Source organism: Nuphar pumila, chromosome 11, assembly GCF_984573655.1.
Source record: "Nuphar pumila chromosome 11, dmNupPumi1.hap1.1, whole genome shotgun sequence".
Classification (NCBI taxonomy): domain Eukaryota; kingdom Viridiplantae; phylum Streptophyta; class Magnoliopsida; order Nymphaeales; family Nymphaeaceae; genus Nuphar; species Nuphar pumila.
The window spans coordinates 57,388,191-57,532,369 of NC_143259.1; positions in this window are offsets into that span (position 1 = coordinate 57,388,191).

Genomic DNA, 144,179 nt, shown 5'->3' on the forward strand with positions numbered 1-144,179 from the left:
AATCAATATATCGAGACATTGCTGTCAAGGCCAATCGTCTATCATTTATGGAATCATTTGGCAGAAAACGATCTGCTATTACATTTGCAATTACTGTCAATACTCACATTAATACCTATACCTGCAGTGGTATTTTATTTTTAGCAGCACATGACACACCTATCACTCCCCCACAACCTACCCGCTGTGCGTTACATATTGTCATCACTCCCCTCTTTTTATAGCACAACATGCTATACTTGTTACACAACATGCATCATAGCTATCACATGTTGAATCTTCACTTATGACATTATGTGCACACCTTCATTTCCATTGATGCACCAGTGTCTTCCTGATAACACTTCAGCCACTTGTGAACACCCCAAATTTTTCAAAATCTTTTAAATATTCCCTTATTGCCCCTAAATTCAGTTTTTTAGTAAATGGGTCATTTCAAATCTAAATTTCAGTTCATTTCTCAAGTATTATTGAAATTAAATTCATTTCATATGTTTAAATTGATTTTGGATCTGGATCCATTGTCCAGATCCAAATCTGAATCTCCTTGTTCAAATTTTAAATTAAAAATTATAAGAAAATACCAAAAATAGCCTTTAAATAGCTCGGACAGCCCATCCGACATCCGTTTGGGTCCATCACATTGTATTTCTCGATTCGAGTGTCAAAATTGAACATTTTCTCAGTACTTGGGTCCAAACCCATTCTTTTGAAGAATTTTTCCCCAAAATAACCCTGATCGTTCAGAAAAACCTTTCTCTTATGAATATTTTGAAATTTTGTAAAATTAGTATTAATTTTCTTAGTTTTAGAGTTTTTTTTTTACAAATATATGTTTTAAAAGAAAAGAACAAAAAAAAATGAAAATATAAAAAAGAAACAAAATCGGGATTTTGATAAAAAAAAAAAACTCTTTTTGAAAACGGTCTTTTAACTAAAACCATTCTGTTGCAAAAACTTTTGAAAAGACCATCATTTTGAAAACTTTTTCGCAGGGAACCGTCTTTTTGCAAAAGCCCCTTTTTACAATTTTTTTTTTTTTTTTAGGGTTCGAAAAAAAAAGTCTCTCTCGAGCATCCTCCTTCTCAGCCGCAAGCAGCTACCCCCGAACCCTCCAGAACCTTCCTCCAAACTGCCATCTCCATCTCCTCCTCCCTAAACCCTTCATCGCCAATGGAACCCCAGCCCCCATCTGTGACCATTGATCCATGGCAACCATCTTCACCTGCCCTTCATCTCTAACGGAAGAGGCTTCTGGAGCTTCTCCTCTTGCTTTAAAAAGAGAACCATCCCTTACACTTGGGGGGGGGGGGAAAGAAAAAAAAAGGAAGCATCAATCGACGCCATCTGCCTTCAGCCTCTCCGCTTTCCTTCTCTCTTCGTTGGAAAAGAGTTGTAGAAGGAAGCAAAGAAGAAGCTCCCTTCATCTCCGAATTCCCCCAAAATCAAAGGCTCGAATCTATCCAGCATTCAAGGGTTTCTTCCTTCCAAGGATCCATTTCGACTGTTCCCCTTCCTTCAAGAGCTCCAGCTTCGATCAATAAATCCGGTAAGCACTCTTTACCTGCATTTTTTTTTTCTTTCTCCATCTATGCATCATTGATGGTGTTAGATTGCTTGTGCAATCTCGACCCATCGTCGTGCAAACAACAATGGGATCTCTAATCCCAACAATTTTTCCTATATATATGTCTTTGATCTAATTCGATGTTAGCTTTTTTTTTCCCTTTATTTTGATTCTGTTTCGATCGTTTCCCGTCCTTACTTTTATTAGCTTGATACCTGTTTTTCTCGTGCTTAATCTGTTCATTTTTTTCTCTCGCTGGCTTCTGTTTTATTTGCTGACCATAATTATCTGCTATACTTCCAATCTCCTGTTCACGATACTCACCACTCATATCATGTTATTAGAATCACTCACTTGATATTCTCATTTAACATCATTGATCATCTGTTTTGTTATCTCATTTCCCTTTATTAATCGATTGATTATATTTAGTGATTTCTTTGATTCAGTATCATTATGTCCATTTACAGCATTTTGTTTCTTCTGTTAATTCATTTGTTCACCCTTATATTATCATATATCCCCACGTATATCGCTAACATTGATCCAGTGTCATCTGTTTATCAATTGCATTCATGTTTGGAATATGTCAGCATTTTGTTTACATCCATATGTTCAATCGTTTCAGTATTAGATAACATATACGATTGATTTACTTATGAATTTTTTTTTTTTTATCTCATCGTGAACCAACCCTGATTCACGGTGAGATCTACTGTAAACCCCCTAATCTGCCAAACCCCACTGGGTTATTGAGTGAATTAGAGTCATTGTTGATACAAAATCGTGGAGATATAAAAGATTCATGTACTTCTACAGAACAGCTGAAGGATACAGTAAAATTAAACCTGTCATTAACTGATTTTTGGGCAGCTTTATAGTGTCGAAATCCCTATCTGCAATTTCTCTTTAGTGGTTGTTTCATCATTACAGCTGAAAATTTGAATGTCACTTTTTTTAGAGTTTCACATTCATATGTCTGTTGTCTTACAAAATTACAGATGGTTTTGAAGTGTTTTATCACCATTTTGTTGAGGATCCTGTCTGATTCGTTAGCGGGGAATGCACATTAGCACCAAGAACTGCTTACTGGTGTTAAAATCGATGTTACTGTTACAGGAATAAAATCTTCTCCAGAATGTACCTTTGAGACAACCATGGATTTTTGCTGTTGTTTTGACATTTTTGGCTGGGATCTTTGCCAAATTCAATGCAGGCCATCATTGAAAATACGATAAATTCCGAGGTTGATTATGAGGGTGATATTGGCATAGATGAGGAACCAAAAGGGATCTTTTTGGGAAGAGATTTGGAACAGCAGATTTCCAATGCCATAGATTCCTCCTTCCTAAAGCAGTTGGTAAATAATGTATTGAAGGGAATGAAACATGATTATTCGCACGAAAGTGCACTAAGTGACTCTGAGATAGCAGTTGTTGGTGTAGTCTGTGCATTACTACTTGTTACTTTTTCATTATTACCATTGGAACATATTATGGCTGGACTTACATACAATTCTGAGCTTGTTCCTACCCTTTGGAACCTTATGAAAAGGTGCCACGAGAATCAGAGGTGGCCACCCTTGAATGAGTTAACAACATGATCATCTGTAGATGCTCCTGGATGGTTGTTACCTCTGTTTGTTTTCAGTCCAGTATATAGGTATATGTTGATGATAATAACGAAGAGTTTGCTGAATAGCAAACACTCCAAACCCTCAGCAATCCATCTTGTTTGCTGTAAATTCCTAACACCTGCACACCACCAGCATTTACTAGAAACCTCTTTCACAGCATCCTTTTCATTATGCACAGCACCCACATATCTCAAACCTTACTTACAGTATCGCATTGCTATACTTCTTGTACCCTGCAGATATCTTCACATATAGCAGTAACCTTTCATAAAGATTTACAGCAGTGTCAATACACTGCTGTCAAAGTCATATATCCATAGCCGTGCCCGACACTGTTATGCAACAGCGCCAAGGCATTGCTGTGGTTGGTCTTTCAAAAACCCCAACACTTAACACAGGCACAGGGGCAATCCCCTGCTGTGTTTACATGCTCATTTGCCATCTCCATATACTTTTGCATTTTCACCATCATCCATATCCACATGTGTATACATATATATGTATATACGTATATGCAATATATATATATATATATATATATATATATATATATATATATATATATATATATATATATATATATATATATATATATATATATATATGCCCAGATGTTTTCCCAAGTTATTGACATATATGCCCATATACACACATGTATATAGATGTACATATACATCTATATGATATATACAATTTCCTTCTATTTTCTTCTACTAATCAAGTCTTTTGCAGGAAACTTGTGGAAAAGGCCATTATTTGAAGTTATAAATTTGACTTTATGAATTGTAATAGTTAGATCTTAAATGAAAATTTACACTTCCTGTTTTTGGTAGAATGGATGAGCATTGTAAATATCATTAATTACTTGTTTTTCATGCATTTTTCCTTTATTTCTCAAATTCTCACATTGGTGAAACATGAATGGCACGTGCACCATTTTTGTAAGAGGTAATTGATTCTAAGTTGATGATCCATATCAATGGCCATAGTCAGGGTATATGACAAACTTAGGATTTTTAACTTTTACGAAATAACACTGGATCCACACTGGATCCATTTTCAAAATTCATCATATTTCCTTAAAATATTTTTTTTCCTTTTATCAGAATTTAACTTAAAATTAATTCAAAATATATACCAATGGCCATAGTCAGGGTATATAGAGAGTTAATTTCATTTTAAATTCTATAAAAGCACCAAACGTGTTTCATTCTTCACTTGAATTTAAATATAGATTATTATATAATACATTCAATGACCATAGTCAAGAATGTATTATATCTTCAATCTTATTTTAATTCATTTAAAGAATGTAATAGCTTTTCAAAAATTAAAAATCAAAAATTTAAATTCATTCATCATTTAGATAGATTTGCATCATATTTCTAAATTCTTTTTCATAAAATCCAAGTAATTCTTTCCTTTCTCAGATCAAATCCTATTTATAAATTCAAATTCAATTCTATTTTCAAGAATTCAATTTCAAAGTCCCATTTGACTTTGAAACTTCAGAATCATCTTGTATTTCAAATTCCTAAAAATCTAATTCAACTTTGAAATGCATCTGTATTCAATTTCTAAAAATTCATTTTCCAAGTTCAAATTAAACTTGGAAGTTCTTGATTCATCTCCTGAATTTAACTCCAAATCCATTTTAGGATCCAGGATTCAACACTCATATTGGATCTCAGACTTCAGATCCAATTCCTCTTTAGGATCCAGGATTCAACACTCATATTGGATCTTAGACTTTGGATCCAATTCCTCTTTAGGATCCAGAGTCCAATTTCACTTTTGGATCTCAGACTTCAGATCCAATTCCCCTTTAGGATTCAGACTCCAATTTCACCTTGGATCTTAGACTTCAAATCCAATTTCCTTTAGGATCCAAACTCCAATTTCACCTTGGATCTTAGACTTCAAATCCAATTTCCTTATAGGATCCAGAATCCAACCTCACTTTGGATCTTAGACTTCAGATCCAAATCCATTCTAGGATCCAGAACCTAACTCTACATTTGGATCTCAGACTTCAGATCCACTCCATTTTTAGGACCCAGAACCCAAGTCCATCTTGGATTCCAAATCTCGGATCCCATTCTGTTTAGGATCCGGAATCCAATTCCAATTCTAGATTTTAATTCCATTTTCGGATCTAAGAATCTCTTAAATCCATTTCTATTCTTAAATACCATCTGGATTTCTCAGATCATTCCAAATTTCCAACTTCAGAAATCTAAATTCAATTCCATCTCAAGTATTCATTTCTTTTCCTAAATTCAGGTTCAAATTCAAAGTTTCATTTTTGACTTTGAGACTTCACTTTCCTTCATTTCAAAAAGCTCCAAATCGTTCTTTCTCATTTATGCTTCCAATTCTGATTCATTTCAAAGACTTAGAACTACTCTGATCCATCTCAAAAGTTCTAAGTTAGATTTAAATCATTTCTTCACTCCCTTATCAAGTCCATCTCAGAACACTTGGAAATTTTCAAAACATCTTTCAAAAGGAGCATACCTTTTTGCATTGCACAAGCATGATTCTCTGTGCATTTAGAGTTAGAATAAATTCTTAGATTATATTTAGGCAAAGCAAAAGGCATAGATTCGATCCTTGGTTCGATTACCCCTGGTAAAGGCGCCAGGAACGGTCGAACCTCATACCAACGAGCGAATCCCGTCTCTCCATTTTTTCCCGCAATATTTTCAAAACGGAGGCGAGTAATTTTCTAAATACTTTTCAAATCAAGGTCAAGTGAGACCGCGCAAAATAGTTCATCTTCTCTCTTTCTTTCTTTCTTTCTTTTCTCTTCTCTTTCTCTTTTCTTTCTTTTATTCTTCTCCCTTCAAAAAGGAGGAGAATAGAGGTTAGAAAAGGAAAAGAGAAGAAAGAGAGAGAAACCACAAGAGAATAGGAAAAATTTTGCGATGATCACAGGTTTGGCGACCGTGATGGGACACGTCTTCGTCCGGTTGGATCTATGCCTTTGCTTTGCTTTTATATAATTTAAGTCTTTATTCTAACATATGTCAGCTACATTTTCATGCAAACCTTAGGAAGCCTAGATTTTGTCCTAAGCTGACATCATTACATATAGGATCTAAGTATGGTTTGGTAGGACCATATTGAGGAGATTATCCATGTTCACATTAGACTTAGGTCTTAAATACAACTCTCCTCAATTTTAGGGATTGAATGCAAACAATGTATGCAAGTGTATGCTTCTCTTTTTAAATCTATCTCTTTAGGACTTGCATTAGAGCCTTCTGATTTTATTGCATGTTGATCATATTTTGAAAACATCCCTACCTATATTGTCCCGGTCTTCACGTTGCTGGGCTGTCTCACTGAACCGTAGTTCGGGAGAGAGCCTCACAACTGGACCACTTATTTGGGTTCGCGCCCCCCTACCACGTACCTAAGGGCCATAGTCCGAGGTATATCGGTAGGTGCTCAAGGATGTTGGGAAGCCTTTACCTTAGAACCGGAGTAAATACTTTATATGCCACGTACTTCGAGCTTCGGCTTGAGTATATCGGCGTACCTTGATTGGAATCAGATGATATAAATCTTAGAGTTAGGATTAAGGTCCTATCAGCCATTTCAAATATTGCATATAGAGTCAGCTTTAGGGAGTGTTGTTGGTATATCCTTGCTTGTATATCTGTGATTGTGTGATATTTTATATCTTCCTTATATTTTCCAAAACCCTGGGTATATGTTTCAAAATGTCCTCTTTATTTTTAAAACCCAGGTGTATTTTTCTTTATCCTTTTCTTCTTCTTCTTCTAAAAATTCTTCCAAAATCTTCTGATCCTGCCTGCAAGTTCTTCAAAAGTTTAAATCCTTACCATTTATTCTCAAAATTCCATTTTTCCTTTTATTTTTCTTCTGTTTTTATATTCTTATAAAAATCTCTTTCCATCAAGAGATATCCTTTTCAAAAATAATATTTTCTTTTCATATTTTCAGTTGGTTACTCTCCCTCGTAGAGTAAACAACGCAATTGTCACAAATTTGGTGGCGACTCAATCCCTAGTAATGGGATACAATTAAATTTTTAACCTAAATCCTTCGTCTTTGTCAAAATATCTCCAAAAAGTTTCTTTGGTCTAAAAACCTCCATTTTTCCTCCACAGAGAGTTCTGATATTTCAAAAATGGTCACTACAAGAGGGGGAAAAGAAACAGTTCCTCAACTCAGCGACAGTGAGGCGGAAGAGATAAGCTCTCCTAAATCAGTCAGGGGACAGAGTCAGAGCAAGAAGGATGACATCGACCCCGCTATGTATGACATGTTCCAAAGGATGATGGCAAGGATGATGTCAGAGCAAGCCGAGGCTAAGCTGAAAGAGGCAGTTCCTAAAAGCAAGCTGAGGAAGAAGCCTGTAAAGAAGCAAGTCAGAATCATTAGAAAGAAGTTACAGCCAGACACTACTTCTGAGGAATCAGAGTCAATCGAGGAAGAGTCAGAAGAGGAAGAGCAGATTGTCTACAAGCAGAATCCTCCGAGACAGTCTGTAAAGATAGTTGCGGAAGAGCCTGAATCTGTCAACAAGCCCAAATCTGGGGCTCCAGCAGAGGACCTGATGAGCAAGCAGATGAAGGAAATGAATCGAGCTATTAAGGATATTCAAGCCAAGGGTAAGGGCAAGCAGACCTACACCGGCGAAGATTTCTATGATGGTCTAGATGGGGACGATAACTTGGAGAATCTTCCCCGTAAGTTTCTCAAATTTGACGGGACTGGCAACCCTAAAGCCCACCTGGCCACATTTTATGCAGAGTGCAGCTGTTTCAGGAAAGATAACAGGGCTTTATTCATCTGTTTTCCCCGCAGTCTGGAGGGTGTAGCAGCCAGATGGTATGCTGATCATGTGAATCCTATCGAACTACGAGAGTTCGATAAGGTAGTAAATTTGTTCATCGAGCGCTTCTTATTCAACACTGAAGCCTCACCTACATTAAATCATCTTTACAACCTGAAGCAAGGAGAGAATGAAAGAGCAGGTGATTTTATTCACAGGTGGAGAAGCACTTGTAATAAGATGAAGGTACCCATTCCTGAGGAGCACGCATTGCAGGTGATCCTCAACAATTTCTCTCAGCCCATAAGGAGCCTCATCGCCACTTCCCCGGCGAAATCCTTCATCAAGTTAATTGAGCGAGCTGAATGGCTCGAGACAGGAATAGAAAGCGGACTGTACGAGGGCACGCCTCTGGTCAAGAATGTCCAAGACCAAAAGAAGAAGGCGCAGTTTGCTCATTCAGTTGATGCCTCCTGCAATAATCTTGGTAGTAGCAGCAAAGGAAACAAGAACAACAGTGGCAGCGGTCCGAGAGTAGATCAAGGCAAGGGGCAGAAGGAGAGAGCGTATAAGAACAATGACAAGCCACTTCCAATTGGCATACAACAGAAAGGGGATCTTCAAGAGAAGCCCAAATAGATCAAGTGGGAGAAAGATCGAGTCTTCACTCCTTTAGATCAAACTATGGAAGTAATTCTGGATTACCTGTTAAAGCACGGGATGATCAAACTCCCTAAAATAGCGGATCCTCCCGTAATCTTGGGAAAGTTCAAGGACCAATTTTGCAAATATCATCGGGCAACGGGGCATGACACAGAACATTGCTTCGTCCTCAAGCATATGATACAAGACTGCATTGACAGAAGTGAGCTGATAGAGGACGAGGAAGAAAAGCAGCCAGCAGTCCTGACAGAACCATTGCCGGACCACTCGAAGAATTAATGAAGCCAAAGTTTTTTGTTTGCTTTCGTTTCTTTTTGTCGGTTGTCTTGTAGGGGCTAGTCAACTCAGTCTTTTATGAATCTTTTCCTTTTAAAAGTTCTTGTAAATATTCAGTTGTTATCAAACCTTTGCTTATCAAATGAAATGTCAATTTCCTTTATATCTTTTATATCCAATGCTTCTTTTCTCTTTGCCATACTGGGGCATTTTAATTCCCGTTCTTTTTCAGAATGCGGGGCAATCCTGAAATCATTCATGAGAGAAATGATATTACCTATGAGGACTTTTTCAAAAATCATGAAATTTTAAAAATCTTTATTATGACCAAGGAGTTCAAATATTCTTTGGTCTAACCTTTGACAAAAAATCAACCCTCGTGTTGATCATGTCTTCAAAAATAAGTTTTTCAAACCATTATATTGAAAGATCAACCCTGGTGTTGGTCTTAACTTCCAAAATGAATTTTAAACTTTTATATTCAAGAAACAATCCTTGTGTTGATCTTATCTTTCAAAATGGATTCTAAATCTTTATATTCAAAGATCAACCTTTGTGTTGGTCTTATCTTTCAAAACGGATTTCAAATCTTTATAGATCAACCCCTATCTTTCAAAGTGGATTTCAAAAACCTTTATATTCAAAGATCAATCCTTGTATTGATCTTATCTCATGGATTTCAAATCTTTTTATTCAAAAGATCAACCCTTGCGTTGGTCTTATCCTCCAAAAATGATCTCAAAGCTTTTCAAAGATCAACCCTGGCGTTGTTCTTATCTTTTAAAATGGATTATAAATCATCATATTCAAAGATCAATCATTGCATTGATCTTATCTTCCAAAAATGGGTTTTAAATCATTATATTCAAAGATCGACCCTGTGTTGGTTTTATCTTCCAAGATTGGTTTTTAAGCATTACCTTCAACGATCAACCCTTGTGTTGATCTTATTATCAATTTTGAGCTGTCATTTTTAGAAATCGGATTTGTTGTTGATCTTCTTTTTCAAAAATTAGATTTCAAAATCATTGCCTTCAAAAATTGACCCTCATGATGATCTCTCATGTTTGATTTAAAGGATCAAATCTCGCGCTGATCATTCTTCTTGTGGTGGATTTTTCTTTCCTCAAAATGATTTCTCACTTCTCTTTTAAATAAACGTTTTCAAGATCCCATGTGCAGGCAGGATCAGAAAAACTCCTTTTTCTCAAATCTTATAAGCTCTTCAGTTAATCTTTGGTATCTTTATCTGTTTCATTCATTTTTATTTTATCAAGTTTACATCAATTTTATCAAGTTTTATCAAGTTTATCAATATTTCCTTAAATGCCATTAAATTTTATCAATTCTTTTTCTTCACCCTTTCAGGTTAAGGGATAAACCTGATGCCTCTTTCCCATGAGGTATTTTCTAAATATTCTTTACTCCCTTTCAGGTTAAGGGATAAACCTGACCCTCGTTGTCCAAGGTGCTCCCATTCAGGATAAGGGAAAATCCTGAGACCCCTTGTAGGAGCAATAACGCTACCTATGAGGATTCTTTTGTAAATACAAGTTTTATCAATCTGTATTGAGTTTCTAGATTTATATCAATTTCCCTTCAATAAATTTTCTTAAATTCTATTCTTTCTCCCATTCAGGATAAGGGAAAATCCTGAGACCCCTCGTAGGAGCAATAATGCTACTTATGAGGATTCTTTTTGTAAATACAAGTCTTGTCAATCTTTGTTAAATTTTCTAGATTTATATCAATTTTCCTTTATTCAATTTTTCTTAAATCCTATTCTTTTTCCCATCCAGGATAAGGGAAAATCCTGAGACCCCTCGTAGGAGTCACAACGCTACCTATGAGGATTCTTTTGTAAATACATGTTTTGTCAATTTTTGTTAATTTTTCTAGATTTATATCAATTTCCTTCAATAAATCTCTCTCAATTCTATTATTTTTCCCATTCAGGATAAGGGATAATCCTGAAGATAACTCATAGGGGCAACCATGCTGCCTGTGAGAATTCTTTTTCACAAAAATAAAAATCAAATTTTCCTCAAGTGTTCTATATTTTTTTTTAAAGTTCTATATCCTTTTGTCTGCTCAAAGTTTATTCTTTGTTCCCCGTCACATACCTGGTCCATCCAAATCATAAATTCTAAATCTTGCCATATCCTTTCTAAATTCAAGTTATTTCTTCACAAAATCTTCTATTTTCCCCTTCAGGTTAAGGGATAAACCTGAATCATTCTTTTTCTAAAATTCTCGTAAAAAATGTCTATCTATTTTCCTTCAGGATATGGGATAATCCTGAAACCCCGGCCATTCTTCTTGCTTCAATCTCTAAATATCTTAAATAGGCCGATCTCTTTCCCGACTCTCAGTTGGAAAACCTAGTGCTCGCACGGGTTATTTTGCTAAATTTTCAAATCTAAAGATCAAGTTCAGTCCTCGTGCTGTTTGTTCCTCAGAAAGTCTCAATCTTAGATCAAATCATTAAATCAAAGGTCGTTAAATGATTAAATGAAATGTCCCAGCTACTTCGCTGGTCGTTAAATGATTAAATGAAATGTCTCAGCTACTTCGTTGGTCATTAAATGATTAAATGAAATGTCCCAGCTACTTCGCTGGTCGCTAAATGAAATGTCCCAGCTACTTCGCTGGTCGCTAAATGAAATGTTCCAGCTACTTCGCTGGTCGCTAAATGAAATGTTCCAACTCCTTCGTTGGTCGTTAAATGAAAGGTCCCAGATTTTTCTGGTCATTAAATGAAATGTCCCAGCTACTTCGTTGGTCGTTAAATGAAATGTCCCAGCTACTTCGCTGGTCGTTAAATGAAATGTCCCAGCTACTTCGTTGGTCGTTAAATGATTAAATGAAATGTCCCAGCTACTTCGCTGGTCGTTAAATGATTAAATGAAATGTCCCAGCTACTTCGCTGGTCGCTAAATGAAATGTCCCAACTACTTCGCCGGTCGCTAAATGAAATGTCCCAGCTACTTCGTTGGTCGCTAAATGAAATGTTCCAGCTACTTCGCTGGTCGCTAAATGAAATGTTCCAGCTCCTTCGTTGGTCGTTAAATGAAAGGTCCCAGATTTTTCTGGTCATTAAATGAAATGTCCCAACTACTTCGCTGGTCGTTAAATGAAATGTCCCAGCTACTTCGCTGGTCGTTAAATGAAAGGTTCCAGCTCCTTCTCTGGTCGTTAAATGAAAGGTTCCAATTTTACTAATCAGAATGTCCAAAATCGTAAATTGCAACTAAAGGTCGCATCAAAATCTATATTGAGTAAATATTTCACATAGAAGTCATGAAAACTTTGCCAATCTGCTAAAAATATTTGTTGATACCAAATAAATCTTACTGCACAAAAGAATTACCTCGGATTACCTCTAGTATTTTCTTCATAAAAGGTGAAACTCTCTGAAAAAGAGGTAAAATTCAAATCTTTTTCCTGTTGATCAACCAAAAGGATGAAAGAAATATCCTCGGTATGATTAGTGAAATAAATATTCGATGACATTGAAACGCCGGAAGCGAATTGATATTGATCATAGTTATGACGCATGTTTTAAAATGACTTTCTGGCAATCAGACAGTGGAAATATCCTGAGCCATAAAAGAATCCACTTAATCCATATCACCTTATCCAGTTTAAAGTTGCAATCAAATATCTGCAAAAGGGATCTCTCAATTGTCGTCAAGATGAAGGCGAATTAAGCGAGTAGACCCCCGGGGCCAAAGAAGATTTGGATCATCTACCAAGATGAAGGAGTTTGTGAAGGATCCTTCCAGGGAAAGTTCAGATCACCGTTGAGATGAAGGCGAGTGTGACGAACCTACCGACAAACCCTAAATGATATTTGATTTCAGCTATCATCTAAAAGACCTTTGAGCCAATGTCATATATAATCCCTGAGAAAAAGAAGGATCGAAGCATCTCCGAGATGAAGGAGTTTGTGACGTACCCTTCCCTGAAAAAGAGAGAAAAGTCAGGTACATCCAAAATGAAGGATGATGTAAAAGCCCAAAAAAGCCCAATGACTCAAAAAGAGTACAAGAATATCATCATAAGAAAACACTCAGATATCAAGCTGCCTAAATTGCCAGAAGTCATCTTTCCTCATGCAAAATTCTTTTATCAATGTCTTTTCATTACTTGCTTTTATGAAATTGAGAATATTTCTTCTCTTCTCATATCAAGGAAATGGACAGCTTCCTTGAAGAAAATCATCAGCGCTAAAATTTTGAATTTGACTCTTAAGACCGAGGAGTTAACCTCGTTGGAAGAAATACTCTAGTTAAAAGAGGGAATACCTTTGCACACATGCGCACATTTTCAAGCGTTGAAGTCAACTATAAATTTATCTTATTGGCAAAATTTTCTAGATATTCTAAGATTGAAATAAATATTCAATATCCATTTTGATGCAACCTAGCGTTGTTTATATATTCCAGAAGAGTTACCCCATTCAATTGAAGTATCTCTCCTGTCCCATCACGGTTTCGAGAAATCCGTGTGGTCGTTCTCACTCAGGTTAAGGGTCAAAACCTGTACTTCCTGCGAGAGGTCATTAAATTCAAAAACTGATTTAGTCTCAGCAATGAGACGTCCAAGTTCACCCCTTTTTCAAAACTTTAGGGAACCCCATTTCCTTCCTCCTTTCGCAAACCCCTTTTCGGATTTGTTCGTCCGAACTCCGAAGGCCCCATCATGGTCTCTTCACTCGAGGATTCCATATGGTCGTCCCCTTCAGGTTAAGGGTTAAGCCTGAACCTCGTGCATCGAGGTATCTTCCTTTTTCAGGTTTGGGTTAAACCTGAGTCTCGTTCTAACGAGGTTTCTCGTTTTGACGAGGTGTTTCCTTCCAAGTCCCATCATGGTTCTTCCCATCGAGGAATCCATGCTTTGTATATCCATCCGGAATAAAATCCTACTTGAGCTTCATCTCACAAGGCCTTCTCTCATAAATGTCCCATCAAAGTCCTCATATATTCCTTTCCCCATTCAGGTTATTTTTTTATATATCTTCGCCCCATCCAGGTTAAGGGCCAAACCTGAGTCATTTCAAAAGATTGATCTTGTCTCGCCCATGAGACTTGATTTAAATTCTTACCTTTTGTCTTTTCGGGATCTTCACCCAAAGTCCCATCACGATTTCCTCCTCTCTATTATTCAGTCATATCATTTTCGAGGATTTCGTCTTCCAAAAGCCATTCAAGGATAAAGATTTAAATCTGAAAAACCATGTCTTTTAAATCAAATTCTTCCACACCCAGTTCAGATCTGCTGACGGGGGCATTTTTCAAAATTTGGAGTGTTTTCTTTGCCACTAAGCTCGCCTTTCAACCGGCTTAGTAGCAAAGAGGGGCATCTGTGAACACCCCAAATTTTTCAAAATCTTTTAAATATTCCCTTATTGCCCCTAAATTCAGTTTTTTAGTAAATGGGTCATTTCAAATCTAAATTTCAGTTCATTTCTCAAGTATTATTGAAATTAAATTCATTTCATATGTTTAAATTGATTTTGGATCTGGATCCATTATCCAGATCCAAATCTGAATCTCCTTGTTCAAATTTTAAATTAAAAATTATAAGAAAATACCAAAAATAGCCTTTAAATAGCTCGGACAGCCCATCCGACATCCGTTTGGGTCCATCACATTGTATTTCTCGATTCGAGTGTCAAAATTGAACATTTTCTCAGTACTTGGGTCCAAACCCATTCTTTTGAAGAATTTTTCCCCAAAATAACCCTGATCTTTTAGAAAAACCTTTCTCTTATGAATATTTTGAAATTTCGTAAAATTAGTATTAATTTTCTTAGTTTTAGAGTTTTGTTTTTACAAATATATGTTTTAAAAGAAAAGAACAAAAAAAAATGAAAATATAAAAAAGAAACAAAATCGGGATTTTGATAAAAAAAAAAAACTCTTTTTGAAAACGGTCTTTTAACTAAAACCATTCTGTTGCAAAAACTTTTGAAAAGACCATCATTTTGAAAACTTTTTCGCAGGGAACCGTCTTTTTGCAAAAGCCCCTTTTTACAATTTTTTTTTTTTTTTTTTAGGGTTCGAAAAAAAAAGTCTCTCTCGAGCATCCTCCTTCTCAGCCGCAAGCAGCTACCCCCGAACCCTCCAGAACCTTCCTCCAAACCGCCATCTCCATCTCCTCCTCCCTAAACCCTTCATCGCCAACGAAACCCCAGCCCCCATCTGTGACCATTGATCCATGGCAACCATCTTCACCTGCCCTTCATCTCTAACGGAAGAGGCTTCTGGAGCTTCTCCTCTTGCTTTAAAAAGAGAACCATCCCTTACACTTGGGGGGGGGGGGAAAAGAAAAAAAAAGGAAGCATCAATCAACGCCATCTGCCTTCAGCCTCTCCGCTTTCCTTCTCTCTTCGTTGGAAAAGAGTTGTAGAAGGAAGCAAAGAAGAAGCTCCCTTCATCTCCGGAATTCCCCCAAAATCAAAGGCTCGAATCTATCCAGCATTCAAGGGTTTCTTCCTTCCAAGGCTCCATTTCGACTGTTCCCCTTCCTTCAAGAGCTCCAGCTTCGATCAATAAATCCGGTAAGCACTCTTTACCTGTATTTTTTTTTTCTTTCTCCATCTATGCATCATTGATGGTGTTAGATTGCTTGTGCAATCTCGACCCATCGTCGTGCAAACAGCAATGGGATCTCTGATCCCAACAATTTTTCCTATATATATGTCTTTGATCTAATTCGATGTTAGCTTTTTTTTTTTTTCCCTTTATTTTGATTCTGTTTCGATCGTTTCCCGTCCTTACTTTTATTAGCTTGATACCTGTTTTTCTCGTGCTTAATCTGTTCATTTTTTTCTCTCGCTGGCTTCTGTTTTATCTGCTGACCATAATTATCTACTATACTTCCAATCTCCTGTTCACGATACTCACCACTCATATCATGTTATTAGAATCACTCACTTGATATTCTCATTTAACATCATTGATCATCTGTTTTGTTATCTCATTTCCCTTGATTAATCGATTGATTATATTTAGTGATTTCTTTGATTCAGTATCATTATGTCCATTTACAGCATTTTGTTTCTTCTGTTAATTCATTTGTTCACCCTTACATTATCATATATCCCCACGTATATCGCTAACATTGATCCAGTGTCATCTGTTTATCAATTGCATTCATGTTTGGAATATGTCAGCATTTTGTTTACATCCATATGTTCAATCGTTTCAGTATTAGATAACATATACGATTGATTTACTTATGATTTTTTTTTTTTATCTCATCGTGAACCAACCCTGATTCACGGTGAGATCTACTGTAAACCCCCTAATCTGCCAAACCCCACTGGGTTATTGAGTGAATTAGAGTCATTGTTGATACAAAATCGTGGAGATATAAAAGATTCATGTACTTCTACAGAACAGCTGAAGGATACAGTAAAATTAAACCTGTCATGAACTGATTTTTGGGCAGCTTTATAGTGTCGAAATCCCTATCTGCAATTTCTCTTTAGTGGTTGTTTCATCATTACAGCTGAAAATTTGAATGTCACTTTTTTTAGAGTTTCACGTTCATATGTCAGTTGTCTTACAAAATTACAGACCGGCTGATGGTTTTGAAGTGTTTTATCACCATTTTGTTGAGGATCCTGTCTGATTCGTTAGCGGGGAATGCACATTAGCACCAAGAACTGCTTACTGGTGTTAAAATCGATGTTACTGTTACAGGAATAAAATCTTCTCCAGAATGTACCTTTGAGACAGCCATGGATTTTTGCTGTTGTTTTAACATTTTTGGCTGGGATCTTTGCCAAATTCAATGCAGGCCATCTTTGAAAATACGATAAATTCCGAGGTTGATTATGAGGGTGATATTGGCATAGATGAGGAACCAAAAGGGATCTTTTTGGGAAGAGATTTGGAACAGCAGATTTCCAATGCCATAGATTCCTCCTTCCTAAAGCAGTTGGTAAATAATGTATTGAAGGGAATGAAACATGATTATTCACACGAAAGTGCACTAAGTGACTCTGAGATAGCAGTTGTTGGTGTAGTCTGTGCATTACTGCATGTTACTTTTTCAGTATTACCATTGGAACATATTATGGCTGGACTTACATACAATTCTGAGCTTGTTCCTACCCTTTGGAACCATATGAAAAGGTGCCACGAGAATCAGAGGTGGCCACCCTTGTCTGAGTTAACAGCATGCTCATCTGTAGATGCTCTTGGATGGTTGTTACCTCTGTTTGTTTTCAGTCCAGTATATAGGTATATGTTGATGATAATAACGAAGAGTTTGCTGAATAGCAAACACTCCAAACCCTCAGCAATCCATCTTGTTTGCTGTAAATTCCTAACACCTGCACACCACCAGCATTTACTAGAAACCTCTTTCACAGCATCCTTTTCATTATGCACAGCACCCACATATCTCAAACCTTACTTACAGTATCGCATTGCTATACTTCTTGTACCCTGCAGATATCTTCACATATAGCAGTAACCTTTCATAAAGATTTACAGCAGTGTCAATACACTGCTGTCAAAGTCATATATCCATAGCCGTGCCCGGCACTGTTATGCAACAGCGCCAAGGCATTGCTGTGGTTGGCCTTTCAAAAACCCCAACACTTAACACAGGCACAGGGGCAATCCCCTGCTGTGTTTACATGCTCATTTGCCATCTCCATATACTTTTGCATTTTCACCATCATCCATATCCACATGTGTATACATATATATGTATATACGTATATGCAATATATATATATATATATATATATATATATATATATATATATATATATATATATATATATATATATATATATGCCGAGATGTTTTCCCAAGTTATTGACATATATGCCCATATACACACATGTATATAGATGTACATATACATCATCTTTTCATCATGTATGAACCCTTTCAACATCTATATGATATATACAATTTCCTTCTATTTTCTTCTACTAATCAAGTCTTTTGCAGGAAACTTGTGGAAAAGGCCATTATTTGAAGTTATAAATTTGACTTTATGAATTGTAATAGTTAGATCTTAAATGAAAATTTACACTTCCTGTTTTAGGTAGAATGGGTGAGCATTGTAAATATCATTAATTACTTGTTTTTCATGCATTTTTCCTTTATTTCTCAAATTCTCACATTGGTGAAACACGAATGGCACGTGCACCATTTTTGTAAGAGGTAATTGATTCTAAGTTGATGATCCATATCAATGGCCATAGTCAGGGTATAGACAAAACTTAGGATTTTTAATTTTTACGAAATAACACTGGATCCATTTTCAAAATTCATCATATTTCCTTAAAATATTTTTTTTCCTTTTATCAGAATTTAACTTAAAATTAATTCAAAATATATACCAATGGCCATAGTCAGGGTATATAGAGAGTTAATTTCATTTTAAATTCTATAAAAGCACCAAACGTGCTTCATTCTTCACCTGAATTTAAATATAGATTATTATATAATACATTCAATGACCATAGTCAAGAATGTATTATATCTTCAATCTTATTTTAATTCATTTAAAGAATGGAATAGCTTTTCAAAAATTAAAAATCAAAAATTTAAATTCATTCATCATTTAGATAGATTTGCATCATATTTCTAAATTCTTTTTCATAAAATCCAAGTAATTCTTTCCTTTCTCAGATCAAATCCTATTTATAAATTCAAATTCAATTCTATTTTCAAGAATTCAATTTCAAAGTCCCATTTGACTTTGAAACTTCAGAATCATCTTGTATTTCAAATTCCTAAAAATCTAATTCAACTTTGAAATGCATCTGTATTCAATTTCTAAAAATTCATTTTCCAAGTTCAAATTAAACTTGGAAGTTCTTGATTCATCTCCTGAATTTAACTCCAAATCCATTTTAGGATCCAGGATTCAACACTCATATTGGATCTCAGACTTCAGATCCAATTCCTCTTTAGGATCCAGGATTCAACACTCATATTGGATCTTAGACTTTGGATCCAATTCCTCTTTAGGATCCAGAGTCCAATTTCACTTTTGGATCTCAGACTTCAGATCCAATTCCACTTTAGGATCCAGACTCCAATTTCACCTTGGATCTTAGACTTCAAATCCAATTTCCTTTAGGATCCAGACTCCAATTTCACCTTGGATCTTAGACTTCAAATCCAATTTCCTTATAGGATCCAGAATCCAACTTCACTTTGGATCTTAGACTTCAGATCCAAATCCATTCTGGGATCCAGAACCTAACTCTACATTTGGATCTCAGACTTCAGATCCACTCTATTTTTAGGACCCAGAACCCAAGTCCATCTTGGATTCCAAATCTCGGATCCCATTCTGTTTAGGATCCGGAATTCAATTCCAATTCTAGATTTCAATTCCATTTTCGGATCTAATCTGAATCTCTTAAATCCATTTCTATTCTTAAATACCATCCGGATTTCTCAGATCCATTCCAAATTTCCAACTTCAGAAATCTAAATTCAATTCCATCTCAAGTATTCATTTCTTTTCCTAAATTCAGGTTCAAATTCAAAGTTTCATTTTTGACTTTGAGACTTCACTTTCCTTCATTTCAAAAAGCTCCAAATCGTTCTTTCTCATTTATGCTTCCAATTCTGATTCATTTCAAAGACTTAGAACTACTTTGATCCATCTCAAAAGTTCTAAGTTAGATTCAAATCATTTCTTCACTCCCTTATCAAGTCCATCTCAGAACACTTGGAAATTTTCAAAACATCTTTCAAAAGGAGCATACATTTTTGCATTGCACAAGCATGATTCTCTGTGCATTTAGAGTTAGAATAAATTCTTAGATTATATTTAGGCAAAGCAAAAGGCATAGATTCGATCCTTGGTTCGATTACCCCTGGTAAAGGCGCCAGGAACGGTCGAACCTCGTACCGACGAGCAAATCCCGTCTCTCCATTTTTTTCCGCAATATTTTCAAAACGGAGGTGAGTAATTTTCTAAATACTTTTCAAATCAAGGTCAAGTGAGACCGCGCAAAATAGTTCATCTTCTCTCTTTCTTTCTTTCTTTCTTTTCTCTTCTATTTCTCTTTTCTTTCTTTTATTCTTCTCCCTTAAAAAAGGAGGAGAATAGAGGTTAGAAAAGGAAAAGAGAAGGAAGAGAGAGAAACCACAAGAGAATAGGAAAAATTTTGCGATGATCACACCACTTCCAGTTTTTTTTTACTGAAAATTATAGCCTAACTTTGGTCTGCAAGATCTGTAATTCCCCTGTCCCAAAGTGATGTCTTCATCAGTATAGATTGGGAAATAGCTTTTAGGAATTATCAGTCGATGCTCTGTAGCTGTGAGTGGTGTTTAGCAGTAGTCTCAGCATTTGCATGTAGAATTAAGATCAACAGAAATAGTGGTTGTTTACATCAAATTTTCCTTTCTGTCACTCTCCATTCACTACAGCATATTCAGTGTAAATTTCTTTTTAGCATCTAAACTCACTAGGATTTGCCATTAGGCCCTACATAGTGTGAACATTGCTAACATATTAGATATATACCTTTGCATGGGATGGATATCTACATGACACGGTTAATTAGGTTGGTCACTTGCTTATGCCTTGACACCTCATGAATACCCTGTTTAGCCTAGTATTAGCCCATTATCTTGTATAAAAATTCATTCCAATAGGTTCTTTCATATATATCCTCCAATGCTTTCCCATATGCATTTCTCATGTAAAATGAGAATAGCATTTTGTTTATGCATTCTCAGTTAGAATTGGCATAACCATTTGCATTTTCAACCTAATTTCTTCCCTTTTCTTTTATCTTTGCATTGTGATAACTTTGTTTTGCAGGAATATGTAAAACGCTTGAATTTCTTTCTTAGATTAGGATTTTTTTTTATATAAATCCAATTCAACTTGTAATAGTTAGATGTTAATGAGAAATTTTCCTGCATTAGATTAGAATGAATGAGCATGTAAATATCATGAATTATCCATTGTTATATCATTCTTCTCTTTTATTTCAAATTCTCACGAATGGGAACACGAATGGCACGTGCACCATTCTAATAAGAGGTGATTAAGTCCTAAGTTGATGATTCACATCAATGGCCATAGTCAAGGTGTGAACAAAACTTAAGATTTTCATCTTTTATGGAATAACACTGGATCCACACTGGATCCTTTTCAAAATTCATCATATTTTCTTTAAATATTTTCCTCTTTTATCAGAGTTTAGTTTAAAATTAACTCAATACATATATCAATGGCCATAGTCAGGATATATTGAGAGTTAAATTCATTTTAAACTCTATAAAAGCACCAAAAATGTATTTTATTCTTCACTTGAATTTAAATATGATTATTATATAATACATTCAATGACCATAGTCAGGGATGTATTATATCTTCAATCTTATTTTAATTCACTTGAAGAATAAAATATGACTTTCCAATCCAATTTCAAAAACTTTAAATTCATTCATCATTTAGGATAGAATTGCATCATATTTTTAAAATTTCCTTTCAAAAACTCCAAGTGATTTTTGAGTATTTTCTTCATTTTCTCAGATTAATTCTTATTCAAATTCAAGATTCAAAATTCAATTTCAAAGTCCAATTTGACTTTGAAATTTCAAAATCATCTTATATTCAAAATTTCAATTTCCTAATCAAAATTCAAACTTTGAAGTTCAATTTAACTTTGAAGTTTTTTTATTCATCTTCTGATTCAAAATCAAAGTTTATTTTCTTATCTTCAAAATCAAAGTTTGAGATCGATTCTGAATCTCAAAATTTGACTCTTTCTGAATTTTAAATTCAATCTGGGTTTTCAAAACCCAGACCCATTTTCAAAAGTCCCATTTGGAGTTTCAAAAACCAAATCCAAAGTTAGAACCCAATCTCAACTTGGATTCAGATTTCCAAAGGCAATCTCCACTTATGGATCTCAGATTTCAGATCCAATTCCCATTTAAGGTTCTAGATCCAGAATCTAAATTCCATCTTGGATCTCAGACTTCAGATCCAAAATTCATTTTAGGATCCAGAACCCAACTCCATCTTGGATCTCAGACTTCAGATCCAAATTCCATTTAGGATCCAGAATCCAACTCCATCTTGGATCTCAGACTTCAGATCCAAATTCCATTTAGGATCCAGAATCCAATTCCATCTTGGATCTCAGACTTCAAATCCAAATTCCATTTAGGATCCAGAACCCAGCTCCATCTTGAATCTCAGACTTCAGATCCAAATTCCATTTAGGATCCATAATTCAATTCCATCTTAGATCTTAGACTTCAGATCCAAATTTCATTCCAAAATTTTGGATCCAATTCCAACTTGGATCTCAGATTTCAGATTCAAATTTCATTTTAGGATTCAGACTGTGGATTCAAATTCCATCTTGATTTTCGGATTTCAAATCCGATTCCATTTTTTCCATCTAGATCCAATTCTATTTTTCAAACTCAATTTGGATTTATCAAGTCCCATCCTGATTTCAAATTTTGAAATTGGAATTCAATTCCATTTCAAACATTCATCCGGGTTCAAAATTCTAATTCAAAGTCTATTTTTGACTTCGAAACTTCCTTCTTTTCCTTTTTATCTCAGCTTCAAATCATTCTTTTCAAAATTAAAGATTTATTTTCTCAAAACTCTGATTATTTCAAAGACTTAGAACTTCAAAATATCTTTCCTGATCTATCTCAAGTTCTAAGTTAGATCCAATCATTCAAAAACCATTTCTTCACTCTATTATCAAATTCAGAAACACTTGGAGATTTCCAAAATCATTTTTCAAAAAGAGCATACATCCTTGCATTGCACAAGCATGATTCTTTGTGCATCTAGATTTAGGATAAATTCGTAGATGATATTTTAGCAAAGCAAAGAGGCATAAATTCGATCCTTGGTTCGATTACCTTTGGTAAAGGCGCCAGGAACGGTCGAACCTCGTACTGACGAGCGAATCCAGTCTCCCCATTTTCCCGCAAATATTTTCAAAATGGAGGCGAGTAATTTTCTAAATATTTTCAAATCAAGGTCAAGTGAGACCCCGCAAAAGAGTTTCTCTCTCTTTTTTTCCTCTTCTCTCTTCTTTTTCTTTCTTTTTATTTTCTCCCTTCAAAAATGAGAAAATAGAGATTGGAAAAGAAAAGAGAAAGGAAGAGAGAGAATACCAAGAGAAAAAAAAAATTGCGATGATCACAGGTTTGGCAACCGTGATGGGACTCATCTTCGTCCGATCAAATTTAATGCCTTTTTTCTTTTGCTTTAATATTATCTAAGTCTTTATTCTACAAATGTCACCTTCATTTCAATGCAAACCTTAGGAGCCTAGATTCTGTCTTAAGCTGACATAATGCATATAGGATTTAAGTATGGTTTGGTAGGATCATATTGAGGAGATCATTCCATGCTCACATTAGACTTAGGTCTGAAATACAACTCTCCTCAATTTTAGGGATTGAATGCAAACAATGTATGCAAGTGTATGCTTCTCTTCATTTTAATCTATCTCTTTAGGACTTGCATTAGAGCCATCTGATTTCTTGCATGTTGAGCATATTTTTGAAAACATCCCTACCTATATTGTCCTGGTCTTCACATTGCTGGGTTGTCTCACTAAACCATAGTTCGGGAGAGAGCCTCACAACTGGGCCACTTATTTGGGTTCGCGCCCCCTACCACGTACCTAAGGGCCATAGTCCGAGGTATATCGGTAGGTGCTCAAGGATGTTGGGAAGCCATTACCTTAGAACCAGAGAAATATTTCTATGCCACGTACTTCGATTTTCGGCTTGGGTATATCAGCATATCTTGATTGGAATAAGATGATCTAAAAACCTTAGAGTTAGAATTAAGGTCCTACAAGCTATTTCAAAATATTGCATTTAAAGTCAGCCTTTAGGGAGTGTTATGTGCGCATCCTTGGTTGTGCAGCTTTGGTGATGTGATGTTTCTCTTATTTTCTTATATATATATATATATCAAACCTTTTAAAAAACCCTGGGTGTATTATTCAAAATTTCCATCTTACTTTCAAAAAACCCAGGTGTATATTTTCCTCTACCTACATTTTTTTCTCTTTTAGATCAAATTTTCCTTCAAAACCTTGGAAAATTATGATAATCGCAAAAATATTCCTCTTGTACCTTTCTCTCTCTTCCTTCTCTTTTCCTTTCCAATCTCTATTTCCTCCCTTTTGAAGGGAGAAAATAAAAGACAGAAAAGAAGAGAGAAGAGAAAAGAAAAAGAAGAGAAAAGAGGAACCCTTTTGCGAAGGTCTCACTTGACCTTGATTTGAAAATACTTAGAAAAATTACTCGCCTCCGTTTTGAAATATTTATAGGAAAATCGGGAAACAGGATTCGCTCGTCGGTACGAGGTTCGACCATTCCTGGCGCCTTTACCTGGGGTAATCGAACCAAGGATTGAATTTATGCCTCTTTGCTTTGCTAAAATATTATCTAAAAATTTATTCTAAGTCTAAATGCACAAAGAATCATGCTTGTGCAATGCAAGGATGTATGCTCTTTTTGAAAAATGATTTTGAAATCTCCAAGTGTTTCTGAGACGAATTTGATAATAGAGTGAAGAAAATGATTTCTAACTTTAGAACTTGAGATAGATCTTGGATAGATATTTGAAGTTCTAAGTCTTTGAAATAATCAGAGTTTTGGAAAATAAATCTAGACTTTGAAAAGAATGATTTGAGGTTTTGAGATAAAAGGAAAAGAAAGGAAGTTTCAAAGTCAGAAATGGACTTTGAATTAGTATTTTGAATCCGGATGAATGTTTGAAATGGAATTGAATTCCAGATTTGAAATCAGAATGAGATTTAAGAAATCCAAATAGAATTGGATTTAAGAGAAATGGAATTGGTTTTTGGAATTTGGATAGACTTGGATTCGAAATCAGGAATGAAATCTGGATCTGAGGTATGAGATTCAAGGTGAAGTTGAATTCTAGGATCCTAAATGAGATTTTGGATCTGAAGTCTGAGATTCAAAAGTGGAGATTGCATTTGGAAATCTGGATCCAAGTTGGGATTTCTAACTTTTGATTTCGGATTTTGAAAGTCCAAATGGGACTTTTGAAGATGGGTCTGGGTTTTGAAAACCCAGATTGAATTTAAAACTTTAGGAAAGAATCGAATTTTGAGATTCAGAGTCAATCTCTGACTTTGATTTTTGAGAATCAAGACTCAATCTTTAGATAGATCTTTTGAAGATAAAGACTAATTCTGATTTTGAAATCAGAAGATGAATCAGAGATTTTAAATTGAATTTGAATTTTGAAATTGAATTTTGAGATATTGAATTAGATTTGAATTTGATCTTGAATCTTGGAAATGAATTTAAAATTCCAAAGTTGAATTTGAATTTTTTTTGAAATTTGATTTAAAGGTAAAGTGGAACTTTGAATATAGAATGAATCTTGAATTTTCAAAATCAAATTGGACTTTGAAATTGAATTTTGAATCTAAGATGAAATTTTGAATATGAAAAATGAATTTGAAGTTTCAAAGTCAAATTGGACTTTGAAATTGAATTTTTGAAATGAGATAGAATTGAATTTGAATCTATAAATAAGAATTGATTTGAGAAATGAAAAAGGTATTTGAAGAATTATTCCAAAATTACTTGGATTTTGAAATATGAAAAGAATATGATGTAATTCTATCCTAAATGATAAAATGAGTTGAAGGATTTAGAAATTGAATTTGAAAAACATATTTCATTCTTTAAATGAATTGAAATAAGATTGAAGACATAATACATCCCTGACTATGGTCATTGAATGTATTATATAATAATCATATTTGAATTCAGGTGAAGAATAAAACATATTTTGGTGCTTTTATAGAGTTTAAAATGAAATTAACTCTCAATATATCCTGACTATGGACATTGATATATGTTTTGAGTTAATTTTAATTTAAACCCTAATAAAAGAAGAAAATATTTAAAAATATGATGATTTTTGAAGAGGGTCCGGTGTGGATCCAGTGTTATTCTATAAAAGACGGAAATCCTAAGTTTTGTTTACATCCTGACTATAGCCATTGATGTAAATCATCAACTTAGGATTAATCTCCACTGATAAAATGGTGCTCGTGCCATTCGTGTTCTTCTTTATGAGTTTTTGAAAATAAAAGAAAAAATGAGATGAAACAAGTGATTTCTAGGATATATACATGCTCATACATTCTAATCTAATGCTTGAAATTAAAATTCTCATTAATGTCTAAGTTGTTACAGTCTTTGAAATTAAAATTTGAAGTAATAACATCTGTAATCTAAGAAAGCAATATAAGTTTTCCATAACTTCCCTGCAGAGAGATGAGTTGGCACAATATAGAAGAAGATACTTTATTGAAAGAAAAATTACACACGATTGTACTGATTCTAATGCAAGATGCTATACTCATGCTGAATGAGAAAGGTATATATATGGGTTTAGTTCTTTAAACTAATGATGAAATGAAGGCATTGTTTAAAACATGATACCATATAGATACAATCGAGTCAAATTATCATCTAATTAGATACCGACTAATCAAAAGCAAATATATAGAAAATGAGATTTAACATGACCATGAAATATAGACATGGAGACTCAAATAAAGAGAAAGTGTGATATACAGGAAATGCTTGAATGCGCAAGTGAAGAAAACAAAAGATGTACTGGAGATGTATGTAGGAAGATGCAAGCAAAAACAGATATTGCAGCTGGGATGCAATGAAATGACTATAGCAGGTGCACCTATGTTGTGTTGATAGGCAGTGAAGTGCCTAGATGTAATGAAGTGGTAAGTATAATGGTGAATGAAGATAATGAAGGTGGAACATGTGCAGGATGTTGATGTGATGTTGCCATAGCTAATGATAACAGGGTATTTGTTGTAGGAGGCAGTAGGCATCACGGTAAATTGCAAGGTGAGTGTGGGATGTTAGGAATTTCAGGTATGATGACTGGTGCTGGGATGATTTGAGGGGAGGGTGACAGTAGTACAATATAGGGGCTTATAACAGGGTATTGCGGTGGCAGTGATGGTGTAACAGGGCTGTGTATGGAGTCACAGCAGGTTGGCAGCTGAAGGTTATATGGTGACAGTATGGCTAGGGTGATATGTACAGTGGATATAAAGTTTTGCAGAAAAACGAACATGTTGCATCGGCTGCTCTTGACTCTTCTATTCTTGGACGATCTATCAGTTCCACGTGTAGGTGTATATGTGCATGGTGGTTCCACTACACCATATCTCTCATATTTTGAACTAGAAGAACCACTGCTGAATACAAATGGATAAGAAAGGATACCTGTTCCTGACCTAGAAATTCAGCAATTTACAGGATTCTGGTCCTGAATCTCCTGTTGACGGACATGTCGTTGATAAACAAAAAGAACAAGGGTTTCCATTGAAAAAAAAAGCTTCAAGATTCTCAAAATCTCCACAAAGTGCACACGGTTGGTGCAAGTGAATACACAAACAACACCTGCGGAATTATATATCCGGATGTTCTGGAAGCAAAGCTATCTTACACCAGATATCTGAGTCCAGGCATTCCCGTATTGTAGTCAAAGACAAAATAGAAATGGACCATTCAAGCAACCAGAACGAAAATATAGATCAGAAACAAATTCACCTTTCCTCATAAATCAAAACCAATTCCACCAAACCTTTACCATCAAACTGTACTATATTTCTGAATATCCTGAACCCAACTGATTCCTTCGACTTTTTAATTTGTGCCTACTGAACCAGAAGTAAAATTTTATCAACCAAAACCGCTTTTCCACTTTAAAGAAGCTCCTCTAAATGAGTCCCGTAATCTTTAAGAAAGAAGCTTGTTCAACTCGATATGTTTTCTTCGGCAATATGCAAGATCAAACCAGAGTCACTTCCCTCTTTGTGACTTCAGCGCGAAGACTTCTAGATCCGCTCTAAGAGAAATATTCCAATTTTCTGAGTCTCTCTTCTTCTAGATCTTCACAATCAAACCCTTGTGCCGCTTTTGCTAGGCGTTGGAGATCCTCTGATCCACCAAAAGAGGGGTTGCAAGGGGAAGGCAATGGGAAAGGATGGGAGCTCGATATGAAGTGGTGATGCAAGAGACCCAGAATGGATGCGATAGGAGTGGATACAGTGGACTGAGGTGAACTGTTGACAACAGTGGGATGGTGGAAATAGAGTAATAAATCAATAGGTGCAGAAATGATAGTGATGCAGGTGCTATAAGTATGGGCAATGGAGAAGAAAGATGCGGCAATGCAAAAGATGGAAGTGCACATGCTGTGAAAGTGAGGATAAGTGGGTATTTGATACTGGGCAGTAAAGGGAAAAGGCAATGAAAATGCACAGGGTAATGGGCAGAGGTGGAGATGGGCACCCCAATGAAATTACACAGAGACTGTGATATTTGCATATGTAAAACTGGGTTGTTGGCACAATGGAGATGATTGGTGAATTGAGAAGGATGACAGCAGTAATGTGGAGATGTGTTGGATAATGTAGTGAAAGAGGTCATACATAACCCCTATGCTGTGGAGAGGTCAGAATAGTGGTATTTATAGGGTGTATGATGATCTGAATTGGGGCAATGATCTGAGGTTAAAAATGGAGATGAAAGTTTGGATTTTAGACAGAGGAAAGGGTTGTACCAAGAGAGAGATTGGATAAGCACTGAATGATAATAGATCGCTATCTACTATTTAACACAGACTATAGGAGAGGAAAAACAAAAATTCAATTCTTCTGAAGTCAAGGCATGAGTTTGATATGAACAAAACCACAAAACCCAAAAGAGAAAAAGAAAACATACAAAATATATTGATAAGCACAAAATGCTTTTATCACTATAGGGAAAGACTAGACCACATACCAAATTTTGCTGGGGAAGACCCTTCAATTTTTACAGACGTGCTCCAGTGAAAAAGAATGACAAAGACCTAATAAAAATGGGTTCAAGTAAATGGAATTTAGATGACAGAAAATACAGATACTGTTTTAAAAAATCTAAGAGCAAATCTTGGCAAAAAACTATTCTAATAAACTCAAATTTTAAGAAGATGGGGATTGTCAACCTCCAAAGAAGAAGAAAAAGAGAAGTGACAGAAGGCTCTACAGATTTAAGGCTTAAAACAGGTTGATAGAGGGTTGTGGAGGGATGTAATGTGCCTCGGTGCTGTAGTGTCATATGTGGAATAAATACCAAGAGGTAGTTACAGCAGGGTGCACAGGGTATGCAGTAGTGTTATTCATATACTGTATAACAAATAGATGAGTGTGCAACAAAGGTGCAATGTACCTAAGTGAATATATACCAAATGACATATATACTAGGTGAAGTGTTGAGCATGTGTTTGCTGTAAGCAAAGGGGAGATGGGGGGGTTACATATGCAAAACACTGGGAAAAGTGTGGTTATTACAGCAGGTGAGTGAGTAAACACATAGATGGTGAATGGAGTGCTAACATATAGTAGATAAATGGATATATAGCAGGTACATAAGATGCACATAGGCTGGGTGTGGTTTAGTGAGGTTGTTTTTGTGATAAGTGTTGTATAGTAAGCATTATCCTTATTAATAATGAAACCACACACCTTGTCGAGAAGCCAACACTTCCAAGTCTTTCACATATGTTCAAACTATGGAGAACACAAATATCAACTGCAATCTTTACTTGTGTCGTGCTTACCATTTATTCGATGGTTCATCCAGAAAAGGCCATGAGAACTCTTTGCTTCACAACACTTGCACGGATATAGATCATGTTTTCTGATTGGTTATTAGACAAAAGAAAATGATATAAATAACAACAGTGCCCCAGAAATGGCTATTTTCTTCAACAGATTTTTAGCACCCAACTGATGATGCTAACCCCTTTGTAGTTACCCTCATTTGAGGGGGAGGGAAAGAGTCATACGTCTGTAGCTAGTGGCTTGCAGTATCTCAAACCAATCTTAACAAGAGGGAAACTAAGCATGATCTGTAAGGCTAAGAGAAATGGATTACCAATAAGTAAGTGATGCTTACTCTGTTAATAATCATGTTCAAGACTACTCTGGGCATTGATGCTTAATTGAAAAAAGAATATGACATTCAATCGAGATAAAAATAAAAATGAAATGCTGTAAAAAAAAAGAAGACACATAGAAAGCAATCTAAATAAAAGGGAAATAAATTAGAGAAAACAAATTTTCCATCAAAGAAAGAGGGTATCGAAATCCACGGATTCCTGTTGATATTACAATAGATGGATCGATCTTGCTCTATGCAAGTCGATCCCATCGTGGCTGCATTTGGACAGAACTAAGAGGAAAGAGGAAACGGGGATGCGGAGGATTTAATCAAAATGTAAGCATGTGAAGACCAGAATTCTTAAGAAAAGAAAAGAAACAGAAACAGAAACAGGAGAAGATGGCCACTCATCGTAGCTTTGTTCTGCAGAATGGTCAGCTTCGAAACTCTGCAGGGGTTCTAAAATAATTTCTTGTTTACAGAGGATCTTTGAAGGATGAAGATAAGGAAGGCTTTCCTTCTGCTTCTACCACTCGAGAGGAAAGATCAAGAAAAAAAATGCGTAAGTGGTGAAATGAGGGATGGATGGACTCCGGTGGATAAAGTGAAGAGAAATGGATGATGAATGAAGCTTCGAGAGGGTGTGGTGAAAGTGGATGATCGAATAGGAGAGGGTTTGTCTGTTTATATAAGAGAAAGAAGAATCGAGAACCTGGAGGCTGTTGGAGATCGACGAATGGAGGATGGAAATGAAGCAAGATGCACATGGGGTTTGGCCATGGAGGGTTCGGGCGAGAGAGGGAGAAGGCCAGAGAGAGGGTTCTTGAAACCCTAAGTTTTTCGTTAAAGCTTTTTTTATAAAAAGGCCGAAATTTTGTTTTTTTTTAAAGATTTTCAAAAGAGCTGTCCTTTTTAAAAGTTCTTTCAAAAAAATGGTTTTAGAAGATGTTTTCATAAAGGAGGTTTTCAAAAATTAAAATTTTTGCTTTTCTATATTTTTATTTTTTGTTCTTTTCTTTATTTTCTATATATATTTTTTATATTTTTAAGATAAAGCTATGAAACTAAGAAAAATAAGGGATTTAAAAATGATTTTATAAATTTTGAGAAATATTTATAAAAAGAGGGGTTTTTTTAAAAATTTGGGTTTGATTTCTTCAGAAAATGGGTTTGGACTCAAGTTTTGAGAAAATATTCGAGTTTTCAACCATGAATCGAGGAATATAACACGATGGATCCAAACGGATACCGGATGGATTGTTTGAGCCTTTCAAAAGGTTATTTTGGTAATTTTAAGAATTTAATTTATAAATCGAATGACAAAGCTCATATTTGGATTTTTAACGATGGATCTGAAATCGATTCAGATGTATAAAATGAGTAAAATTTGAGAAATAAAAAAGAATTTAGATTTAAAACTGACTCAATTACCCAAAAAATGGGAGTAAAGGGCAAAAAGGGGATATTTATAAACTTTTTGAAAAATTTGGGGTGTTCACAGATGCCCCTCTTTGCTACTAAGTCGGTTAAAGGCCGAGCTTAGTGGCAAAGATAACACTCCAAATTTTGAAAAATGCCCCAGTTAGCAAACTTGAATTGGGTGTGGCAGAATTATTTTGAAAGACACGGCTTCTCAGGCTTAATACCTTATCCTGAATGGCTTTGGGGAGACGAAATCCTCGAGAACGATATGACTAAATAGCAGGAATGAGGAAATCGTGATGGGACTTTGGGCGAAGATCCTGAAATGATGAAAGATAAGATTTTTTATCAAGTCTCATGAGTGAGGCGAGATCAACTTTTTGGAATGACTCAGGTTTTAGCCCTTACCCTGGATGGGGTGAAGATATATCAAGATAACCTGAATGGGGAAAGGAATATATGAGTACCTTGATGGAACATTTTTGAGAAAATGCCTGGTGAGATGAAGCTCAAGTAGGATCCTATCCTGGATGGATATACAAAGCATGAATTCCTCGATGGGAAGAACCATGATGGGACTGGAAGAAAACACCTCGTCAGAATGAGGAATCTCGTCGGAACGACACTCAGATTTAACCCAAACCTGAAAAGGAAGATACCTCGAGGGGCGAGGTTCAGGCTTAACCATTAACCTGAAGGGGACGACCAAATGGAATCCTCGAATAAAGAAACCATGATGGGACCTTTGGAGTTTGGATGAACAAATCCGAAAGGGGTTTGCGAGAAGGAGAAAAATGGGGTTCTATAAAGCTTGGAAAATGGATGATCTTGGGCGTCTCATTGCTGAGACTAAATCAGCTTTCGAAATTGATGACCTCTCATAGAAAATACAGGTTTTGACCCTTAACCTGAGTGGGTACGACCATACAAAAACCTTGGATGAAGAAACCTTGATGGGATAGGAAGAGATACCTCTTCTGAATAAGGCAACTCTTCTGGAAGATATAAACAACGCTAGGTTGCATCAAAATGGATATTGAATATTTATTTCATTCTTGGAATAGCTAGAAAATTTTGCCAATAAGATAAAATTATATTTGACTCCAACGCTTTGAAAATGTGCACGTGTGTGCAGAAGACATTCCCTTTTTTACCTAGAGTATTTCCTCCAACGAGATGAACTCCTCGGTCTTAAGAGTCAAATTCAAAATTTTAGCGTTGATGATTTTCTTCAAGGAAGCTATCCATTTCCTTGATATGAGAAGTGAAGAAATATTCTTAATTTCATAAAAGCAAGTAGTGAAAAGATATTGATAAAAGAATTTTGCATAAGAAAATATTACTTCTGGCAATTTCGGCAGTTTGATATCTGAGTGTTTTCCCATGATGATCTTTTTGCACTCTCTTTGAGTCATTGGGCTTTTTGAGCTTTTACATCATCCTTCATTTTGGAGATGTCCTGACTTTTCTCTCTTTTTCAGGGAAGGGTACCTCACAAACTCCTTCATCTTGGAGATGTTTTGATCCTTCTTTTATCTCAGGGATTATATTGATGATATTGACTCAACAGGTCTTTAGATGATAGCAGAAATCAAATATCTTTTAGGGTTTGTCGGTAGGTTCATCGCACTCGCCTTCATCTCGACGGTGATCTGAACTTTCTCTAGAAGGATCCTTCACAAACTCCTTCATCTCGGGGATGATCCAAATCTTCTTTGTCCCCGGGGGTCTAGCTCGCCTATTCGTCTTCATCTTGACGACAATTGAGAGATCCCTTTTGCAAATATTTGATTGCAGCTTTAAATGGATGAGGAGACACGGATGGAGTGGATTCTTTTTATAGCTCAAGATATTTTCACTGCCTGATTGCCAGAAAATTGTCTTTAAACATGTGCCATAGTTATGATAAATATTGATTCGCTTCCGGCTTTTCAACATCATTGAATATTTCTTTCGTTAATCATATCGAGGAAATTTCTTACATCCTTTCGGTTGGTCAACAGGGAAAAGATTTGAATTCTATCCCGTTTTTCGCAAAAAGTTTCACCCTTTTAAAAAGAATACTAGAGGTAATCTGAGATGATTCTTTTGTGCAGTAAAAATATTGGATTCAACAGATATTTTTAGCAAATTGGCAAAGCTTTCAAGAATTCTTTGTGAAATAATCACTCAATATAGATTTTGATGAGACCTGGAACTGAAATTGGGAAGGAATATTTAGATTTTTGTTTTGACCGACCAGCTCGAAAGCAGAATTTTTGGAAGTACCAGCTCGAAAGCAGGATTTTTTGGAAGCACCAGCTCGAAAGCAGGATTTGTTTGACCGACCAGCTTGAAAGCAAGATTTTGATTATAGTACCAGCTCGAAAGCAGGATTTTGATTAACCGACCAGCTCGAAAGCAAGATTTTGATTGTAGTACCAGCTCGAAAGCAGGATTTTGATTAACCGACCAGCTCGAAAATAGGATTTTGATTGACCGACCAGCTCGAAAGCAGGATTTTATTAACCGACCAACTCAAAAGCAGGATTTGTTTGACCGCCAACTCGAAAGCAGGATTTGTTTGACCGACCAGCTCGAAAGCAGGATTTGTTTGACCGACAAGCTCGAAAGCAGGATTTGATTGACTGACCAGCTCGAAAGCAGGATTTGTTTGACCGACCAGCTCGAAAGCAGGATTTGTTTGACCGACCAGCTCAAAAGCAAGATTTGTTTGACTGACAAGCTCGAAAGCAAGATTTGTTTGACCGACCAGCTCGAAAGCAGGATTTGTTTGACCGACCAGCTCAAAAGCAGGATTTGTTTGACTGACAAGCTCGAAAGCAAGATTTGTTTGACCGACCAGCTCGAAACAAGATTTGATTGACCGACCAGCTTGAAAGCATGACTTTGATTGACCGACCAGCTCGAAAGCAGGATTTTATTGACCAACCAGCTCGAAAGTAGGATTTGTTTGACCGACCAGCTAGAAAGCAGGATTTGTTTGGCCGACCAGCTTGAAAGCAGGATTTTGTTGACCGACCAGCTCGAAAGCAGAATTTTGATTGACCGACCAGCTCGAAAGCAAGATTTTATTAACCGACCAGCTCGAAAGCAGGATTTGTTTGACCGACCAGCTCGAAAGCAGGATTTTAAATGGAAGAATGATTGACATTGATAGAGTTGTGACCCGAAGGTTTGAAAATGATGGATTTTTGATGAAATTGTAACCCGAAGGCTTGAAAAGGATAGATATTGATGAAATTGTAACCCGAAGGCTTGATAATAAAAGACATTTGATGAAATTGATAGACATTTGGTGAGAATTTAGGATATAATAAACAATGATTCAGGTTTATCCCTTAACCTGAAAGGGAAAAGAATACCTCGAAGGCCGAGGTTCAGTTTTGTCCCTCAACCTAAAGGGGAGGAGGGAGATTTTTGAGGATATACTTGGGACTTGAATTTAGAAGAGATATGATAAGATTTATGATTTATGATCTATGATTTAGATGGACCAACACATTTAGCTGTATGCATTCCAATTTTCAGGATTAATCCCTTATCCTGAGCAGGAAAAAGAAGGAATAAAATTTTAAGAAGATAGGAGATAGAATTTAATGAAAGACTTTGATAAAAATGGAGAAAGTTTGAAGAAATTTGATGAAAAATTTATTTTGTAAAAGAATTCTCACAAGTTGCATTCTTGCTCCTATGAGTGATCTCAGGATTATCCCTTATCCTGAATGGGAAAAGAATAGAATTTAAGGAAAATCAATGAAGAGAAATTGATATAAATTTAGAAAATCAATAAAGATTGATGAAACTTGTATTTGTAAAAGAATTCTTATAGGTAGCATTATTGCTCCTATGAGGGATCTCAGGATTATCTCTTATCCTGAATGGGGACACCTCGGACAACGAGGCTCGGGTTTATCCCTTAACCTGAGCGGGAAAACTCCTCGGACAATGAGGGTCAGGTTTTTCCCTTAACCTGAAAGGGTAGAAAAAAAATAGAATTTGGGAAAGCTTAATGAAGAAGGGTTGATAGAAATTTACAAAAATAAAGAGAGGTTGAAAAAAAATGGTTTTTGCAAAAGAATTCTCATAGGTAGCAATATTACTCCTATGAGGGGTTTCAGGATATCCCTTATCCTGAATGAGAATGCCTCGAAGGACGAGGGTCAGGTTTATCCCTTAACCTGAGCAGGAACAAAATGAATAGAATTTTGGGGAAAATTAATAAAGAGAAATTGATAGACATTTACAAAATCAAGAAAAATTGAAAAATTATCTTTACAGAAGAAATCTCATAGGTAGTTGATGTCTTCTTTTAAATCGTTGTAATTTTGAAAAGATTTTTATATGAAAAACATGTGAAAACCAGACATCAAATAATAAAAACCGGTTCTCACTAATGGATGAGACCGGGTCAAACTCAGGGAACAGGAATATTTCGTATTCAAGTACACAAATCTAAACTATTCTTTATTGCCAAATTATTAAAATGTAAAATGTTCAGAAAAGGTAAAAACAACTAACTATTACAACAAATGAATACCCTTCGCAGAGGGCGTAAAGTGCAATAATTACAAACCCAATCAAATTCCTAATTCTAAAAATAAAAGCAAAAAGAAGCTTTATTCTTTGTACTTCGTGTCACGTAATCGCTTCCGCTCTAGTCTGTGCTATCCTGCACAATTCAAATGAACACGAGGAGTACAAGATATAGAAGAAATAACATGTATACTAGACAAGGAATTAGAAAATGGCTGCTACAAAAATAAAAGCAAACATGAAATACTTAAAAGAAAACAACTAAAATAATAAGGAACTAATGAAAAACAGGAATTTACACAAATTCGGTATTGACAAACAGGAAATACAATCAATTAAAAACATGAAATGCAATCAAATGAAAACAAGAAAGCAATACCATAAAACAAACAAAAGAAATCATTAAAGAAATCAGAAAATACAAAACTAAAAATTCAGGACAGCAAAACAGGGAAATCAGGAAATAAAAGAAATTGAAAACAGTTAAATCAAAAAAAAAAAAAACAGACAACAATGCAAAACAAAAAATTAATCGATAACTGGAAATTGCATAAAGAAAATACAGGAAATTCAGCTAATTAGAAGAAAAAAATATGGAAATGAATTAATTGAAAAACTGACATTCGGTAAAAAAAACAGAAACTAAACTAGAATTTAAAGACAAACTATACAAAACAGGAAATTCAAGAAAAGAATTAAAACAGGAAATCAAGTGATACAGAACATCTAACATGCGTATGAATTTCAAACAGGAAATTAAAATTGAATCAGGAAATGAAAACATAAAAATCAATGACTTGAAATGGAAATCCGATGTAAATGAACCAGAGTTTACAGAAAATTTCAACAAAAATGAAACAGGAAATGTGATTATTGCAGAAATTATAATCTGATGCACATATATTTTTTTTTCGTTTTTCTTTTCTTTTCTTTTTTTTTTTCTGTTTTTCTGTTTTCAGTTGCTTTTGACACAGAATTTATGGAAGAAACGAAAAGGAAAATGCAGATCGGAAGAAGAAGAATCGGAGGAAGAAGAAGAAGAATCGGAGGAAGAAGAAGAAGAAGAAGAAGAAGAAGAAGAAGAAGAAGATTCAGAGGAAGAAGAGGAAGAAGAAGAAGCTGAAGAGCTTACCGTAGCCAGAAGGTTTAGGGGAAGAACCGGCGACCTCCACCACCACTGTCGTCGCCGGACTGAAGCTCCACCACCACCGGTTGCCGGATATTGACAAAGAAAGAGGAAGAAAGGGAAGGTAGGAAAGGGAATAGCCATCGGCGATAATGGAGGAAGGTGAGAAGAGAGGGAAAGAGGGGAAATAGGGAAAGTTCAGGCGTGAATGGGGGAGGCGCCTGAACTTGCATTTTTTGGGGTTTAAAAACACAAAACCGGCTGGAACCGGTTTGAAAAAAATGCAAACCGGTTCAAGCCGGTTTGCTTTTTTTTTCGGTTTTTTTTTTCAAAGAAATCAAACCGTGTAAAACCGGTTTGTTATTATATATATAATTTTTTTAGTTTTTTCAAGTTTCAAACAAAACACAAACCATGCAATGGTTTGTTTTAAAAAAAACAAACTATTTAAAAGAGTATTTAAAAAAAACAAACTATTTACTAAAAACCTCAAACTAACTAACTATTCTAAAAAAATTATTTACACTAACCTCATTTCAAAATAAATCTAACTCTATTTTTAACTCTAATTTTTATTTTATTTTTATTTTTATTTTTATTTTTATTGAAAACTAAAACTACTATGACTATAACAAAAACTAAAATAGGCATAAAAAATGTAAAATAAAACTGTTTTTCGTGCATTTTCTATTTTTAAATCATTTTAGCACATTTACTCGAAAACTAACATAAAATTGGGTCTTTGAAACATTATTTTATAAAATCATTCATATTTTTGATATAAAATAACCCTGAATTATATGCATGATCAAATACCCCCATGCTTATGTTTTGCTAGTCCTCGAGCAAACTTAAAAAAATGCATGAAATGAAAAATATCACCTAACTCACTTTCGTAGGAATCACGGTTGCATTTAGCTTATGCAACAAGCCCTTTTAACCCCTGGGTTACCCCAGTGGACGAGTAAGGTCTCGTGAGGGTTTGCAGTGATGCTACCCACAAACATCTCTGTCATGTATGCATAATATTACACATCCTTACAATCAATAGGTAATCAAAGACTTTATTTTCACAAATATTTCCTGTTATTTCAAAATCAAAACATAATTAGTCTTTTATATACCATCACAGAAAAAAAATTTCTTTCACTTTTCTAAATATCATAATTATTTATGTTTTATTCTTAGAAAATCCAATAAAAACATATTATTATTTACTTATCCTCACTCATATGTCTTCTGCACAGGTTTTCTCAATCACACTTCTAAGCACTGAACTTTTCTTTCTTTTTCAGCTCTTTTTTTTTCATTTTTTTTTTCATGCTTTTTTCTTTTTGCGTATTCATTCTTCTCTTATAGCTTGTGTGTGGTCTGCTTTTATGCCTTGTGCAATGTCAATATCTTCTATACTTTTTCAATACATACCAAAAGATATCAACGAAGACATAAAAGTGACTTCCTTTATTCACCTTTATAACGTGAGAATCAAACATTTCAACTTGTATCTGTTCTCAGTTACTTAGGATAACAAAGTTTTCCACTCTTCTTTTTGAAAATGGAATTAAAAGTTTCAACTTACATCTAAGTTCCATCTACTAAGGATTATGGAATTATCCAAACAACCTAACGCATGCTTTTTCTCACTTTTTGAGCTCATTTTTACGCTTTTGTTCATTTGCTTAGTTTTTCAAAAATAGCATTGTGCATATTCATATTTATGATTCAAAATAAATTCTAACATGTATTTATCATCATTTCTTCGAAATCCGCATAAACAACCATAATTTTTAGATCTATGTCAGAAAAAAATTTCGTGGGGCTTAAAAATCCTCTAAAAACATCAGATTTGAGATAACATTCATATAAGTTAAAACTCTTTCTTTAAAAATCTACTTTTCATGAGAGATGTGTAAACATGTGCAAGAACGTAAACAGAAATATCAAGGTGTGCAAACTACACCCTCCCCCATGCTTGAATGACACTGTCTCAGTGGCACTCCCCCATGCTTATATGAAACTACGTGAATGCACATGAGAGAAAATAAATGAGGGAAAAGAGTAGAATAACCTGACATGAATTAAAAATATACATTCTATGAATGTAATGAATGCAATGTATATATGACAAAACATAAAACTCATGAATGAAACAAAAAGAACATGAAAAACTCATGAATAAAACGAAAAAGTAAAAACAAAATAAAATCTATAAATTCTAAGCAAATCTAATACAAGATATGGGTTGCCTCCCATAAAGCGCTAAGTTTCACGTCCCCAGCCAGACGGATCCCTGGAAAAACCTTCATCGTCCATGAGATCAATGGACATGAAGTCAAACTCAACCGGGCTCTATAAAGAAAAGAGTGTCATCTGTGACACTACGCACTGTGTTTCCATCCCATCTACCTCTAACTGTAGTATCAAAACTCTCTCGACGTGAAGAACAGAGATTAGTCTCATCTGAGAGACTGTTCAAGAAATGAGAGTCTAGGACCGACCGAGTATCAATGAATGCAACTTCAGACAAGTGGTGAATATGATCAGGCTTGACTTGGTCAAGCACCTTCTGTATCTGCACCTCTTGCTTGCTAAAAACAATCGGTGATCCTAAAAGCTGAGAAAATGGGGCTTTATGCGAAGACTGTAACAACTGAGAGCCTTGCCCCTTCTGCTGAGGTATAACGGAAATCAACTCAACAGTGGAAATGATATGGGGCTCATGAGTCGATTTCGGAATGGGATGATACACCTTCCCACTCTGAAGGGACGTATCAGATTTGACTTGCTCATCATGTGAAGCAGTGGGATGCAAGTCAAATGACATGGAATTCTCTCCCTTTGAGATAACAGAATTACTAGATGGGTTCCCCTCGCTTTGCCTACTGAAGGTCTCAACCAACTGTCCCATTTAAGTCTCTAGCTTGGCTATTGACTGCGTATGGGAACTCAAAACTTGTAATATCCTATCTTGGAAGGATTGACTAAATGAAGGCTCATGAGGATGGGGTTGAGTATAAGCATGTTGGGCTGGGGGATGAACCTGTGGAAAGATGGGATGCGAGTAACCTTGTGAAGGGTTACTGGGTCTATACTGTGTCTGGGAGGGCTGATGGGATGGGGGAATGAATTGATTTCGCCAACCTGGGGTATATGATGGTGTAAATGAATCAGGCATGAGTCTAGCGAAACCTTGGGCAGCATTCACCTGCTCCTGAACGAATTCAGGATATAATGGCGCTGCCGGACAATCCACAACACAGTGTGCAGGGCTAGCACATAGCTCGCACACTCTTTCTATTGGATTTCTCGAAGAATTGGCTAGGAATTGATCTAACTTCCTAGTCAACTGGTCAACCTTGGTACGCAATTCTAACTCGGACCCAACTTCGGAAATCCCAACTTTCCTAGGACCACTAGACACAGGTGTAGTCCTATCGAGCCGTGAAGACAAGGTATGATGCATCGTGTTTTCACTCAAGGTCTCGAATAGAGACCACGCCTCGTCCTCACTCTTGAGCATAAAAGTGCCCCCACAAGACGAATCAACCATTTGACGATGCTTCTCAGTAAGCCCGTCATAAAAATACTGCACCAACTGCCAACGAGGCACCTGGTGATGGGGACACTTGCGGAGAAGATCTTTCAATCTCTCCCAAGACTCGTGAAATTGTACTTCCCTCAATTTGAGAAAAACTGGTTATAGCTTTACGAAACTGGTTCGTCTTACCAATTGGGAAATATTTTTTTAAAAATTCTCTTTACATTCCTTCCCAAGTAGTAATATGAACCGTCTCAAGAGATTTTAGCCAGTGCTTGGCTTTATCTTTAAGAGAGAACGGAAACAAAGTCAACCGCATAGCATCATCTCCAAAGTTATTGATTCGCACAGTCGATCAAATCTCAAGGAATTCGTCGAGATGATGATATGGGTCCTCATTGCTAAGGCCATAAAACGAAGGTAACATTTGAATCACACTGGCCTTAATCTCAAAATGGCTCGCTCCTACATCAGGTCTCGTGATGCAGAAGGCAGGAGTATACGTATTTGGCATGAAGTACTCCCTCAAAGGATGCATCAATTGATGATCGTCAGCCATTGCGTACACCTTAGAGTAGACCGGTGTAGCACACGTCCTAACTTTGGGTTTTCTACCTAACTAACGCACTAAGCGGCCAAACCACGCAAACCACAAAGCGAGTGAACTAAAAACAACAAAAACTAAACAAACACCACGCAGTTACACATAACAGAGATTATGCAAAGAATTATGAAATCTATGTGTACGGTACCAATCGTACACAGTCACCTCTAAGGGGATCCTAATAGGTGGGCTGTGCAGAAAAGTAAGCTCGTCTCTAAGATATGCACATACATGGTTCTAAACCTAAATGCAACACAAACACTAGGCAATAAAGTGAATACTAATATTACGCCGTTCCCCGACAACGGCGCCAAAAATTTGATGTCTTCTTTTAAATCGTTGTAATTTTGAAAAGATTTTTATATGAAAAACATGTGAAAACCAGACATCAAATAATAAAACCGGTTCTCACTAATGGATGAGACCGGGTCGAACTCAGGGAACAGGAATATTTCGTATTCAAGTACACAAATCTAAACTATTCTTTATTGCCGAATTATTAAAATGTAAAATGTTCAGAAAAGGTAAAAACAACTAACTATTACAACAAATGAATACCCTTCGCAGAGGGCGTAAAGTGCAATATTTACAAACCCAATCAAATTCCTAATTCTAAAAATAAAAGCAAAAAGAAGCTTTATTTTTCGTACTTCGTGTCACGTAATCGCTTCTGCTCCAGTCTGTGCTATCCTGCACAATTCAAATGAACACGAGCAGTACAAGATATAGAAGAAATAACATGTATACTAGACAAGGAATTAGAAAATGACTGCTACAAAAATAAAAGCAAACATGAAATGACTTGAAAGAAAACAACTAAAATAATAAGGAACTAATGAAAAACAGGAATTTACACAAATTCGGTATTGACAAACAGGAAATACAATCAATTAAAAACATGAAATGCAATCAAATGAAAACAAGAAAGCAATACTATAAAACAAACAAAAGAAATCATTAAAGAAATCAGAAAATACAAAACTAAAAATTCAGGACAGCAAAATAGGGAAATCAGGAAATAAAAGAAATTAAAAACAGTTAAATCAAAAAAAAAAAAACAGACAACAATGCAAAACAGAAAATTAATCGATAACTGGAAATTGCATAAAGAAAATACAGGAAATTCAGCTAATTAGAAGAAAAAAATATGGAAATGACTTAATTGAAAAACTGACATTCGGTAAAAAAAAAAACAGAAACTAAACTAGAATTTAAAGACAAACTATACAAAACAGGAAATTAAAGAAAAGAATTAAAACAGGAAATCAAGTGATACAGAACATCTAACATGCGTATGAATTTCAAATAGGAAATTAAAATTGAATCAGGAAATGAAAACATAAAAATCAATGACTTGAAATGGAAATCCGATGTAAATGAACCAGAGTTTACAGAAAATTTCAACAAAAATGAAACAGGAAATGTGATTATTGCAGAAATTACAATCTGATGCACATATATATTTTTTTTGTTTTTCTTTTCTTTTCTTTTCTTTTTTTTTTCTGTTTTTCTGTTTTCATATGCTTTTGACACAGAATTTATGGAAGAAACGAAAAGGAAAATGCAGATCGGAAGAAGAAGAATTAGAGGAAGAAGAAGAAGAAGAAGAGGAGGAAGAAGAAGAAGAAGAAGAAGAAGATTCAGAGGAAGAAGAGGAAGAAGAGGAAGAAGAAGAAGCTGAAGAGCTTACCGTAGCCAGAAGGATTAGGGGAAGAAGTGGCGACCTCCACCACCACTGCCGTTGCTGGACTGAAGCTCCACCACCACCGGTTGCCGGATATTGACAGAGAAAGAGGAAGAAAGGGAAGGTAGGAAAGGGAATAGCCACCGGCGATAATGGAGGAAGGTGAGAAGAGAGGGAAGAGAGGGAAAGAGGGGAAATAGGGAAAGTTCAGACGTGAATGGGGGAGGCGCCTGAACTTGCGTTTTTTGGGGTTTAAAAACACAAAACCGGCTGGAACCGGTTTGAAAAAAATGCAAGCCGGTTTGCTTATTATTTTTTTTCCGGTTTTTTTTTTCAAAAAAATCAAACCGTGTAAAACCGGTTTGTTATTATATATATATAATTTTTTTAGTTTTTTCAATTTTCAAACAAAACACAAACCGTGCAATGGTTTGTTTTAAAAAGAACAAACTATTTAAAAGAGTATTTAAAAAAAACAAACTATTTACTAAAAACCTCAAACTAACTAACTATTCTAAAAAAATTATTTACACTAACCTCATTTCAAAATAAATCTAACTCTATTTTTAACTCTAATTTTTATTTTATTTTTATTTTTATTTTTATTTTTATTGAAAACTAAAACTAAAACTACTATGACTATAACAAAAACTAAAATAGGCATAAAAAATGTAAAATAAAACTGTTTTTCATGCATTTTCTATTTTTAAATCATTTTAGCACATTTACTCGAAAACTAACATAAAATTGGGTTTTTGAAACATTATTTTATAAAATCATGTATATTTTTGATATAAAATAACCCTGAATTATATGCATGATCAGTAGCATTATTACTCCTATGAGGGGCTTCAGGATTATCCCTTATCCTGAATGGGAACACCTCGGACAACGAGGGTCAGGTTTATCCCTTAGCCTGAAAGGGTATCTGAAAGAATAGAATTTGACCAAAATAAAATTGATGAAAAATCAATAAAATTGATAAAATTTAATAAAAGATGAAAAATTGACAAGATTGACAAAAGATTAATGAAAATTGATAAAAATTGAGAAAAGAAAAGAAAATTTATTTGATTCTGCCTGCATGTGGGATCTTTAAAGTGAAAGGAGAGTGTTTTAAAAGACAATTGAGAAATCATTTTGAGAAGAAAATCAACCACGAGAAGAATGATTAGCGCGAGAGCTGATCCTTGAAAAGGGGAATCATCATGAGAGATCATCATGAGGGTTGATTTTGAAGATAATGGTTTAAAACCCATTTTGGAAAAGGGAAATCAAAGATTTGATCAAAAATTTTGAACTTTTGGTGATCATGACAAGGATTTTGCAGAAATTTTTTCAAGATTTTATGATTTTTGAAAACACCTCATAGATGATATCATTTCTCTCATGAATGATGCCGGGATTGTCCCTGGTTTTGAAAAAGAATAGGAATTTGATGCGGCTTAATAGAAGCCAATGAAGAAGATTTTTTGAAATGAAAATACAAATTTTCAAAAATAAATGTCCCATTGTGGGAAAAGAGAGAAATATATGACATCAAAGATATGAAGAAAACTGATATTTCATTGATAAGAAAATATTTATAACAACGACTGAAATATTTACAGGTTTGTTGACCAAAGGTCACAAAAGACTGAGACTGAGTTGTCCTCATAAGGTGACTGAAAAGAAAGAAAGCAAAAAAACATTGGCATGGTTCGGGAAGCTAGGCCAGGGCGGGTAGCTACTCTTCTTCTTGATCTTCCATCAACAACTTTTTATCGATGCAGTCTTGGATGATGTTTTTGAAAACAAAGCAGTGCTCGGTGTCATGACCCATCGCCCGATGGAATTTGCAGAACTGATCCTTGAACCTTCCCATAGTCACGGGAGGATCTGCTACCTTGGGAAGTTTAACCATCTCCTTTGTTATCATATACTCAAGAACTTGCTCAAGTGATTGCTCTAAGGGGGTAAATTCACGGTCGTATCCCCAACCGTCGTGCTTTTGTTTCCCTTGGGGCTTTGATTCTAACTGGATGCTCGAGGGAGGGATGTCATTTTTTCTGCTGATTCCATTCTCTTGACTGGAGCCATCATCCCTATCGGTATGGTTCTTTCTGCCACCCCTTTTGTTTTTTCCATTGTTGTTGGAGGAACTGGTAGAAAAGGTGAAGTTGGTTTTCTTTTTCACATCCTGACTGCTTCCTGCTAAGGTGATGCCATGGTAGGTTCCGTTCTCTAATCCCATTTTGAGCCATTTGACTTGCTCTATTAACTTGATGAAAGATTTGGATGGAGAAGTGGAGATCAGACCCTTTAGAGGTTGAGAGAAATTGTTCAAAATTATTAAGAGTGCATGCCCCTCTGATATTGGATCCTTCATCGTGTTGCAGGTGGATCTCCATCTGTGAATGAAATCTTTTGCCTTCTCATTGTCATTTTGCTTCAGGTTGAATAAGTGGCTGAGGGTAGGCGGAGCCTCAGTATTGAAAAGAAACCTTTCGATGAACAGGTTGATGACTTTGTCAAAGTCTCGCAGTTCAATCGGGTTGATGTGGTCGGCATACCATCTTGCTGCAATTCCCTCCAGACTGCACGAAAAGCATAGGAATAAAGCCCTGTTGTTCTTTCTGAATCAGATGCATTCTGCAAAAAATGTGGCCAGATGGGCCTTGGGGTTGCTGGTCCCATCAAACTTTATGAATTTTTTAGGAAGATCTTCCCAGTTGTCATCCCCTTCTAAGCCATCATAAAAGTCTGCACCGGTGTAGGTCTTTTTGCCTTTGTCTTGGGTTTGTAAGTCTTTGATTGCACGAGCTACTTCCCTCAGTTGTTCATGAATCGGATCTTCTGTTGGGATCTGACATTTGGCTTTGCTTGCTGACTCGTGCCCCTCATTGATTTTCTTGTGCCGATACAAAGGGTTGTGAAAATATGCCGGTTGTTCTTCCTCTGAGTCCTCCTCTGCTGACTCTGAAGTGCTGTCATACTGAACTTGCCTCTTGTTGACTTTTCCCTTGATTTTGCTTTTAGAAGATATTTTTTCAGGGTTTTCCTCAGCCTGTTCAGATATCATTTTGGCCATCACCCTCTGAAACAACTTGTATGTAGCTGGATCAATATTGCTTTCTGCTTCTTGGCCCCATTGCTTGGATGATCTAGTGGAGTTCATTTCCTCTCCTTTACTGTCGCTTTGCTATGGAACTGTTTCCTTTCCAGTCCTTGTCCGAACCATGATGAAATATCAATGTTCACTCTGTAGGATAAAATGGGATATTTATAAAAACTTTGGAGGAAATTTTGATAAAAGAAGAATCAAATTGATAGAAGATATCCATTGCTAGGGATTGAGTCGTCACAAAAAATTGCGACAATCGCATTGTTTTTCTGTGAGAAAGGATAAAAAATCTAGAATATGAACAAATGCTATTTTGAAAAGGATATTTCTCGAGAAAAGGGACCTTATTGCGAAGAAGGTAAAAGAATTCTTGGAATAGAATCAGAAGATACGATGGAAAGATAGAAGGAAAAAGAATTTGAAAATAGATGACAAGGATTTAAAAATTTTGAAAAATTGCAGACAGGATTAAAAGAATTGATTAAATCAAAAAAGAAAAGGAAAAATACCCCTGGGTTCTTGATAATAAAGAGAAAATTTTGAATAATATATACCCAGGGTTTTGGAAAATATAAGGGAAATATAAAATATCACACAATCGCAGATGTATAAATAAGGATGCACAAGCAGCACTCCCTAAAGCGGACTCTAAATGCAACAATTTGAAATGGCTGATAGGACCTTAATTCTAACTCTAAGATTTAGATCATCTGATTCCAATCCAGGTATGTCGATATACTCAAACCGAAGCTCAGAGTACGTGGCATAAAAATATTTCTCCGGTTCTAAGGTAAAGGCTTCCCAACATCCTTGAGCGCCTACCGATATACCTCGGACTATGGCCCTTAGGTACGTGGTATGGGGGCGCGAATCCAAATAAGTGGCCCAGTTGTGAGGCTCTCTCCCGAACTATGGTTCAATGAGACAGCCCAGCAACGTGAAGACCGGGACAATATAGGTAGGGATGTTTTCAAAAAACATGTTCAACATGCAAGAAATCAGATGGCTCTAATGCAAGTCTTAAAGAGATAGATTAAAAATGAAAGAAGCATACACTTGCATACATTGTTTGCATTCAATCCCTAGAATTGAGGAGAGTTGTATTTCAGACCTAAGTCTAATGTGAACATGGAATAATCTCCTCAATATGGTCCTACCAAACCATACTTAGATCCTATATGCCTTATGTCAGCTTAGGACAGAGTCTAGGCTCCTAAGGTTTGCATGGAAATGAAGCTGATAATATAAAAGCAAAGCAAAAGGCATAGATTCAACCGGACGAAGATGAGTCCCATCACGGTCACCAAAACTGTGATCATCGCAAAATTTTTCCTCTTGTACCTTTCTCTCTCTTCCTTCTCTTTTCCTTTCCAATCTCTATTTCCTCCCTTTTGAAGGGAGAAAATAAAAGACAGAAAAAAAGAGAAGAGAAAAAAAAAGAAGAGAAAAGAGGAACTCTTTTGCGAAGGTCTCACTTGACCTTGATTTGAAAATATTTAGAAAAATTACTCACCTCCGTTTTGAAATATTTGCAGGAAAATTGGGAGACGGGATTCGCTCGTTGGTACGAGGTTTGACCGTTCCTGGCGCCTTTACTAGGGGTAATCGAACCAAGGATCGAATTTATGCCTCTTTGCTTTGCTAAAATATTATCTAAGAATTTATTCTAAGTCTAAATGCACAAAGAATCATGCTTGTGCAACGCAAGGATGTATGCTCATTTTGAAAAATGATTTTGAAATCTCCAAGTGTTTCTGAGACGAATTTGATAATAGAGTGAAGAAAATGGTTTCTAACTTTAGAACTTGAGATAGATCTTGGATAGATATTTGAAGTTCTAAGTCTTTGAAATAATCAGAGTTTGGGAAAATAAATCTAGACTTTGAAAAGAATGATTTGAGGTTTTGAGATAAAAGGAAAAGAAATGAAGTTTCAAAGTCAGAAATGGACTTTGAATTAGTATTTTGAATCCGGGTGAATGTTTGAAATGGAATTGAATTCCAGATTTGAAATCAGAATGAGATTTAAAAAATCTAAATAGAATTGGGTTTAAGAGAAATGGAATTGGTTTTTGGAATTTGGATAGACTTGGATTCGAAATCAGGAATGGAATCTGGATCTGAGGTCTGAGATTCAAGGTGAAGTTGAATTCTAGGATCCTAAATGAGATTTTGGATCTGAAGTATGAGATTCAAAAGTGAAGATTGCATTTGGAAATCTGGATCCAAGTTGGGATTTCTAACTTTTGATTTCGGATTTTGAAAGTTCAAATGGGACTTTTGAAGATGAGTCTGGGTTTTGAAAACCCAGATTGAATTTAAAATTTTAGGAAAGAATCAAATTTGGAGATTCAGAGTAAATCTCTGACTTTGATTTTTGAGAATCAAGACTCAATCTTTAGATAGATCTTTTGAAGATAAAGAATAATTCTGATTTTGAAATCAGAAGATGAATCAGAGATTTTAAATTGAATTTGAATTTTGAAATTGAATTTTGAGATATTGAATTAGATTTGAATTTGATCTTGAATCTTGGAAATGAATTTAAAATTCCTAAGATGAACTTTGAATATAGAATGAATCTTGAATTTTCAAAATCAAATTGGACTTTGAAATTGAATTTTGAATCTAAGATGGAATTTTGAATATGAAAAATGAACTTGAAGTTTCAAAGTCAAATTGGACTTTGAAATTGAATTTTTGAAATGAGATAGAATTGAATTTGAATCTATAAATAAGAATTGATTTGAGAAATGAAAAAGGTATTTGAAGAATTATTCCAAAATTACTTGGATTTTGAAATATGAAAAGAATATGATGTAATTCTATCCTAAATGATGAAATGAGTTGAAGGATTTAGAAATTGAATTTGAAAAGCATATGTCATTCTTTAAATAAATTAAAATAAGATTGAAGACATAATACATCCCTGACTATGGTCATTGAATGTATTATATAATAATCATATTTGAATTCAGGTGAAGAATAAAACATATTTTGGTGCTTTTATAGAGTTTAAAATGAAATTAATTCTCAATATATCCTGACTATGGCCATTGATATATGTTTTGAGTTAATTTTAATTTAAACCCTGATAAAAGAAGAAAATATTTAAAAATATGATGATTTTTGAAGAGGGTCCGGTGTGGATCCAGTGTTATTCTATAAAAGATGGAAATCCTAAGTTTTGTTTACATCCTGACTATGGCCATTGATGTAAATCATCAACTTAGGATTAATCTCCTCTGATAAAATGGTGCGCGTGCCATTCATGTTCCCCTTTGTGAGTTTTTGAAAATAAAAGGAAAAATGAGATGAAACAAGCGATTTCTAGGATATATACCTGCTCATACATTCTAATCTAATGATTGAAATTAAAATTCTCATTAATGTCTAAGTTGTTATAATCTTTGAAATTAAAATTTAAAGTAATAACATCTCTAATTTAAGAAAGCAATATAAGTTTTCCATAATTCCCTGCAAAGAGATGAGTTAGCACAATATAGAAGAAGATACTTTATTGAAAGCAAAATTACACATGATTGTACTGATTCTAATGCAAGATGCTATACTCATGCTGAATGAGAAAGGTATATATATGGGTTTAGTTCTTTAAACTAATGATGAAATGAAGGCATTGTTTAAAACATGATACCATATAGATACAATCGAGTCAAATTATCATCTAATCAGATACCGACTAATCAAAAGCAAATATATAGAAAATGAGATTTAACATGACAATGAAATATAGACATGGAGACTCAAATAAAGAGAAAGCATGATATACAGGAAATGCTTGAATGCGCAAGTGAAGAAAACAAAAGATGTACTGGAGATGTATGTAGGAAGATGCATGCAAAAACAGATATTGCAGCTGAGATGCAATGAAATGACTATAGCAAGCGCACCTATGCTGTGTTGATAGGCAGTGAAGTGCCTAGATGTAGTGAAGTGGTAAGTATAATGGTGAATGAAGATAATGAAGGTGGAACATATGCAGGATGCTGATATGATGTTGCCATAGCTAATGATAACAGGGTATTTGCTGTTGGAGGCAGTAGGCAGCAAGGTAAAATGCAAGGTGAGTGTGGGATGTTAGGAGTTTCATGTATGATGGCTGGTGCTGGGATGATTTGGGGGGAGGGTGACAGTAGTACAATACAGGGGCTTGTAACAAGGTATTGCGGTGGCAGTGATGGTGTAACAGGGTTGTGTATGGAGTCACAGCAGGTTGGCAGCTGAAGGTTATATGGTGACAGTATGGCTAGGGTGATATGTGCAGTGGATATAAAGTTTTGCAGGAAAACGAACATGCTGCGTCGGCTGCTCTTGACTCTTCTATTCTTGGACGATCTATCAGTTCCACGTGTTGGTGTATATGTGCATGGTGGTTCCATTACACCATATCTGCCATATTCTGAACTAGAAGAACCATTGCTGAATACAAATGGATAAGAAAGGATACATGTTCCTGACTGAGAAATTTGGCAATTTACAGGATTCTGGTTCTGAATCTCCTGTTGACGGACATGTGTTGATGAACAAAAAAACAAGGGTTTCCATTGAAAAAAAAAAGCTTCAAGATTCTCAAAATCTCCACAAAGTGCACACGGTTGGTGCAAGTGAATACACAAACAACACCTGCGGAATTATATATCCGGATGTTCTAGAAGCAAAGCTATCTTACACCAGATATCCGAGTCCAGGCATTCCCGTATTGTAGTCAAAGACAAAATTGAAATGGACAAATGAAGCAACCAGAACGAAAATATAGATCAGAAACAGATTCACCTTTCCTCATAAATAAAAACCAATTCCACCAAACCTTTACCATCAAACTGTACTATATTTCTGAATATCCTGAACCCAACTGATTCCTTCAACTTTTTAATCTGTGCCTACTGAACCAGAATTAAAATTTTATCAACCAGAACCGCTTTTCCACTTTGAAGAAGCTCCTCTAAATGAGCTTCGTAATCTTTAAGAAAGAAGCTTGTTCAACTCGATATGTTTTCTTCGGCAATATGCAAGATCAAACCAGAGTCACTTCTTTCTGTGTGACTTCAGCCCGAAGACTTCCAGATCCGCTCTAAGGGAAATATTCCAATTTTCTGAGTCTCTCTTCTTCTAGATCTTCACAATCAAACCCTTGTGCGGCTTTTGTTGGGCGTTGGAGATCCTCTGATTCACCGAAAGAGGGGTTGCAAGGGGAAGGCAATGGGAAAGGATGGGAGCTCGATATGAAGTGGTGATGCAAGAGACCCAGAATGGATGCGATAGGAGTGGATACAGTGGATTGAGGTGAACTGTTCACAGCAGTGGGATGGTGGAAATAGAGTAATAAATCAATAGGTGCAGAAATGATAGTGATGTAGGTGCTATAAGTATGGGCAATGGAGAAGAAAGATGCGGCAATGCAAAAGATGGAAGTGCACATGTTGTGAAAGTGAGGATAAGTGGGTATTTGATACTGGGCAGTAAAGGGAAAAGGCAATGAAAATGCACAGGGTGATGGGTAGGGGTGGAGATGGGAACCCAATGAAATTACACAGAAACTGTGATATTTGGATATGTAAAATTGGGTTGTTGGCACAATGGAGATGATTGGTGAATTGAGAAGGATGACAACAGTAATGTGGAGATGGGTTGGATAATGTAGTGAAAGAGGTCATACATAACCCCTATGCTGTGGAGAGGTCTGAATAGTGGTATTTATAGGGTATATGATGATCTGAATTGGGGCAATGATCTGAGGTTAAAAATGGAGATGAAAGTCAGGATTTTAGACAAAGGAAAGGGTTGTACCAAGAGAGAGATTGGATAAGCACTGAATGATAAGATCGCTATCTACTATTTAACAGAGACTATAGGAGAGGAAAAACAAAAATTCAATTCTTCTGAAGTCAAGGCATGAGTTAGATATGAACAAAACCACAAAACCCAAAAGAGAAAAAGGAAATATACAATATATATTGATAAGCACAAAATGCTTTTATCACTATAGGGAAAGACTAGACCACATACCAAATTTTGCTGGGGAAGACCCTTCAATTTTTACAGATGTGCTCCAGTGAAAAAGAATGACAAAGACCTAATAAAAATGGGTCCAAGTAAATGGAATTTAGATGACAGAAAATACAGATACTGTTTCAAAAAAATCTAAGAGCAAATCTTGGCACAAAACTATTCTAATAAACTCAAATTTTAAGAAGATGGGGATTGTCAAACTCCAAAGAAGAAGAAAAAGAGAAGTGACAGAAGGCTCTACAGATTTAAGGCTTAAAACAGGCTGACAGAGGGTTGTGGAGGGATGTAATGTGCCTCACTGTTGTAGTGTCATATGTGGAATAAATACCAAGAGGTAATTACAACAGGGTGCACAGGGTATGCAGTAGTGTTATTCATATACTGTATAACAAATAGATGAGTGTGCAACAAAGGTGCAATGTACCTAAGTGAATATATACCAAGTGACATATATACTAGGTGAAGTGCTGAGCATGTGTTTGCTGTAAGCAAAGGGGAGATGGGGGGGTTACATATGCAAAACATAGGGAAATGTGTGGTTGTTATTACAGCAGGTGAGTGAGTAAACACATAGATGGTGAATGGAGTGCTAACGTATAGCAGATAAATGGATATATAGCAGGTACATAAGATGCACATAGGCTGGGTGTGGTTTAGTGAGGTTGTTTTTGTGATAAGTGTTGTATAGTAAGCATTATCCTTATTAATAATGAAACCACGCACCTTGTCGAGAAGCCAACACTTCCAAGTCTTTCACATCTGTTCAAACTATGGATAACACATATATCAACTGCAATCTTTACTTGTGTCGTGCTTACCATTTATTCGATGGTTCATCCAGAAAAGGCCATGAGAATTCTTTGCTTCACAACACTTGCACGGATATAGATCTTGTTTTCTGATTGGTTATTAGACAAAAGAAAATGACATAAATAATAACAGTGCCCCAGAAATGGCTATTTTCTTCAGCAGACTTTTAGCACCCAACTGATGATGCTAACCCCTTTGTAGTTCCCTTGTTTGAGGGGGAGGGAAAGAGTCATATGTCTGTAGCTAGTGGCTTGCAGTATCTCAAACCAATCTTAACAAGAGGGAAACCAAGCATGATCTGTAAGGCTGAGAGAAATGGATTACCAATAAGTAAGCGATGCTTACTTTGTTAATAATCTTGTTCAAGACTACTCTGGGCATTGATGCTTAATTGAAAAAAATGACTATCTAACTGATCCCAAACAAATCTTGTGAGATGACAGAATGACGAAAAATCCTCTGATTAGAAATGACATGGCCAATAACGATACAATATGCAATAGACTTTGCATAACCCCTGATGTTACAATTTCATCTCAGGAAACACTACCATCTTAATGTTAAACATCAACAAAAGGAAAGAAAGAAAAATTTATCTACAAGAAATACATAATGGGGACCCAACGGATCGGGTGACTGTGATCAGAACAATTTTGTGGGATTAAGCATATATGCGATTTAGAATAAGAAGAATGTTGCGAATAAAAGAATATGACATTCAATTGAGATAAAAATAAAAATGAAATGTTGTAAAGAAAAAGAAGACACAGAAAGCAATCTAAATAAAGGGGAAATAAATTAGAGAAAACAAATTTTCCATCAAAGGAAGAGGGTATCGGAATCTATGGATTCCTGTTGATATTACAATAGATGGATCGATCTTGCTCTACACAAGTCGATCCCATCGTGGCTGCATTAGGACAGAACTAAGAGGAGAGAGGAAATGGGGATGCAGAGGATTTAATCAAAATGTAAGGATGTGATAGACCAGAATTCTTAAGAAAAGAAAAGAAACAGAAAGAGGAGAAGATGGCCACTTACCGTAGCTTTGTTTTGCGGAATGGTCGGCTTCGAAACTCTGCAGGGGTTCTGAAATAATTTCTTGTTTACAGAGGATCTTTGAAGGATGGAGATAAGGAAGGCTTTTCTTCTGCTTCTACCACTCGAGAGGAAAGATCAAGAAAAAAAATGCGGAAGTGGTGAAATGAGGGATGGATGGACTCCGGTGGATGAAGTGAAGAGAAATGGATGATGAATGAAGCTTCGAGAGGGTGTGGTGAAAGCGGATGATCGAATAGGAGAGGGTTTGTCTGTTTATATAAGAGAAAGAAGAATCGAAAACCCGAAGGCTGTTGGAGATCGACGGATGAGGGGGAAAAGAGATTTGGCGATGGAGGATGGAAATGAAGAAAGATGCACATGGGGTTTGGCCATGGAGGGTTCGGGTGAGAGAGGGAGAAGGCCAGAGAGAGGGTTTTTGAAACCCTAAGTTTTTCGTTAATGTTTTTTTCATAAAAAGGCCGATTTTTTTTTTTTTTTTAAGATTTTCAAAAGAGCTGTCCTTTTTAAAAGTTCTTTCAAAAAAATGGTTTTAGAAGATGTTTTCAAAAAGGAGGTTTTCAAAAATTAGTTTTTTTGCTTTTCTATATTTTTATTTTTTTGTTCTTTTCTTCATTTTCTATATATTTTTTTGATATTTTTGAAATAAAGCTATGAAACTAAGAAAAATAAGGGATTTAAAAATCATTTATAATTTTTGAGAAATATTTACAAAAAGAGAGGTTTTTTTAAAAATTTGGGTTTGATTTCTTCAGAAAATGGGTTTGGACTCAAGTTTTGAGAAAATATTCGAGTTTTAAACCTCGAATCGAGGAATATAACATGATGGATCCAAACGGATATCGGACGGACTGTCTGAGCCTTTCAAAAGGTTATTTTGATAATTTTGGGAATTTGGTTTATAAATCGGATGACAAAGCTCAGATTTGGATTTTTGACGATGGATCTAGATCCAAAATCAAGTCAGATATATAAAATGAGTAAAATTTGAGAAATAAAATAGATTTTATTTTTAAAACTGACTCAATTACCCAGAAAATGGAGGTAAAGGGCAAAAAGGGGATATTTACAAACTTTTTGAAAATTTTTGGGTGTTCACAAAAATTCCTTTAAAATTTTCCTCGATCTTTCAAAAATTTCCAGGTTTGTATCTTCAAGAGTCTATCCATAAGTCCTGCATTCTATCTGATCTTCCTTATTCTTTTTTGCCCCAGTATCATTTTGATGGCGTGTGATTCTCTCGATCTTGTCTTTCCCAGAGATCATGTCTTCTATCAGATATAGGATGGATCCCCGGATCATCGGGTCATCTAGTCTCATCCTTTCTTTGCTCGGTGGTATTACTCTTGGTTCGCCACCTTCTCGCGTATGTTCCCAGACTACTTGGATGACTGTGGGTTGGAGATGGCATCGGCAGTAGGCAAACGAACCATCAATGGAAGTTTGATTCAGGCTATGGCAGAACGGTGGAATCCACGCACCTGCACATTTTGGTTTTCATGGGGAGAGATGATCCTACTGATGGACAAATTCAACGATATCATGGGATTGCTCGAACCATCTGGTCTGCCAGATGATCCTGTCGAGCAGCAATTCCTGATCAACATCAAAGGGGTGGATATTCGAGAAGCTTTGGCCATAGCAACAGGGAGCAGATCTTGGCCTCTCACTGAGATCGATGGGAATCAGTTTATTGATCTGTTCAGACTCTATCGCAAGTACGGAGCTTACGAAGAGGTTGACACTTTGTCTCGAGCAGCAAAAGACAAAATTCAGCATGCCATGATCCTATGCACAGTGGGATTAGCTTTCTTCCAAGATGGTCAGAATTTTATAGATGTCAGAGTTGCCCAACTCTTTCGAAGATGGGGAAGCAAGCAGACCTGTCAGCTTTCAGTCTCTATGGCAGCTTTAGCCTTTCTTTACCAAGGCTTGGCTCGATTTGCCCTCAGAGAGACCATTCTGGTAGAAGGATGCACCTATTCCTTGCAGTCGTGGTTCCTGCAATATATTCCATCAAAGGCCAGTTCCTTCAGATTCAGCAGTAAGCAGCTGAAGTCAGTCATTCAGTATCGAGAAACTGCATCAGAAGGAGATTGTTTGGGACTTCTTCGACAGAAAAAAATCGATCCCTCGTTACACTTATGCTCGCAGGAAGCGCTACAGATTGCTTGGCCCCTTCTTATGTGTCGATTATCAGCCAGAAAGATGTCTCAGGCAGTTTTCGCAGTGGCAAATTCGTGCCAACGTCCGCTTCCTGACGGGCAACATGCCAGAGTTCAACCTGCAGTCGGATCAGTGGTATGGGGCATACCATGTCACCAAATATAATTGGGATTCCTTCATTGTTCTATCTATATTTCCTGGATCAAATGTATCTCCTGAATATCAAGAGTGGTGGCATACTGTTTGCCCACCCTTTCTTTGTCCTTGAATTTACATCAATAAAATTTATTTTGTTCTATTGAAAAGTTTTTTTTGGGCCAAAGTTTTATAGCACAAATGGTCACAAATTCTAGTGACAACCTCATCTCGGGTAAATGGGACATTCCTCCTACTCCTCTTCAAATATCTTTTATCATGGTTTATGACCTTGCCTAGGTAACAAGGCACATTTCTCCGTTATCATAAAAATGGTAACACAATTGTCACAAGTCTTGTGATGACCCAATCCCGGGTAATGGGATAATCTCTTAAAATTGTCTACCAAAGCCCTTCATTTTTTCCTCAAAAATTGTGATTTTCAAAAAAAAAATTCATACTCTAACCTTTCCCGTATTCTGCAGGAAGACTTTGGCATCTTAAGATGGTTCAGACTAGAGCTGGTAAGCAGACTGTTCAGCAACCCAGTGACAGTGAGAAGGAGGAAATGAACTCTCCCAGATTGTCCAAGGGACATGATTCAGGGGAAGAAAGTGATGTTGATCCTGCCATGTACAGGGTATTCGAGAAAATGATGTCGAAAATGATAGCGGAGCAGGCTAAGGCTGGTCCAAAGAAAGCCTCAACTAAAAGCAAAATTAAGAAGAAGCCCATGAAAAAGCCTGTCAAGATCGGTAAACAGAAAATCCAGCGTGACAGTGCTTCTGAGAACTCGTAATCGACAGAAGAGGACTCTGAAGGAGAAGAGCAATTGATTTATATCCCAAAGCATCTGCGACAGTCTAAGAAGGCAGTTGTGGAGCCTGTACCAGTGAAACCCCAGTACGGGGTCCCCGTGGAAGATCCAATCCAAGCACTGACAAAGATTGTCAAGGATCTGCAAATCCGAGACAAAGGGAAGAGATCATATACCAGGCAGAATTTTTACCTCAGATTGGAAGGGGATAACAATCTGGAGAACCTCCCCAGGAAGTTCATCAAGTTTGACGGAACCGGCGACCCCAAGGCCCATCTCGCCATGTTCTTCGCCGAATGTGCCAGGTTCAGCGAAGATAACTGTGCCCTCTTCTTATGCTTCCCCCGCAGCTTGGAAGGCATAGCTGCCAAGTGGTATGCCGAACATGTCAATCCCATTGAATTGAGGGATTTTGACAAAGTTTTCAACATGTTTATTGAGCGCTTTCTGCTCAATACGGAAGCTCTGCCCACGCTCAATCACCTATACAACCTCAAGCAGGAACCCAATGAGAGGGCCAGAGATTTCATCCACAAATGGAGAAGTATTTGTAACAGAATAAGGAATCCCATTTTCGAGGAACATGCCCTCCAAATTATCCTCAACAACTTCTCACAGCCTCTGAAAAGCCTCATCTTTCCATACCCGTCCAAATCATTCATTGAACTGACAGAACGAGCAGAATGGATCGAAATGGGAGTAGAGAATGGAATGTCTGAAGGCATCACTCTGACAAAGAATGTTCAAGATCTGAAAAAGAAGACACATTTCACTAACTCAGCCGACGCTCTAAGCGACAATCAGGGCAACAGCAGCAAGAATGGTAACAGCAGTGGCACGAAGCCTGAGCAGAACAGAGGAAGAAAAGGAAAGTTCTTTAAGAACAGTGATAAGCCTCTTTTGAGCGGTCCTCAACAAAAAGAAGATCTTCAGAAAAAGCCCAAACACATCAATTGGAGCAAGGATCAGAAATTCACTCTTTTGGATCAGCCTCTGGAAAAGGTCCTGGAATATTTATTGTCCCATAGAATGGTTAAACTTCCCAAAGTTGCAGATCCACCAGTGATCATGGGAAAGTTCAAAGATCAGTTCTGTAAATTTCATAGGGCAATGAGACATGATATAAAACATTGCTTCGTCCTGAAGCACTTGATTCAGGACTGCATTGACAAAAGCATCCTCGTAGAAGATGAAGAGGAAGGAAAAATGGAAATTCTATTAGCTCCATTCCCAAACCATTCTGCATCAACTATTTCAGAACACTCATTTCTTCCACAAAGCCACATATGTCCATGCTCCAGTGAAGACATAAGTCTCCAGCATCAGGTAATGGTTCTACATCGGGACCAGCCTACATCCAAAAAAATGAACATCTTCTCATTTTTGAACCAAATGAATGCATCAGTTGAGAGCGGAAAAACTCAAGTTTTCCCAAAAAGATTCCTTAAAAGGGAAGCCTTCGCAGAGGAAGCAGAAACCTCTAAAGCAGCCAAAGAGCAGGCCAATAGTCTTCAGAAGCCAATCACAACGCTCTCCAACATTTCCATTTTTGAATTGACTCATGATTCCCCCAAGCATCAAGAGGTGTTAGATGATTTATTGAGAAAAATTAAGGTGAAGCCAGGCACTACGCCAAAAGATATGGCACAGATCGTGAATCAGGCAATGACTAATGCGCCTATCACCTTTTCAGATGAGGATTTGCCAAAGCCTCATTCATTCCATAACAATGCACTGTATATTGTGGTAAGGACCAGGGGCATGACTGTCCTGCATGTACTTGTTGATGGAGGCAACAACCTCAACATTTGCCCAGAAATGATAGCGAAGGCCTTAGGATTGAAAGAAGAAGAATATGTGTCTGATCCTATTACCATCTATGGCTTCAACAATCACGGGAGACCGCCAAGGGCAAAATCTTTCTGGAAATTTTCATTAATTACTTGGTACATACAGTTCTGTTCCATGTCGTCAATGTGCCACCAACTTACAATCTTCTGTTAGGACGAACATGGATCCACAATGCTAATGTCGTTCCGTCAACCCTCCAATAGTGCATAAAATGGTCTAAGGGAGGAATGATTACCACCATTCTTGGAGAAGATCTCGAAGAGAGGCTGCCACAACCTATGATTCCCTGTCCAACATTCACAGCAGATATTCCAAGCATCCGAGAAGCTGATGAAATCAACCTCAGTGAAAGCTTAGAAATGCTGAAGCTGAAAGATATCTTGGAAGAAGAAAATGTTGCAGCCACGGTCCAATGGCAAGGACCCTGTTTCTTCAAGTTAGGAGGACGTATCAACTATACCTCCTTCAAAGATCATCCTTTATTTCCGCAATTTTCCAAGGCCAGAAAAGGATTTGATCTGCTGATAAAACATGGATACCAGCCATTTCGAGGCATGGGGAAAAATGAGGACGACATAGTGGAGACTATCATTCCTGTTCAGCATTCAAACAGTTCAGGGTTGGGGTTCACCGGCCAAGATTCTAGCAAGAAAACAATATTTGTCAGAGGAAACAAATGAGAAGATGATGCCTTAGTTTTCCTGCTTTTTGTCCTTGTTTTTCTGTTGATCTTGTAGGGATGACACAATCTCATCTTTTTGTCAAATCTTGTAAATATCTTACTTCTAATCAATAAAAAGTTAATCTTCTCTTCATATTTAGGCATCTATCATTCTTTCTTATATTTTGTTTGTGCCATTATTCTTTACTTTATACAAAGAACTCATTTTTGGCTCATACTTTCTCTTAAAAACCTTTCTTACATTTTCAGGACCATTAACTCCTGAATCAATGAAGAAATTCATTATCAATCCCAAATATTCAAATTTGGCAAGGATTCCTAAGATAAAAGACAGAGTACAGGTCAACCAAGCGACAGAGCAGACCCAAGAGCTAGCAAAATTTGATTCAACCATCCAAGAATTGCCAGAATTTGCTCACATTCAGAAGCAGGATGAACCCTCATCTTTGGTTCAAGATCCAACTGAGGATATCAATATTGGTTCGGAAGATGATCCGAAAATTCTCAAAATTGGTTCAAGTCTAAATGCAGTTGAAAAAGCAAGACTCGTCCAGTTCCTTAAGCAGCATCAAGAAGTGTTTGCTTGGACTTATGAAGATATGCAAGGATTAGATCCCAAGTAGTTGAGCATCGACTCAAATTGAAACCAGATTCTAGACCAATCAAGCAAAAACTGAGGAAACTAGACCCTCGAGTTGAGCAACAAGTCAAGGAAGGACTTGAAGATTTGTTGAAAGTAGGCTTCATCCGAGCCATTGACTACCCGGAGTGGTTGGAAAATATCATGGCAGTTCCTAAAAAGAACGGAACAGTTTGAATCTGCATTGATTTCTGGGATCTCAATAAGGCTACCCCGAAGGATGATTATCCACTTCCCAATATTGATCTTTTGATCGATAGCATGGCAGATCACGCCATGTTTTCCTTTATGGATGGATATTTAGGCTATAATCAGATCAAGCTGGCCGCTCGTGATCAATCAAAGACTTTATTTACTACACCATGGGGAACCTTTTGCTACACAGTAATGCCATTTGGGCTCAAAAATGTCGGGGCAACCTATCAGAGGGCAATGGCCATTATTTTTCACGATCAGATGCATAAGAATATGGATGCATATGTGGATGACATTTTGGTCAAATCTAAAGAAGAAGAGGATCATCTTGATGCTCTTGGTCAAGTCTTTGAAAGGCTCATTCTTTATAAATTGAGACTTAATCCTCATAAATGCGTTTTCGGAGTAGAATCTGGCAAATTGCTCGGTTTCATTATCAGCAAGAAAGGAATAGAGGTGGATCCAGCCAAAGCAAAGGCAATTATTGATATGCCACCTCCAACTAATCTCAGGGAACTGCGAAGCCTTCAAGGGCGAATTCAGTCTATTCGCAGATTCATCTCCAATTTGGCTATGAGATGTGAACCTTTCAATCATTTAATAAGAAAAGGAGTAAAATTTGAATGAGGATCGGAATGCCAACTCTCGTTTGAGCGCATCAAGCAGTATCTCCTTAATCCACTAGTTTTGAAGCCGCCAGAATTGGGGAAGCCTCTCTTATTATATATTTTTGTCAATCAGAATGTCGATGGTGGATTCCTCGCACAATATGAAGAGGGCAGCCTGATAGAGCATGCCATATACTATGTGAGCAAAACTTTCATTGATTATGAAAAGAAATATTCTCAAATGGAGAAAAGTTGTCTAGCTCTAGTTTGGATGTGCCAGAAATTAAGACATTACTTGTAGGCATCAAAAATCAAATTCCTATCAAAGCTTAATCCTCTCAGATATATTCTTGAACAACCGTTTCTCACTGGACGGATTGCAAAATGACAAGTCCTCCTAATGCAATATGACTTAGAGTATGTTTCTCAAAAGTCGATTAAAGGCCAAGCGATCGCAGATCAGTTGGCAGATTTTCCTTTGACAAAAGAAATAAAAGCAGAGGATGATTTTCCTGATGAGCACATCTGCAATGTCCAACATCCTCCAGTTTGGAACCTATTCTTTGATGGCTCTAAAAATATGTCTAGCATAGGGATTGGAGTCCTGTTAATCACTCCAGAAAAAGAAATGATCCCTTATTCTCTCAAGCTTGGTTTTCAATGCACTCATAACATGGCCGAGTATGAAGCTCTAATACAAGGCCTCAAAATTCTGCAAAGTTTCAATGTCAAAAGAGTGCATGCCTTTGGCGATTCGTTACTTGTTGTCAGTCAAGCTAACACTGAATGGCAGTGTGATCATCGCAAAAATTTTCCTCTCTTGTGTATTTCTCTCTCTTTCTTCTATTTTCCTTTCCAACCTCTATTTCCTCCTTTTTGAAGGGAGAAAATAAAAGACGGAAAAAAAGAGGGAAGAGAAAAGAAGAAGAGGAATTCTTTTGCGGATCTCACTTGACCTTAATTTTGAAATTTTTTGAAATAACTCACCTTCGTTTTTGAAAAATTTACGGGAAAACTGGGAGACGGGATCCGCTCGTCGGTACGAGGTTCGACCGTTCCTGGCGCCTTTACCAGGGGTAATCGAACCAAGGGTCGAATTTTATGCCTTTTGTTTTGTTAAGAATTTATCTAAGAAATTATTCTAAGTTTAAATGCACAAAGAATCATGCTTGTGCGAAATGCAAAGATGTATGCTCTTTTTGAAAATGTTTTAAAGAATTCCCAAGTGTTTCTAAGATGAATCTGATAAAATGAAGAAATGATTTCTAACTTAGAACTTAAGATTAAAGTTCTAAGTTTTTAGAATAATCAAGAGCTTGGGAAAATAAATTTGGATTTTGGAAAATGATTTTGAAGTTTTGATATAAAAGAAGAAGAAAGGAATTTTCAAAGTCATAAATGGACTTTGAATCAGAATAGAAATGAAAATGGAATTGAATCAGAAGGAAAGATAGAATTGGGAAATCTGAATAAAATTGAGAAATGAAATTGATTTAAAAGTTGGAATTTCAAGATGAAATCTGAATCCAAGATCTGGATTCTGAATAGAGTTTAAAGCTGAATTTTGAATTTAGGATCTGAAATGGGAACTTGATTTGAAATCTGGAATGAAATGGAATTGGTTTTAAGAATTGGAATTAAAGTGGAATTTGGATTTGGAATTTTGAATGGAATTGGATTCAAGATTTGGAATCCAAGATGGTATTTGGATCTGAAATCTGAGATCCAAGATAGGGTTAGTCTCTGGATCCTAAGATGGAATTGGATCTGAAGTCTGAGATCCAAAGTAGAATTGGATTCTGGATCCTAGAATGGATTTGGATCTGAAGTCTGAGATCCAATGTAGGATTGGGTTCTGGATCCTAGAATGGAATTTGGATCTGTAATCTGAGATCCAAGGTGATTTGGGTTCTGGATCCTAGAATGGATTTGGATCTGAAGTCTAAGATCCAATATAGAATGGGGATCTAGATCCTAAGTGGAATTTGGATCTGTAATCTGAGATTCAAAGTAGAGTTGGTTCTGGATCCTAGAATGAATTTGGATCTGAAGTCTGAGATCCAAAGTAGAGTTGGGTTCTGGATCCTAAATGGAATTTGGATCTATAATCTGAGATCCAAAGTAGAAGTGGAATTTTGGATCCTAAAATGGATTTTGGATCTGAAATCTAAGATCCAAAGCAGAAGTGAAATTTTGGATCCTAGAATGGATTGGATCCAAGATGAAATGTGGATCTGAAGTCTAAGATCCGAAGTGGAATTGAATTCATACTTAGAAATCTGGATCCAAGTTGAGATTTTAACTTTGGTTTTTGGAATTTCAAAATTGATTTAAGGATGAATTTCAAAGTCAAATGGGACTTTGAACTTGATTTTGGAATTTATAAAATGAATCAAGTTGGATTTAAACTTTGAATTTGATTTCAAAGTTTGGATTTAAAAAATGAGGTAGAATTGAAATGAAAATTTGAAGAAGAGATACTCACAATCACTTGGATTTTTAAAAGGAATTTTTGAAAAGTATGATGCAATTCTATCCTAAATGATGAATGAATTTAAAGAATTTGAAATTGGATTTTTGAAAAGCTATTTCATTCTTTAAATGAATTAAAAATGAGGTTGAAGACATAATACAACCCTGACTATGGTCATTGGATGTATTATGTAATAACTACATTTAAATTCAAGTGAAGAATAAAATATATTTTGGTGCTTTCATAGAATTTTAAAATGAAATTAACTCTCAATATACCCTGACTATGGCCATTGGTATATATTTTGAGTTAATTTTAAGTTAAATTCTGATAAAAGAGAAAAATATTTAAAGAAAATATGATGATTTTTGAAAAAGAATCCAGTGTGGATCTAGTGTTATTTCATAAAAGATAAAAATTCTAAGTCTTGTTTACATCCCGACTATGGCCGTTGATGCAAATCATCAACTTAGGATTAATTTACCTCTTACGAAATGGTGCACGTGCCATTCATGTTTCACCATATATACATGCTCATACATTCTAATCTAAGACTGAAAATATAAGTGATTCTCATTACATCTAGCTATTACAAGTTTATGAATTTACATTGAAAAATTTACAAAAAGATTTCTAACTTTGGAACAGGAAGAATGACACTATTCATGTTCTCCCTACAAAACAAAATGAGTTAGTATGGATGAAGAAAGAGATAACGACACTATGGTATGAAATGGACAAGAGATGTGGATGAGATGTTCATGACTGAGTATGTGTGCACAAGGAGACTCATGGAAGAGGTATGCACATATCTTATACTTTTGGCTAAAAGGACAACTATATATCTTTTACCTAAAGCAAAATAATAAAAAAAAAGGGGAAAGAAAACAATGCTGGACTTATATGATGCTGAGTGAGATGGGAGAAGGAATATTATATGCAGTTGGAGAACTTTAGCTGGAGTTTAAAGGGGTATGAAGGGCTGTTTTGGCAACCGTAGGTGGCACCATAAATATTTGCAACATGCCATGATTATGGTTATCAAGAAGATAGGCTGAAATGAGTTCATACTGTACAAGGTGAATGACAAAGTGTTTGTTGCAAGTGATGTGCATCAACTGTCCACAGGGCATGGCTGTGAAGAGGTTAGTGCAGGGGTTTAGCAGGTGAGTCAGCAAACGATGTTGAATGTGCTGCTGGAAATGTTGAGCTACATAGGTTAACATATCATCTAGGTGACAGTCGGAGGGTGATGTGAGACAAAGGGGAAGCTGTGATGAGAAGGACACATGAAAATAGAAAACGCAACACTCTGCTGGGGCTGCTGCTATAGCGGATGAATGCTGCGAACAGACGCCTCAATAGTGATGGAAAATATTGTGAGGTGATGGCACCACAGTACCTACATGGTTTCAGCAGGTGGCTGTCTGAATTGAGCAAAGCTGATGGTGAGACAGGCCTTAGATGGATGATTCACTGATAACCTAATCACTATCTAATGGCAATGGTGTGGCTGAATGTGGGATATGGCTACGGGTAGATGCCTGCAGAGAATGGGCAACACAGATACTATATTGAAGCTATACTATGGGATGTAATGCAAAACGTGATGAGTGGTATAGTGATATAAAGAACTAATGATAAAATGCACTACAGGAAATGGAATGGAGGCAAATATTATGAAACGTAACAAAAGCAATAAAAAAAAATGAGCAAGTGTTGTATATGTTATACAAAGGTAAGTATCATGGGTGTGGCATAATACCTAAGAGTGAGCTTAATTACTGGACACATGCAAGAGATGATTAGGGTGCCAGACAAAGTGCAGAATATTGGGTGTAATGGGATGCAAACTATAGTGAATGGGTATGCAGACTTCAGTTGATCAGCAAGAATGAATGTTGGAATTGCTATACCCTATACAGCTATGTGCCAGTGCATTTACCTGCATAAAACGCAAGCTACATCAAAACTTACCACAGGAGTCATGAAAGAAATCTGATAATATCGTCCTTACTGGGGTTATCACAGCTCCAGACTGGTCATGATTTTATCTATAAGAACATCGATTTGTAGCGGACCACTGTCCCAAGCAGTTGCCACAAGTGCATCTTTAAAGATCGGACCATCTTTTTGCTCTTTTCCAGCAGGACGCAATTCACATGTAATGAGAGAGAAGTTTCTTTTGAAACATGAACGAGTGCTTTCACAAACCCCTCCTCTTGATGATTTATTAGCAGATTCAGGAGACAGTAGGCTCCTGGGGATGATATCTTTATTGTGAAATCATTGGAGTGCAGGGCAAATTCCTGATGGCTCCCCTGTGAGGTTTAGCAGTAGTTCATGCAGAACCAATACCATAGAAAACAAAGCACAGGGGAATATGGCCTATCACAATTCATGTCAAACTAATGGTTTCTTTGGTAACATCATCCAAACTGTCCCATTGATGGCCTGTCTTTAACATAATCACTACTAACAGGGAAAGTCGATCAGTGAGATTAGTAAAACAGAACAGAGAACGTTAATAAGGGTATTCCTAATGTACAAAAAAACACCAGGCTGAGGTAGAACAAACAAACCACAGAGACCCAAAATAAAAAAAGGAAGAAAAAGAAAATGTAGGACAAAGGATGCATTTCAATGAATAATCTGCATACGAATGGCCTACAGACGCAGGATTCTCAAATATAAGTTGACTAATCAGTAAATGAAAGAAGATACATCATGAGTGCCAATTCTGCGCAATTGATCTCCATGGATTGATTGATTTTAGCAGCTTGAATTTATACAATCATAACTATCTGTCGGTGACTAACTATACTACACAGAAATATGAACCCGCAGAATGAGGATATGGCAATGCTGAATGGATCGTGTATGTACTTCTAAACACAGGTGGAGCAAAGATTGGGGTGACATAGACAAATACAGATGGTATGCGAGAATATATTATCACAAGTACTCAAATGTAAGATAATAAACAAACAGAAATATATATATATATATAAAAAAAAAAGATCACTAATGAAATTGGCAAGACATCAGAGGTAAAATCAAATGTAGAGAGAGGTTAACACCTCATTCCAGAGGGATATATCAGCCTTTGATTAACTTCCAGCAAACCAAATCTTATTCCTAACTTGGAGTAATCATTGAACTATCATGAAGGGCAATCATGAAACCAAAATTGTGTATCATCGTAACACCTTGGTTCTTTAACTTGTAATCTTGATATTCTCAAGATGGTGCATCTGAATGTCTACTGAAGACCATAGGGGGTGTTCCCTTGGAACAATATTTCCAACAACAAAGGATATAACAGACTATGTACAGGGAATAGAACTTCCCAAATTGTCTGAGTCACAAAGGATTCCTCTTTAGATCTAGCGAGGCTTCAGGTGAATCAAGTGGGTTATTTGCAACAGCTCCTACCCAACTTTGGACCAGTGATCAAGGGTACTTTCACGGACTATTGAGAGACATACTCTAAGACAGATTTTATAACAGAACAGGATACTGTCGGAAGGATCATAGTGAGATGTGGGAGATTAAACAAAGGTCAAAATACAAGGAACAACTAAACATCAAAGATAAAGTTGCGATGTAAATCAAAACTCAACCAGAAAATAAAAAAAAAAATGTCAGAACTCGAGAGTTCCTTTGATGTTGCACGCAGATGTGTTGGGGTTGTCATAGGAAACCCACACATTCATCTATGGTGCAGTAATAAGGGTGAGAATCAGGAAATCGTAATAAAACGAGGAAAATACAAGGGAAATAATGAATGAAGAGACAAAATCAAGATCCTGATGAATCAACGATGCCACTGTGAGGCGTCATTGATCATCTATCTATAAAGAAAGATATTCGATGAGATCAGAAGTTCACATAAACAGATATTAGAAATCAGAGATGCAAAAGAAGAAAGAAAACAAAAAGAAATAAATGACGAAAATGGGAATAGAGAAGCTAAAAATGCGGAGGAGTTTCTTACCTTGGCCTTGCAAATGTTCTAAAGGGGCAAACGAGGCTTCTTTGGTGGGATCAGAGAGGGGCTCTCTGGTTCTTCTGATTTGCAGGGACTTCCATGTTTGGAGAGGAGAATCAGGAAAAGGAGTGAAGGTCGATGAAAAAAATAGAGAATGCCGAGAAGCTCGATGTCTTCCGGGAAGAAAAATCGATGATGCTGGAGGAGAAAATGCAGTGTGAAGATGGGTCTAATGGATGCCGAGAAGAAGCTTGGAGGCTTCTTCTTAAAGGGGAAATGGAAGCCTCGAGAGGGGAAAATCCGTTGAGGATTAAAGGTGGAGAGAAGAGGGTTTGTTGGTAGATCAATGATGGAGAGAGAAGGAAAAACGCGCGGGAGGAGTTCGTTAGGAATTCTCCCTTTTTCCAAAAAGAGGTTTTCTTTTTACAGAGTTTTTGAAAAATGGTTGAGAGTGAGGTTTTTGGAAAAATGGCTTCAAAAGCTTGGAAAATCATTCGTTTTCCTTGTAAATTTTCCCAATTTTTTTTTTGGTTTTTAGTTTATTCTTCAATTTTTTTTTGTATTTTTAGGATAAAGTCCTAAAGTTTCACGAGAAATTAAAGGTTAAAACTAAATTTTTTTTTTGGTGCTTTTATAAAATATTTACAAAAGGGAATTTTTCTAAGAATTTAAAAGCTATTTTGAGAAAATTTCTTCAGAAATGGGTTTGGATCCGGATTTTGAAGAAATATGGATTTAAAACACTGGATTTGGATCCGAAATTAATTTTGAATATACCAATATGGATTTTAATTCAGAAAATCTGAAGAATGACTAAAATTTAGCTTTGAAATCGCTTTGATTTTCTCAGAAAACGGGGTTAGGGGCAAAAGGGTCATTTTGCAAATTTTTGAAAAATTTGGGGTGTTCACAGGCAAGTGAAAGATTCCAAATTGATCCCATATCATAAGATCATCCTAGCCCTTGTGGACAGCTTCGAAGAATTTCAGCTCAATCATATCAGGAGAGAGCACAATCAGATAGCCGATGGCTTAGCCAGCCTGGGCTCCATTTTATCCTATAAAAGCAGCGAATCATGTCGTTCTTTCGAAGTTGGCAGACTTGAGCAACCTGCTTTCATTTCAACCATACAGGTAAACCAGGTCGATCAGAAATAGAAGCCCTGGTACCAAGATATCAAAAATTTCATTAAGACTGGTGAATTTCCACCAGAAATGCCAAAAAGGGAGCAACATGCAATTCATCATATGTCTACCCGTTATTTCATTCTTGCCAATGTCCTCTACCGTCGTGGGTTCAGTTCTGAATATGCCAGATGTTTAGACAAAGAAGAAGCCATGGAAATTATCCAAGAAGTGCATGAAGGGATTTGTGGCGGCCATGTTGGCTATCAAACTCTTGTCAAGCAGATCATCCGAGCAGAGTACTACTGCAACACCATGCAACAGGACTGTCATAGATTTATAAAGAAGTGCGTCAAGTGTCAGATGCACGCACCTTCCATTCATGCGCCGGCCACATATCTACAGTCAATTGTTTCTTCTTGGCCATTTTCTATGTGGGCATTTGACGTCGTAGGCCTAATTACCCCTTCTGCCTTCAACGACCACAAATACTTTCTGGCTGCGACAGAGTATTTCATGAAATAGGTTGAAGCTGTTACTCTACGCATAATAGAAGGACGCCATGTGGTTTCTTTCATTTACAAGAACATTATTTGCCGTTTGGCATACCACATGACATTGTTTCTGACAATGGAAGCCATTTCAAAAATGAGAGGATGAAAACCTTCTGCTCTAAATTCAAAATTTGTCATCATTTCTCATCTCCTTATTATTCTCAAGGGAATGGCCAAGCAGAGGCCACCAATAAGATTCTGATCCGCATTTTGGAAAGGACTGTGAAAATAGGTCGAGATTGGCATGAGAAGATCCATGATGCACTTTGGGCATACCGAACCACCACTCAGACTCCGACCAATGCCACTCCTTCAGAACTTGTTTATGGAACTGAGGTAGTGTTGCCTCTCCATGTCCAAAAAGCCCGCTCTCAAATTTGCCTCCCTTATAGAATTGCCACTTGATCAATATCAGCAGCAGAGATTGGTGCAGCTGGACTTACTAGATGAAAAGAGGCTCAAGGCAGCAGAGCATGCTCAAGCTTATCGACAGAGGATAGCTCAACATTATGCCAAGTTCGTCATTGAGAGAAATTTTTGAGTTAACGATTTGGTGCTCAGATCGACAGCTCATATCAAGCATCGACCACGGGGCAAGTGGTCACCCAATTGGGAAGGCCCTTATGTGGTTAAAGAAGCATTACCTCGCAATTCATATCGTCTGATCAACGCAGATGGGGTGGAAATGCCAGATTTCATCAATGCTCTGCATCTGAAGAAATTTTATACCTAAAATGTTCATTCTAAAGCCTTTTTGTACTATTCATAGAGCCGTTTCAATAAAATAATGATCTTCTATCAATTCTCGCATTCTTTTCCATAATACTGGGGCATTTTATTTTTTATTTATAACCATCTTCCTTCATCATATGCAGGCAGGATTAGACAAAAGCTCTTTTTCTCAAATTTTATTAATTCTCAATTGATCTTGTGATCTTTTATTAATTTCATTTCATTTGGTTCATTTCTCGATTTAATCAAATTTTCATCAAACTATTGCCAATTTTGTCAAGTTTTGAATCTTTTTGTCAATTTTTACTATTGAATTTTTATCCATCTTTAAAAATACCCTTTCAGGTTAAGGGATAAACCTGATGCCTCCTTTCAATGAGGTATTCTTTTTATTATTTTCCCCGTTCAGGATAAGGGATTAATCCTGAAAAACTAGGCCACATACGGGTAACTATGATGGCCTATCAAAATTCAGAACTTTCAACAATCTTTCCTTAAAATTTTGTCAATTTCTATCAATCTTTCATCGATTTCTATTATTCTTCAAAATTTCATTTACTCCCCTTCAGGTTAAGGGATAAACCTGATGCCTCCTGCTGACGAGGTATTTCTTTCCTTTCTTCCCCATCCAGGATAAGGGGATAAATCCTGAAAGCAGACCATATATAGTTAAAATGTGATGGTCCATTGAATTCAGAATTTTCACCAAGAATCTTTACTTTCTAAAACTCATTTTTTTAGCTCATCTTCACAACCCGGTCCTCGCACTGGTTATTTCTCAAACTTTTCAATCATATATTGAGCTCATTTTCAAAATCCGGTCCTCGCACCGGTAACTTCCTAAATTCAACCGTTCTGATCAAATTCTTTCCTTCTAAAAATTCAAATTCTGACTTGAACTTCTCAAGATTTGATATCTCAAAGGTTCCCGCTTCTGCTGGTCATGTATTTCAAAGGTTCCAGCTTCTGCTGGTCATGTATTTCAAAAGATCCAACACTCGTTGGTCATGTATTTCCAAAGGTTCCAACTTTTGTTGGTCATGTATTTCAAAAGATTCAACACTCGTTGGTCATGTATTTCCAAAAGAGTCAGCTTTTGCTGGTCATGTATTTCAAAGGTTCCAGCTTTTGCTGGTCATGTATTCCAAAGGTTTCAGCTTCTGCTGGTCATGTATTTCAAAAGATCCAACACTCGTTGGTCATGTATTTCCAAAAGAATCATCTTTTGCTGGTCATGTATTTCAAAGGTTTCAACTTTTGTTGGTCATGTATTCCAAAGGTTCCAGCTTTTGCTAGTCATGTATTTCAAAGGTTCCAGCTTTTGCTGGTCATGTATTTCAAAGGTTCCAGCTTTTGCTGGTCATATATTTCAAAGGTTCCAGCTTTTGCTGGTCATGTATTTCCAAAATCAAAGATTCAGCTTAAGGTCTCATCAAAATCTATATTGAATGATTATTTCACAAAGAATTCATGAAAACTTTGCCAATTTGCTAAAAGCATTTGTTGATTCTAAAAATCTGACTACACAAAAAAATTACCTCAGATTACTTCTAGTATTCTTTCCAAAAAGGTGAAGCTTTTTGCGAAAAAGGGATGAAATTCAAATCTTTTCCTTGTTGATCAACCAAAAGGATGAAAGAAATATCCTCGATATGATTAATGAAATAAATATTCAATCATGTTGAAAAGCCAGAAGCGAATTGATATTGATCATGGCTATGTCGCATATTTAAAGACGGCTATCTGGCAATCAGGGAATGGAAATATCTTGAGCCATAAAAAGAATCCACTCAACCCATATCTTCATAGTCATTTAAAGTTGCAATCAAATATTTGCAAAAGGGATCTCTTAACTGTCGTCGAGATGAAGACGAATAGGCGAGCTAGACCCCCGGGGCCAAAGAAGATTTGGATAATCTCCGAGATGAAGGAGTTTGTGACGAATCCTTCCAGGGAAAGTTCAGATCACCGTCGAGATGAAGGCAAGTGCGATGAACCTACCGAAAAAGCCTAAAATATATTTGATTTCTGCTATCATATAAAGACCTTTTGAGCCAATATCATCAATAGAATTCCTGAGATAAAAAAAGGATCGAAACATCTCCAAGATGAAGGAGTTTGCGACGTACCCTTTCCCGAAAAAGAGACAAAAGTCAGGACACATCCAAATGAAGGATGATATAAAAACCCAAGAAAGTTCAATGACTCAAAAAAGAGTGCAAAAAGATCATCGTGGGAAAAACACCCAGATATCAAACTGCCAAAATTGCTAGAAGTCATCTTTTCTCATGCAAAATTCCTTTATCAGTATCTTTTCACTACTTGTTTTTATGAAATTAAGAATATTTCTTCTCTTCTCATATCAAGGAAATGGATAGTTTCCTTGAAGAAAATCATCTGTGCTAAAATTTTGAATTTGACTCTTAAAACTGAGGAGTTAACCTCATTGGGGGAAATACTCTAGGTAAAAGAGGGAATGTCTTTTGCACATACATGCACATTTTCAAGCGTTTGAATCAACTATAATTTTATCCTATTTGGCAAAATTTTCTAGCTATTCCAAGAATGAAATAAATATTCAATATCCATTTTGATGCAACCTAGCATTCTTTATATTTTCCCAAAAGAGTTACCTCCTTCAGAAGAAGTATCTCTTCCTGTCCCATCACGGTTTTCTCATTCAAAAATCCGTATAGAAGTACCCACTCAGGTTAAGGGTCAAACCTGAATTTTCTGCGAGAGGTCATTGATTTCAAAAGCTATTTCAGTCTCAGCAATGAGACGCCCAAAATCATCCCTTTTTCAAGCTTTAGGGAACCCCATTTTTCTCCTTTCGCAAACCTCTTTCGAATTTGTTCGTCCAAACTTCGAAGGTCCCATCATGGTCTCTTCATTCGAGGATTTCATTTGGTCACCCCCTTCAGGTTAAGGGTTAAGCATGAACCTCTCCCCCCGAGGTATCTTTCTTTCTCAGGTTTGGGTTAAACTTGAGTATCGTTTCAACGAGGTTCCTCGCTTTGATGAGGTGTTTCCTTCCAGCCCCATCATGATTCTTCCCATCGAGGAATCCATGCTTTGTATATCCATCCAGGATAGGACACTACTTGAGCTTCATCTCATAAAGGCATTTTCCAAAAATGTCCCATCAAGGTCCGCTTATATTTCTTTCTCCATGCAATCCATATTGATATATCTTCGACCCATCTAGGTTAAGGGCTAAACCTGAGTTATTCCAAAAGGCAGATTTTGTCTCACCCATGAGACTTGATCAAAATTCTTATCTTTCATCATTTTGGGATCTTCGCCCAAAGTCCCATCACGATTTCCTCATTTTTATTATTCAGTCATATCATTTTCGAGGATTTCGTCTCCCCAAGGCCATTCAGGATAAGGTTTTAAGCCTGAAATCATGTCTTTTCAAATAAATTCTACCACACCCAGTTTCAGATCTGTTGGCTGGGGCATTTTTTTCAAAATTTGGAGTGTTTTCTTTGCCACTAAGACCGGCTTTCAACCGGCTTAGTAGCAAAGAGGGGCATCTGTGAACACCCCAAAATTTTCAAAGTTTTGTAAAAATGTCCTTTTTACCCCTGACCCCATCTTTTGAGAAAATCAAAGCAATTTCAAAACTAAATTTAAGTTATTATTCAGATTTTCTGGATTGAATTTCATGTTGATATATTCAAACTCGATTTTGGATCCAAAACCAGTGTTTAAAGTCCAAATCTGAGCCTCGTTATTCAAATTACAAATTCAAATTATAAAAATGCCAAAAATATTTTCTGAATGGCTCAAACAGTTCATCCGTTATTCATTTGGATCCACTACTTGATATTTTCTCGATTCGAGGTCCGAAACTCGAATATCATCTCAAATTTCCAGATCCATGCTCACTTTCTGAAGAATTTTTCAAAAGAATAGCCTCAAGTTCTCAGAAAACCCCTCTTTTGTAAATATTTCTCAAAAATACAAAAAAAATAGTTTTGAATCTTTGTTTTCTCTTAAATTTTAGGATTTTATTCTAAAAATACAAAAACACGAAAAAAAACAACAAAAAAAACCAAAAAAATTGGAAAAACTATGTAAAGAACGAATGGTTTTAAGCCTTTTAAAGTGGGTTTTAATAAAAAATTCTTTTTAAATCACTTTTTGAAAATTTGTTTTAAAGGGATCCTCTTTTGGAAAATTTAGAAAGATGGAACGGCCTCTTTCCCGCACACTCCCTCTCTCATTCTCCGTCATCCATCCTCAACAGACCCTTCTCCTCTCCACCTTTCATCTTCAACCGCTTCCCCTCTTGAGCTTTTGATTCCCCTCTTTAAAAAGAGGCACCCAAGCGTCTTCTCAGCATCCATTTTCTTCCTTCAAGCATCCATCAACCCTCTCCATCGAGCATCCATTCTCTGGCATCGAGTTTTCTCTTTAGTCATCCGTTGTTCAACTTACCCCCATTAGCATCCCTCAAGGCATCCCCTCTGGGAAAGGCTGTTTTGGAATCTCTGCAAACAAGAAGAGCCCACAGTCTTCCTCTCCGGTTCCACCAAAGGAGCACGAGCTCCCTCTTTCAAGATCCCTGTAAAACAAGGTAAGATTTCTCTCCCTGTATCTCTGAGTTTTTTTTACGCCTCTCTAGAATTTAATTCCTTTCACTCTCACCGTCATTATTTGTTTGTTATATTTCCCTTTTCTCAATATTCATCTCTGTTTCAAAGCTCACAGTACATTTTCAGTTTTTATCCTTTCCTACGAATTGAGGACCGACGATGCCCCGCAATGGCGTCGTCGATCCATAGGGATTTTTTTTTTTATTATTCCAATCCCATTTCTGTGTTTATGTTATCTTTCCCCCCTTTTTATTTTGATTCTCTTTTTATTCTACATGTTTTGATTTTGTTCTTCTCCTCTTTTTTTTTTAGGCATCGCAGGTAAGATTGATATGTATATAGCAAGATCATACCACCTGCTGCTACAGCAAAAGGGATGACCATAATCCAATATAGCTATTACTTTATTCCTCTACTTTCTGCAGCTTCTTCATTTGAATTTCCTCGATTTGGGGAAGCCTTGATAATCTGTTTATGCTGTCTCAAAGTAAATATTCTCTTCATGGTTTATCATTAGCTAATCATCACATTTTCGGTGAATTCTCTCATTTCAAATTTCGTCTTATATCAAATATTTGATTATCACTCTCTCAATTTCATTGGTTTGCTTAGTATTGACTATCTGCATTGCATCAGGAAATCGAGCGTGTTGTTTATTTTTTTTTATATATTTGCATCTTTTTCCTACATTTTAGCATTTCAGACTTATTTCGTTACATCATTACTCCATCAGTTGTTGCATTCATTGCATCCATCCTGCATCACACACTCACACACTATGATTCATACTAGTCGCTGCATAAGATTTGTTTAAATCCTATCAGTAGCAAAACAAAAGAAAACTGTTTATGGAGGAGAGAAATTTTCTTTTCCCTTATTATCATTGCCCTTATTTCTTTCTTTTTCTTTCAGCATCTCGTTAAAGCCATGTTTGTTGTCTCTGAAGGTTTTATGTGCCCTCATTGCTTTTGTTCTTTTAAATATCACCCATCTCTCATATTGTTATGAACCATCTGTGTGTTTCCTGATTAGTACTCTCTGCATCACTTGTATTCACCCCGTGATCTTCAATATTAGTTCATTTAAGGGTCCATTTTAGATGATCAAAATTGTTTTCTTTTTTTTCTTTTCTTTTTTTTTCTTTTCTTTTTTTCTCTTTCTTTAAATATATATTTTATGCACTTTGAATCCAGCATCATTCTTATGCTTTGATTTTTTTTTTCTGCAAAACCTGTCCGCTTGTCAGTTTGTTTCAGTGTATCTGGTTAATTAGAATTCTCCATTTCTTTTTTTTTTTCGTTCCTTTATATTTTGCATCATGCATTATGTCTATTCCATGTTCATTCATGATATTCGTATAGTGCAAAGCTTCTAGATATCATAACAGAAGCAAGTCACAAGGTTACTGGTGACTCATCCTCGACAGAAAGGGCATTATATTATGTAGTAATGGGTGCAGAGAAGCAAGATATACAATATGAAGTCTACTTGTGTAAAGTCTGAAAAGTGCAGGCTCAAACTGTGCCACATGTACTCCCTGCTTTACTTTAATTCACTGTTCTGTGAATTTTATTTATTTATTCTCTGCTTGGATTCATTATATTCCATTATCTATTCTCCTTTTACATTCATTGTGTCAACTAATTTCCTTTGTTAATCCAGTTTATTATATTCCATCGGTTAATTCCATTTGTTCAATACAATCCTTCATAACTGATCGTTGGTCTTATTGGTCATAATCCAATTGTTCCTTAAATTAAGATAGTTTGATAGATTTGGCCTACATTTTTCTGTGCTGGATCTAGATAAGGATGCCTGCATTTTATTATATAATAGTTGTAACTAGAATATTTTATCTTATTCTTTGCACATTATCACCATTTTCTTATACCTGCAGCATATGTTCCTTTTTTTTTTACTTCAGCATATCTGTCACACTACTTCTATGTCAAGCATTTCGATTCCAGCTGGTGTCAAAAGGAAATTGCAGCTATCTTCTCGGATCTGAAACTGGCTCAAACCGAGGTCATTAGATTGCCAGAGCCCTTTGCAGGACCCTATTTGGGAGGACTCCCCCCGTGTGCCAAACAGCCTCTTTTCATCAATCCTACCACCTGCAAGTAAATGTAAAGAGGAATGATATGCTGAAACCAAATACTGCAAAACCTGAAGGTCTGACTGAGTGCACTGGAATGGATGCTTACTGGTTAACGATCCATGGTTCTGGCAGCTTGCCAGTAACCTTATGTTAGAATCAATATATCGAGACATTGCTGTCAAGGCCAATCGTCTGTCATTTATGGAATCATTTGACAGAAAACGATCTGCTATTACATTTGCAATTACTGTCAATACTCACATTAATACCTATACCTGTAGTGGTATTTTATTTTTAGCAGCACATGACACACCTATCACTCCCCCACAACCTACCCGTTGTGCGTTACATATTGTCATCACTCCCCTCTTTTTACAGCACAACATGCTATACTTGTTACACAACATGCATCATAGCTATCACATGCTGAATCTTCACTTATGACATTATGTGCACACCTTCATTTCCATTGATGCACCAGTGTCTTCCTGATAACACTTCAGCCACTTCCACTTTTTTTTTACTGAAAAATATAGCCTAACTTTGGCCTGCAGGATCTGTAATTCCCCCTGTCCCAAAGTGATGTCTTCATCAGTATAGTCTGGGAAATAGCTTTTAGGAATTATCAGTCGATGCTCTATAGCTGTGAGTGGTGTTTAGCAGTAGTCTCAGCATTTGCATGTAGAATTAAGATCAACGGAAATAGTGGTTGTTTACACCAAATTTCCCTTTCGTCACTCTCCATTCACTACAGCATATTCAGTGTAAATTTCTTTTTAGTATCTAAACTCACTAGGATTTGCCATTAGGCCCTACATAGTGTGAACATTGCTAACATATTAGATATATACCTTTGCATGGGATGGATATCTACATGACACGGTTAATTAGAACGGTCACTTGCTTATGCCTTGACACCTCATGAATACCCTGTTTCGCTCGGTATTAGCCCATTGTCTTGTATAAAAATTCATTCCAATAGGTTCTTTCATATATATCCTCCAATGCTTTCCCATATGCATTTCTCATGTAAAATGAGAATAGCATTTTGTTTATGCATTCTCAGTTAGAATTGGCATAACCATTTGCATTTGCATTTTCAACTTAATTTCTTCCCTTTTCTTTTATCTTTGCATTGTGATAACTTTGTTTTGCAGGAATATGTAAAAAGCTTGAGTTTCTTTCTAAGATTAGGAATTTTTTTATATATAAATCCAATTCAACTTGTAATAGTTAGATGTTAATAAGAAATTTTCCTGCATTAGATTAGAATGAATGAGCATGTAAATATCATGAATTATCCATTGTTATATCATTCTTCTCTTTTATTTCAAATTCTCACGAATGGGAACACGAATGGCACGTGCACCATTCTAATAAGAGGTGATTAAGTCCTAAGTTGATGATTCACATCAATGGCCATAGTCAAGGTGTGAACAAAACTTAAGATTTTCATCTTTTATGGAATAACACTGGATCCACACTGGATCCTTTTCAAAATTTATCATATTTTCTTTAAATATTTTTCTCTTTCATCAGAGTTTAGTTTAAAATAAACTCAATACATATATCAATGGCCATAGTCAGGATATATTGAGAGTTAATTTCATTTTAAACTCTATAAAAGCACCAAAAATGTATTTTATTCTTCAATTGAATTTAAATGTGATTATTATATAATACATTCAATGACCATAGTCAGGGATGTATTATATCTTCAATCTTATTTTAATTCACTTGAAGAATAAAATATGACTTTCCAATCCAATTTCAAAAACTTTAAATTCATTCATCATTTAGGATAGAATTGCATCATATTTTCAAAATTTCCTTTCAAAAACTCTAAGTGATTTTTGAGTATTTTCTTCATTTTCTCAGATCAATTCTTATTTAAATTCAAGATTCAAAATTCAATTTCAAAGTCTAATTTGACTTTGAAATTTCAAAATCATCTTATATTCAAAATTTCAATTTCCTAAACAAAATCCAAACTTCGAAGTTCAATTTAACTTTGAAGTTTTCTGATTCATCTTCTGATTCATCTTCTGATTCAAAATCAAAGTTTATTTTCTTATCTTCAAAATCAAAGTTTGAGATCGATTCTGAATCTCAAAATTTGACTCTTCCTGAATTTTAAATTGAATCTGGGTTTTCAAAACCCAGACCCATTTTCAAAAGTCCCATTTGGACTTTCAAAAACCAAATCCAAAGTTAGAACCCAATCTCAACTTGGATCCAGATTTCCAAAGGCAATCTCCACTTATGAATCTCAGATTTCAGATCCAATTCCCATTTAGGGTTCTAGATCCAGAATCTAAATTTCATCTTGGATCTCAGATTTCAGATCCAAAATTCATTTTAGGATCCAGAACCCAACTCCATCTTGGATCTCAGACTTCAGATCCAAATTCCATTTAGGATCCAAAATCCAACTCCATCTTGGATCTCAGATTTCAGATCCAAATTCCGTTTAGGATCCAGAATTCAATTCCATCTTGGATCTCAGACTTCATATCCAAATCAATTAGGATCCAGAACTTAGCTCCATCTTGGATCTCAGACTTCAGATCCAAATTCCATTTAAGATTCAAAATTCAATTCCATCTTGGATCTCAGACTTCAGATCCAAATTTTATTCCAAAATTTTGGATCCAATTCCAACTTGGATCTCAGATTTCAGATTCAAATTCCATTTTAGGATTCAGACTGTGGATTCAAATTCCATCTTGATTTCCGGATTTCAAATCCGATTCCATTTTTCCCATCTAGATCCAATTCTATTTTTCAAACTCAATTTGGATTTATCAAGTCCCATCCTGATTTCAAATTTCGAAATTGGAATTCAATTCCATTTCAAACATTCATCCGAGTTCAAAATTCTAATTCAAAGTCCATTTCAAACTTCGAAACTTCCTTCTTTTCCTTTTTATCTCAGCTTCAAATCATTCTTTTCAAAATTAAAGATTTATTTTCTCAAAACTCTGATTATTTCAAAGACTTAGAACTTCAAAATATCTTTCCTGATCTATCTCAAGTTCTAAGTTAGATCCAATCATTCAAAAACCATTTCTTCACTCTATTATCAAATTAAAAAACACTTGGAGATTTTCAAAATCATTTTTCAAAAAGAGCATACATCCTTGCATTGCACAAGCATGATTCTTTGTGCATCTAGATTTAGGATAAATTCTTAGATGATATTTTAGCAATGCAAAGAGGCATAAATTCGATCCTTGGTTCGATTACCCCTGATAAAGGCGCCAGAAACGGTCGAACCTCGTACCGACGAGTGAATCTCTTCTCCCCATTTTTCCGCAAATATTTTCAAAATGGAGGCGAGTAATTTTCTAAATATTTTCAAATCAAGGTCAAGTGAGACCCCGCAAAAGAGTTTTTCTCTCTCTTTTTTCTCTTCTCTCTTCTTTTTCTTTCTTTTTATTTTCTCCCTTCAAAAATGAGAAAATAGAGGTTGGAAAGAAAAAGAGAAAGGAAGAGAGAGAATACCAAAAAAAAAACTTTTTTGCGATGATCACAATTAGCCAGAGCAACAGGGAGCAGATCTTGGCCTCTCACTGAGATTAACGAAAGTCAGTTTATCGACTTGTTTGGACTCTACCGCAAGTACGGAGCTTACGAAGAGGTTGACACCTTGTCTCGAGCAGCGAAAGACAAAATTCAGCATGCCATGATCCTATGCACAGTGGGATTAGCATTCTTTCATGACGGTCAAAATTTCATCGATGTCAGAGTCGCTCAACTCTTTCAAAGATAGAGAAACAAGCAGACCCATCAACTTTCAGTTTCCATGGCAGCCTTAGCTTTCTGTACCGAGGTTTGACTCATTTTGCTCTTGGAGAAACCATCCTGGTGGAAGGATGCACCTATGCCCTGCAGTCGTGGTTCTTGCGACATGTGCTATCAAAGGCCAGTTCCTTCAGGTTCAATAGTAAGAAGTCGAAGACTGCCATTCAGTGTCAAGCCTTGATCGAGAAACTGCATCAAGAAGAGATCGTTTGGGATTACTTCGATAGGCGAGAGTCAGTTCTTCTCTACACTTATGCTCGCAGCAAGCGCTACAGATTGCTAGGCCCCTTCTTATGTGTCGATTATCAGTCAGAGAGGTGTCTCAGACAGTTCTCACAGTGGCAGGTTTGTGCCAATATTTGCTATCCGATGGGTAACATGCCAGAATTCAATCTGCAGTCAGATCAGTGGTCTGGGGCATACCATGTAACCAAATATACTTGGGATTCCTTCATTTCTCTGTCTATATTTCCTGGATCAAATGTATCTTCTGAATATCAAGAGTGGTGGCAAACTGTCTGCCCGCCCTCTCTTTGTCTTTGAATTTATCATCAATAAAGTTTACTTTTGTTCTACTGAAAAGCTTTTTAGGCCAAATTTTATTCTTTTATTTTATAGCATAAATGGTCACGATTCTGGTGACGACCTCATCCCTAGTAAATAGGACATTCCTCCTATTTCTCTTCAATATCTTTTATCATGATTGACGACCTCACCTAGGTAACAAGGCACATTTTTTCGTCATCATGGAAATGGTGACACAATTATCACAAGTCTTGTGATGACCCAATTCCGGGTAATGGGATAACCTTTAAAATTGTCTACCAAACCCTCCATTTCTGCTTTTCTCAGAAAATTTTCAAAAGAATTTCCTCTGCACTCTAATCGTTCCCTTATTCTGCAAAAGAACTTTGGCATCTCAGAATGGTTCAGACTAGAGCTAGCAAGCAAACTGTTCAGCAACACAGTGACAGCGAGAAAGAAGAAATGAACTCTCCCAGATCATCTAGGGGACATGGCCCAGAAGGAGAAGACGATGTTGACCCTGCCATGTATAAAATATTTCAGAAGATGATGTCAAAAATGATGTCTGAGCAGGCTGGTGCTGATTCAAAGAAAACATCATCCAAAGGCAAAGTCAAGAGAAAGCCCATAAAAAGACATGTTAAGATCAGTAAACAGAAAACCCAATATGACACCACCTCTGAGGACACAGAGTCAGCAAAAGAGGATTCTGAGGAGGAAGAGCATCTAATGTATATCCCAAAGCATCTGCGACAGTCTAAGAGGGTGACTGAAGAGCCTGTATCAATAAACAAACCCAAGAACGGCCCCCCCACAGAAGACTCAATCCAAGCATTGACAAAGATAGTCAAAGATCTGCAATTCTGAGACAAAGGAAAGAAATCATATACTAGGCAAGACTTCTACCTCGGATTGGAAGGGGATAATAATTTAGAGAACCTCCCCAGGAAGTTTATTAAGTTTGATGGATCCGGTGATCCCAAGGCCCATCTTGCAATATTTTTCGCAGAATGCGCCATGTTCAGTGAAGATAATCATGCTCTTTTCTTATGCTTTCCTCACAGTTTGGAAGGCATAGCCGCTAAATAGTACGCAGAACATGTCAACCCCATTGAGTTGAGAGATTTCAACAAGGTTGTTAACATGTTCATCAAGCGATTTATGTTCAACACGGAAGCTCTACCCATTCTCAATCATTTATACAACCTCAAGCAAGAAAGCAATGAAAAGGCCAGAGATTTCATCCATAAATGGAGAAGTATTTACAACAAAATGAGGAACCCCATCTCTAAGGAGCATGCCCTCCAGATTATCCTCAACAACTTCTCACACCCTTTGAGAAGCCTCATTTCCACATACCTGTCGAAATCATTCATTGAGCTGACCGAACAAGCAGAATGGCTCAAAATGGGAATGGAGAACGGGGTGTATAAGGGCATTACTCTGGTCAAGAATGCTCAGGATCTAAAGAAAAAGGCACATGTCGCTTGCTCAGCCGATACCCCAGGTAACAGTCATGGCAGTGGCAACAAGAACAACAATAACAGTGGCACAAAATCTGATCAGAACAGAGGATGAAAAGGAAAGTTCTTCAAGAACAGTGACAGGCCTCTTACAAGCGGTTCCCAACAAAAAGGGGATCTCTAAGAAAAACCCAAGCACATTAATTGGAGTAGGGATCGTGAATTCACTCCTTTGGATCAACCTCTAGAGAAAGTCTTAGAATATCTGTTGTCCCAAGGGATGGTTAAGCTCCCTACAATCGCAGATCCTCCAGTAATCATGGGAAGATTCAAAGAGCAGTTCTACAAGTTCCACAGGGCAATGGGGCATGATACAGAATATTGCTTTGTCCTTAAGCACTTGATCCAAGATTGTATTGACAAGAACATCCTCATAGAAGATAAAGAGGAAGGAAAGATGAAAATCTTGTCAGCTCCATTCCCGAATCATTCTGCAGCAACCAACTCAGAATGCTCATTTTTTCCACAAAGCCATATATGTCCATGCTCCAATGAGGACATAAGTCTCTATCATCAGGTCATGGTCCTACATCGAGACCAACCCACACCCAAAAAGATGAACATCATCTCCATCCTGAGTTAGAGGAACTCGTCAGCTGAGGACAAAAGGGTCCCTGGATTCCCCAAGAAATTCATTAAAAAGCAAATTTCTGCAGAAGAAGCAGAAACCTCTATTGCAGAAGCCAATCACAGCGCTCTCCAATGTCTCAATCTTGGAGCTGACTCATGATTCTCCAAAGCATCAAGAAATGCTAAATAATCTGTTGAGAAAGATCAAGGTGAAGCCAGGCACTACGCCAAAAGATATGGCACAGATTGTAAACCAGGCGATGACTAATGCGCCTATCACCTTTTCAGATGAGGATTTCCCAAGACCTCATTCTTTTCATAACAATGCGTTATACATCGTGGTAAGAACCAGGAGCATGACTGTCCCACATGTGCTTGTCGATGGAGGCAACATCCTCAATATCTGCCCAGAGATGACAGCCAAAGCCTTGGGATTGAAAGAGGAAGAATACGTGCCTGATCCCATCACAATCTACGACTTCGATAACCACGGGCAGACTGCCAAGGGCAAGATCTTTTTAGAATTTTTCATTAATTACTTAGTACACACAATTTTGTTCCATGTCGTCAATGTGTCGCCCACCTACAATCTTTTGTTGGGACGAACATGGATTCACAATGCTAATGTTGTTCTGTCAACCCTTCACCAATGCATAAAATGGTCTAAGGGAGGGATGATCACCACCATTCTGGGAGAAGATTCCGAAGAGAAGCTACCACAGCCCATGATCCCCCATCTAACATTTACAGCAGACATTCCAAGCATCCGAAAAAGTGATGAGATCAACCTCAATGAGAGTTTAGAAATGCTAAAGCTGAAGGATGTCCAAGAAGTAGAAAACATTGCAGCAATAGTCCAATGGCAAGGACCCTGTTTCTTCAAACTGGGAGGATGTATCAATTACACCTCTTTCAAAGATCATCCCTTATTTCCTCAGTTTTTCAAGTCCAAAAGGGGATTTGATCTGCTGATAAAGCATGGGTACCAGCCATTTTGAGGCATGGGAAAGAATGAAGACGGCATAGTGGAGCGGATACTTCCTGCTCGACATTCAACAAGTTCAGGGTTGGGGTTCACCGAACAAGCCTCTGGTGAGGGAACCATATTTATCAAAGGAACCAAATGAGGAAGATGATGCCTTTGTTTTCCTGTTTTCTGTTCTTGTTTCTCTGTTAATCTTGTAGGGACGCCACAGTCCCAATCTTTTGTCAGTCTTGTAAATATCTTATTCCCAATCAATGAAAGTTTGATTTTCTCTTCATATTTTGGGCATCTATCACTCATGCTTATTTTTGTCTGTGCCATTTTTCTTTGCTTTTGTACAAAAAGTTTGTTTTGGGCTTATACATTCTCTTAAAAACCTTCTTGGCATTTTTTTTTCAGAAGATCATTGAAACATAGCTATTAAATTGATGAAGAAGTTCATTATCAATCCCAAATTCTCCCAAAAAAAATCAAAACTGACAAGAATTTATAAGATAAAGGTCAGAGCAGAGGTCACCCAAGCAACAGAATAGACTTGTAAACACCCCAAATTTTCCTCATCCACTTTCAAACAATCCTCCTCGTGCAATGCCAACCCTATTAGGTCAGTGTAGGAGTCAAACCCCGAGTCAGTTTCAAAAAACCAACATTTTACCCACTTTCATTAGAAAAATTACCATTTTACCCCTAGGTCATCCCGGACCCTAGTCAGTCGGAGTCAACAAAGCTCACTGGTCAGTTCAGAACATTTAGAATATCAGTCATTTCAAAGCTCATCTGAGCTCATAGTGAGAAGACCATTTTCATTTCTGACAATTCCTGCCAAAATGAGATCATTTCTTCAGAAATGAGCTCATTTCTCACTCAAATCTAAGCCAATTGTCTTTGAGTCAGTCATTCACAATCAGTCTTATCCCCCAGAGTATAACTTGAGCTCACCAGGAGTTTGAGTGCTCCCGTTTCAGTTCAAAACCATTTCTAAGTGTTCAGGAGCCCATTTTAGTCCATTTCAGCTCTTTCAGCTGAAATTGAGCCGAGTTCAGTCAGTTGAGCTAGTGTTCGAGCTTCGATTTTAGTTCATGTCAGTATTACTGACCTTTGTTTTTACTCAAAGCCAACTCAGGTTCGTAATTCATTTCACTCCAGTGACCATTCCGTACCATTTCTTTAAAATGACAACTTTTCTTGAAAATTCAGTCGGAAAGGTCAGTTGAGTTAGTACCATTGTCAGTTCATTTGAGTTCTGAAACTCTAGAATCCAGCTCAATCTAGCTCATCTCAGTTCAATCCAGCTCGAACCCTAATTTTCAGTGTCACTCTTACCCAATAGAGTCCCGAAAACCATTTCTTGAGCTATTTTGCAAATTTTATCAGTTTTAATGCTTTTTAAACTGGTACAAGTGTTAATCCGGGTTTAAAATCCAAAATTCTCCATTCAGGGTTAGCATTTCGCATAGCATTTCATGTCATTTCTCATCATTTCATATCATTTCTCAGCATTTCATCACATTTCATTTCATTTTCGAAGTCCAGAACTCCAGTTTTATAAATTTCAATCCAGATCAAGTTTCAAAAGCTTTCAGTAATCAATTTCAAATCCCGGGTTTCCAAAATTGACATTTTTACACGCGAAAGTCTAAATTTGGAAATATTTTCTCAAGAAAAATAATCTGGATTTATTTCAAACTCAAATTTTTGAATTCTACACTAGATTTGCTTCGCAACGAGGTATTGAACTTCAAAATCCGAGCTCGTTTCAAAAACTGCCAAAAATAGCTCGTTTCGTTTTGAAAATATTTTCTCAAGAAAAACAATCTGGATTTCTTCCAAAATTAAAATTTTAAATTCAATATTGAATTTGCTTTGCAATGAGGTATTGAACTTGAAAATCTGAGCTCGTTTAAAAAACTGCCAAAAATAGCTCGTTTCGTCTGGATATTTTCTAAAAAGACTATTTTACCCCTTCAATCGTCAAAATGAATTTCAAAAGTGTAATTTGGACCCGCTCTGAGATGGTCCATCCATTTGCATTTTCTGCTTTAATTTATAAAAAGAAAAAAAATCACCTTTTCTTTATTTATTTTTTTCATTTTTTTTGTTTTATTTTATTTTATTTTGTTTTTTTATTTTTCCTAAGGTGGGACCCACAAGGGGGGTCTACCACCCTAGCCCTCAATCCAGCCCATTTCCTTTCTTTTCTTTTTTTCTCCATTTTCCTTTTTTTCCATTTTTTTTTTTCCTTCTTTCTTTCTTTTCTTCCTTTTTTCTTTTCTTTTTTTCTTTCTTTCCTCTCCCTCCACTCACGTATAACACTCTTCCAGCCCCTTCTTCTTCCTCTTTCCCTCTCCTTTCTTCCCCTATCTTTCCTTTTCCTTCTTCTCCTCTTCTTTCCTTTTCCTTCCTTTCCTTCTTTCCCCTTTCTTCCTTACCTCATTTCCATCTTTTTCAAAGGAACAAGGCCATAGCCATTCACGTGGATATCCTCATGTAAATTCCTCTCTATAGCAGTTTTTATTAAACAAAAAACTTAGGAAAGATTTTCCTCTTTTCCTAAGTTATCACCCAAGAGAAGTAGGGCTGCCCATCTCTCTCTCTCTCTCTCTCTCTCTCTCTCTCTCTCTCTCCCTTGGTTCTCATTCCAGCAACATAGCACTCCAACCCCATCGTCTTCAGCCTCCATTATTGCTCCAGCCACCATCATTGGCTGCAGCCACAACAGCCAGCAGCTGCACCACAACTCACCTTGCAGCATCTTCAGCCAACAGCTGCACCACAACCCACCTTGCTGCATCTTCAGCCAGCTCCATCAGAGATCCACCCCAACAGTTCCAGCCAACAGCCGGTTCAAGTCACCAGCAGCACCTTCGGTTCTTTTCCACATCCAAGCCATCGACCACACCTCCATTGCTGCCACAACTCTTTGGCAGCCATCAACTTCCCTTCAGCCACCTCATTGCAGCCATCTTCCACCTTCACTAAGTGCAGCCACAACCAGTTGCAGCCTCTTTCAGCAGCATACCATCCGGTGCATCATCAACTCCTTCTCCATTCAAACACCACAACAACACCTCCTTCTCCATTGCAAGTTCGAAGCAACAACTCCAACTTCGGCCCACATCAAGTTGCAACAACCTCTTCTACAGCAAGTCCCCTTCACAAGGTAAAAATCAAAAATTAAGAAAAAGAGCCTGTGTGCACATAAGCTCTTTAGGATGTTATTGTGAATTCAGTTTCGAAACTGGATTCATATAACCCAAAAGGGTTGTTTCATATGACTTTACATTAGGGATTTATCATAATCAAGGCATAGTAGAGGAGGTGATCTATCCGATGAATGGATCGGACCCCTCCTCTCAACAGACCAAGATCAAAGAATGCATTGTACCTCCCTGTTGTTTTCGTTTTATTATTCTTCATATAGTCTTCATATTGCATTTAGGTCCATTTAGTTAGTTAAAAGATTGCTTTATTCATTTAGTATAGTTTTTGTTTGGAATTTATGAGTTTTGATATTACATGCACAGTCCAATTATTATTTCATGTCTGATTTTTTGTCGATAAACCCTAGAATTTTTATGATAGTTACGATTATCTGTTTGTGATATCCTTCAAAAAAAATTGAAATCCATTTGAGCTTTACATTCCTATTAACCAAATCAAACCCTAAATCGGGATTCTACTCCCCAAAAATTCCAATTTTCGTTTTTAGCAGACAAAACCCATGAAATCTCCCCCTGTGGAATATTCAATTTTTTCTCCAAAAATCATAGTAGATTCACAATGAAATCTACTAATTATCTGGAAATTTTTAGTTTTTTCCAATTAGTTTTGATCTCTGTCAAAAATCGGATTTCCCATACCCCTGGGAAAATCTCAATTTTCCTTTGTCAAGGTATAGATAGACCCTAATGCATCAAGTCCGCCAAATCTGTAGCTTTTTTGCAAACACTTTCAACACAAACATTATTTCTAACATTATTTCCTGTCATTTCCCAAAATTTAGGAATTTTTGGATCTGTTTCATTATTTTTCTCGAATTGTCTCTTTCTGTCTAACAGATTCAAATGTACAGAAATTCCAGAGATTTAGGTCTCTGATAACAGTGTGGCCTTTTCCAAACCGTAACCCGAATCCCAATTATGTAAAAAGATAAAACTTTCCCCTATTTGTCAGGGATAGTTTCTCACAATTTCAGACTTTTTTTCATCTGTTTATTATTTTTCCTACATTTTCTACCGAAACATGTCTGTTTCCCCTAAATCCTAGAGTCGCCGGATTCCGATCCGACTTGACGAAGTGGCACAACTCCGACCATAGGTCAAAACCAGAAAGTGTAAAAGGCAAAAATCCTTTACTTACTGTCCTCTGTCACCCCATAAAATTTGGGAAAATTTTATGAAAGTTTGATATCCTAAATCCCCTTTAGAATCAACATTTTAGGCAAAAATCACAAAATTTAGGGTTTTTTACTTGAATTTCCATATTTAAAAATACAAAAAAATAGATTTTCGAGCTATATTCTGTTTTTAGGGATATTTTAGGTGTCCATGCCAAATTTGGCTTAATTCCAAGTTCATTTGCTCCATGTGTTAGTTTATCTTTAAGTTCGGAAGCGAAAATCAGGTTAAATTTGATATTTTATGATATTTTCGTCATTTTAAGGTTTTTATCATGTACATGAGCATATCGAATTATATTAGGGTTAATTTCAATGTCATTTGCATTTCACATTTTTCATTTTTGCAAAATTTATTTCAGAAAACCCTGGTTTCAAGGCCATAGTCTTGTTATCGGGGGTATTTTGGTCATTTTGACCTAAATTTCGAAATTTCAATTTCTAATTCTCCAAAATTTCATGCATATCATCATATTTTATCATATTATGTTTGATTTATTTCATTTGATTTTCAAAAATTACAAAATTTCTTTCAGAAAACTCTGATTTCAAGGTCATCAGGGGTATTTGGGTCATTTTGACCCCAATTTCGAATTTTCAAGTTTATTTTCAAAATTTATTCATTATTTATCATGTTTATATCAAAGGGGGTATGATTTTGGGTTTATATCTGAATAATATCCGATAATTTCCCATATTTTCGGATAAATTCAGAAAAACCTACATTTTTGTGCTAACCTTGTTTTCTAGTTTTGCAGGAACATTCAAGAAGAAGATTTAGCTTTTATTTATTTTATTTCAATTCAATGTAAAAAATCAATGTAATATTTGGAATAAGAGTTACTTTTCTGCTTAGAATAGGGCTGCATTGCATATAGTTTAATTTCTTCAAAATTCCAATATCTGATGTATGATCCATGTGCATTTATTTCAAATCCACTATGGTTTACACGAATGGCACGTGCACAAGCTTTTATGGAGTTTATAAACTCGGTGGGATTCGTATTTATGGCCATAGTCAGAATACGAAGAAAACCAAGATTTATGATCTTTATATCAGTCGCATTCAACCTACACTCTTTGGCTAACTTCAAAATGCACTGCATTTCTCAAAGTTTTAAAAGGATTTCCCAATTCCTCAATGAAATTCCCTTTTCAAATTCATATTCATTCATTCATATCATTCAAATTACATTATTTTCAAATTCATTTTCCAATTTCAATTTCAGAAAAATCAATTTTCTCAAGGATTTACCAAGTCTTTCTCAGGATTGTATTTTCCCATAATTCTAAATTTTCAAATGAGATTTCAAAGTATTTCCCAAGTTCAAATCAAGATTTTCCTATGTTTTAACATTCTCAAATTTCAAAATCCCAAGTTTTCAGAAATCCATTTTCTCAGAATTCCCGTTTTCCTAAGAATTCATTTTTCCTTTCAGAAATCCCTTTTCCAATGAACTTCCTGATTTTCTCAGAATTTTCAAATCCATTTCCTCAGAAAAGCAATTCCAAATTTCAACATCAATTTTCTAAAGTTTAAATTTTCTTGAGAAATCACTTTCCAATGCAAATTTCTGATTTCCAATGAAATTCAATGATTTTCTCAAGAATTCAATTTTCAAGTACTTTTTCAATCAATTTTCAAGCATATTTCAATTTTCCAAAACAAACATCATATTTTCTCAAACTTGCATTATTTTCAAAATTTCATAGCACAAGCCTGATTCTTTGTGCATTCTAGGAAAAATAGAGCATAATTTAGCTATTTGAGTCGAGTTAAAGCACATAATTGGTCATTGGTTCAATTACCCCTGGTAAAGGCGTCAGGAACGGTTGAACCTCGTACCGACAGGCGAATCCCATTCCACGGAATTTTCCCACAAATTTTCAAAACGGAGGCGAGTTAATTTCCAAAAACCATTTTCAAAACTTTGGTCGAGTTTGACTCGCGAAATTTGTTTCTCTCTCGCAAGAGAGGGGAAATTTTTTTGCGATGGTAACAGGTTTGGCGACCGAGATGGGACCTGTCTTCGCCTGATCAATCGTGTGCTTGACTTAGTTCAATTATCAAAATCATGCTCTATAAACTGTCTGCTTTTAACTTCTGATATCATGTAAACCTAGGAGCCTAGATCTGAACCCAGCTGATATGGATTGCATGTAGACTAGGCATGGTTTGGCAGGACCATATTGAGGAGAATTATTCATGCTCACTTAGACTTAGGTCTAAAATACAACACTCCTCAATCTAGGATTTGTGTGGAAACAATGTTTGCTTCTTCAAAATTTTCAAAATCTCTATCTCTTTAAGACTTAGAGCCTTCTGTTTGCCTGCATGTGCTCATATTTTCAAAAACCACCACACCTATGTCTACCCGGTCTTCACGTTGCTTGGCTCTTTTCCAGAACCATAGTTCGGGATAGAGCCTCACAACTGGGCCACTTATTTGGGCTAACCCCCCCCCCTGCCACGTACCAAGGGCCATAGTCCAACGTATATCGGCAGGTGCTCAAGAATGTTGGGAAAACACAAGCTTAGAACCGGAGATAAATTTTTATGTCACGTACATCGAGCCTCGGCTCGGGTATATCGGCATAACTGGATTGGACACAGTTGATCTCAGCCTAGAGTCAGGATTAGGATCCTAAAGCTCTTTCAAAATCAATGCATTTAGAGTTGGCTTCTTAGGGATTGCTGTATGTGCATAATTGTTTGTAATTGAATATATGATATTCATTTTCGCCTTATTTTCTCATATTTTTCCCAATTTTTCCAAAATACCTCATTTTTCCTCTTTTATGAAATATCTCCTTTTTCTCAAAAACCCTGGATGATGTTTCCCAAATTATCCACTTTTTCTTCAAAACTCTAGGTGATTTTTCATTCTTTCGTTCCTCTGGACTTCAAATTTTCAGCATTTCACTTTATTCTACCTGTAATTTTCAAAATTCTTGTATTTTTCCAAAGTCTAATTCCAATCTTCCTATCTTTCACTTCAATGGCATCCAGTCAGCTTGATTCTGTTTTTCCTGAGGGTCACGTCTCCTACGAGGTGCGACAAATTCTTCCCGAGCATCGAGCTCTCAGCACCAGACCCTTCTTCCCCCGGTGGTATTATGTCTGGTTCAAAAACTTCTCTTGTATGTATTTGGACCATTTGAGCGATTGCGGGTTGGAACTGACATCTATAGTGGGAAAGTTGACAGTCAACGACAATCTGATCCATGCACTGACAGAGCGGTGGAATCCGCGTACCTGCACGTTCTGGTTTCCGTGGGGCAAGATGACACTACTGATGGATGAATTTTCAGAGATCATGGGACTACCTGAGCCAGCTGGTCAGCCTGGAGATCCGTTAGAGCAGCAGTTTTTGATCAATGTCAAGGGTCTGGACCCTAAAGATGCTGTGGCTCGCATGACAGGACGTAAGTCATGGCCACTGATTGAAGAAAACGGGAATGAATACGTGAGCCTGATCGAGATCTACCGCCAGTATGGAGAATTCGCAGAAGTCAGCTCGTTGTCCAAGACAGCTCAAGAGAGAATTCAGCATGCGATGGTTCTGTGTATTGTGGGACTTGCTTTCTTTCCAGATGGACAAAATTATGTGGATGTCAGAATAGTTCAGCTTTTGAGAAGATGGGGAAGTCGACAGACCAGCCGTCTCTTGATAGCCATGGCCGTGCTTGCTTTTCTATACAAAGGACTGACCCGCTTCACACTTGGAGAGTCCATCCTAGTCGAGGGATGTACCTATGCTCTTCAGTCTTGGTTTCTTCAGCATGTGCCGACCAGAGCTAGTTTGTTCAGATACAACGGCAAGGTGCTCCTTCCGGTTGCGCGATACCGATTCATGATCGATTATCTGCAGGAAGAAGAAGTGGTATGAGACTATTTTGATCGAGAATTATTGCCTCCCAGATACACCTATGCATATGGAAAGAGATTCAAGTTGCTTGGTCCATTCTTCTGTGCTTACTATCATCTGGAGCGGTGTGTTCGACTGTTTTCTTAGAGATAGAAGCACATAGAGATGTGACTGCTATCAGGAGTCATGCCAGAGTTCGACCTTACATCAGCACAGTGGTCCGGAACATACCATTCTGCCAGATATGGCTGTGACTCTTTTGTTACTCTTTCACTTTTTTCCGGCCCTCGTGTCTCTGCTAGTTATAAAGAGTGGTGGTAAATTGTCTGTCCACCCCCTCTTTCCCAAGTTTATTATTGATACAATCATGTTTTCCTTTCAATAAATAAAAATCTTGCAAATTCTTCAATTCTTGGTTTGACGACCTTGCCTAGGTAACAAGGCATAATTTTTAGTTGTTTATTTTCTTTGCAAAGGAATGACAACGCAATTGTCGTAATCCCAACGACGACTCAATCCCTAGTAATGGGATATTCTTTCAATTATCTACCAAATTCTCATCAAATGTTTTTCCTATATTCATTTCTATCCTGAATCTTCATCATCAAAATTTAATCATCTATCACATTCTGCAAAGAATATCGATATTCCCAAGTGGTCCAGATCAGATAAGAAGATGCTACTATATCAAGTGCACCAGTGATTTTTAAAGCATCAAGTAAAAAGAGATGAATTCTCCAAGAACTCTTAGAAGACAGAGTCTGAATGATAGGGATGACATTGATCCTGCTGCATATCAGATGTTCAAGAAAATGATGATGTCTGAGCAAGCTGAAGATAGTATCAGAAAGGCTCACATTATGGAGAAGACATATGTCTCCTTCTCTTAGAATATCACTGGTAAGAGTAACGAGCGATTTGGCGTGTGTTTGCCTGATATTTTATTCTTGCCGATGTCCTCTATCATCGTGGATTCAGTTCTAAATATTCCAGATGCCTAGATGAAGATGAAGCCAAAGAAGTCGTGCGGGAGGTACACTAAGGCATTTGCGGTGGTCACGTCGGCTACCAAACTCTTATCAAACAAATCATCCGAGCAGGATATTACTGGAGAACTATGCAACAAGATTGCTATCATTTTGTGAAGAAGTGCGTTCAATGCCAGATGCATGCACCTTCCATTCATGTGCCAGCGACATATTTGCAATCTGTCGTCTCGCCATGGCCATTTTCTTTGTGGGCTTTTGATGTTGTAGGCGCCATTACCCCTTCTGCTTCGAATGGTCACAAATATTTTCTTGCCACAACAGAATATTTTACTAAATGGGTAGAAGCAGTCACCCTACGCACAGTAGAAGGTCGACATGTGGTCTCATTCATCCACAAGAATATCCTATGTCATTTTGGCATACCGCATGATATTGTGTCAGATAATGGCAGTCATTTCAGGAATGAGAGAATGAGGACGTTTTTAAGAATCCATCATCATTTATCCGCTCATTATTCTTAAGGGAATGGTCAGGCAGAGGCCGCCAATAAGATTCTGATTCGAATCCTGGAGCGAACTTTGGAAACAGGCCGTGACTGGCATGAAAAGATTCATGATGCGTTGTGGGCGTACAAAACCACCATTCGAACTCCAACTAATGCTACTCCGTCAGAACTTGTTTACAGAACTGAAGTAGTACTGTCTCTACATGTTCAGAAACCTACCCTGAAGTTTGCATCACTTCTGGAGCTGCCACTTAATCAATATCAGCAACATCGGCTAGTATAGCTTGATTTGCTCAATGAAAGAAGGCTCAAAGCAGCAGAGCACGCTCAATCATATCGACAGAGGGTAGCCAGACAATATGCAAAATTTGTCATTGAAAGGAAATTTTGAGTCAATGATCTAAGGCTCAGATCCATGACTTATCTCAAGCACCGCCCAGGTGGCAAATGGTTGCTGAATTGGGAATGGCCCTATGTTGTCGAGGAAGCATTACCCCGCAATTCATATCTGCTCATCAATGCCGATGGTGTAGAATTATCAGGCCCCATCAATGCTCAACATTTGAAAAATTCTATACTTAAATTCTCTATTTCATCCTTTGTAATTCCTTAATATATTTTCTTCAATAAGGGTCAAATTCTTCTTTCCCAGTTACACTGGGGCATTATTTTGAAAATTGTCTTCAAAATGTTCTGTATGCAGGCAGGATCACACAAATCTCTCATTTTGCATGCATGTGCACCCATTTACATCATTTGCATTCATTTGCATTTGCATGCATTCATTCACATTCATATGCATCAATTTGCATCAAACTTCCCCTTCAGGTTAAGGGATAAACCTGAGTTTCCCTTACAGGTTAAGGGATAAACCTGAACTGCCCATTCAGGATAAGGGATAAATCCTGAGGCCCCGACAGTTGTCCAAGTCGTCATGAGGGTAAAGATTGAAAATCTTCTATCAAAATCAATTAGTAATTCTTGAAAATCCAGTGTTCGTGCTGGTAATTTTTCAAAAAACCAGTGTTCGTGCTAGTAATTTTTAAAAAAAATCCAGTGTTCGTGCTGGTAAATTTCCAAAAACCAGTGTTTAGGCTGGTAAATTTCCAAAACCCAGTGTTCATGCTGGTAAAATTTCAAAGAAACCCAGTCTTCGAGCTGGTAAAATTTCAAAAACCCAGTGTTCGTGCTGGTAAATTTCCAAAACCCAGTGTTCATGCTGGTAAATTTTCAAAAATCCAATGTTCGTGCTGGTAAGACTTTCAAAAATTCAGTGTTCGTGCTGGTAAGATTTTCAAAATCCAGTGTTCGTGCTGGTAAAATTTTCTAAATCCAGTGTTTGTGCTGGTAAATCTTCAAAATTCAGTGTTTGTGCTGGTAATTCTTCCAAAAACAGTATTTGTACTGATCCATTTTCAAAATCCAGTACTTATACTGGTTTATTTCCAAAATCCGGTATTCACACTGGTATATCTTTCAAAATCCAATTGTTATTGGTCAGACTTTTAAAATGCAATTTCTATTGGTCAAACTTTCTAAATCTGGTTTACTGGTTAATTTTTTTAAACCTAATCCATGCTAGTCTAGTTTTTCTTCGGGATTCAAGTTTCGACTTGAATTTCCTTTCCTTCTAACCGGTCTAGTTTTTCTTCGGGGTTCGAGTTCTGACTCGAATTTTCTTTCCTTATAACCGGTCTAGTTTTCTTTCGGGATTCGAGTTCCGACTCGATTTTCTTTCCTTCTAATTAGTCTAGTTTTCCTTCAGGATTCGAGTTCCGACTCGAATTTTCTTTCCTTCTAACCAGTCTAGTTTTCCTTCAGGATTCGAGTTTCGACTCGAATTTTCTTTCCTTCTAATTAGTCTAGTTTTCTTTCAGGATTCGAGTTCCGACTCGATTTTCTTTCCTTCTAATTAGTCTAGTTTTCCTTCGGGATTCGAGTTCCGACTCGAATTTTCTTTCCTTCTAACCGGTCTAGTTTTCCTTCGGGATTCGAGTTCCGACTCGATTTTCTTTCCTTCTAATTAGTCTAGTTTTCCTTCGGGATTCGAGTTCCGACTCGAATTTTCTTTCCTTCTAACCGGTCTAGTTTTCCTTCGGGATTCGAGTTCCGACTCAAATTTTCTTTCCTTCTAATTAGTCTAGTTTTCCTTCGGGATTCAAGTTCTGACTCGAATTTTCTTTCCTTCTAACCGGTCTAGTTTTCCTTCGAGATTCGAGTTCTGACTCGAATTTTCTTTCCTTCTAATTGATCTACTTTTCCTTCAGGATTCGAGTTCCGACTCGAATTTCTTTTCCTTTCACAATGGATCCAGTTTTCCTTCGAAGATTTGAGTTCCGACCCGAGTTTTCTTTTCCTTCTGAATTGGTCTAGAAAATTAGAGTTCCGACTCGAATTTTCTTTCAAATCCAATTCAATTGTCTAGAATTGGTCTAGAAAATTAGAGTTCCTTCCAGGTCATCCAATTTCCAATTTTTCAATTTCCAATCCCAACTTTGACCTTCGGGTCAATCAAATTCCAATTTCGGCCCTTAGGCCATCCAATTACCAATTTCGGCCCTCGAGCCACCCAATTTCCCAATTTCAAATACCAAATTTCAAATTTTAAATTTTTTAATTTCCAAATTTCCAATTTCGACCTTTGGGTCAATCAATTTCCAATTTCCAATTTCCAATTTCAAATTTCTAATTTCTAATTTCTAATTTCTAATTTCCAATTTCCAATTTTCAATTTCCAATTTTCAATTTCCAAATATCAATTTCCAAATTCCAAATTTCCAATTTCAAATATCAAATATCAAATATCAAATATCAAATTTCAATTTCCAATTTCGACCCTTTTGGTCACCGAATACCAATTTCAATCATTTCCTCTTGCGAGAGACCCTTTTTACAAGGAGAGTTCGAGGGAGCTCGATCTTTTCGCATGCTATCCTTTGTTCACTTAGCCCCTTTTCAGGGAGAGTTTGAAGGGACTCGTGTCTTTGTGAACCATTTGCAAAACAAAATTCCAATTTCATACAAGGAACCCTTAGTTCAGGGAGAGCTTCGACGAAAGTTCGCTTTCCTTGTGATCACAATTTTGTACTAGGCCATTTCATCATGAAGGACCCTATTTTCAGGGAGAGTGTGATGGACTCGCTCCTTCATGACCAATTCACCGACCTCACCATTACCGGCCCCCTTTCCATAAGAAAAGCCAAATGTTAGGAAGTTTTGACGAAAGCTTGATTTCTCTTCAAAAGTTCGTTTTGCAAACACCTCCTCTTCAGGGAAGAGAGGAGTAATTTCTATTTCCAATTTCTGAATCTTCTCCTTTGGGGAAAGGAGAAGAAAATTTTTGTCAGGTATGCGTTGAGTCGTGCTTCAAATGCTCGCTTCCACAAAGGATTTCAAGAAAATTTTGCCAATTTGTTATTAAATATTTGTTGATTTCAAAATTTTTTATTACACAAAAACATTGCCTCAGAATACCTTCAGTATTACTTCCGAAAGGACAAAGCTTTTGCGAAGAGGGATTCAAAATTCAAAATCTTTCAATTGGCCAACCAAAAGGATGAAGAATAAATCCTCGATATGGCCAGCAAAGAAAATTCAATGTTGTTGCAAAGCCATAAGTGATCGGTATTGATCGCAGTCAATGGCACATTTTTAAAGATCATTCTTGAAAAATAAAACAGTCGAAATATCCAGGGTGATACAGAAAAATTCATTCAATTGTCATATCTCCTCGATCACCTAAGCTGTAATTAAATAAATGCAAAAGGGATCTCTCAATTGTCGTCAAGATGAAGGCGAATTAGGCGAATAGATCCCCGGGGCCAAAGAAGATTTGAATCATCTCCAAGATGACATAGTTTGTGACGGATCCTTCCAGGGAAAGTTCAGAGCACCGTCAAGATGAAGGCGACTGCGATAAGCCTCCCGACAAACCGTAAAGGATATTTAATTTTCGCTGTCATCAAGAGATTTTCAACCAATGAGCCAATAACCGTCGATTTAATCCCTCAGAGAAAAAGAAGGATCGAAACATCTCCAAGATGAAGGAGTTTGTGACGTACCCTTCCAAAAAAAAAAGAGAGAGAAAGAGAAGTCAGGACATCTTTGAAATAAAAGATGATGTAATTCCCCAAAACTCAAGAAAGCACTAATTCTGCCAATAAAAAAAAAGAGTGGGCAGAAGGATCATCATGAGAAAAGAATCCCAGGATATCAGACTGCCGAATCTATCAAGAATCCTCTTTAATTTTGTGAAATTCTACTGTCAATATTCTTTCACCAATTGCTTTCATAATATCAAGAATACTCTCTTTTTTGTTCATATCAAGGAAATTGATAGCCTCCTTGAAAGAAAGTCAATTGCAAGAAATTTGAATTCGAATCTTGATTTTACGGAGTTAAGCCCAGTCGAAGGTAATACTTCAGGTAGAAAAGAAGGAATATTTTCAAAACAATATGCATCACTTTCAATTATTTTGAATCAACAACAATTTTCAACATTTTGACAATATTTTCTAGCCATCCTGACGTGAAGCACGAGTTTGAGGTTCATCTTTGGCGCATCTTGATATCAGTTGTTATCCCTTTTAAGGACTTGATAACGGGAGTTTTCAAGATTCCTTTCCTTCTGTTGGTATAATCTGAGCGCATGGGCTCTCAGATTCGCACACTTCCCTGTGTCCCCACTGTCCCACCATAGACAGTCCAATTTCAGCTTGAGGTTAAGCCACCAATCATTTTCTCGCAAAAGGTCATCAATTTCAAAAGTTATTTAGTCTCAGCAATGAGGCGCCCAAAATCAAACCCCTTTTCAAGCTTTAGGGACCCCAATTTCATCCTTTTGCAAAACTCCTATCGGATTCATTGTGCGGAAGTCCGAAGGTTCCATCATGGGTTCTTCTTTCGAGAATCCCATCATTTCATTTTCCGCCCAATCAGGATAAGGGTACAAACCTGAGCCTCCTTTGATGAGGTATTTCATTTTCTGCCCGATCAGGATAAGGGTATAAACCTGAGCCTCATTTTGATGAGATATTTCATTTCCCGGTCAGGTTAAGGGTTAAACCTGAGCTTCGTTTCTACACGAGGTATTTCATTTCCCGGTCAACTTCTTTTGAGGTAAAATTTTTCTTCTTTATTCTCCATTTCATATCTACCATTTTCATCAGGGCTAATATTTTCATATTCAGTCAGATCCTTCTAACTGGGGCATTTTTATAGCCCAAATTTGGTGTGTTTTTCTTTGCCACTAAGCTCGTCTTCAAGCTGACTTAGTAGCAAAGAGGGGCATCTGTAAACACCCTAAATTTTCCTCATCCACTTTCAAACAATCCTCCTCATGCAATGCCAACCCTGTTAGGTCAGTGTAGGAGTCAAACCCCGAGTCAGTTTCAAAAAATCAACATTTTACCCACTTTCATTAGGAAAATTACCATTTTACCCCTAGGTCATCCCGGACCCTAGTCAGTCGGAGTCAACAAAGCTCACTGGTCAGTTCAGAACATTTAGAATATCAGTCATTCCAAAGCTCATCTGAGCTCATAGTGAGAAGACCATTTTCATTTCTGACAATTCCTGCCAAAATGAGATCATTTCTTCAAAAATGAGCTCATTTCTCACTCAAATCTAAGCCAATTGTCTCCGAGTCAGTCATTCACAGTCAGTCTTATCCCCCAGAGTATAACTTGAGCTCACCAGGAGTTTGAGTGCTCCCGTTTCAGTTCAAAACCATTTCTAAGTGTTCAGGAGCCCATTTTAGTCTATTTCAGCTCTTTCAGCTGAAATTGAGCAGAGTTCAGTCAGTTGAGCTAGTGTTCGAGCTTCGATTTTAGTTCATGTTAGTATTACTGACCTTTGTTTTAACTCAAAGCCAACTCAGGTTCGTAATTCATTTCACTCCAGTGACCATTCCGTACCATTTCTTTAAAATGACAACTTTTCTTGAAAATTCAGTCGGAAAGGTCAGTTGAGTTAGTACCATTGTCAGTTCATTTGAGTTCTGAAACTCTAGAATCCAGCTCATCTCAGTTCAATCCAGCTCGAACCCTAATTTTCAGTGTCACTCTTACCCAGTAGAGTCCCAAAAACCATTTCTTGAGCTATTTTGCAAATTTTATCAGTTTTAATGCTTTTTAAACTGGTACAAGTGTTAATCCGGGTTTAAAATCCAAAATTCTTCATTCAGGGTTAGCATTTTGCATAGCATTTCATGTAATTTCTCATCATTTTATATCATTTCTCAGCATTTCATGACATTTCATCACATTTCATTTCATTTTCGAAGTCCAGAACTCTAGTTTTATAAATTTCAATCCAGATCAAGTTTTAAAAGCTTTCAGAAATCAATTTCAAACCCCGGGTTTCCAAAATTGACATTTTTACCCCCGGGAGTCTAAATTTGGAAATATTTTCTCAAGAAAAATAATCTGGATTTATTTCAAACTCAAATTTTTGAATTCTACACTAGATTTGCTTCGTAACGGGGTATTGAACTTCAAAATCCGAGCTCGTTTAAAAAACTGCCAAAAATAGCTTGTTTCGTTTTGAAAATATTTTCTCAAGAAAAACAATCTGGATTTCTTCCAAAATTAAATTTTTAAATTCAATATTGGATTTGCTTCTCAATGAGGTATTGAACTTGAAAATCTGAGCTCGTTTCAAAAACTGCCAAAAATAGCTCGTTTCGTCTGGAAGTTTTCTAAAAAGACTATTTTACCCCTCCAATCGTCAAAATGAATTTCAAAAGTGGAATTTGGACCCGCTCTGAGATGGTCCATCCATTTGCATTTTCTGCTTTAATTTATAAAAAGAAAAAAAATCACCTTTTCTTTATTAATTTTTTTTCATTTTTATTTTATTTTATTTTATTTTATTTTATTTTGTTTTTTTATTTTTCCTAAGGTGGGACCCACAAGGGGGGGTCTACCACCCTAGCCCTCAATCCAGCCCATTTCCTTTCTTTTCTTTTCTTTTTTTCTCCATTTTCCTTTTTTTCCATTTTTTTTCTTTCCTTCTTTCTTTCTTTTCTTTCTTTTTTCTTTTCTTTCTTTCTTTCTTTCCTCTCCCTCCACTCACGTATAACACTCTTCCAGCCCCTTCTTCTTCCTCTTTCCCTCTCCTTTCTTCCCCTTTCTTTCCTTTTCCTTCTCTTCTTCTTTCATTTTCCTTCCCTTCCTTCTTTCCCCTTTCTTCCTTACCTCATTTCCATCTTTTTCAAAGGAACAAGGCCACAGCCATTCACGTGGATATCCTCACGTAAATTCCTCTCTACAGCAGTTTTTATTAAACAAAAAACTTAGGAAAGATTTTCATCTTTTCCTAAGTTATCACTCAAGAGAAGAAGGGCTGCCCATCTTTCAATCTCACACCTAACTCTCTCTCTCTCTCTCTCTCTCTCTCTCTCTCCCTTGGTTCTCATTTCAGCAACATAGCACTCCAACCCCATCGTCTTCAGCCTCCATTATTGCTCCAGCCACCATCATTGGCTGCAGCCACAACAGCCAGCAGCTGCATCATAGCCCACCTTGCAGCATCTTCAGCCAACAACTGCACCACAACCCACCTTGTTGCATCTTCAGCCAGCTCCACCAGAGATCCACCCCAGCAGTTCCAGCCAACAGCCGGTTCAAGTCACCAGCAGCACCTCCGGACCTTTTCCACATCCAAGGCATCGACCACACCTCCATTGCTGCCACAGCTCTTTGGCAGCCATCAACTTCCCTTCAGCCACCTCATTGCAGCCATCTTCCACCTTCACTAAGTGGAGCCACATCCAGTTGCATCCTCTTTCAGCAGCATACCAGCCGGTGCATCATCAACTCCTTCTCCATTCAAACACCACAACAACACCTCCTTCTCCATTGCAACTTCGAAGCAGCAACTCCAACTTCGGCCCACATCAAGTTGCAGCAACCTCTTCTACAACAAGTCCCCTTCACAAGGTAAAAATCAAAAATTAAGAAAAAGAGCCTGTGAGCACATAAGCTCTTTAGGATGTTATTGTGAATTCAGTTTCGAAACTGGATTCATATAACCCAAAAGGGTTGTTTCATATGACTTTACATTATTTTGTCTGGATTTTTCCTCTTCAATAACTTAAAGGCATCTGTTTCAGTATTTTGCCTAGATTTTCTCTTTCTGTCTAACAGATTCCAATGTACAGAAATTCCAGAGATTTAGGTCTCTGATAACAGTGTGGCCTTTTCCAAACCGTAACCCGAATCTCAATTGTGTCAAAAGATAAAACTTTTCCCTGTTTGTCATGGATAGTTTCCCATAATTTCAGACTTTTTCTCATATGTTTATTATTTTTCCCACATTTTCTACCGAAACCTGTCTGTTTCCCCTAAATTCTAGAGTCGCCGGATTCCGATCCGACTTGCCGGAGTGGCACAACTCCGACCATAGGTCAAAACCAGAAAGTGTAAAAGGAAAAAATCCTTTCCTTACTGTCCTCTGTCACCCCATAAAATTTGGGAAAATTTTATGGAAGTTTGATATCCTAAATCCCCTTTAGAATCAACATTTTAGGCAAAAATCACAAAATTTAGGGTTTTTTACTTGAATTTCCATATTTAAAAATACAAAAAATTAGATTTTCGAGTTCAATTCTGTTTTTAGGGATATTTTAGGTGTCCATGCCAAATTTGACTTAATTCCAAGTTCATTTGCTCCATGTGTTAGTTTATCTTTAAGTTCAGAAGCAAAAATGAGGCGAAAATCAGGTTAAATTTGATATTTTATGATATTTTTGTCATTTTAAGGTTTTTATCATTTACATGAGCATATAGAATTATATTAGGGTTAATTTCAATGTCATTTGCATTTCACATTTTTCATTTTTGCAAAATTTATTTCAGAAAACCCTGGTTTCAAGGCCATAGTCTTGTTATCGGGGGTATTTTGGTCATTTTGACCTAAATTTCGAAATTTCAATTTATAATTCTCCAAAATTTCATGCATATCATCATATTTTATCATATTTTGTTTGATTTATTTCATTTGATTTTCAAAATTTTCAAAAATTACAAAATTTCTTTCAGAAAACTCTGATTTCAAGGTCAACAGGGGTATTTGGGTCATTTTGACCCCAATTTCGAATTTTCAAGTTTATTTTCGAAATTTATTCATTATTTATCATGTTTATATCAAAGGGGGTATGATTTTGGGTTTATATCTGAATAATATCCGATAATTTCCCATATTTTCGGATAAATTCAGAAAAACCTACATTTTTGTGCTAACCTTGTTTTCTAGTTTTGCAGGAACATTCAAGAAGAAGATTTAGATTTTATTTATTTTATTTCAATTCAATGTAAAAAATCAATGTAATATTTGGAATAAGAGTTACTTTTCTGCTTAGAATAGGGCTGTATTGCATATAGTTTAATTTCTTCAAAATTCCAATATCTGATGTATGATCCATGTGCATTTATTTCAAATCCACTATGGTTTACACGAATGGCACGTGCATAAGCTTTTATGGAGTTTATAAACTCGGTGGGATTCGTATTTATGGCCATAGTCAGAATACGAAGAAAACCAAGATTTATGATCTTTATATCAGTCACATTCAACCTACACTCTTAGGCTAACTTCAAAATGCACTGCATTTCTCAAAGTTTTAAAAGGATTTCCCAATTCCTCAATGAAATTCCCTTTTCAAATTGCATTATTTTCAAATTCATTTTCCAATTTCAATTTCAGAAAAATCAATTTTCTCAAGGATTTACCAAGTCTTTCTCAGGATTGGATTTTCCCAGAATTCTAAATTTTTAAATGAGATTTCAAAGTATTTCCCAAGTTCAAATCAAGATTTTCCTATGTTTTAACATTCTCAAATTTCAAAATCCCAAGTTTTCATAAATCCATTTTCTCAGAATTCCCGTTTTCCTGAGAATTTGTTTTCCCTTTCAGAAATCCCTTTTCCAATGAACTTCCTGATTTTCTCAGAATTTTCAAATCCATTTCCTCAGAAAAGCAATTCTAAATTTCTACATCAATTTTCTAAAGTTCAATTTTTCTTGAGAAATCACTTTCTAATGCAAATTTCTGATTTCCAATGAAATTCAATGATTTTCTCAAGAATTCAATTTTTCAAGTACTTTTTCAATCAATTTTCAAGCATATTTCAATTTTCCAAAACAAACATCATATTTTCTCAAACTTGCATTATTTTCAAAATTTCATAGCACAAGCCTGATTCTTTGTGCATTCTAGGAAAAATAGAGCATAATTTAGCTATTTGAGTCGAGTTAAAGCACATAATTGGTCCTTGGTTCAATTACCCCTGGTAAATGCGTCAGGAACGGTTGAACCTCGTACCGACAGGCGGATCCCATTCCACGGAATTTTCCCACAAATTTTTAAAACGGAGGCGAGTTAATTTCCAAAAACCATTTTCAAAACTTTGGTCGAGTTTGACTCGCGAAATTTGTTTCTCTCTCGCAAGAGAGGGGATAATTTTTTGCGATGATAACAAGACCGAAGAGCTAGCAGAGTTTGATTTAACTATTCAAGAATTGCCAGAATTTGCTCACATTTAGAAGCGGGATGAACCATCGCCTTTGGTTCAAAATTCAACAGAGGATATCAACATTGGTTCGGAAGATGATCCGAGAATCCTCAAAATCGGTTTGGGTCTAAATGCAGATGAAAAAGCAAGACTCATCCACTTCCTTAAGCAGCATCAAGAAGTATTTGCCTGGACTTATGAAGATATGCTTGGATTAGATCCCAAGTTGGTTGAGCATCGACTCAAGTTGAAACCAGATTCCAGACCAATCAAGCAGAAAGTGAGAAAGTTAGACCCTCAAATTGAGCAACAAGTTAAGGAAGGACTTGAAGATTTGTTAAAAGCAGGCTTCATCCGAGTCATTGATTATCCGGATTGGTTGGCAAATATCATAGCAGTTCCTAAAAAGAATGGCAAAGCTCAGATTTGCATTGTTTTCAGGGATCTCAATAAGGCTACCTCGAAGGATGATTATCCACTTCCCAATATTGATCTTTTGATTGATAGCACGGCAGGCTACGCCATGTTTTCTTTTATGGATGGATATTCAGGATATAATCAAATTAAAACTGGCCATTCGTGATCAGTCAAAAACTTTCTTTACTACACTGTGGGGAACCTTTTGCTATACAGTCATGCTATTTGGGCTCAAAAATGCCGGAGCAACCTATCAGAGAGCGATGGACGTTATTTTCCATGATCAGATGCATAAGAATATGGATGCCTATATAGATGACATCTTGGTCAAATCTAAAGAAAAAGAGGATCACCTTAATGCTCTTGATCAAGTCTTTGAGAGACTCATTCTCTACAAGATGAGACTTAATCCTCAGAAATGCATTTTTGGAGTAGAGTCTGGCAAATTGCTTGGTTTCATAATCAACAAAAAAGGAATAGAGGTGGACCCTGCTAAAGCAAAAACAATCATTGATATGCCACCTCCAACTAATCTCAAGGAACTGCGAAGCCTTCAAGGGCGTATCCAGTCTATTCGCAGATTCATCTCTAATTTGGCCATGAGATGTGAACCTTTTAAAATTTGAATGGGGATCGAAATGCCAACTCTCATTTGAGCGCATCAAGCAGTATCTCCTCAACCCACCAATTTTGAAGCCGCCAAAATTGGGGAAGCCTCTCTTATTATACATCTCTGTCAATCAAAATGCTTGTGGTGGATTTCTTGTGCAATATAAAGAAGACAATTTAATAGAGCACGCCATCTACTATATGAGCAAAACTTTCATGGACTATGAAAATAGGTATTCTCAGATGGAGAAGACTTGTCTAGCTCTGGTTTGGATGTGCCAGAAATTGAGACATTACTTGTTGGCATCTGAGGTCAAATTCTTATCAAAGCTTAATCCTCTCAAATACATTCTGGAACAACCATTTCTCACCAGACGGATCCCAAAATGGCAGGTCCTTCTAATGAAATATGACTTAGAGTATGTTTCTCAAAAGTTAATAAAAGGCCAAGCTATCGCAGATCAGTTGGCAGACTTTCCCCTAACAGAAGGAATTAAAGCAGAAGATGATTTTCCTGATGAGCACATCTACAATGTCCAACAACCTCCAGTTTGGAACCTATTCTTCGATGGCTCTAAAAATATGTCTGGCATAGGTATTGGAGTTTTGTTAATCACTCCAGAAAAAAAATGATCCCTTATTCTCTCAAGCTTGGTTTCCAATGCACTCATAATATGGCCGAGTATGAAGCTCTAATACAAGGCCTCAAAATTATATAAAATTTCAATGTCAAGAGAGTGCATGCCTTTGGTGATTCGTTACTTGTCGTCAGTCAAGTTAACATTGAATGACAGGTGAAAGATTCAAAATTGATCCCCTATCAGAAGATCGTCCTAGCCCTTGTGGACAGCTTCGAAGAATTTCAGCTCAATCACATCAGGAGAGAGCATAATCAAATAGCCGATGGCTTAGCCAGCCTGGGCTCCAATTTATCCTTCAAAGACAGTGAATCATGTCGTTCTTTCAAATTTGTAGACTTGAGCAACCAGCTTTCATTTCAACCATGCAAGTAAACCAAGTCAATCAGAAAGAGAAGCCTTGGTACCAAGATATCAAAGATTTTATTGAGACTGGTGAATTTCCACTAGAAATGCCAAAAGAGAGCAACACGCAATTCAGCGCATGTCTGTCCGTTATTTCATCCTTGTCAATGTTCTCTACCGCCATGGGTTCAGTTCTGAGTGTGCGAGATGCTTAGACAAAGAAGAAGCTATGGAAATTATCCAAGAGGCACATGAAGGGATTTGTGGTGGCCATGTTGGCTATCAAACTCTCGTCAAACAGATCATCCGGGCAAGGTATTACTGAAAAACCATGCAACAGGACTGCCATCGATTCGTGAAGAAGTGCATCAAGTGCCAAATGCATGCACTTTTCATTCTTGCGCCGGTCGCATATCTACAATCAGTTGTTTCTCCTTGGCTATTTTCTATGTGGGCTTTTGACGTCGTAGGCCCAATTACTCATTCCGCTTCCAATGGCCATAAGTATTTTCTCGCCGCTATAGAGTATTTCACCAAGTGGGTTGAAGTTGTTACTCTGCGCACAGTAGAAGGCCGCCATGTGGTTTCTTTCATTCACAAGAACATTCTTTGCCGCTTTGGCATACCACATGACATTGTTTCAGACAATGGAAGTCATTTAAAAAATGAGAGGATGAAAACCTTCTGTTCTAAATTCAAAATTTGCCATCATTTCTCAATTCCCTACTATCCTCAAGGGAATGGCCAAGCAGAGGCTACCAATAAGATTTTGATCCGCATTTTGGAAAGGACTGTGAAAACAGGTCGAGATTGGCATGAGAAAATTCATGATGCACTTTCGGCATACTGAACCACCATTCGGACTCCGACTAATGCCACTCCTTAAGAACTTGTTTACGAAACTGAAGTAGTGTTGCCTCTCCATGTCTAGAAGCCCGCTCTCAAATTTGCCTCCCTTATAAAATTGTCACTTGATCAATATCAGCAGCAGAGGTTAGTGCAGCTGGATCTACTGGATAAAAAGACACTCAAGGCAGCAAAGCATGCTCAAGCTTATCGTCAGAGAGTAGGATAAGAGTACGTCACAAACTCCTTCATCTTGGAGATGCTCTGCTCCTTTTTCTCTGGAATTATACTGGTGATATTGGCTCATTGGTCAAAAGTTTTTTGATGATAGCAGCAATTAAATGCCTTTTAGGGTTTGTCGGGAGGTTCAACGTAGTCACCTTCATCTCGACGGTGATATGAACGTTCCCTGGAAGGATCCATCACAAACTCCATCTCGGAGATGATCCTAATCTTTTTTGGCCCCGGGGGTCTAGCTCGCATATTCGCCTTCAACTTGACGACAATTGATAGATCCCTTTTGCAGATATTTGATTGAAGCTTAAATGAATAAGGAGATATGGATTGAGTGGATTCTTTTTATCGCTCAGGATATTTCCACTGCCTGATTGATAAAAAATCGTCTTTAAACATGCGCCATAGCTATGATCAATATCGATTCGCTTCTGGCTTTTCAACATCATTGAATATTTCTTTCGCTAATCATTCCAAGGATATTTCTTACATCCTTTTGGTTGATCAACAGAGAAAAGATATGAATTTGATCCCTTTTCACAAAAAGCTTCACCTTTTTGGAAAGAATACTAGAGGTAACATGAGATGATTCTTTTGTGCGATAAAATCTTGAAATCAACAAATGTTTTTAGCAAATTGGCACAATGTTCAAGAATCCTTTGTGAAACAACTACTCAATATAAATTTTGATGAGACCTTTAGCTGAATTTTTAGAGGAATGGTGTAAAAATCAGACTTTGAAAATCTTGACTAGTGGCAGACACTAGATTTGGAAATCCTGACCAGTTATAAGAAACTGGATTTTTTTGAAATCCCGACCAGCTATAAGAAACTGGATTTTTGATAATCCTGACCAGTGAAAACGCTGGATTTTTGAAATCCCAACTAGTTATAAGGACCTGGATTCTGAAATCCCGATCAGTGATAAATACTGAATTTGAAATCCCGACCAGTGAACGTATTCAAGAGTCTCGGGTCCAAGAAGCACATGATAAATACCGCCAAAGCCTAGAACTGCGTAGGAAATTAAGTGAAGTACTCCAGATACAAAGTATGGAAAGGTGTCTACAAGTTCCCCGCCAGGACCCACCCCCCAACCTTATAACTGGTCAGGATTTTGAAATCCTGACCAGTTATAAGAAACTGGATTTTGAAATCCCGACCAGTTATGAGAAACTGGATTTTGATAATCCCGACCAGTGAAAAAAAACTGGATTTGAAATCCCGACCAGTTATAAGAAACTGGATTTTTTAAATCCCGACCAGTGAAAAATACTGGATTTTTGAAATCCCGACCAGTTATAAGGAACTGGATTCTGAAATCCCGACCAGTGATAAATACTGGATTTGAAATCCCGACCAGTGAACATACTGGATTTTGAAATCCCGACCAGTTATAAGAAACTGGATTTTGAAATCCAAACCCATTATGACAAACTGGATTTTTATAATCCCGACCAGTGAAAAAAGCTGGATTTGAAATCCCGACCAGTTATAAGAAACTAGATTTTTGAAATCCTGACCAGTGAAAAATACTGGATTTTGAAATCTCGACCAGTTTATAAGAAACTTGATTTTGAAATCCTGACCAGTGAAAACCCTAGATTTTGAAATCCCGACCAGTTTATAAGAAACTGGATTTTGAAATCCTGACCAGTAAAAACCCTGGATTTTGAAATTCTTACCAGTGAAAACATTGGATTTTAAAATCTCGATAAGTTATAAGAAACTGGATTTTGAAATCCCGATCAGTTATGAGAAACTGGATTTTTGAAATCCCGACCAGTTATGAGAAACTGAATTTTGATAATCCCGACCAGTGAAAAAAGTTGGATTTGAAATCCCGACCAGTTATAAGAAGCTAGATTTTTGAAATCCAACCAGGAGAAAATACTGGGTTTTGATAATCCAGACCAATGAAAATACTGGATTTTGATTTTGACAAGGTTTTATCTGAAGGTTTGAAAATGATTGAAATTGGGAGATTATAACCCGAGGGTTGAGAAAATGATGAAATTTTGAGAATATTGCAACCCAGAGGTTTTTAGGAAACGATAGATTTAAGAAATCGAAAACCAAAGTTTAGGAACTGATAGAATCTTTGAAATCTGAAGGTTTGGCTATGAAGTAAATTGATTTGGGAGCTCAACTAGCATGAGCTGGGACTTTTGAAATACACGACCAATGAGCTGGATCCTTTGGAATACACGACCAGCGAGAGCCGGATCTTTTGGAATACCATATCAGCAAAAGTTGGATCCTTTGAGAATATATGACCAATTAGTGTTGGATCTTTTAAAATATATGACCAATGAGAATTGGATATTTTGAAATAGATGACCAGCGGGAGCTGGATCCTTTGTAATGCATGATCATCAAAAAGCTAAATCTTTTTTTTTGGAATACATGACCAACGAGTGTTGGATCTTTTTGAAATAAATCAAAATTTGGGAGTTTAAGTCAGAACTCGATTTATAGAAGGAAAAACTTTGATAAGAAAGTTGAATTTAGAAAGTTACCAAGTCCGTCATTGAGAGAAAATTCTGAGTTAACGATTTGGTGCTCAGATCGACAGCTCATCTCAAGCATCGACCACGGGGCAAGTGGTCACCCAATTGGGAAGGCCCTTATGTGGTCAAGGAAGCATTGTCTCGCAATTCATATCGTCTGATCAACGCAGATGGGGTGGAAATGCCAAATCCTGTCAATGCTCTGCATCTGAAGAAGTTTTATACTTGAAATGTTCATTCTAGCCTTTGTACTCTTCAAAGAGCTGTTTCAATAAAACAATGATCTTCTATCAATTCTCACATTCTTCTCCATAATACAGGGGCATTTTATTTTGATCTATACTTGTCTTCCTTCATCATGTGCAGGCAGGATCAGACAACTCTTTTTCTAAAAATCTTATCAATTTTTTGTTATCTTTATTAACTGCATTCATTTCATTTTCCAATTTAATAAATTTTTTGTCGATTTATTATCCATTTTATCATTTTTTGTCAAGTTTTATCAAATTTTCATCAATTTTATTAAAATTTTATCAATCTTCTCTTGTACCCTTTCAGGTAAAGGGATAAACCTAATGCTTCCTTTCAATGAGGTACTCCTTTATTCTTCTCCCCGTTCAGGATAAGGGGATAAATCCTTAAAGCAGACCACATAAGTTAAACTATGATGGTCCATTGAATTCAGAATTTTCATTAAGAATCTTTACTTTCTAAATTCATTTTGAAAATCGAGCTCATATTCAAAACCCAGTCCTCACACTGGTTATTTCTCAAACTTTTCGATTATATATCGAGCTCATTTTCAAAATCTAGTCCTCGCACCGATAACTTTCTAAATTCAACTTTCTGATCAAAGTTTTTCCTTCTACAAATCGATTTCTGACTTAAACTCCCAAATTTTGATTTATTTCAAAAAGATACAACACTCGTTGGTCATGTATTTCAAAAAAAAAGATTTAGCTTTTTGTTGATCATGCATTACAAAGGCTCCAGCTCCCGCTGGTCATCTATTTCAAAAGATCCAATTCTCATTGGTCATGTATTTTAAAAGATCCAACACTCATTGGTCATATATTCCCAAAGGATCTAGCTTTTGCTGATCAGGTATTCCAAAAGATCCAGCTCTCGCTGGTCGTGTATTCCAAAGGATCCAGCTCATTGGTCGTGTATTTCAAAAGTCCCAGCTCATGCTAGTTGAGCTCCCAAATCAATTTACTTCATAGCTAAACCTTCAGATTTCAAAGATTCTATCAGTTCCTAAACTTCGATTTTCGATTTTTCAAATCTATCATTTCCTAAAAACCTCTGGGTTGCAATATTCTCAAAATTTCATCATTTTCTCAACCCTCAGGTTATAATCTCCCAATTTCAATCATTTTCAAACCTTCAGATAAAACCTTGTCAAATCAAAATCCAGTATTTTCACTGGTCTGGATTATCAAAATCCAGTATTTTTCACTGGTCGGGATTTTAAAAATCCAGCTTCTTATAACTGGTCGGAATTTCAAATCCAGCTGTTTTCACTGGTCGAGATTATCAAAATCCAGTTTCTCATAACTGGTCAGGATTTCAAAAATCAAGTTTCTCATAACTCGTCGGGATTTCAAAATCCAGTTTCTTATAACTTATCGGAATTTCAAAATCTAGTGTTTTCACTGGTCGGAATTTCAAAATCCAGGGTTTTCACTGGTCGAGATTTCAAAATCCAGTTTCTTATAAACTGGTCAGGATTTCAAAATTCAGTATTTTTCACTGGTCAGGATTTCAAAAATCCAGTTTCTTATAACTGGTGGGGATTTCAAATCCAACTTTTTTCACTGGTCGGGATTATCAAAATTCAGTTTCTCATAATGGGTCAGGATTTCAAAATCCAGTTTCTTATAACTGGTCGGGATTTCAAAATCCAGTATGTTCACTGATCAGGATTTCAAATCCAGTATTTATCACTGGTCGGGATTTCAGAATCTAGTTCCTTATAACTGGTCGGGATTTCAAAAATCCAGTATTTTTCACTGGTCGGGATTTCAAAAATCCAGTTTCTTATAACTGGTCGGGTTTTCAAATCCAACTTTTTTTCACTGGTCGGGATTATCAAAATCCAGTTTCTCACAACTGGTCGGCATTTCAAAATTCAGTTTCTTATAATTGGTCAGGATTTCAAAATCCAGTATGTTCACTGGTCGGGATTTCAAATCCAGTATTTATCACTGGTCGGGATTTCAGAATCCAGTTCCTTATAACTGGTCGGGATTTCAAAAATTCAGCGTTTTCACTTGTCGGGATTATCAAAAATCCAGTTTCTTATAACTAGTCGGGATTTAAAAAAAATCCAGTTTCTTATAACTGGTCGGGATTTCCAAATCTAGTGTCTGCCACTAGTCAAGATTTTCAAAGTCTGATTTTTACACCATTCCTCTAAAAATTCAGCTAAAGGTCCTATCAAAATTTATATTGAGTAGTTGTTTCACAAAGGATTCTTGAACATTATGCCAATTTGCTAAAAACATTTATTGATTTCAAGATTTTACCGCACAAAAGAATCATCTCATGTTACTACTAGTATTCTTTCCAAAAAAGTGAAGCTTTTTGCAAAAAGTGATCAAATTCATATCTTTTCTCTGTTGATCAACCAAAAGGATGTAAGAAATATATATTGATCATAGCTATGGCGCATGTTTAAAGATGATTTTCTATCAATCAGACAGTGGAAATATCCTAAGCGATAAAAAGAATCCACTCAATCCATATCTCCTTATTCATTTAAGCTTCAATCAAATATCTGCAAAAGGGATCTATCAATTGTCGTCAAGTTGAAGGCGAATATGCGAGCTAGACCCCCGGGGCCAAAGAAGATTAGGATCATCTCCGAGAAGAAGGAGTTTGTGATGGATCCTTCTAGGGAACGTTCAGATCACCGCCGAGATGGAGACTGCGTTGAATCTCCCGACAAACCCTAAAAGACATTTGATTGCTGCTATCATCAAAAAACTTTTGACCAATGAGCCAATATCACCAGTATAATTCCAGAGAAAAAGAAGGATCAGAGCATCTCCAAGATGAAGGAGTTTGTGACGTACCATTCCTCAATGAAAAAGAAAGAAAAGCCAAGACATCTCCAAAATGAAGGATGATGTAAAACCTCGAGAAAGCTCAATGGCTTAAAAAGAGTGTCAAAAAGATCATTATGGGAAAAGCCTCAGGATATCAAATTGCCAAAGATGCCAGAAATAATCTTTTCTCATGCAAAATCCTTTTATCAATATCTTTTCACTGCTTGTCTTTATGAAATTAAGAATACTTCTTCTCTATTCATGTCAAGGAAATGGATAGCTTCCTCGAAGAAAATTGAACAACATAAAAATTTGAATCTGACTCTGAAAATTGGAGAGTTAACCTCATTTGGAAGGAATACTCTAGGGAATATCTTTTGCACACACGTGCATATTTTCAAGCATTTGAATCAACTACAAGCTTATCTTATTGGCAAAATTTTTTGGTTATCCGAAAATGAAATGGATATTCAATATCTATTTTGATACAACCTAGCGTTGTTTACATTTTCTCAAAAAAAGTTGCCTCATTCAGGCCAGGCATCTCTCCATGTCCCATCACGGGTTCTTCATTCCAGGATTACGTATGGTTGCACCTGCTCAGGATAAGGGTTAAAAGTTGAACTTTCTGCGAAAGGTCATCCATTTCAAAAGTTATTTCAGTCTTAGCGATGAGACGCCCAAGATCATCCCTTTTTCCAAGCTTTAGGGGACCCCATTTTCCTCCTTTCAGATTTGTTCATCCAAACTCCTAAGGTCCCATCATGGTTTCTTCATTCGAGGATTCCGTATGGTTGTCCCCTTTCAGCTTAAGGGTTAAGCCTGAACCTCGCTCCACGAGGTATCTTCCTTTTTCAGGTTTGGGTTAAACCTGAATCTCGTTTCAACAAGATATTCTCCCGGTTCCATCATAGTTTTTCCCCATCCAGGAATCCATGTTTTGTATATCCATTCTGTAAAGGATCATACTTGAGCTTCATATCACAAGGCATTTTTTTTTAAAAAAAAATTCCCATCAAGGTCTTCGTGTATTCCTTCCCCATTCAGGTTATCTTGATATATCTTCATCCCATCCAGGTTAAGGGCTAAACCTGAGTCATTCCAAAAAGATGATCCTGTCTCAGCCATGAGACTTGATCAAAATTCTTATTTCTCATCATTCTGGGATCTCCATCCAAAGTCCCATCATGATTTCTTTATCTTCTGTTATCTAGTTCTATCATTTTCGAGGATTTCGTCTCCCCAAAGCCATTCAAGGTAAGGTATTAAGCCTGAGAAGCCATATTTCCAAAATAATTCTTCCACACCCAGTTCAGATCTGTTGACTGGGGCAATTTTCAAAATTTGGAGTATTTTTTTTGCCACTAAGCTCGGCTTTCAACCGGCTTAGTAGCAAAGAGGGGCATCTGTGAACACCCTAAATTTTACAAAATCTTGTAAATATCCCCTTTTTGCCACTGACCCCCATTTTTTGAGTAAATTGAGTCATCTTCTATCTAAATTCCAGTTATTTCTCGGATTTTACTAGAATCGAATCTATTTTCTATATCTAACTCAATTTCAGATCCGGATCCAGTACCAAAATCCAAACCTGAGCCTCGTTATCCAATTTTTAAATTAAAATTACAAAAATGCCAAAAATAAGTTCTGAAAGGCTCGGACAGCCCACCCGATGTCCATTTGGATCCACTACTCTTTATTTCTCAATTCAAGGTTAAAAACTCAAATATTTCCTCAAAGTATGGATCCAAACCTGTTTTTCAAAGAAATTTTCAAAATTCTAAGCCCGAATTCTCAGAAAACCCCTTTTTGTAAATATTTCTCAAAAATACAAAAAAATATAGTGTTAAATCTTTTGTTTTCCTGTAGTTTCAGGGTTTTGTTTCAAAATATAAAAAAAAATACAAGAAATATGAAGAAAGGGCGAAAAAAATCCAAAGTAAAAAATAAAATCGGTTTAGAGACCCCTTTTAGAAAAATTCTTTTCAAAGGAACCCTCTTTCTGAAAAACACAAAAAATTGCAACGGTCCCTCGCTCTCTTTCACGCTCTTCTCTCTTGCTTGATCACCCTGATCTCAGCCTCTTCCCTCACGGATGGCCATCAATCCCCACCATCTGATCCACCTTCGTTTTCCTCTCCCCGTTGATCTTCAACGGACGACCCCTCCCTTCTCGATCCTTCTTTTGTTCCTTATAAAAAGGAGCGCAGAGGTCTCGTTGAGAGACATAATCCATTTTCCTTCAGCAGCCATCAACCCTTCACGATCGATTGCCTTCCCCATTCACCTCCCCTTTCCCTCTTTCATTACTTCTTCTTTTTCTGGCCTTCTTCCTCACCGACTGAAGAAAGTCTATCCCATCGTAGGAATTTCAAGCAACTGGTAAGAGCTCCTTTTCTTTTTTTCCCTTTCGTAATTTGAATTTCCCTATTTTCCTTAATTTTTCAGTTGATTGCTCCATTAAAGCATCTGCATAGCATCGATCTTGCATATAGCAAGTATCGATCTATGTACATATGCAACATCAAAAGGAACGGATATGTTCCAACATTTTCTTTTGATTTGTAAGTTATTTATTTCATCCTGTTTTGTGCTATCAGATTCAGTAAATTTACGTGATTCATCAGAATTCTCATTCCAATACTTCTCGTTTCTTTCCCTTTCCTATTTTGTTGATATATTTGCTTTCTCTGTTCACAATCGGTGAGTATTTGATCATCGGATAACGATAGAATTCCTGTTTATTATCTGTTGATTGTTAAATTCCCATTCTCATCCAAATGATTAATTGATCCCGATGGTCACAAAGGTTCTAATGTTCTGTTTTAACCTTTTAATTCCGATTTAATGCTTAATTTCTGTTTTCTGTGTGATTTCAGTTATCCTCCCAATAGTATTTCTGGGTTCATGGCATTTTATTCGTTTGGATTTACCCTTTGATTCATTATATTTTCATAAGGCCTGATGTTTTGCCCGATTTAGCCTGCCATTTTGGGATTTTGTCATTATAGAGGGTCATCGCATCCCATTATGTGTATTATATACCTCGTAGGATCTGAATGAGGCTTGATCCAATGCCGAGATGGTTAGTCCACCAGCAGGGACTGACATATCTCCATTGCTGCTCGAGAGTCTCTATGTGATAAGGCCTCCCTGTCAAGTTCAATTTTCATTTTTTTTTTGTGTGTTGTTATTTTGTTTTCACGACCTGCATTTTCTATGTCTTTGAGTTGTAGTAACTGCATCTTCAGATTTTGGCTTCCTGTCGCCTCTGCTGTTTGGATAAATTTCTGCAACATCCTCGTTATTTGATTAATCTCCTACTGCGTTCTTATTGTCATGATTTTACCTATGTTTCATTAGTATTTGTTGGCATATGCTTATTGATGAATTTCCGTTTTTCTCTTATCTGTGATTATTCCCCTGTTTTAGAATTTTAACTCCCCCCCCCCCCTTTTTTCATAACTTATTGTGAATTCCCCATGTTTTTCCTTTTTAGACTCAACGTTCTTTCACGGTATTTCCTGTATCCCTCTTTGGGATTTGTTGATAATCCACCCACCACAAATCGATGCAACATTGCCGAAGAGTGGCTTTACCCATTTGTTGTTGCTATCTTGGTGAGACTGCATTAAAATTTCCTTCAGAAATTAGTGGGTTAATGTTGATAGGATCTACATCTTGATGATGACGAAATGCATTTCTAAATATTGCTGAATCGTGTGGAGTTTGGCTACACTGTTGTGGCCCTCATAAATAGTCCACCTCCCATCTAGCGTCTGATGATCATACCCACCAAGTGATTAGATCCATCAAGTAGCCTTCAAGGAGATCCCCGTCTCCTGGACCCACCATGATCACTGAATTAGAAGCTTCGTGCTTTCAAATATGATATGGATGGTGTTGGCCAGAAGAGCCACTTGAACATAGTTTGTCAAGTAAATCTGCCCGCCTCCAGATCTGTGCTTCTGCAACCGAAAGCACCTGTCCCACAACTTGAAACTATATCTGGACGCACATCCATGGTTGATGTTTGTCTGCCCTTTGTGGAGAATCACAAAAGGAAGGTTAGTGCTAATATATGTTTTGATTCCAACATCACTAAGGAAATAACAAGAAACCAAAGCTTGCACGGTATCGTGAATTCACATGTTCCAGCAAGGAGAGTATATCTATTGGTCATATATGTGTTACATTTCATTATTATATTGCTAATGTACACATTACAGTAACAGGAGTATATCCACGTACTGTATTTCTATTACATCTCATCCTATATTGTGAGCATACACATTATTTCTACCTTCCATTTCGTACTACTTGTCATCCAATACTTTCATTCTTTTAACTATGGATTGCTTATTTCATCTAAAGAAAGGGGTTTGTTGTGAAGAAATTTCTGGAATGTTATATGTCAATGTCTCTGAGCATGGTCCTGATGGACCTACTGAAGACGGGACTAGAGGCATAATAAATTTCAAATAAATCATCTCAGAGATAGTGTGAACCATCTAGAGCTCCTGGATTGTACACATTTCAATGGGATATTTCATGATATCTCTCAAAATCGCATGCCTATTAATGCTCTATTCTAGAATGTCAAAATGGGTTGCAAGAGTGAAAAAAGGACAAAACTGGTTTAGAGGAACTGTCTGGAGCGGCATTACTGGAACTAAAAAGGGCCATTTATGGTGGGCAACAGATCAGTGGGAGAAGCCGGATAAATGGCTTGGCATTAATGTCTTATGGTAAATTAAAACTCGATTCTAATCCATATGACCCGAATTCAAGCAATCAGGCTTCACTGGGATACAAAGTTTCTTCACTAGAAAGTTTCCCTAGCTCAAGGGATCAGATTTTTACTTTCAAAAGTCTGAAGGCCATGGACTTTTTCCATTGTATTTGCTCAGCTCACATCAAACTGATAATTACAGTATGATTTTTTTTTAGCAACATTTCACCACCATTTCATCATACTGTCACTTGTTATAACACCATCTTCACATTCACATTTCCCACTTACCTGTCATTCACATATCAGCATGCCATATTCCATCTGTAATCACATCCCCCACAACACACCTTTACATTACCAAAAACCCACCTGTTAACACTGTTGGAGCCCATCTTGCTAATACCACTGTAAATTGATTTATGATTGGGTGAATGTCTATTCGCTGCAGGTTATCAGTAACCCACGAATAGTATCAACCTGCAACAGGTTTGAAAACTTCCCTTCCAGCATCCATTTTTTTGTTATCAATTTCTAGACTTAATATGAATTTCTGTTTTGAAATTGTTGTAAAACTTTACTTAGAATTTATCATGATTTGCTTAGAGAATGTCGGGTTTTACTGCAAAAATGAGACTGATGTCTATTATAAGATTTGCTTGGGTCATTCCCAACCAACAAGGTATGGTGAGTTCATTAGATTTCTGGGAAGGACATATGGTACCTGGCATAAAAAAAAAGGAAAAAGAAAAGAGGCTGATTGTTATGAGTTTTTGTGCCTCCACAACATAACAAACACTATTGTGTCTTGTGTCTTCATAGCACAATAGGCCCCATGGCTGTTGTGATCTCCTATGTGTTCATGACTGATCATGCATATATTTCAAGGTGATTTAACATTAAAATATGCATGATTTTATGAAAAAAATGTTTTAAAAACCCAACTTTAGGCTAGTTTTTGTTAAATGAGCCAAATTGATTTCAAAACAGAAAATGTATGAAAAATAACTTTATTTGTATATTTTAGTACATATTTTGATGTTTGATATTAACATAGTAGTTTTAGTTTTAGTTTTCAATAAAAATAAAAATTAGAGTTAAAAATAGAGTTAGATATATTTTGAAATGAGGTTAGTGTAAATAATTTTTTTTAGAGTAGTTAGTTAGTTTGAGGTTTTTAGTAAATAGTTTGTTTTTTTTAAATACTCTTTTAAATAGTTTGTTTTTTTTAAACAAACCATTACACGGTTTGTGTTTTGTTTGAAAATTGAAAAAACTTAAAAAATAATAATAATAAAACAAACTGGTTTACACAGTTTGATTTCTTTAAAAAAAACTGAAAAAAAATAATAAGCAAACCGGCTTGAACCGGTTTGCGTTTTTTTTTAAAAACTGAAAAAAATTCTGTTTCAAACCGGTTCCAGCCGGTTTGGGGTTTTAAAACCCACGATGAAAAAAATTTCAAGGGCGCCTCCCCCATTCACGGCTGAAGCCTTTCTCTCTTTTCCCCTCTTTCCCTCTCTTCTCTCTCTTCTCACCAGCTTCCACCATCGCCGGTGCTTCCCTTCCCTACCTTCCCCTTCTCCCTCTTCCTCTAATGAAACTCCAGCAGTCGGTGGTGGTGGATTCTTCAGTTCGGCGACGGCGTGGTGGTGGAGGCCACCCTTCTTTCCTAACCTCTCTGGTAAGCATTTAATCTTCCTCCTCCTCTTCTTCTTCTTCTTCTTCTTCTTTTTCTGATCTTCTTCTTCTTCTTCTTCTAATTCTTCTTCTTCTTCTTCTTCTTCTTCTTCTTCTTCTTCTTCTTCTTCTGTTCTTTTTCCACATTTAGCGTTTTCTTCTGGTTAATGAATTCAGGTTGTCTTCTTCTGTGAAATTCATGTTGTGTTCTGTGTAAAGAAAAACAGAAAGAAAAAAATTGATCGTCGATTGTTGTTCCTGAATTTTTTTCCCAATCTTCAATTCTGAAATTGATTCTTTAGTTAGATGAATATTAACTCTAAATTCCAGTTTACATTCTGAAATCCATTGCTCATTTGATTTAAAAATCTATCATCGAATTCCAATACAATTCTTCAAATATTGGATCGATCATCTAGATCGATTGTTAATCTTGTTTTGGATACAGATTTGTGATTATGTTGCTTTGACAATCTGGTTTGATCATTTGGACATCAAGAACTCTGGTATCGATCAGAGCTTTAGATTTGCAGTGAATAGCTGATCGGAATCCCTTGTGTTAGCCACAAATTTCACAATCAGAGTGAAGATTTCTACATGGCTGTTGTTTCTGGTGGAGGATTTCTATTATGAATATGTTCATTGATTGTTATTGAACATTTGATATCCGGTGAACACTGTATATCTACTGTGCTACAGTGAAGTCCATAAAATCTGGATTGTGCTTTCACTGAATGTTGCTGGAAATTGTTGGCATTCCACTGTTCATTACTGGAAATCAGTAAAAATCACTTTTTAGTATTATCTAAATTCCGGCAAGAGCTATTGACAGATTGGATTAAATTGAAAGTGGAAATTGTTGTTGATTATCTTTAGCTTTCAAGTTGATGAATGTCTGGAATTCTAATTAGCATGATTTGAAATGTAACTAAGTTTTTAATGAAATGTTATAAAGTGTAGTTGTTGTTAGGTTAGTTGTTAATTGACCTGTTATTTGCTTAGTTACATAGATAAGTCAGCTGATAAGTGTGTTGTAATGAGTTTAGGTAATTGTTAGTATTAGTGTGATTCAATAACTATTAGTCATTTAATTGCATATTAGTTAATTAGAAATTAGTTTTACTTAGTTAAGATAATGTGGTCGGCTAGTTTTTTATTTTAAATTTAGTTTTTAAAAGTGCTTAGTGAATTGTTTAGTCATAGTATTTTAGCATTTACTTTGCTTAGTGTAGTCACTATTAGTATCTTTGGTACTGCTCGTGTTCATTTGAATTGTGCAGGATAGCACAGGAGTGGAGCGGAAGTGATTACATGACACGAAGTACGAAGAGTAGAGCTTCTTTTTACTTTTTAGTTTAGAATTAGGAATTTAAATTTGAGTTTGTAAATATTGCACTTTACGCCCTCTGCGAAGGGTATTCATTTGTTGTAATAGTTAGTTGTTTTTCCTTTTCTCGTACATTTTACATTTTAATAATACGGCAATAAAGGTTAGTTTAGATTTGTGTATTTGAATACGAAATATTCTCGTTCCCTGAGTTCGACCCGGTCTCATCCACTAGTGAGAACCAGTTTTTATTATTTGATGTCTGGTTTTCACATGTTTTACATATAAAAATCTTTTCAAAATTACAATGATTTAAAAAAAGACATCAAATTTTTGGCGCCGTTGCCGGGGAACGGCGTAATATTAGTATTCACTTTATTGCCTAGTGTTTGTTTGCATTTAGGTTTAGAACCACGTATGTGCATATCTTAGAGACGAGCTTACTTTTCTGCACAACCCACCTACTAGGACCCCCTTAGAGGTGACTCTGTACGATTGGTACCATACACATAGATTTCATATTTTTAATGCATAATCTCTGTTATGTGTAACTGCGTGGTGTTTGTTTAGTTTTTGTTGTTTTTAGTTTACTTGCTTTGTGATTTGCGTGGTTTGGCCACTTAGTGCGTTAGTTAGGTAGAAAACCCAAAATTAGGACGGGTGCTACACCGGTCTATTTCAAGGTGTATGCACAGGCAACGATCACTCGACCCGAGCTAATTGAGTCCCGAGTTTCTTGTTAGGAGAACTCCTCATCCTATCACCATGGCCGAAAATCGGTCGTTATTCCGTACCCTTAAGGAGTACTTCATGCCCACCATATACACTCCCACCTCCTGCATCACGAGACCTGATGTAGGAGCCAATCAATTTGAAATAAAGGCCAGTATCATTCAAATGCTACCATCCTTTCATGGCCTTAGCAACGAAGACCCATATAGTCATATTGATGATTTTTTGGAGATCTGCTCGACAGTGCGGATCAACAATTTTGGAGATGACGCATTGAGGTTGACGTTGTTTTCGTTCTCTCTCAAAGATAAAGCTAAACATTGGCTAAAGGCTCTCGATACGGTTCAAATTACCACTTGGGAAGGAATGCAGCACGAGTTCCTTAAAAAGTACTTCCCAATTGGTAAGACGAAGCAGTTTCGTAAAGCCATAATCAGTTTCTCGCAGATTGAGGGAGAACAGTTTCACGAGTCTTGGGAGAGATTGAAAGATCTTCTCCGTAAGTGTCCCCATCACCAAGTGCCTCGTTGGCAGTTGGTGCAATATTTCTATGACGGACTTACTGAGAAGCATCGTCAAATGGTTGATTCGTCTTGTGGAGGCACTTTTATGCTCAAGAGTGAGGATGAGGCGTGGTCTCTATTTGAGACCTTGAGTGAAAACATGATGCATCATGCTTTATCTTCACAGCTCGATAGGACTACATCTCTGTCTAGTGGTCCTAAGAAACTAGGGATTTCCGAAGTTGGGTCCGAGTTAGATTTGCATACCAAGGTTGACCAGTTGACTAGGAAGTTAGATCAATTCCTAGCAAATTCTTTGAGAAGTCCAATAGGAAGAGTGTGCGAGCTATGTGCTAGCCCTGCACACTGTGTTTTGGATTGTCCGGCAGCGCCATTATATCCTGAATTCGTTCAGGAGCAGGTGAATGCTGCACAAGGTTTCGCTAGACCCATGCATGATTCATTTACACCATCATATAACCCAGGTTGGCGAAACCAGTCCATTTCCCCATCCCATCAGCCTTCCCAGACAAAGTATAGACACAGTAACCCTTTACAAGGTTACTCGCATCCCATTTTTCCACAGGTTCATCCCCAATCTAGTCTACCTTCTCTTCAGGAGCCCATTCCAAGTTCATTATTTCAGGAGAAGATGTTAGAGGCCTTTTCTGATATCAAGGCCACTTATTGCTCCCATACGCAGTCGATAGCCAAGCTAGAGACTCAAATGGGACTGTTAGCTCAGACATTGAGTAGACAAAGCGAGGGGAACCTTCATAGTCAGTCTATTGTTTCAAAGGGAGAGGATTCCATGTCATTTGACTTACAACCCAATGCTTCACATCATGCGCAAGTCGAATCTGTTACATCCCTTCAGAGAGGGAAGGTGTGTCTCCCCACTCGAGAATCGACTCATGAGCCCCATATCATTTCTACTGACGAGTCGATTTCCATTATACCTCAGCAGAAGGGGCAAGGCCCTCAGTTGTTACAGTCTTCACATAAAGCCCCATTTTCTCAGCTTTTAGGATCACCGATTGTTTTTAGTAAGCAAGAGGTGCAGATGCTGAAGGTGCTTGACCAAGTCAAGCCTGATCATATTCATCACTTGTCTGAAGTTGCATTCATTGATACTCGGTCGGTCCTAGACTCTCATTTCTTGACCAGTCTCTCAGATGAGACTAATCTTTGTTCTTCATGTCGAGAGAGTTATGATCCTACAGTTAGAGGTAGACGGGATGGAAACACAGTGCGTAGTGTCACAGATGACACTCTTTTCTACATAGAGCCCGGTTGAGCCTGACTTCATGTCCATTGATCTCATGGATGATGAAGGTTTTTCCAGAGATCCGTCTGGCTGAGGACGTGAAACTTAGCGCTTTATGGGAGGCAACCCATATCTTGTATATTATTAGATTTGCTTAGAATTTATAGATTTTTTTTTCTTTGTCGTGAGTTTTTCATGTTCTTTTTGTTTCATTCTATGAGTTTCATGTTTTGTCATGTATACATTGCATTCATTACATTCATAGAACGTACATTTTTTTTTAAATTCATGTCAGGTCATTCTACTCTTTTCCCTCAATTATTTTCTCTCATGTGCATTCACGTAGTTTCATATAAGCATGGGGGAGTGCCACTGGGACAGTGTCATTCAAGCATGGGGGAGGGTGTAGTTTGCACACCTTGATATTTTTGTTTACGTTCTTGCACATGTTTACACATTTCTCATGAAAAGTAGATTTTTAAAGAAAGAGTTTGAACTTATATGAATGTTATTTCAAATCTGATGTTTTTAGAGGATTTTTAAGCCCCACGATTTTTTTTTCTGACATAGATCTAAAAATTATGGTTGTTTATGCGGATTTCAAAGAAATGATGATAAATACATGTTAGAATTTACTTTGAATTGCAAATATGAATATGCACAGTTGTATTTTTGAAAAACTAAGCAAATGAACAAAAGCGTAAAAATGAGCTCAAAAAGTGAAAAAAGAAGCATGCGTTAGGTTGTTTGGATAATTCCACAATCTTTAGTAGATGGAACTTAGATGTAAGTTGAAACTTTTAATTCCATTTCGAAAAGGAGAGTGGAAAACTTCGTGATCCTAAGTAACTGAGAACATATACAAGTTGAAATGTTTGACTCTCACGTTATAAAGGTGAATGAAGGAAGTCACTTTTATGTCTTAGTTGATATCTTTTGGTATGCATTGAAAAAGTATAGAAGGTATTGACATTGCACAAGATATAAAAGCAGACCACACGCAAGCTATAAGAGAAGAATGAATGCGCAAAAAGAAAAAGCGTGAAAAAAATGAAAAAATCGAGAAAAGAGCTTAAAAAGAAAGAAAAGTTCAGTGCTTAGAAGTACGATTGAGAAAACCTGTGCAGAAAACATATGAGTGAGGATAAGTAAATAATAATATGTTTTTATTGGATTTTCTAAGAATTAAACATAAATAATTGTGATATTTAGAAAAGTGAAAGAAATTCTTTTTCTGTGGTGGTATATAAAAGACTCTAATTATGTTTTGATTTTTTTTTGTAACATGAAATATTTGTGAAAACAAAGTCTTTAATTACCTACTGCTTATGAGGATGTGTAATATTATGCATACATGACAAAGATGTTTGTGGGTAGCATCACTGCAAACCCTCACGAGACCTTACTCGTCCACTGGGGTAACCCAGGGGTTGAAAGGGCCTGTTGCATGAGCTAAATGCAACCGTGATTCCTACGAAAGTGAGTTAGGTGATAGTTTTCATTTCATACATTTTTCTAGTTTGCTCGAGGACTAGCAAAACATAAGCATGGGGGTATTTGATCATACATATATTTCAAGGTGATTTAACATTAAAATATGCATGATTTTATGAAAAAAATGTTTTAAAAACCCAAATTTAGGCTAGTTTTCGTTAAATGAGCCAAATTGATTTCAAAACAGAAAATGTATGAAAAATAGCTTTATTTGTATATTTTAGTACATATTTTGATGTTTGATATTAACATAGTAGTTTTAGTTTTAGTTTTTAATATAAATAAAAAAAAAAAAAAATTAGAGTTAAAAATAGAGTTAGATATATTTTGAAATGAGGTTAGTGTAAATAATTGTTTTTTAGATTAGTTAGTTAGTTTGAGGTTTTTAGTAAATAGTTTGTTTTTTTTAAATACTCTTTTAAATAGTTTGTTTTTTTTAAACAAACCATTACACGGTTTGTGTTTTGTTTGAAAATTGAAAAAACTTAAAAAATAATAATAATAAAACAAACCGGTTTACACGGTTTGATTTCTTTAAAAAAAACTGAAAAAAACTAATAAGCAAACCGGCTTGAACCGGTTTGCGTTTTTTTTAAAAACTGAAAAAAATTCTGTTTCAAACCGGTTCCAGCCGGTTTAGGGTTTTTAAAACCCACGATGAAAAAAATTTCAAGGGCGCCTCCCCCATTCACGGCTGAAGCCTTTCTCTCTTTTCCCCTCTTTCCCTCTCTTCTCTCTCTTCTCACCAGCTTCCACCATCGCCGGTGCTTCCCTTCCCTACCTTCCCCTTCTCCCTCTTCCTCTAATGAAACTCCAGCAGCCGGTGGTGGTGAATTCTTCAGTCCGGCGACGACGTGGTGGTGGAGGCCGCCCTTCTTTCCTAACCTCTCTGGTAAGCATTTAATCTTCCTCTTCTTCTTCTTCTTCTTTTTCTGATCTTCTTCTTCTTCTTCTTCTGTTCTTTTTCCACATTTAGCGTTTTCTTCTGGTTAATGAATTCAGGTTGTCTTCTTCTGTGAAATTCATGTTGTGTTCTGTGTAAAGAAAAACAGAAAGAAAAAAATTGATCGTCGATTGCTGTTCCTGAATTTTTTTCCCGATCTTCAATTTTGAAATTGATTCTTTAGTTAGATGAATATTAACTCTAAATTCCAGTTTACATTCTGAAATCCATTGCTCATTTGATTTAAAAATCTATCATCGAATTCCAATACAATTCTTCAAATATTGGATCGATCATCTGGATCGACTGTTAATCTTGTTTTGGATACAGATTTGTGATTATGTTGCTTTGACAATCTGGTTTGATCATTTGGACATCAAGAACTCTGGTACCGATCAGAGCTTTAGATTTGCAGTGAATAGCTGATCGGAATCCCTTGTGTTAGCCACAAATTTCACAATCAGAGTGAAGATTTCTACATGGCTGTTGTTTCTGGTGGAGGATTTCTATTATGAATATGTTCATTGATTGTTATTGAACATTTGATATCCGGTGAACACTGTATATCTACTGTGCTACACTAAAGTCCATAAAATCTGGATTGTGCTTTCACTGATGTGGTTTTCTTTCCGGACCTTGTATGAACCATCGAATATCACAAATATTCTTCTGAATGTCATTGGTGCTCTCTACAAGGCAGAACTGATGATTAGGCTTTTGAAAGAAATTGGTTTGGAGGAAGATATTTGTTGAGAATTTTGGTAGACAATTGAAAGAGTATCCCATTACTAGGGATTGAGTCGTCGCTGGGATTACGACAATTGCATTGCCATTCTTTGCAAAATAAACAACTGAAAATATGCCTTGTTACCTAGGCGAGGTCGTCAAACCAAGATGAAATGAAGATTAAAGGAATTTTATTGAAAATATGATTTTAATAATACACTTGACAAAGGGGAGGGGGACAGACAATTTTTCACCACTCCTGATAATCAGAGGACACTCGAGGACCAGGAAAAATAGTGAGAGTAACAAAAGAATTTGAGCCATGTTTGACAAAATGGTATGCTCCGGACCACTGATCTGATGTGAGATCGAACTCTGGCAAGACCCCTAATAGTGGACGAATCTCTACACGCTTCTGTCTCTGAGAGAACTGCCTGACACACCGCTCCGGATGGTAGTATGCGCAGAAGAAGGGGCCAAGTAGCCTGAATCACTTGCCATATGCATAAGTATATCTGGGAGGTGACTCCTGACGATCAAAGTAGTCCCATACGACTTCTTCCTCCTGAAGGTTATCGATCAAGAACCGGTAGAGCGCAACTGGAAGAAGCTTTTCACCATTATATCTGAATGAGCTGGCTTGGGCTGGCACATGCCGGAGGAACCAAGATTGCAATGTATAGGTGCACCCTTCGACTAGAATCGATTCTCCAAATGTGAAGCGGGTCAACCTCCGGTACAGAAAGGCGAGTGCGGCCATGGCAATGGAGAGGGGGCTGGTCTGTCGACTTCCCCACCTTCACAAGAGTTGGACTATCCTGATATCTATGTAATTTCGTCCATCTGGAAAGAGAGCGAATCCCACCGTGCACAGAACCATCACATGCTGAATTCTTTCTCGAGCTTTTCGAGATAATGAGTTGACTTCCACAAATGCCTCATACTGTCTGTAGATTTTGAGCAGGTCCACATATTCGTTTCCATCCTCCTCGATCAATGGCCAAGACTTGCGTCCTGTCATTCGAGTTAAAGCGTCTCGGGGGTCCAGACCCTTGACATTAATCAAAAATTGGTACTCGTTGCTCCTCCCCCTGCAGCTCGCGAACATCCACGCAGAGTCTCAGCTGAAGCTGAGTGACCCCGCCGTGAAGCTCTTCGGCTGGTTCTCGTGGTAGACTTGGAACTTGAAGAGAAGAGCTCCCCCCGGAATGCGCCACTATCATGAAGCTCTTCGGCTGGTTCTCGTAGCAGACCTGGAACTTGAAGAGGAGCTTCCCCCGGATCCGCGTGGAGACGCAGCCTGCCGGAACGCGTCGGTTCTGTGCAAAAAAAATTGCTCCTTGCCAGAGAACGCGCCGGCAGCGAGCAAGCATCAAATACTCGTTAAATACATGACAAATCATATCCAATCATAATATAACATTATTCATGAAGACATATTATCATATCATATTAAATCAAATATGACAGTGTATCATATTGTCTGTCATCAAAATATAGTTTCTAAACATTCTCTCCTTTTTTTATGATGACAAAATATGCTCCCCCTGTCAAAAAGCCATTATGCATAGTAATAATAATATCATAAAAATGCATGAAAAATATAGAAAGTGTCAGAGTATTTTTCTCCAATATTAGAGACAGGTTTTTCTCCCCCTTTGTCATGGACAAAAAGGAGGGGATCAGAGTATAAAAAGTTATTACAGACCAATGAATAAAAAGTTCATTTTGAGTCAGATGAGGGGTGAAACTTCCAAAGCAATGCATCTTGGCCGATTTTCAGGGATTCAAAGGCTTGATGCAGAGATGCTTGACTCTTCAAAAGGAGATCCTGGGTGTTCTGTACATTGATAATTGCTGAGAAGATGTCGAGTTCAGAAGTTGCTGCTGGATCTGCTTCTTGATGGCCTTCGTCGTCAGAGTTGAGTTGAGGGGACTCTTCCTCAGGGAGGGATGAGTCATCAAAAGTGTGGTTGGAGTAGTAGACGACATCGGTTTCAAGAGGTCTTTGGAAGTATTAAAGAATAAGGGTGATAAAGTACCCGAAAGGAAGAGAGCGAAAAGATCGAAAGTTAATCATGTTATTAAAGATGACACTGGACCAATTTATTGGAAAGGCACAGAAGATTGCGTAGAGAAGGAGTGAGATTTCATTGGCAATAAATCCCTTAGAGGACGACTTAGGGACTACGTTGGAAGAAAGGATCTGCGACAACAACAGAGCATGAGGCTTTAAGTTGCTTATATGCCACGGAAAATGGGTTGAGCGAGTGGAGAAGAGGATTTTCTTAAACACAGTTCAGTCGATAGGAACTATGTTAGGGAGATCAATGTCGTAGGAAGAGATATTGAGAATGCAGCCTAACTGAGAAATGTTGAAGGAGATGACTTTTCCATGAACCATGGAAGTGATAGTGGAGTGGTTGTGGTCGACTGAAAGATTTGTGTAGAAAACTTTGATAAGATGTGGATAAATGGTCATAGATTGGGGAGAGGCTAGAACATGAATAAATTCTGAAAGGAAAGTTTGTAGGTCAAATGATGGAAAAGCTTCAAGGTGTACTAACTTGCCAGTTTGAATAGGCATGGAGTTTATAGAATGAAAAAGGTGAATGAGATCTGGAATTCTCAAATCCGATGCTTCAATCATGTTGATATCGGATGATCGTGAAGAGAAGGTCATTTCCAAAGGTTTTGAGAGAATGAAAGCTTTTGATAGAAAATAAGGACTTGGAGAGGGTAAAGGCTTGAAGGATGATAGAGATTTTCGAGTAAATTGATGAGGGATGAATCAATCTATTAAATAGAATGAAGAAAATAATTATGATAAGAAGTGAGTGACATTTAAATTTTAGATTTTATTTGAAAAAGAGAATGCGTGAGTTGTAACTTAAAGCTCTTGTGAATGATAGATCAAATCATTATTTGGAAGATAGTGTTGATAGAATAATTTTAAACATTATTTTTCTAATTAAGAAAATTTTATAGTGTGAGAGTCTATCGAAGTTGTCCTGTGTGACAAAACTTGAGTATGGAGTGTTTTTTTGGAAGTAGTAAAAAATTGGTGAATAAGATAGGATGAAAGAGTAAGCCTAAAGAGGAGTGTTCTTTGATAAGGATTCATAGATTTTGAAGATATCCACGGGATGTTGTGATGAGTAAATGCAATTCGTGAAAGGAAGGTGTAAGAGCCATATCATGTAAGATGAATAATGGCCTAATAAAACAAACAACTTTAAATAATCTTTTTACTTTATGAGAAAGTATTCTAAATTCGTGAAAGATGAATTTAGAAGAAGACAAAAGAAATACATGAGTGAGGAGTAATGATTTCTTTTATAAGAAGTATTTTTATGGATATGCGTGGAAGGAGTGAGAATAGACATAAAGAAAGGGTGATGCCATATACGAATTTAGGGTGACATATGAGTGGACAAAAAGGACAAAAAAATGATGCTTGATGTGAGATGAGTGACATAAAGCAATGTCATGATTAACATGAATTGATGTTTGTTTAAAAGACATGGTTTGTAGAGAAACTCAATTGGAGGGAGTCCATAGTTTTTGAAAAAGATTAATTAAAATATGTAAAGGAGTCAAAGTCACGGATGGAGGCTCAATTCGTATGATAGAGAGAGAGAGAAAAAGGAAGGACAAATTATGGTACTAATTGTACTAATGGAAGGAACATATAATAATTAAAAAATGAAGGACAAGTTGTCGAGAATGAGTCCTTATAATAATTTTTTATAAAAAAGTGTGAAAGATGATAGGACAAAAAGTAGATTGTGCTTGAGATATAGAAGATGACATAAAGCATTAAATTAAATAGTAAAACTTTATGATGTACGTGAAATATAAAAGACCTTAACTTTGAAAAAGGTGGTGAATGGAATGATGACAAACTAAAAAATAGTAAGAAAAGCAAACACTCGATTATGACACAAATTTGTAAAACAAGATTTCACATAAAGTATTTTTATCGTTTTTACTTGTTATTCTTTGGTTAAGATAAATTTTGTCAAGTATAGATTATATTTTAATATTTTATAAAGGTGAACTCGAGTAGATTAATCTTTCTATATTTTAATTAGTCATATGAATTGATTTTATAAATCACTTAATTTACATATCCCTAATTCTCTCCTAATTCTTATAAAGTCTTCATTTTTTAAAGGTTTAGTGAAAATGTCTGCTAATTGTTTATTAGTGGGTATAAATTCCAGTTTGATTATATTGTTTAGGACTTGTTCTCTTAGAAAGTGGTGTCTAATCTGAATGTGTTTAGTTCGAGAGTGTAAAATAAGATTTTTTGATAAATTTATAGCACTTGTGTTATCACATAAAATAGTTGTATTTTCGAATTTCAAACCAAAATCTTTCAAAGTTTGTTTCATCTAGATGACCTGTGTACATGCTAGGCTAGCAACTATGTATTCAACTTTAGTAGTTGATAATGATACACAGTTTTGTTTCTTACTGAACCATGAAATTAGTGAGTGCCCTAGCATATGACATGTTCCACTTGTGCTTTTTCTATGATATTTACTTCCAGCAAAGTCAGCATCACTGTATGAGATTAAATCAAATGTAGATGATTTTGAAGAGAATAACCCAAAATCAACTGTGTCTTTTAGGTATCTCATTATTCTTTTTACAGCTTTAAGATGTGATTCTTTTGGATTTGACTGAAATCTAGCACACAAGCTAACACTAAACATGATATTTGGACGACTAGCAGTTAAATAAAGTAGTGATCCTATCATACCTCTGTATAACTTTGTATCCACAACCTTACCATCTTCATCTCTGTCCAATACAGTTGTTGTGCTCATAGGAGTAGTTTTTGAAGCAGTTGAGTTCATGTTAAACCTCTTTAGAAGTTTATGAGCATATTTAGAGTGGTTGATGAAGACTTCATCCTTGGTTTGCTTAATATGCAGTCCAAGAAAGTAGGTGAGTTCTCCCATCATACTCATTTCGAATTCTTTCTGCATGGACTTAGAAAAATCTTCACAGAGAGTGCTGTTAGTAGATCCAAAGATGATATCCGCCACATAAATTTGAACGATTAGGGTATGATTATTCACTATTTTCACAAATAGAGTAGAATCTGCTTTGCCTACAGAAAAACCAATTTTTAATAAAAAGGTTTTAAGTCTGTCATACCAAGCACGAGGTGCTCGTTTTAATCCATATAAGGCACGTTTTAGTTTGAAAACATGATCTGGAAATTGTTCATTTTCAAAGCCTGCAGGTTGTTTTACATATACTTCTTCATTTATAAAACCATTTAGAAATGCACTTTTGACATCCATTTGATATAATTTGAAATCCATATAGCTTGCATATGCTAAAAACATTCTAATAGATTCAAGTCTAGCAACAGGAGCAAAAGTTTCATCAATATCAATACCTTCCAACTGGTTGTATCCTTGAGCTACTAGTCTTGCCTTGTTTCTTACAACATTACCTATTTCATCTAGATTGTTTCTGAAGATCCATCTTGTCCCAATGATCTGATGATCTTTTGGTCTTGGTACAAGATCCCAAACATTGTTTCTTTGGAATTGATTCAGTTCTTCAGTCATGGCTAGCATCTAGAACTCATCGGTGATGGCTTCATCAATCTTCTTTGGTTCAAGTTGAGAAATGAATGCCATGTTTGCAATCCGTTCTAGCTGAGCTCTAGTTTGAACCCCCTTGGTCAGGTCTCTCAAAATCTGCTTTTGAGGATGATCTCTGATTTCGGCAAATGTTCTTCGAAGATCATCTTCATTGGGTTTAGCTGTGTTATCTAAGAATAAATATGTACTTTCAACATCATCATCATTAGTATGCTTATGAACAGATTGATCAATAGATTCACAGAAACTGACATGCATAGATTCTTCAATAGTATTTAAACTCTTATTAAATACTCTATATGCTTTACTATGACTTGAATATCCTAAGAATATGCCTTCAACAGATTTAGCATCAAATTTATCAAGGTTGTCTTTTGTGTTGAGGATAAAGCATTTACAACCAAAGACTTTAAAGTAGTCTATCCTTGGAGTTCTGTCATAGAATAATTCATAAGAAGTTTTATTTAATAAGGGCCTAATAAGAACTCTATTTGATATATAGCATGCAGTATTAACAGCTTCTGCCCAAAAGTATTTAGCAAGTTTATTATGTTGGAACATAGTTCTAGCAAATTCCTGAAGGGTTCTATTCTTTCTTTCTACTACACCATTTTGAGGTGCAGCTTTAGGAAAGGCCAAGTTATGAGAAATACCATGTAAGTTACAAAAAATTACAAAAAGATCATTATCAAATTATCCTCCATGGTCACTACAAATTTTTATAATAGAACAAGATTTTTCATTTTGTAACTTTTTACATAAAATTTCAAATTCACAAAACGTATCACTTTTGTTTTTCAAAAATATTACCCAAGTAAATCTTGAGTAATCATCTACAATAACAAAAGCATATTTATTATGATTAAGACTAGCTACTCTATAAGGACCAAAAAGATCCATGTGGAGAAGCTTTAAAGGTCTTTTACTTGAAACAATATTTTTTGATTTGAAAGATGATTTTGTCAATTTTCCTAGTTGACATGCATCAAAAAAATAGTCCTTTTTAAATGACATTTTAGTTAACCCACGTACTAAATTATTTTTAGCTAATTTAGACATGTATTTTGAGTTGACATGACCCATTCTCATGTGCCATAAATGTTGAGTGTCATTATTAGCCATAAGGCAGTGTTCAATAATATTTTCTAGGTATAATTCATATATATTATTTTTTCTTATACCTTTTAAAATGATATTTTTGTTGGTGTCTGCTATAAGGCATGCATCATGTTTAAAGCTAACATTATAACCTAAAAGTGAACTAGGATCGAGGCAACGAGCACTAGAGGGGGGTGAATAGTGCTTTTATAAATTGTCTGCGGAATATTGAAGGATTTTGCAAATCGAAAAGCAAACACACAAAGAACACAAGATTTTATCCTGGTTCGGTTTATCCCGACCTACATACAGTCCCCAAGCAAAACCCGCTTGAGATTTCCACTATCAACCTTGTTAACTACAAGATCACACAGACCAAAACCGGTCCCACTTTCAGTAACAACCATACTGAAAGCAAACAACTCCTTTAAAACAAGGAGTCCTTTTTACAGAAAAGAAATAACAACTTACAATATAACCTATGAGCCTTTCTTTTGAATGCAAATGAGATGCAATTGGCTTTTGAGGTTGTTGAAATACTCTACTCACGAATTCACTATCTCTCAAAGTGATTTGAGTGAAAAACTGAAGTGAAAATATCAAGTGAGTGAGAAAACAAATACTTGAATGAATAGGAGTGAAAAGCAATAAGTAAATGATTCAAATCGATTGAATTCTTTTTATTTTGAGTGTAAAATGCACTCATATTTATAGTTGAAAGATTCCATACGTTGAGAGTATGAAAGGGTGTCAAAACAGTCCATTTTGAACGATCAAAACGCTTGAAAAATGAAAAGACACGCCTTTTTGAAGTTTCAGGAAAACGGCAAAATTAGTCGACTGAAACATCAATTAGTCAACTAATAGTTAGTTATTAGTAGACTGACAATTATCGTCGGTCGACTGACTTGTTATTCGAGCCGTTTGAAAATCTGAACTTTTGAAACTTAGTCGACTAGAGAAAAATTAGTCGACTGATAATATCATCAGTAGACTGAAAAACCTTTCAGTCGACTGCTGCTAAAATCTTCTGAAAAACAAACATTCTGTTCGGTCGACTGATAAAAGCATTAGTCGACTGCTGCTAAATTTTCAGAAAACACATGTTCTTTTCAGTCGACTGATAAAACCATTAGTCGACTGCTGCTAATTTTTCAGAAAGCAGACATTTTGTCCAGTCGACTGATAAAACCTTCAGTCGACTAATTTGACAAAAATGACTTTTTAGAAAATATGGCGCGAAAGGATTAGTCGACTGGTAAGTCGATTGGTCGACTAATAAACATGAAAATTTAAGAAAAGAGTTTTCTAAAAAGATTTTCAAGAGGGTTTCTTTTAGAAAAGTTTTTCTAAAGACTTTTAAGGTGAAATGCAACCTAAATATGCACTCTAAGTAAGGCTCTTACAAGAATCTAAGACTTTTAATGAATTAAACATTTGCACACTAGTCTTCAAAGATTCTTCATCAAATTCTTCAATTTCTTCATAGCCTTAGCTGAAACGCAGTTGATTTCACTTGCTCATCATCAAAAACTTGTACTTGAAGTATCATGTATGGCTTCATTGTCGTAACAATCTCCCCCTTATTGATGATGACAAACTTAATCAAAGATGAAGCATTTAGATGCATAGATGGAGATTTTACTCCCCCTATCAATATGCTGCAAAACATTAAAAGTTAGTACTTTCAAAGCACATATATCACATATTGATTGGTTTGCATTTTCATTCATCATTACTTCATGCATTTTATCTTTTTCTCCATATGAGATTTTTCTCTTGCAAGATCTCCTGCAAATTCAATTTAATGGTATCTTTTATCTTTTTCTCCCCCTTTGTCAGAATCAAAAAAAGTAAGGGCAGAAATAGCATAAGCAAAATAGCGATACAAGTTTAAAATATTACAACCCATAAAGTATGAAAGTTTAGACAACAAAGATCAGAAAAGTGAGTTGAGCAAATCCTTGATTGAAGTAATCTCTTTATGAATCAAAGATAGTTGTTGAGTCACATCTTCATGAAAAGTGTGTTGATGCAGCTCCAAAGCTTCCAGTCTCTGCATAACTTCATCATTGTCTTGATTTGTAGAAAATTTGTTTCTTTTTGCATGTGATGAAGGTGTCGCAGAAGGTGAAGGTTCAGAAATTGATGGTTCAGTAGGATCAGATGGTTCAGTTTGATCAACATTTAAAGGAGGCAGATATTTAATTTTCATTCTTTTAAAAAATGTTTGATCAAAGAACTCTTTTTGCTCAATATATTTTTCATTTGTTAAGGGAACTTTGAAATGTCTAAAAATATGAGTTAAAAGACAACCATAAGGAGGAAATGGTTTTTGTTTCCACAAATTTGTAAAATACACATTGGCCCAGTTGACAGAAATATTTCCAAATAAAACATAAAGAGCCGTAGAAAGATCTGTGGAATAATAATCAAAAGAACCAGTTTTAGGTAGAACATTGTGGGCAAGGATTCGTCCAGCAATGCGTGCACGAGTTTGAAGATTAGTATTTTTGAAATATGGGCAGTGAGGTGCACCTGGAAGAAGAATTTGTTCAAAAAATCTTTCATCATTTAATTCAATAGTGTTGAAAAGAGTGTCTGAAGGTGGAATTTCAAGAATTTCTCCAAGTAGTTTCGAATCAAACTCGATTTCAACATCACGAACAAGAGAGGACAAAATTTCAGTTTTATGATCCATTTGTAGATTTGTGTAAAACAAGTGAATAAGAAAATGATAGTGAAGAGTATCTGCACAAGCATAAAAAAGATGTGAAATTCCAGGAAATAATTCTCTTATGTTGTAACGAGAAAATAAGTGAAATAGAACATTTCGGCCCGGTAAAATAGGTAGTGCAGAAATTGATCCAAAAGTATCATATAAAAGAGGATTTCAGAGTAATCTGAGTGAAAAAACATGTCTTGAAGTGGGTGTAGTAGGAGTGTGAACACGCCAAATTTTTCAAAAATTTGTAAAAAGGACCCTTTTGCCCCTGACTCCATCTTCTAAGAAAATCAAAGTGATTTCAAAGCTAAATTTCAGTCATTCTTCAGATTTTCTGGATTAAAAACCATATTGATCCATTCAGAATTGATTTCGGGTCCGAACCGAGTATTTTAAATCCAAATCTGAGTCCCGTTGTCCGATTTTCAATTTAAAATTATAAAAATACCAAAAATGGTTCTGAATGACTCGGGCAATTCATCTGGCACTCTGTTGAATCCCCAACCCTATATTTCTCAGTTCGAGGTTGTAAACCTCAAATATTTCCTAAAAATCCGGACATAAACCCATTTCTGAAAAAATCTTCTCAAAATTGCTTTTAAAATTCTCAGAAAAATTCTCTTTTGTAAATATTTTTGCAAAAACACAAAAAAATTAGTTTTAACCTTTGATTTCTCGTAAAGCTTTAGGATTTTATTCTAAAAGTACAAAAAAATAGAAAAATGACATAAAAACTAAAAAAAATCGAGAAAAACTACAAAGAAAACGGATGATTTTCAAGCTTTTTGAAGCCATTTTTACCTAAAACCTCATTCCTTAACCATTTTTCAGAAATTTCTTAAAAGGGGAACCACCTTTTTGAAATATCGAAAAGTTGCAACGGACTCCTCCCGCGCATGCTCTCCCTTGATTCACCACCGTCGATCTTCAACAGTCGTCATTGTTCTTCACCTTCCATCCGCAGCGGACTTCCTCTCGAATCCTCTACTTTCCCTTTAAGAAGGGGTCTCTGAGACTCTGAAAAGCATCCATCAACTTCATCACTTCCCTGAAAATCGCTCTGACTTCCTCCTTCCCCTTTCCTTCCTGAACATTTTTTTCTTGCGAACTGTTGAAGAACAACATCTCCTCTGCAAGAGACCACATCGCCACTCTCCCACATCGACTTCCATCCATTGCAAACAACATCCGTTAGTGCTTCCCCCCCTCCATCCCAACCTCTTCTGAGGTGATCGAAGGAAGCCAGTTCCCCAAAACACCTCCTCCGGAAGAAATTGGTAAGCATCTTTACTCATCCCCAATTCTCTGTTGGTATTCTTTATATTGTCGTGTTTGATTTCTTTTTCTTTTTTTTCACAGCATCGTCTATTCGTTTTCTTTTCTTCAGATTTCCCCCCGTTAAGGCAACGTTGAGTGCTTCGGTTTGTTTATAACAACACCGACCTCTCATTTGCTAAATTAAACGAGATCGTAATATCCTGATTTTATCTTTTCTTCTGATTCAATTCCATTTTTATTTCTATTCTGATTCAAAGTCCATTTATGACTTTGAAAATTCCTTTCTTTTTCTTTTATCTCAAAGACTTCAAAAATCATTTTCCAAAATCCAGATTTATTTTCCCAAGCTCTTGATTATTCTAAAAACTTAGAACTTTAATCTCAAGTTCTAAGTTAGAAATCATCTCTTCACTTTATCAGATTTATCTCAGAAACACTTAGAAATTCTTCAAAACATTTTCAAAAAGAGCATACATCTTTGCATTTGCACAAGCATGATTCTTTGTGCATTTAGACTTAGGATAAATTCTTAGATAATTTCTTAGCAAAACGGTCGAACCTCGGTTTCAAAAAGGCATAAATTCGACCCTTGGTTCGATTACCCCTGGTAAAGGCGCCAGGAACGGTCGAACCTCGTACCGATGAGCGGATCCCATCTCCCAGTTTTCCCGCAAATATTTTTAAAAACGGAGGCGAGTTATTTCAAATATTTTCAAAATTAAGGTCAAGTGAGACCCGCAAAAGAATTCCTCTTCTCTTCTCTTCTTTCTTTTCTCTTCTCTCTTCTTTTCTCTCTTCTATTTTTCTCCCTTCAAAGAGGAGGAAAATAGAAAGGAAAAGAGAAGGAAGAGAGAGAATATTACGAGAGGAAAAATTTTGCGATGATCACAGTTTTTACTGACAAGAGAGAAAACTGAGATCATCGCAAAATTTTTCCTCTCCTAATATTCTCTCTCTTCCTTCTCTTTTCCTTTCTAACTTCTATTTTCCTCCTCTTTGAAGGGAGAAAAATAGAAGAGAGAAAAGAAGAGAGAAGAGAAAAGAAAGAAGAGAAGAGAAGAGGAATTCTTTTGTGGGTCTCACTTGACCTTAATTTTGAAAATATTTGAAATAACTTGCCTCCGTTTTTAAAAATATTTGCGGGAAAACTGGGAGATGGGATCCGCTCGTCGGTACAAGGTTCGACCGTTCCTGGTGCCTTTACCAGGGGTAATCGAACCAAGGGTCGAATTTATGCCTTTTGTTTTGCTAAGAAATTATCTAAGACTTTATCCTAAGTCTAAATGAAATAGAATCATGCTTGTGCAAATGCAAAGATGTATGCTCTTTTTGAAAATGTTTTGAAGAATTTCTAAGTGTTTCTGAGATGAATCTGATAAAGTGAAGAGATGATTTCTAACTTAGAACTTGAGATTAAAGTTCTAAGTTTTTAGAATAATCAAGAGCTTGGGAAAATAAATCTGGATTTTGGAAAATGATTTTTGAAGTCTTTGAGATAAAAGAAAAAGAAAGGAATTTTCAAAGTCATAAATGGACTTTGAATCAGAATAGAAATAAAAATGGAATTGAATCAGAAGAAAAGATAAAATCGGGATATTACGATCTCGTTTAATTTAGCAAATGAGAGGTCGGTGTTGTTATAAACAAACCGAAGCACTCAACGTTGCCTTAACGGGGGGAAATCTGAAGAAAAGAAAACGAATAGACGATGCTGTGAAAAAAAAGAAAAAGAAATCAAACACGACAATATAAAGAATACCAACAGAGAATTGGGGATGAGTAAAGATGCTTACCAATTTCTTCCGGAGGAGGTGTTTTGGGGAACTGGCTTCCTTCGATCACCTCAGAAGAGGTTGGGATGGAGGGGGGGAAGCACTAACGGATGTTGTTTGCAATGGATGGAAGTCGATGTGGGAGAGTGGCGATGTGGTCTCTTGCAGAGGAGATGTTGTTCTTCAACAGTTCGCAAGAAAAAAATGTTCAGGAAGGAAAGGGGAAGGAGGAAGTCAGAGCGATTTTCAGGGAAGTGATGAAGTTGATGGATGCTTTTCAGAGTCTCAGAGACCCCTTCTTAAAGGGAAAGTAGAGGATTCGAGAGGAAGTCCGCTGCGGATGGAAGGTGAAGAACAATGACGACTGTTGAAGATCGACGGTGGTGAATCAAGGGAGAGCATGCGCGGGAGGAGTCCGTTGCAACTTTTCGATATTTCAAAAAGGTGGTTCCCCTTTTAAGAAATTTCTGAAAAATGGTTAAGGAATGAGGTTTTAGGTAAAAATGGCTTCAAAAAGCTTGAAAATCATCCGTTTTCTTTGTAGTTTTTCTCGATTTTTTTTAGTTTTTATGTCATTTTTCTATTTTTTTGTACTTTTAGAATAAAATCCTAAAGCTTTACGAGAAATCAAAGGTTAAAACTAATTTTTTTGTGTTTTTGCAAAAATATTTACAAAAGAGAATTTTTCTGAGAATTTTAAAAGCAATTTTGAGAAGATTTTTTCAGAAATGGGTTTATGTCCGGATTTTTAGGAAATATTCGAGGTTTACAACCTCGAACTGAGAAATATAGGGTTGGGGATTCAACAGAGTGCCAGATGAATTGCCCGAGTCATTCAGAACCATTTTTGGTATTTTTATAATTTTAAATTGAAAATCGGACAACGGGACTCAGATTTGGATTTAAAATACTGAGTTCGGACCCGAAATCAATTCTGAATGGATCAATATGGTTTTTAATCCAGAAAATCTGAATAATGACTGAAATTTAGCTTTGAAATCACTTTGATTTTCTCAGAAGATGGAGTCAGGGGCAAAAGGGTCCTTTTTACAAATTTTTGAAAAATTTGGCGTGTTCACAGATGCCCCTCTTTGCTACTAAGTCGGTTGAAAGTCGAGCTTAGTGGCAAAGATAACACTCCAAATTTTGAAAATGCCCCAGTCAGCGGATCTGAATTGGGTATGGAAGAATTTATTTGGGAAACATGGCTTCTCAGGCTTTGAAACCTTATCCTGAATGGTTTTGGGGAGACAAAATCCTCGAAGATGGTGTGATCAAATGATAGAAATGAGGAAATCGTGATGGGATTTTGGGTGAAAATCCCTAAATGGTGGGAAGTTAGAATCTTGATCGGGTCTCATGGATGAGACAAAATACTCTTTTGGAATGATTCAGGTTTAGCCCTTAACCTGGATGGGACGAAAATATATCAAGATGTGTTTTGAATGAAGAAAAGAGTTCATGAGAACCTTGATGGGACATTTTGAAAAATGCCTTGTGAAATGGTGCTCAAGTAGGAACCCTATCCTGGGTGGATATATAAAGCATGGATTCCTCGATGAGAAGAGCCATGATGGGACTGGAAGAAATCATCTCGTCCAAACGAGGAATCTCGTTGGAACGAGACTCAGATTTAACCCAAACCTGCAAGGAAGATACCTCGCGAAGCGAGGTTCCGGGTTAACTTTTAACCTAGATAGGAAATCTGCCATACGGATTTCTCAAATGGAGAAACCATAATGGGACCTTTGGAATTTGGACGAACAAATCCGAAAGGGGTTTTTGCGAAAGGAGGAAATATAGGGTTCCCTAAAGCTTTGAAAAGGGGAAGAAATCGGGTGCCTCATTGCTGAGACTGAAAATAGCTTTTAAAGTAAATGACCTCTCGCAGATGGTTCAGGTTTGACCCTTATCCTGAGTGGGAAGACCATACGGAATCCTTGACTGAAGAAACCGCGATGGGACAGGAAGGGATACTTCAACTGGATGAGGCAACTCTTCTAGAAGATATAAACAACGCTAGGTTGCATCAGAATAGATATCGAAAGTTTATTTCATTCTTGGAATAGCTAGAAAATTTTGCCAATAAGATAAAATTATAGCTGATTCAAATGCTTGGAAATGTGCACGTATGTGCGAAGATATTCCCTCTTTTACCTAGAGTATTTCCTCCAATGAGGTTAACTCCTCAGCTTTAAGAGTCAAATTCAAGAGATTAATGCTGATGATTTTCTTCAAGGAAGATATCCATTTCCTTGATATGAAAAGTAGAAGAAATATTCTCAATTTCATAAAAGTAAGTAATGAAAAGATATTGATAAAAGAATTTTGCATGAGAAAATATGACTTTTGGCAACTTTGGCAGTTTGATATCCGGGTGTTTTCCCTACGATGATCTTTTTGCACTCTTTTTTGAGTCATTGGGCTTTCTCGGTTTTTTTTTTATATCATCCTTCATTCGGATGGGTCCTGACTTTTCTCTTTTTTTTTCAGGAAAGGGTACGTCACGAATTCCTTCATCTTGGAGATGTTCTGATCCTTCTTTTATCTCAGGGATTCTATTGATCTCACTGGCTCAAAAGGTCTTTAGATGATAGCAGAAATCAAATATCTTTTGGGGTTTGTCGGTAGGTTCATCACACTCGCCTTCATATCGACGGTGATCTAAACTTTCCCTGGAAGGATCCATCACAAACTCCGTCATCTTGGAGATGTTTCAAATCTTCTTTAGCCCCGGGGGTCTACTCGCTTAATTCGCCTTCATCTTGACGACAATTGAGAGATCCCTTTTGCGGATATTTGATTGCAACTTTTTAAACAAAAAATAAGAAGATATGGGTTGAGTGGATTCTTTTTATAGCTCAAGATATTTCCACTGCCTGATTGCCAGAAATCATTTTAAAACATGCACCATAGCCACAATCAATATCAATTCGCTTCTGGCTTTTCAACATCATTGAAGATTTCTTTCATTGATCATATCAAGGACATTTCTTACATCCTTTTGGTTGATCAACCAGGAAAAGATTTGAATTTTACCTCTCTTTCGCAAAAAGTTTCACCTTTTTGGAAAGAAATACTGGAGGTAATCTGAGGAAATCCTTTTGTGTAATCAGCTTTTAGAATCAACAAGTGTTTTTAGCAAATTGGCAAAGTTTTCATGAATTCTGTGTGAAATACTCACTCAATATAGATTTTGATGAGAACTTAAGTTGTATCTTTGATTTTGGAAATACATGACCAGCAAAAGCTGAGACTTTTTGAAATACATGGCCAGCGAAAGCTGGAACGTTTTGAAATACATGACCAGTGAAACTGGAACGTTTGAAATACGTGACCAATGAGTGTTGGATCTTTTTGGAAATACCTGACCAGCGAAAGCTGGAACGTTTGGAATACTTGACCAGCAAGAAGCTGAAACTTTTGAAATACATGACCAGCGAAATGCTGTGATATTTTGGAAATACCTGACCAACGAGTGTTGGATCTTTTTGGGAAATACATGATTGGTTATGAAAAACTGAATTTTAATAAAAAGGTTGAGAATGATTGAAATTGGGAGATTATAACCCGAGGGTTTGAGAAGATGTTGAATTTTTTTTGAAAAAAATTGTACCCAGGGATTGGAGAATTGATAATCTTGAGAGATTTGGAGATATGAAGGTTTGGAAATGACAGATTTTGAGAGATTGAAACCCGAAGGTTTGGTAATGAGAGAATGGAGAAATTGCAACCTGAAAGTTTGATTTATGGAATAGGTTGATTTTGGGAGCTCGACAATTGTGAACTGGGATTTTTTTTGAAATATATGACCAGCGAGAGCTGGGTCTTTCAAAAATATATGACCAAAAGCTGAGTTCTTTTATTTGGGAATACATGACCAGCAAAGCTGGAACGTTTGAAATGCGCGACCAGCGAAAAGCTGAAACGTTTGAAATACCTGACTAGTGAAAAAGCTAGAACGTTTGAAATACATGACCAACGCGAAGCTGGATCCTTTTTTTGGAAATACTTGACCAGCGAAAGCTGGAACGTTTGAAATACATGACCAGCAAAATGCTGGAACGTTTGAAATACATGCCCAACGAGTGTTGAATCTTTTGAAATACCTGACCAGCAAAAGCTGGGACGTTTGAAATACCTGACCAGCGAGAAGCTGGAACGTTTAAAATACATAACCAACGGGTGTTGGATCTGACCAGCAAAAAGCTGGAATGTTTGAAAATACGTGACCAGCAAGAAGCTGGAACGTTTGAAATACATGCCCAACGAGTGTTGGATCTTTTGAAATACCTGACCAGCAGAAGCTGGGACATTTGAAATACCTGACCAGCGAGAAGCTGGAATGTTTGGAATATATGAGCAACAAGTGTTGGATCTGACCAGCAAAAAGCTGGAACGTTTGAAATACGTGACCAGCAAGAAGCTGGAACGTTTGAAATACATGCCCAATGAGGGTTGGATCTTTTGAAATACCTGACCAGCAGAAGCTGGGACATTTGAAATACCTGACCAGCGAGAAGCTGGAACATTTGGAATATATGACCAACAAGTGTTGGATCTGACCAGCAAAAAGCTGGAACGTTTGAAATACGTGACCAGCAAGAAGCTGGAACGTTTGAAATACATGCCCAATGAGTGTTGGATCTTTTGAAATACCTGACCAGCAGAAGCTGGGACATTTGAAATACCTGACCAGCGAGAAGCTGGAACGTTTGAAATACCTGACCAACGAGTGTTGGATCTTTTTGGAAATACCTGACCAGTAAAAGGCTGGAACGTTTGAAGTACCTGACTAGTAAAAACTGGGATGTTTGAAATACCTGACCAGTAAAAACTGGGACGTTTGAAATACATCAGCTTTTGGGAGATTTTAAATCAGAACTTGAATTTTTATAAGAAAGGATTTTGATCAAAAGATTGAATGTAGAAAGTTATTGGTGCGAGGGTCAGATCCTCCAAATGAGCTCAATGGATGATTGGAGATTTTTGGGAATTACCCTAGTGCGAGGACTGGGTTGTAAAAGATGTGCTAAATAAAGTGAAATTTTCAGAGAATAAAGATTCTTTGGTAAAATTTAATGGACCATCATAGTTTAATTGCGTGTGGTCGACTTTCAAGATTTTGTCCCCTTGTCCTGAACGGGGGGGGGGAATAAAAAGAGAATACCTCATTGACAGGAGGCATCAGGTTTATCCCTTAACCTGAAGGGGTCTTTTTTTGAAGATAAAGGTAAAGGAAATTTTAATAAGATTGAAAAATTTGTTAAAACTTGACATAAATGAGCATTAGCTTGATGTAAATTTGATTAAACCAAAATGAATCAAATGAAATAAAAAATAAAGATCACAAGACTAATTAAGAACTAACAAAATTTGAGGAAAAGAGCTTTTCGTCTAATCCTGCCT